The following is a 144,179-nucleotide window of genomic DNA, read 5'->3' on the forward strand; positions in this document are numbered from 1 at the left end:
GTACAGTACTGGAGTGTGTAGTCAATCACAGCTTATTTTTAATGTATTTATTTTTATTTAACCTTTATTTAACCAGGTAAGCCAGTTGAGAACAAGTTCTCATTTACAACTGCGAACTGGCCAAGATAAAGCAAAGCAGTGCGATAAAAACAACAACAACACAGTTACATATGGAATAAACAAAACGTACAGTCAATAACACAATAGAACATCTATATACAGTGTGTGCAAATGTAGTAAGCTATGGAGGTAAGGCAATAAATAGGCCATAGTGCAAAATAATTAGAATTTAGTATTAACACTGGAGTGATTGATGTGCAAATAGAGATACTGGGGTGCAAATGAGCAAAATAAATAACAATATGGGGATGAGGTAGTTGGGTGGGCTAATTACAGATGGGCTTGTGTACAGGTGCAGTGATCGGTAAGCTGCTCTGACAACTGATGCTTAAAGTTAGTGAGGGAGATAAGTGTCTCCAGCTTCATAGATTTTTGCAGTTCGTTCCAGTCATTAGCAGCAGAGAACTGGAAGGAATAGCGGCCAAAGGAGGTGCTGGCTTTGGGGATGACCAGTGAGATATACCTGCTGGAACGCATACTACGGGTGGGTGTTGCTATGGTGACCAATTATCTAAGATAAGGCGGGGATTTGCCTAGAAGTGATTTATAGATGACCTGGAGCCAGTGGGTTTGCCGACGAATATGTAGTGAGGGCCAGCCAACGAGAGCGTACAGGTCACAATGGTGGGTAGTATATGGGGCTTTGGTGACAAAACGGATGGCACTGTGATAGACTACATCCAATTTGCTGAGTAGAGTGTTGGAGGCTATTTTGTAAATGACATCGCCGAAGTCAAGGATCGGTAGGATAGTCAGTTTTACGAGAGCATGTTTAGCAGCATGAGTGAAGGAGGCTTTGTTGCAAAATAGGAAGCCGATTCTAGATTTAACTTTGGATTGGAGATGCTTAATGTGAGTCTGGAAGGAGAGTTTACGGTCTAACCAGACACCTAGGTATTTGTAGTTGTCCACATATTTTAAGTCAGACCCACCGAGAGTAGTGATTCTAGTCGGGCGGGCGGGTACAAGCAGCGTTCGATTGAAGAGCATGCATTTCGTTTTACTAGCGTTTAAGAGCAGTTGGAGGCCACAGAAGGAGTGTTGTATGGCATTGAAGCTCGTTTTGGAGGTTTGTTAACACAGTGTCCAATGAAGGGCCAGATGTATACAAAATGGTGTCGTCTGCGTAGAGGTGGATCTGAGAGTCACCAGCAGCAAGAGCGACATCATTGATATACACAGAGAATAGAGTTGGCCCGAGAATTGAACCCTGTGGCACCTTATAGACTAAATGAATAAAGAAACAAACATTAAGATAAACTAAACACTCATATCTAATCCTGTACTACTAAGAAAATAAAAAAAGAGCCCTACTGACTTCTTTTAAAAAAACTCCCCCATCCCCCAAAATCCCTTCCAACCCTTCCAGCAGAGAGCAGACTTGTTTAGGAAGAACAGTGTTAGCAAGAATAGAGTAGAAAATAATATAATTACTTTATTCCATCTACTCAGTAAGGTAAATATTCAACTGTCCTTGTTATAGTCTAGATTTCCTGTCTCTCTTAAAACAGGTATTTACACAATCCTGTTTCAAATGACAAGATAACAAAGGGTTAATGAGAGGTATGTGGTTAATTACCCTTTTACCCCAAGACACTAGACATGATAACTATAATATGTCAGCTAAAGAATGGTTCCCAAATATCCCCTGTGTACATCTCAAGCCACACTGCTACGATTTCTCCCCATTGTGGACACTCTTATGTCTGATAAGGCTACTCCGGAAGGAGTGAACGGTCTGGTGCGTCTTCACATAGTTCGCATGAGCGAAGAACTTCCCCACACGTGGGGTAGGCGTACGGCTTGTCGGCGTCTGTCCTAATGCTCGGCCTCCCACGTTGTGATCCAGGTGGTTAGTCTTTGAGCTCCCTCTTCTAGCCATTGTTTGGGTGTTGTTGGGATTGTGTGCTGTGTTATAGGCTAGCTACCTCTCGTGGTGAACCCCCATCGTGACCCTGTCTGTATTTGTGGGATAACCATGGAGGTAACTGAGGAAGACTAGACCCAGGTCCTGGCCTAGGCCTTTTATGAACCCAGTCACCAGGCATTAGACGAGACCATGAAGGAGAAGACAGACTTGCTGATAGACTACCACCAGGGGGGTCTCCCACCACTCTCTGTGAAGTCTGAAGCCCAGGGTGACCTGCTCTGTTCATCATGGATACTGTGGTGTTTGTATCATAGGAACAGGAGGGTCTCTATCAGCCCCAGGCCCTGCTTCATCCCTGCACTGAGACTGTGAAGAGAAGGGTCTGGGCTGCAGACTGGATCCCTGACTGGAGCCTCTGTCTCTCTGATGACCACCAGGACTGAGGTTGTTCAGTCCACCTGTCCACTGGTTGTGTGGTGGTTGTGGTGGAGTCTCTGTCCCTCGTGGGTCGGTCCTGGTTCCGACTCAGGAAGGAACAGCGATGGCTCCTGATCCAGGGTTCTGATCCGGGGCCAGGGTTTGTGACCAGCCGCTTCAGTCTCTCCCGCCAGCAACTCCTGAGGTGCATTCGGTTCGCTTAAACGTTTGCTACGTTGCAGAACGGTTTGTACTGAACGATACGTTTCTCCAAAACGTTCTTGTAAGTTCTTGAATAGACTTTGAGGTACGTTTGCTCCCATTTGGTGGGTGTGGCTTGAAACAATGAGTGCCGTATTTAAAAGGCAGTGGCCATGCTGACAGCGTTCGCCTACCCACAACCCCTCCCCATTTTCCCACTGGTTGTTCAGTGCAGCACCATTTCCGTTCAATTGAACGTTCCAGAATGTAAAAACGTACTGAACGCAGCCCTGATCACCAGGTCCTCATAGACTGCAGACTGTAAAGGGCAATTCCACGGTGACGGAATTACGCTCAGTCTCAGATTTTTCACTTTAAAATGTATGCCAAACAAAATCCATTGATTTCAAAGTTTAATAAACCATACAACTCTATGCACAAGGACTACATTTAACAATTGACACAGAAAATTTGACAAAAACACATTTACTTGATGAGCATTGCAGATGCAGAACTACGGTTGGTGCGGCTGGTGCCGTTATTCTGTTACCAAACTTTGCATCTGTACTGTTCTTCAAGTAAATTAGTTTTGGTCAACATTTTGTGTGTAAATTGTTAAAAGTAGTCCTTGTGCATAGAGTTGTATGGTTCGACTGAGATAAGGGAAGCTCAGTCCCTGCAATTAATAAAAAATAACCAAGTCAGTCAGCACAGTCAATTTTGTGTATTTAATTTCATATGCTCACATAATGTAAAGTACAGTAATTTTATTGCACAAAACATTACATTTGACAAGTAGAATAACGTTGATTACTATGGTAACCCTTCACCTTTTCTGTAAATCTGGAACCCTCACTATTATAACATTTATTTTAGAATACTTATCTTATATCTTAATTATATCTTAATTTCATCATTATAAAACACCTGCATGAAACAACAGGACAAGGCTGTCACTTTTCATCAGTAACGACAATTCCATCCACAGTTTTTATGCAAGTAAAGTCATACCATATAAAACAATATCACGACAGCTGTGATGGAAATGGGAAGTTTCGGTATAATTTGTTCGTTCGACATGGTGGGATCTTTTTGTGTCTGTAAAATGAATGATGTGAGAAATTGCGGTGGAAACGCATTTACGCGCACATATTGATATAATAACCATCATATCGAAGTAAACTTGGAGTCACGCGATGATATGGTGTGTGGTCCTCCCACTACGACTCGGGAAGGCATGCAAGTTTATTAGGCTACAGATGAAATAAATTATGATGAACTTCACAGGTTGGTAAAAATGCACGGTATGAGCAGGACCAAGTTTGGACCAAGTTTGGGAAACCCTTGACTAGCCTACCCACACTGTATCTGCGATATGTTGGCTAGTGCGCACTTGCCAAGACCAGACTAGTCACATTTGCTGTTTAATGCTACAGTAGAGTTGAATGCAATGGAAACACATTGAACATTAGATTTATGTTATTAGGTAAATGAAAACTTAAGCGGAAAAGTACATTTTGTGTGCACTATGTCATCACGCACTTTTTTGTATTTTACCCCCTTTTTCTCCCCAATTTCGATCTTGTCTCATCGCTGCAACTCACCAATGGCTCGGGAGGCGAAGGTCGAGTCCTGCGTCCTCTGAAACATGACCCGCCCAAACCGCACTTCTTAACACCCGCCCGCTTAACCCGGAAGCCTGCCACACCAATGTGTCGGAGGAAACACCGTTCAACTGACGACCGAGGTCAGCCTGCAGGCGCCGGGCCCGCCACAAGGAGTCGCTAGAGCGCGATGAGCCCCCCGGCCAAACCCTCCCCTAACCCGTACAACGCTGGGCCAATTGTGCGCCGCCCTATGGGACTCGCGATCGCGGGCGGTTGTGATAAAGCCCGGGAACGAACCCGGGTCTGTAGTGACACCTCTAGCACTGCGATGCAGTGCCTTAGACCGCTGCGCCACTCGGGAGGCCCATTACGCAGTTATTTTTATCCACAACAATTCAGTTTGGTGGAAACACACCACTGGTGGAAAAATTTGCATATTTCTTTTATGCTGATTTTTTAATATGTGCATGAAAATCTGTCGCCAATTGGATGAAAACCTAGCTAAAGAAGCATTTTTCAGCATAGAGTTGATCAGGTTGTTGATTGTGGCCTGTGGAATGTTGTCCCACTCTTGAATGGCACAACAATGGGCCTCAGGATCTCTGCACGGTATCTCTGTGCATTCAAATTGCTCAATAACAGGGATGTAAACAAATTTGTGCACAACATTTGAGAGAAATAAGCTTTTTGTGCGTATGGAAAATTTGTGGTATCTTTTATTTCAGCTCATGAAACCAACACTTAACATGGTTTTTTTTCTCGCAAATATATATATACATACATATATATATCCTTTAAAAAATATATATTTCTCTTTATTACTTTCCAACCCCACCACCCCTTCCCTAATTGGACTAAACTAGTTAACAACAACGCTTAGGCCTCTACTTCCAGCTTATACATACTATAGACATTGATGGACACAGTCAATTTTACAATAATTTAGTTTTTTTACTCCTGAACTTCCTCTACCCTCAACATCTCGGATCATATTCATGATTCCATCCGGTTTGCTTCTATATGCCATATCTTTCTAACTGTGCTCTTTCACAAAAGCTCTCAACCTATAATCTATATACTTATTATGGACACAGTATGCTTTACATTAGTTATCTTGTTGTTATTAGTTGTTGTTAGTTGTTATTAGTCCCATCCTTCAGCTCCATTCAACACCTCCCATCTATCTCTTAACACCATTCATATTGGATTTCTATTTGCCATATATTTTTCAACTGTACTGTGATGTTTCACAGAAGTTCTGAACCCTTCGATTCTCATTGTTTCTACAGATTGTAAATTGAAAAAGTTTTTTTTGCTAAAAGTATTATTATATTATTGATCGATTGACTATGACTTTTCAGATCACCCAGTAGTGCTATCTGCAGGCGTAGCTCCAGGTAAATATTGCAATCCTTCAGCCATTCCAAAAACAAGCTACAAATGGACAGTACCAAAACAAATGATCTAATGATTCTGTCTCTTCGCAGCAAAATCTGCAGAGCTGGAAAGATTGTGTCCCCCATATAAATAACATTCTATTGGTAGCAAGAATTTTGTATAATAATTTAAATAGAAACATTTTAAGTTTTGAATCTGGCGTCGTTTTGCGTATCAGTTCATAAACACTATGCCATGGAATCGGTACGTCAAATCTCTTCCCAACTATTTTGCAATCTATATGGGACGGCTGTCAAACCTTTGCTCCTTAAATGAAACTGGTATACCTTTTTGTTTATCACAATTTTATTTAACCAATTATGTTCTTTAATGCAGGGCTGACAGACAAGTTCCTTACTTTTTCCCACTTCCATTTTCCACTTCCATTTTTGCGGTAATGCTGCAATTATTTGGTTGTAATTTTGGGTAGAGCAGACATTTCCATATGTTTTTGTTAGCTGCATATGCGACATAACTCCACCAGTCCTACCTATGATATCATTTACGAAGATTATACATTTTTTAAAATTAAAATTGAAAAAATAATGGTTTTTTATCAATTAGTATATTTGAGTTTAACCACAATATTTGTTGCATTATTTGTTCTGTCGTTTCTGGAGGATTCAATTGTAATTGCAACCAACTTTCTATGGCTTGTTTTAAAATAGTGATATTTGGGAGATGATTTCCTTTTCAAATAACTTAAAGGGAGAGGTTGTAATCTGAATAAAGGGAGAAAGGCCATTCTTGAACATGGGGTGAGACAGTCTTACTAATTTGCTAGAGAACCAGTTCAGATTTAAGTATAATTTTTGTATGACTGAAGCTTTTAGTGATAGGTCTAATGCTTTAATATTTAATACTTTTTCTCCTCCGAATTCATATTCATTATATAAATAGGCCCGTTTAATTTTGTCTGGCTTGCCTTTCCAAATAAAATAGAATATTTTTTTCTCATAGAATTTAAAAAGCTGTTCGCTAGGCGTAGGCAAGACCATAAGCAAATAGGTAAACTGGGATAATACTAAAGAGTTAATCAGGGTGATTTTCCACAAATAGACAGGTGTTTACCTTTCCATGGTAGCAAGATCTTATCTATTTTTGTTAACTTTCTATTAAAATGTATTGGTGTGAGATCATTTATTTCATTTGCGATATATATTCCGAGTATATCCACATCACCATCAGACCAAAAAAAACGAAAACAAAAAACATATGGGGTATTGGAAGTGATGCATACAATTACATTGATGGAAGTTACAATTTATCTGCAATATTAAAGCTGATCTACCCCCTCAAAAAATAATAATAATAATAAAAACGTGTTTATTTTTGTTCAGTATATTTTTTTACCCACAAAAAAACGATTTGATTAATAAAATATTTAATCCGTTGGCTTCCTCAAATGAAGGGGATGATGGCACAATCTTTGTGAGAGGGAGTGTATCGGATTTCATTGGTCGTCAACTCCTCATTGAGGATAAATGGAGTTAGCCCTGACTGCCCCGGAGCAGGTTAGTTTTGAAGGATTCGTTGCCATAGAAATGTACCTGGCTGAAAGGTGAGCCACTTACGTGTTTTTCCAGTTATCCCGAGTTGAACTCTGAGTTAACCAAAGTTACATCTCTAACTCCTTAAACCTGATTCATAGTATAGGGCTCCGAAGGCTTTAGGCCTTGTGATGGGTGAAATATTAAACATGAACGAATGTGCACCTGTCCTTGATATTTCAGACTGACTGGTCTCTACGAACTGGAGTGTACATCCTTTTAACTAGAAGATTAGAAGCATTCTATGCAATCACAGGGTATATACACAAATATACAAATAATAACTTCAAGAGTTGAGGAGTTTGATGGATGTTGGCACAAAACTAGAAGCTGCTCTCTTAGATGTGAAGGGGAGAGTTCTATACCTGCGCACAGAGGGTAGGGGGCTATAAGGCCCAAGGGGGTGTGGCATATGGCGAATATACCACTACTAAGGGCTGTTCTTAGCCATGACGCAACAAGGATTGCCCTTAGCCGTGGTATATTGGCCATTTACCACAAACCCCTGAAGTGCCTTATTGCTATTATAAACTGTTTACCAACGTAATTAGAACAGTAAAAAGTAATGTTTTGACATACCCGTGGTATATGGTCTGATATACCATGACTTTCAGCCAATCAGCATTCAGGGCTCGAACTACCCAGTTTATAATGGTCATTTTGTGTGTGTTATGTCAAAGGCTATTTGTTCCCTCTTCTTCCTCACTCGTTTTTTTGTAAATGTCACTGAGGGGTTTCTGGCTTGCTCCGATGACCTTCCCACTGATTCTTATTACCCTGTTCAATGGGTTTGGACGTGTTCGATAGAGCACCAAACCACCCCACAATATTAAAAGCTAAAATGGATTCTATGAAGCATTTATAAAATGCTTGGAGGCTTGATTGGTGTACATTCATCTTCCTCAATTTCCTTAGAAAGATCAGGCGTGGTTGACATTTTGAGTGAATGTGTTCAGTGTTTCTTTTGAAGGAGAGCTGGAGATGCCTGTCTGAGTTGCCTGCTGTGTCCATAATTACTGTCATCCGAGTACTTAATGAACATCATCTCTGGGCCTGAGCTCCTACAGTCGTCGGTGTTCAGGGTGAATAACACAGGCGAGATGACAGAGCCTTGTGGTGATCCTGTAGAGATGGTTCTGGATGAGCTGCAGTGACCTTTGAATCTTACCAGCTGTTGTGTATTTGTCTCGAAGGAAAGGACCCAGAGAATCAGATGTGATAATATATATACAGTACCAGTCAAAAGTTTGGACACACCTACTCATTCCAGGATTTTTTACATTGTAGAATAATAGTAAATACATCAAAACTATGAAATAACACATATGGAATCATGTAGTAACCAAAAAAGTGTTAAACAAATCAAAATATATTTTATATTTGAGATTCTTCAAATAGCCACCCTTTGCCTTGATGACAGCTTTACACCTTTGCCTTGATTTTGAGCATGGCTTGGATAAAGGGCACTCTCTGTCCACATCCCTCATAGAGATGACAGTAATTTCCCCTCACACATATTACACAAGCCAAATATTAAAGGGGTCATACATACTGTATGTCTGGACATTCAGGTTATGAGCCTTACATCATTCATTCAATGTAAATGCGTATCACCCCAATGTATGTAAAGTTGTCTCCAGCTGGAGATGCTTCCTACTTAGAATTATCTAATACATTTAATCAGTCAATCAAACAATCCTTCCCACCCCATCTCAATGCATATATGCCAAAGGTGGCCTGTCCAACACTCAAAAATACTAAATGTATTGCTTTATTTGATATAAAAACAAGAGGCAAATGGTCATTTTAAAGATAAATTACATCTATGAAAACTGGACACCACTCACACTCAATTGTTGTGATACCCAAATGATTGGCAAACGTATACGACATTATTTTAAAGGTCTTATCTAATCACCATGATCTTTTTTTACAAGAACAATAAAAGAGAATATCATTATGCTAAGAGGGGTTTGACAAGTTTGTGCTTTGTCACCTTTGATGAATATCTATGTGTCTGTGTGCATTGATATTGCATACAGTACCAGTCAAATGTTTGGACACAACTACTCGTTCAAGGATTTTTCTTTATTTTTACTATTTTCTACATTGTACAATAATAGTGAAGATATCAAAACTATGAAATAACACATATGGAATCATGTAGTAACCAAAAAAGTGTTAAACAAATCAATATATATATATATTTTTGAGATTCTTCAAAATAGCCACCCTTTGCCTTGATGACAGCTTTGCACACTCTTGGCATTCTCTCAACCAGCTCCATGAGGTAGTCACCTAGAATGCATTTCAATTAACAGGTGTGCCTTCTTAAAAGTTAATTTGTGGAATGTATTTCCTTCTTAATGCGTTTGAGCCAATCAGTTGTGTTGTGACAAGGTAGGGGTGGTATACAGAAGATAGCCCTATTTGGTAAAAGACCAAGTCCATATTATGGCAAGAACAGCTCAAATGAGCAAAGAGAAATGACAGTTCATCATTACTTTAAGACATGAAGGTCAGTCAATACGGAACATTAAGAACTTTGAAAGTTTCTTCAAGTGCAGTCGCAAAAACCATCAAGCGCTTAGATGTGAAAGGGAGAGTTCTATACCTGCGCACAGAGGGTAGGGGGCTATAAGGCCCAAGGGGATGTGGCATATGGCTAATATACCACTACTAAGGGCTGTTCTTAGCCATGACGCAACACGGATTGCCCTTAGCCGTGGTATATTGGCCATTTACCACAAATCTTCTTCAAGTGCAGTCGCAAAAACCATCAAGCGCTATGATGAAACTGGATCTCATGAGGACCGCCACAGGAAAGGAAGACCCAGAGTTACCTCTGCTGCAGAGGATAAGTTAATTGGAGTTAACAGCCTCAGAAATTGCAGACCAAATAAATGCTTCATAGAATTCAAGTAACAGACACATCTCAACATCAACTGTTCAGAGGAGACTGCGTGAATCAGGCCTTCATGGTCGAATTGCTGCAAAGAAACCACTACTAAAGGACACCAATAAGAAGAAGAGACTTGTTTGGGCCAAGAAACACACGCAATGGACATTAGACTGGAGGAAATCTGTCCTTTGGTCTGATGAGTCCAAATTACACATTTTTGGTTGCAAACGCCATGTCTTTGTGAGATGCAGAGTAGGTGAACGGATGATATCCACATGTATGGTTCCCACGGTGAAGCATGGAGGAGGAGGTGTGATGGTGCTTTGCTGGTGACACTGTCTGCCTTGAATTCTAAATAAATCACACACTTAACCAGCATGGCTACCACAGCATTCTGCAGCAATACACCATCCCATCTGGTTTGGGCATAGTCGGACTATCATTTGTTTTCAACAGGGCAATGACCCAACACACCTCCAGGCTTTGTAAGGCCTATTTGACCAAGAAGGATAGTGATGGACTACTGCATCAGATGACCTGGCCTCCACAATCCGCAGACATCAACCCAATTGAGATGGTTTGGGATGAGTTGGACCGCAGAATGAAGGAAAAGCAGCCAACAAGTGCTCAGCATATGTGGGAACTTCAAGACTGTTGGAAAAGCATTCCAGGTGAAGCTGGTTGAGAGAATGCCAAGAGTGTGAAAAGCTGTCATCAAGGCAAAGGGTGGCTACTTTGAAGAATCTAAAATCTAAAATGTATTTTGATTTGTTTATCACTTTTTTGGTTACTACATGATTCCATGTGTGTTATTTCATAGTTTTGATGTCTTCACTATTATTCTACAATGTAGAAAATAGTAAAAAATAAAGAAAAACCCTTGAATGAGTAGGTGTGTCCAAACTTTTGACTGGTACTAATATATATATATATATATAGTGTGTATTTGTGTGTGTATATTATTATAATATAGATATTATAGCTAAGTCTGACCTGAGCGTCAAGGTTACTGATAATTAAATGTCGTGATTTGTTGTTAATTTGTATTTATGTATATTTCAGTGGTGGATAGACTATGGCTGTGAACCATTTTGTTTAATTCGTAATGCATCTAGCTAGCAGTAGCATATTTCAAAGAGCAGCTCGCACTCCTTTTTCATTGAATCATGCCCCATGACGCCAACCAATGAAATCCTTTCTCTTCAGTCTAAAAGGAAGTAAACAGTGACCAAGAACAATTTTCACGTTAGCGTTTTTATTGTTGTTATTTAGACATTCATTAACCTAATGGAACATAAAATATGACTAATTTAACTGCATAGCATCACATACTTACCCCAGGTAGTCTTTAATTCGCGTTGGAGGCAGGACTTGGTTGATAAATGTTATCTAGGTGACGGTAGCTAGCTGCTAACAATGGAAAACGTTAACTGTATGGTTTTTCACACACAAATAGCCTCCATTATGGAGGTGCTAGCGAATGCTGCCGTGTCAGAGATCTGTAAACTCGTAGACGACGACTATGCAGTGTTTCGTTTGGAAATTTCTCAAAGTCAGAAAGAGAACAGGACATTGCGGAGGAAACTACAGCTACTCGAACAGAAGGTGGCACGGGAGCGCGCAGAGAAGACAATGCGAGAGCGCGCCCTCGCCAGTCGTCCCAGTAGTGTTAAGGGCCTCGACCGATACAGAGGAATGGCAAGAGGTACATTTTGCCCCGTTCCCTTCTGGCCACATGTGTTTGGATAGTATGCAATAATTCCCCTGATTACTTAGTTATCTTGCGAGAAGTTATGAGAAGTGTTTATAATAAATTACTTACTTCCTTGCCAATTCTAGACGTGTCAATAGTGTACAATAGTCAATATAGCGTTGAGCATTGACAGTAGCTAACCTAACCACCTCTTTTCCCCTAATCACTCTCTCAGGTGAAGGACATCTCACTGGAGGCCACACGAGCTTTGTGAAGCCAGCGGGGGCACAATAAATGGAGAGATGACAAACCAATCACTGTTGATGAGGGGAGTGGAACCTCAACCCAGCACGTTATTGTAATAGAGGTAAGTGCAATAGTGTTCCATTAAAATTACAGTACATCAAATGTGACCAGTTTCAGAAAGGCTCCTCTCAGCTATTCACTTGCTTATATGTACATCTTAATTTATCTGCCATAGGGGAGCTTGTGAGACTTCCCTTACGACATTGTTATTCAATTCCACTCATGTACCGATAATAACCTCCTCTCTTTTTGTGTCAGTCTGCAGAGGCTGAAGGTCCTGGGGTCAAGCAGGAGAGGTCTGAAGGAGAGGAGAACCCACGGCACAGCAGAGACATCCAGACTGGAGCGGAGGACCCCACCACCGCTGCCGCCGCGCCCAGGACCCAACGCAGCATCACGGAGGTCAGTGGAAGGCCGGACGCCGTCCTCAAGTCAGAGACAGACACCAAGACTTTAACTGTAACACACAGGCTCTTACACACAGGATCTGTCCACATATCAGAACCAGAGAGACTGGGGCAGGGGCCACTGGGCTGTCCTCCTGCTCCCGGCTCAGAGTGTTTACCTGTATTTCACCAGAGCCAGAAGACGGTTCAATCCTGTGGAGATGGTGATGGTGACACGTTAGACACTGGTGTTGATGATCTGTCTTGTTCTTATGATACAGAGATGGATCCTGGCAACATGCCCTTGGGTTTAGAGAGACAGACTGATCTGTCTAGAGTGGACTGGAACCGGTACAGTAGTAGTGTATACTCTGAAGGGTGCTTAGATAAGAAAGGGGAGGTTATAGTCATAGATGAGGTGACTGTGAAAGTGGAGGACGACACATCTCTGACATGGAATGCAGACGAGACTCACTTAGGGGAAGGACACTCGCAGGGCAACACCAGTGACTTCTTAGACTACAGGGAAAGCTTAGAGACAAATGTAAATGTCGCGACCCACTCCCCTTTACACGCGTTCAGGGATCGTGACCCAGTGTCTACATCAATGGCACCTTCCGATTCACATGGCCGCATCCTTTTCGATCAGGTATTGAACTCAAATGACAGGGCTAGAGCCCAGGCTTGGGGAGGGGGAGCAACATCAGGCGGTAGTAAAGAAAAACGGTTCCTCTGCACGTTCTGTAACAAAGGCTTCAGCTGCTCCCAGAAGGTTGAGATCCACCAGAGGGTCCACACAGGGGAGAAACCCTACAGCTGTACCCAGTGTCACATGCGCTTCACCCAGGCTGGTGACCTGAAGAGGCACCAGAGGGTCCACACAGGGGAGAAACCCTACAGCTGTACCCAGTGTGAGAAGAGGTTCTCTCGCCACCACCATTTGAAGATGCACTTGAAGGTCCACACTGGAGAGAGGCCGTTCGCCTGAATGCACTGCGGGTAGAGGTTCTCAGAAAGGAGCTACATCATGATACACCAGCAGAAAAACCATTCCACTCTATAACCTAGACAGTAACCATTTGACTAGATAGCTTTTGTTGTTTAGATCAAACCCTGCATTAAAGAAAAGTATGAATTGTAATTGTTGTCTGCATTAAAGACCCACAGATGCATTTGTAATAACAAGAGTAACATATTTCAGTGTTGAATATTCCTGGGTAGAATATTGCATTCAGACATTGTGTGATATTTAAGCCATATATAAGCCTAAAAAGGTTGTTACATAGTGTGTTTGTACTGTGTAGGCTATATGATGTTCACAAATGCCTATTTCATTACTTCCATTCAACTACTTAATTTCTTTCCCAAAGACTCTTTTTAAAGAGAAAAATGTATGCAGTTCATCAAGTTCATGCTGATTTTTTGTTGAGACATTTGTATGTGTGGTTTTCGTATGGTGTATTAAAACTTGTTTATGTTTAATAAACAAACCAAAAAAACACAATGGGACTTTTCATTCGAAGACTTTAATTGAAATTCCCTTTAATATACATTAAAGTGCATTCGGAAAGTATTCAGACCCCTTGACTATTTCCACATTTTGTTATGTTACAGCCTTATTCTAAAATTGATCAAATTGGGTATGTTCCTCATCAATCTACACACAATACCCCATAAAACTGGTTTTTAGAAATGTTTGATCAATGTATACAGAAATTAAAACGGAAATATCACATTTACGTAAGTATTCAGACCCCTTTATTTGGGGAGTTTCTCCCATTCTTCTCTGCACAGTTATTTTCAGATCTTTCCAGAGATGTTCGATCGGCTTCAAGTCCGGGCTCTGGCTGGGCCACTCAAGGACATTCAGAGACATTCAGAGACTTGTCCCGAAGCAAATCCTGTGTTGTCTTGGCTGTGTGCTTAGGGTCGTTGTCCAGTTGGAAGATGAACATTCGCCCCAGTCTGAGGTCCTGAGCGCTCTGGAGCAGGTTTTCATCAAGGATCTTTCTGTACTTTGTTCCGTTCATCTTTGCCTTCATCCTGACTAGTCTCCCAGTCCCTGCCGCTGAAAAACACCCCCACAGCATGATGCTGCCACCACCATGCTTCACCGTAGGGATGGTGCCAGGTTTCCTACAGACGTGACGCTTGGCATTCAGGCCAAAGAGTTCAATCTTGGTTTCATCAGACCAGAGAATCTTGTTTCTCATGGTCTGAGAGTCTTTAGGTGCCTTTAGGCAAACTCCAAGCAGACTGTCATGTGCCTTTTACTGAGGAGTTGCTTCCGTCTGGTCACTCTGCCATAATGGCCTGATTGGTGGAGTGTGTGCAGAGATGGTTGTCATTCTGGAAGGTTCTCCCATCTCCACAGAGCAACTCTAGAGCTCTGTCAGAGTGACCATCGGGTTCTTGGTCACCTCCCTGACCAAGGCCCTTCTCCCCTGATTGTTCAGTTTGGCCGGGCGGCCAGCTCAAGGAAAAGTCTTGGTGGTTCCAAACTTCTTCCATTTAAGAATGATGGAGGCCACTGTGTTCTTCGGGACCTTCAATGCTGCAGAAATATTTTGGTACCCTTCCCCATATCTGAGCCTCCACAAAATCCTTAGTTTTTGCTCTGACATGCACTGTCAACTGTGGGACCTTATATAGACGTGTGCTTTTCCAAATAATGTCCAATCAAATGAATTTACCACAGGTGGACTCCAATCAAGTTGTAGAAACATCTCAAGGATGATCAATGGAAACACGATGCACCTGAGCTCAATTTCTAGTCTGATAGCAAAGGGTCTGAATACTTATGTAAATAAGGTTGTCATTTTTTTATAAATTTGCAAAAATGTCTCAACCAGTTTTCGCTTTGTCATTATGGGGTATTGTGTGTAGATTGCTAAGATTATTTTTTTTATTGAATCAATTTTAGATTAAGGCTGTAACGTAGCAAAATGTGGAAAAAGTCCAGCGATCTGAATACTTTCTGAAGGCACTAAATAAATATACCTACACATACTGTACACGTCAAAATAGTTTAGTCGGGTTTGTATGACTTTTGACTTATCATAGCTGACTTATATTTACCCACAATATAGTTATATCCACCATGATGGGTTTAACAACAATTAAGTCATTCTGTAACTACAGTTTAGTACTCAAACTTAGTGGGGATGGGTAAACACTCCATGTTGAACGTGTTCATTATCTGTGTGTGCGTTTGTACGTACCTGAGGGAGTGTATGTCTGTGTAATCTGTATCACCTGTCTCTTCCAGGAGGAGGAGGGTCCAGAGGTGCTGCTGGTGAAGGAGGAGGGGTGTGAGGAGGGTCTGGGGAACCCTGAAGGACCCATGGTCATGGAGGACAACCAGACTACACCTCCTCCTGAACCCACAGAGGAACCAGCTGAACAGCACAGGACCACACACAGTCTCACTGAGGTGAGCCCACTGTAAACTACTGTCTGAATGGTATTAGGTCAGGTCCCGTATCCACAAAGCCTCTCAGAGTAGGAGTGCTGATCTAGGATCAGTTTTGCCTTTTTAGATCATAATGAATAAGACCTGATCCTCAATCAGCACTTCTACTCAGAGTATCTCAGAGTAGGAGTGCTGATCTTAGTTCATAATAAATAAGATTGTATGGACAGATCCTAGATCAGCACTCCTACTCCAAGACACTTTGTGGATACGGGCCCAGGTCTCGATTAAATTTGTCTTAAATCTGGGACCATGCCTTTAAACCATTAAAGGGATAATTCGGGATTTTGTCAATGATGAGTCAGATGAACTCGTGGATACCATTGTTACGTCTCTGTGTCCAGTATGCAGGAAGTTAGAGGTCATTTTGCGAGCCAGTGCTAACTATCTTAGCACAAAGACTGGATTAACCGAAGACTTCCTTTCTTTGCGCTAATCTAGTTAGCAAAGCTAGTTGCCAAAATCCGAACTATCCTTTTATAGAGAGTCAAGTAATCAAATCAACTAACATGTTTGCATAGTACTCATGGCAATCCCTCATTTCCCAATCAGAAGATACTCCAAGGCAGGGTGCTCATATCAGATTTCTTGATCCAACATCCTCTCACTCTGTATCTCTTACAGTCAGTAGACATGGAAGATGGGAAACCTGATCTGCTGCTAGTCAAAGTGGAGACAATAGAGGACGGACCAGAGAGCATTGACCTGCTGAGTGGACTAAAGATGGGGGAGCAAAGTAAGGGATAAATACATAGAGAACATAATATATATGTGTATATATACACATAAATACGAATAGTGATGCACCTGCATAAAATGAAATAAATACAATTTATGTTTATATACTAAAACAAACATAAAGTTTGAACTTGACCAGGTAATTGACTCAAAAAACTCCATATGTAGAGTTCTCTGCCATGTTTGTAAAGTCTATTTTGTAACTCTTCCTGCAGGTGGTTGGCTAGAAGCTAACAGAGGAGACTGGGCGGCCATCTTGGATTCCCAGACCCAGACTGTTGCAGCCAAGGGCTGGGGGGACGACATCACCGAGCAGGCCAGGACCAGAGGAGACATAGTGGAGGTCAGTGGATGGGACAGCGTCCTCAACTCTGGGCTGGGGAACAACACTGTTAACCCCTACCAGAAACAGACAGTCAAACACATGTAGTGTCTGAAGGTCTATTGATTTTGCTGATGTTTGCAAATGGTGTAATAGATGAACTTTACTCTGCTTTGCTGAAGCATTTGGAAAATCATTGTTACATAGGTTTCTTGGAATAGAGGACATTTGGAGATATGTGAAAGCCGGGGATTGGTTTATTAAAATCACGCCATACTATGTCACATAGGATATAAATACCATGTCTTAAACAAAGAAGGGGAGAGACAACATATTGGATCAACAGATTGGCCGTTTCTCTCCAGATATAACTGCAGATATCTGTAAATTAATACTGTGAACTTTGATACAATAAATCTTTATAATCAAAGAACAGTGTAAGCGGACTTCTTATCATCACAGCATAATTAGCAACGTTGACTTGGACACCACACACATAACAACATTTCCATGACAACAGACTGGCTGAGACCAGGGCGAGGTGTAGATTTGGTCTACGGGGATGGGGAGGTGTCTGTATGCAGTGGGAGAGAACAGACAGACTCAGCTAGTGATGCTCCGTCCTGCTCCTATATTTGTGATTCAGAGAGACTAATGGTGCATCAGGTTAACCCCCTAACAGGTGCTGCCTTCAGCCTGCCTTCTATTAGCCTGACGACTCACACCAAATTATTTTGCTTCTCTGTCATTTGCTACATACTTTAGTCTGAGACTGCCATCGTTGAAGTCATTTGTGGTGACGAGGGGAGTTGTACAAAACAAAGTCATCAGCGATTGGATCGTCTCTAACCAATCAATCAGAGTATTTTGTATTTATTAACGAAATCGTTGTGGAAATCTGTTGCAGCTCAAGTTGGCTACAAAATCCACAATGCAATGCTCTTTCTATTGGCTGGCTGGCTAGCTAGCTAGGTAGCTAGCTAGCAAACGTAGCTACACACAATAATACCAAATACAGTGTTTGGCTGGAGCAAGGAGTGAAGAGGCACCAGACGGTCCACCCTACAGCTGCCCCCAATGTGAGAAGAGGTTCTCCCACCAGCACCATCTGAAGATGCACCTGAAGGTCCACACGGAATAGTGGCTGTTCGCCTGTACGCACTGTGGGAAGAGGTTCTCAGAGAGGATCAAACTCAGGATACACCAGCAGAAAGTGTACACGGCCAATGTACAAAGTCTAGTGACATGTAATGTAGTACTAGTTTGTTTGTAGTTAATTCGGCTGGTTTTGGATGTAGTAGGGAACTGGATGAGGTGAACTGAGGAAAGAATGAGTATGATGAGGCAGAGTAGATTATATGGTGATGGTTGGTGTGATGGTGTTTGTAAAAATGCAGCGAGGGTAGCAGATTTACATAAAAGGTTAAGTGTTAACATAGTGAGAAAAGTTATTATTTTTGTCATGTATCGTTTTGTGCAATGAAAGTACTGTACTTCATGTTATAGTCCCTCACAGAATGTCATTTCACAGTGGCCATGCCCCTCTACAGGGCTACAGATGTAAAAATCCTTCAATCTGCCCTTGGCGCCCATACAAATTAGACTGAAGGTTGCCTTGTTAAATCTTGTTCATTCTCTTACTTTAAATACTATGACTGTTTTCTCATCTGCTGGGAATGTTGTTTGAAATGTCCCATACTTTGTTGATATCGTTATCAACCTACTGCATACCCCTAATAATATACATTTTCCGGTGCAGGGTGTGCTATTAGCAGGCTAACACTAATTTAAACAGACTGGTAGAATAGTTAGCATAGTTAGCCATCGCTAGCATTCACTGTTTGAAGTAACTTGAGTGTAGTGGAGTTGACTAATGACTATGACATGAATATACAGTGCCTTGCAAAAGTATTCATCCCCCTTGGCGTTTTTCCATTTTTTTTGCATTACAACCTGTAATTTAAATGAATTTTTATTTGGATTTCATGTAATGGACATACACAAAATAGTCCAAATTGGTGAAGTGAAATGAAAAAAATGCTAAAAAATAAATAACAGAAAAGTGGTGTGTGCATATGTATTCACCCCCTTTGCTATGAAGCCCCTAAATAAGATCTGGTGCAACCAATTACCTTCAGAAGTTACATAATTAGCTAAATAAAGTCCAACTGTGTGCAGTCTAAGTGTCACATGATCTGTCACATGATCTCAGTATATAGACACCTGTTCTGAAAGGCCCCAGAGTCTGCAACACCACTAAGCAAGGGGCATCACCAAGCAAGCGGCACCATGAAGACCAAGGAGCTCTCAAAACAGGTCGGGGACAAAGTTGTGGAGAGGTACAGATCAGGGTTGGGTTATAGAAAATATCTGCTCCCACGGAGCACCATTAAAACATGGAAAGAATATGGCACCACAACAAACCTGCCAAGAGAGGGCCGCCCACCAAAACTCATGGACCAGGCAAGGAGGGCATTAATCAGAGAGGCAACAAAGAGACCAAAGATAACCCTGAAGGAGCTGCAAAGCTGCACTCCATAGAGCTGGGCTTTACGGAAGAGTGGCCAGAAAAAAGCCATTGCTTAAAGAAAAAATAATCAAACACGTTTGGTGTTCGCCAAAAGGCATGTGGGAGACTCCCCAAACATATGGAAGAAGGTACTCTGGTCAGATGAGACTAAAATTGAGCTTTTGGCCATCAAGGAAAACGTTTTGTCTGGTGCAAACCCAACACCTCTCATCACCCCGAGAACACCATCCCCACAGTGAAGCATGGTGGTGGCAGCATCATGCTGTGGGGATGTTTTTCATCGGCAGGGACTGGGAAACTGGTCAGAATTGAAGGAATGATGGATGGCGCTAAATACAGGGAAATTCTTGAGGGAAACCTGTTTCAGTCTTCCAGAGATTTGAGACTGGGACGGAGGTTCACCTTCCAGCAGGACAATGACCCTAAGCATACTTCTAAAGCAACACTGGAGTGGTTTAAGGGGAAACATTTAAATGTCTTGGAATGGCCTAGTCAAAGCCCAGACCTCAATCCAATTGAGAATCTGTGGTATGACTTAAAAATTGCTGTACACCAGTGGAACCCATCCAACTTGAAGGAGCTGGAGCAGTTTTGCCTTGAAGAATGGGCAAAAATCCCAGTGGCTAGATGTGCCAAGCTTATAGAGACATACCCCAAGAGACTTGCAGCTGTAATTGCTGCAAAAGGTGGCTCTACAAAGTATTGACTTTGGGGGGGGGTGAATAGTTATGCACGCTCAAATGTTCTGTTTTTTGTCTTATTTCTTGTTTGTTTCACAATAAAAAATATTCTCCATCTTCAAAGTGGTAGGCATGTTGTGTAAATCAAATGATACAAACCCACAAAAAAATCAATTTTAATTCCAGGTTGTAAGGCAATAAAATAGGAAAAATGCCAAGGGGGGTGAATACTTTCGCAAGCCACTGCATATATAATTCACAACATTTGGAAGGGAGCTATAATCCAGTTATATACACTGCTCAAAAAAAGGGGACACTAAAATAACACATCCTAGATCTGAATGAATGAAATAATCTTATTAAATACTTTTTTCTTTACATAGTTGAATGTGCTGACAACAAAATCACACAAATATTATCAATGGAAATCAAATTTATCAACCCATGGAGGTCTGGATTTGGAGTCACCCTCAAAATTAAAGTGGAAAACCACACTACAGGCTGATCCAACTTTGATGTAATGTCCTTAAAACAAGTCAAAATGAGGCTCAATAGTGTGTGGCCTCCACGTGCCTGTATGACCTCCCTACAACGCCTGGGCATGCTCCTGATGAGGTGGCGGATGGTTTCCTGAGGGATCTCCTCCCAGACCTGGACTAAAGCATCCGCCAACTCCTAGACAGTCTGTGGTGCAACGTGGCGTTGGTGGATGGACCAAGACATGATGTCCCAGATGTGCTTAATTGGATTCAGGTCTGGGGAACGGGCGGGCCAGTCCATAGCATCAATGCCTTCCTCTTGCAGGAACTGCTGACACACTCCAGCCACATGAGGTCTAGCATTGTCTTGCATTAGGAGGAACCCAGGGCCAACCGCACCAGCATATGGTCTCACAAGGGGTCTAAGGATCTCATCTCGGTACCTAATTGCAGTCAGGCTTCCTCTGGCGAGCACATGGAGGGCTGTGCGGCCCCCAAAGAAATGCCACCCCACACCATGACTGACCCACCGCCAAACCGGTCATGCTGGAGGATGTTGCAGGCAGCAGAACGTTCTCCACGGCATCTCCAGACTCTGTCACGTCTGTCACATGTGCTCAGTGTGAACCTGCTTTCATCTGTGAAGAGCACAGGGCGCCAGTGGCGAATTTGCCAATATTGGTGTTCTCTGGCAAATGCCAAACGTCCTGCACGGTGTTGGGCTGTAAGCACAACCCCCACCTGTGGACGTCGGGCCCTCATACCACCCTCATGGAGTCTGTTTCTGACCGTTTGAGCAGACACATGCACATTTGTGGCCTGCTGGAGGTCATTTTGCAGGGCTCTGGCAGTGCTCCTCCTGCTCCTCCTTGCACAAAGGCGGAGGTAGCAGTCCTGCTGCTGGGTTGTTGCCCTCCTACGGCCTCCTCCACGTCTCCTGATGTACTGGCCTGTCTCCTGGTAGTGCCTCCATGCTCTGGACACTACGCTGACAGACACAGCAAACCTTCTTGCCACAGCTCGCATTGATGTGCCATCCTGGATGAGCTGCACTACCTGAGCCACTTGTGTGGGTTGTAGACTCCGTCTCATGCTACCACTAGAGTGAAAGCACCGCCAGCATTCAAATGTGACCAAAACATCAGCCAGGAAGCATAGGAACTGAGAAGTGGTCTGTGGTCACCACCTGCAAAACCAGTCCTTTATTGGGGGTGTCTTGCTAATTGCCTATAATTTCCACCTGTTGTCTATTCCATTTGCACAACAGCATGTGAAATTTATTGTCAATCAGTGTTGCTTCCTAAGTGGACAGTTTGATTTCACAGAAGTGTGATTGACTTGGAGTTACATTGTGTTGTTTAAGTGTTCCCTTAATTTTTTTTGAGCAGTGTATATTTCTAACTATGTGTGTCATTGCTTGAATTCAGGCTTGGCTGAAATGCTTTCAATGGGAAAGATTGCTTCCGTACCCCACTTCCATGATTTTAGTTGAAAACGTCTCTGTCCCATGTGGATGGACCTACAGTATGTGAGTGTATGACCATCTTGTTGAAATCAAATACAAAATAGAATCTGTGCTGACTGTCTTGGTTATTTTTGTGTCATTGCAGGGACTGTAGGAGTTTCCTATATCTCAGTCGAACCAAAACATACTTCATTCTTGAATCAACACAAATGGATTTTTTTTCAGAAATAATAAACTCCAATGGCTCCATATGGTTAGGTAGTTGACTGTGGTTAGCATTTTATAATGTCATGTTTCTGTGTGTACAGCAAAGTGTTTCTTATATAAACCTTTATGCTTTTCTGTTCAATTTGTGTTTACAGTCTGCAGTCCATGAGGACCTGCTGATATCCGGTGTTGCTGGCGGGAGAGACTGGACCTCTGAGGTGGCTGGTCATAAACCCTGGCCCCAGATCAGGACCCTGGATGAGAAGCTTTCGCTCTTCCTTCCCGAGTCAGATCCAGGACCCAACCACGAGGGACAGAGACCCCACCACTACACAGAACACAACCAGTGGACAGGTAGACTGAACAGCCTCAGTCCTGGTGGTCATCAGAGAGACAGAGGCTCCAGTCAGGGAACCAGTCTGCAGCCCAGACCCTTCTCTTCACAGTCTCAGTGCAGGGATGAAGCAGGGCCTGGGGCTGATAGAGATAGACCCTCCTGTTCCTATGATACAAACACCACAGTATCCATGATGAACAGAGCAGGTCACCCTGGGCTTCAGACTTCACAGAGAGTGGTGGGAGACCCCCCTGGTGGGAGTCTAACAGGAAGTCTGTCTTCTCTTTCTGGATCTTGTCTAATGCTTAGTGACTGGGTTCATAGAAAGCCTGGAGCTGGGTCTAGCCTTCCTCAGCTACCTCATGGTTACCCCACAAATACAGACAGGGTCAGGATGGGCGTTCACCACGAGAGGTACCTAGCCTATAACACAGCACACAATCTCAACAACACCCAAACAATGGCTAGAGGTCAAGGAGGGAGCTCAAGTACTAACCACCTGAGGGTGGTGGCTCCTGCTTCTACCTCCTCTGGTGTCATTGGGTCACAACGTGGGAGGCCGAGCATTAGGACGGACGCCGACAAGCCATACGCCTGCCCCACGTGTGGGAAGTGTTTCACTGAGGCGAACTATGTGAAGAGGCACCAGACCGTTCACACCAAGGAGAGGCCCTTTAAGTGCAAACTATGTTACAAGAGGTTCTCCTTCCTGAGTAGCCTTATCAGACATAGGAGTGTCCACAATGGGGAGAAACCGTAGCAGTGTGGCTTGAGATGTACACAGGGGAAATCTGAGAACCATTCTTTAGCTAAGCAATTCTCAACTGGTGGGTTGCAGGGAGGTTTGGAATGGGTCGCGGGTGTCTGAGTAAAAAAATAAAAAAATATATACAGTTGAAGTCGGAAGTTTACATACACTTAGGTTGGAGTCATTAAAACTCGTTTTTCAACCACTCCACACATTTCTTGTTAACAAACTATCGTTTGGCAAGTCAGTTAGGACATCTACTTTGTGCATGACACAAGTGATTTTTCCAACAATTGTTTACAGACAGATTATTTCATTTATAATTCACTGTATCACAATTCCAGTGGGTCAGAAGTTTACATACACTAAGTTGACTGTGCCTTTAAACAGCTTGTAAAAGTCCAGAAAATGTCCTGATAGGCTAATTGACATAATTTGAGTCAATTGGAGGTGTACCTGTGGATGTATTTCAAGGCCTACCTTCAAAATCAGTGCCTCTTCGCTTGACATCATGGGAAAATCAAAAGAAATCAGCCAAGACCTCAGAAAAAAAATTGTAGACCTCCACAATTCTGGTTCATCCTTGGGAGCAATTTCCAAACGCCTGAAGGTACCACGTTCATCTGTACAAACAATAGTACACAAGTATAAACACCATGGGACCACGCAGCCGTCATACCGCTCAGGAAGGAGACGCGTTCTGTCTCCTAGAGATGAACGTACTTTGGTGCGAAAAGTGCAAATCAATCCCAGAACAACAGCAAAGGACCTTGAGAAGATGCTGGAGGAAACAGGCACAAAAGTATCTATATCCACAGTAAAAACGAGTCCTATATCAACATAACCTGAAAGGCCGCTCAGCAAGGAAGAAGCCACTGCTCCAAAACCGCCATAAAAAAGACAGACTACGGTTTGCAACTGCACATGGGGACAAAGATCGTACTTTTTGGAGAAATGTCCTCTGGTCTGATTAAACAAAAATAGAACTGTTTGGCCATAATGACCATCATTATGTTTGGAGGAAAAAGGGGGATGCTTGCAAGCCGAAGAACACCATCCCAACCGTGAAGCACGGGGGTGGCAGCGTCATGCTGTGGGGGTGCTTTGCTGCAGGAGGGACTGGTGCACTTCACAAAATAGATGGCATCATGAGGAAGGAAATATTTACCTTTCTGATGTGAATGTAGCTGGAATAAAGTAATTATATTATTTTCTACCCTATTCTTGCTAACACACTGTTGTTCTTTCTAAACAAGTCTGCTCTCAGCTTGAAAGATAGTGACAATGAATAAGAGATTTTATGTGTAATGTAATAAGCAGTACCATACTTCAAAGAACAGCGTGCATACCTTTTTCATTCAATCACACCATTTGAGCTATGATGCCAACCAATAACATCCTTTGTAAACGGAAGTGAACAGTGACCAAGAACAATGAAGCAAGGCAGTAAGTCAATGAACAGTCATTTTCCGGTCACTTCTGGGAAACCGGAATGCTTATGGACCTGCTCTCAGATGTATAGTTGCCCACATTCTGCGAGCATGGAGAGGCCAGAGATAGCCAGACTAGTAAACTGGGCTAAGGAACAGATGTTGGGTATTGGAGAAAGGCCATCAGTGCATGTTCTGCAAACAATACAGTGGGTGAAGGCGCGGTATGAGCGTGGTGAACGGAGAGATGTGGTTATGGACAGCGAGGAAGAAGAAGAGCCGAGTGCAGTGGGAATATGTGTGTTGAGGAAGAATGGCACCAAGTACAAACCGTACTCTGCTGTTTCTGATTGCTCAGAAATGTAACCTGATGAGTGTGATGATGAATTACAGTGCCTTCGGAAAGTATTCAGACCCCTTGACTTTTTCCACATTCTGTTATTCTAAATATTTATTTATTTATTTTAAAATTCCCTCATCAATCTACACACAATACCCCATAATGACAAAGCAAAAACAAATACAAAACTGAAATATCACATTTACATACAGTGAGGGAAAAAAGTATTTGATCCCCTGCTGATTTTGTACGTTTGCCCACTGACAAAGACATGATCAGTCTATAATTTTAATGGTAGGTTTATTTGAACAGTGAGAGACAGAATAACAACAACAAAATCCAGAAAAAGCATGTCAAAAATGTTATCAATTGATTTGCATTTTAATGAGGGAAATAAGTATTTGACCCCTCTGCAAAACATGACTTAGTACTTGGTGGCAAAACCCTTGTTGGCAATCACAGAGGTCAGACGTTTCTTGTAGTTGGCCACCAGGTTTGCACACATCTCAGGAGGGATTTTGTCCCACTCCTCTTTGCAGATCTTCTTCAAGTCATTAAGATTTCGAGCCTGACGTTTGGCAACTCGAACCTTCAGCTCCCTCCACAGATTTTCTATGGGATTAAGGTCTGGAGACTGGCTAGGCCACTCCAGGACCTTAATGTGCTTCTTCTTGAGCCACTCCTTTGTTGCCTTGGCCGTGTGTTTTGGGTCATTGTCATGCTGGAATACCCATTCCCGACCCATTTTCAATGCCCTGGCTGAGGGAAGGAGGTTCTCACCCAAGATTTGACGGTACATGGCCCCGTCCATCGTCCCTTTGATGCGGTGAAGTTGTCCTGTCCCCTTAGCAAAAAAAACACTTACGTGATTTTCGTTGAAAACGTCATTGTCCCATGTGGAAGGACCTACAGTATGTGAGTGTATGATCATCTTGTTGAAATCAAATACAAAATAGAATCTGTGCTGACTGACTTGGTTATAAACACACGGCCAAGGCAACAAAGGAGTGGCTCAAGAAGAAGCACATTAAGGTCCTGGAGTGGCCTAGCCAGTCTCCAGACCTTAATCCCATAGAAAATCTGTGGAGGGAGCTGAAGGTTCGAGTTGCCAAACGTCAGGCTCAAAACCTTAATGACTTGGAGAAGATCTGCAAAGAGGAGTGGGACAAAATCCCTCCTGAGATGTGTGCAAACCTGGTGGCCAACTACAAGAAACGTCTGACCTCTGTGATTGCCAACAAGGGTTTTGCCACCAAGTACTAAGTCATGTTTTGCAAAGGGGTCAAATACTTATTTCCCTCATTAAAATGCAAATCAATTTATAACATTTTTGACATGCGTTTTTCTGGATTTTGTTGTTGTTATTCTGTCTCTCAGTGTTCATATAAACCTACCATTACAATTATAGACTGATCATTTCTTTGTCAGTGGGCAAACATACAAAATCAGCAGGGGATCAAATACTTTTTTCCCTCACTGTAAGTATTCAGATTTACTCAGTACTTTGTTGAAGCACCTTTGGCAGCGATTACAGCATAGTCTTCTTGGGTATGACGCTACAAGCTTGGCACACCTGTATTTGGGGAGTTTCTCCCATTCTTCTCTGCAGATCCTCTCAAGCTCTGTCAGGTTGGATGGGGAGCGTCGCAGCACAGCTATTTTCAGGTCTCTCCAGAGATGTTAGATCGGGTTCAAGTCCGGGCTCTGGCTGGGCCACTCAAAGACATTCAGAGACTTGTCCCGAAGCCACTCCTGCGTTGTCTGTGTGCTTAGGGTTGTTGTCCTGTTGGAAGGTAAACCTTCTCCCCAGTCTGAGGTCCTGAGTGCTCTGGAGCAGGTTTTCATCAAGGATCTCTCTGTACTTTGCTCCGTTCATCTTTCCCTCGATCCTGACTAGTCTCCCAGTCCCTGCCGCTGAAAAACATCCCCACAGCATGATGCTGCCACCACCATGCTTCACCGTAGGGATGGTGCCAAGTTTCCTGCAGACGTGACGCTTGGCATTCAGGCCAAAGAGTTCAATCTTGGTTTCATCAGACCAGAGAATCTTGTTTCTCATGGTCTGAGAGTTTTTAGGTGGCTTTTGGCAAACTAAGCGGGCTGTCGTGCCTTTTACAGAGGAGTGGCTTCCATCTGGCCACTCTACCATAAAGGCCTGATTGGTGAAGTGCTGCAGAGATGGTTGTCCTTCCGGAAGGTTCTCCCATCTCCACAGAGGAACTCTAGAGCTCCTTTAGTGTGATCATCAGGTTCTTGGTCACCTCCTGACTAATGCCCTTCTCCCCAGATTGCTCAGTTTGGCCGGGTGGCCAGCTCAAAGGGAAAGTCTTGGTGGTTCCAAACTTCTTCCATTTAAGAATGATGGAGGCCACTGTGTTCTTGGGGACCTTCAATGCTGCAGAAAGTTTTTGGTACCCTTCACCAGATCTGTGCCTCGACACAATCCTGTCTCGGAGCTCTACAGACAAATCATTTGACCTCATGGCTTGGTTTTTGCTATGACATTGCATTGTCAACTGTGGGACCTTATATAGACAGGTGTGTGCCTTTCCAAATCATGTCCAATCAATTGAATTTACCACAGGTGGACTCCAATCAAGTTGTAGAAAGATCTCAAGGATGATCAATGGAAACAGGATGCACCTGAGCTCAATTTCGAGTCTCATAGCAAAGGGTCTGAATACTTATGTAAATAAGGTATTTCTCTTTTGTATTTTTAATACATTTGCAACGATTTCTAAAAATCTGTTTTCATTTTGTCATTATGGGGTATTGTGTGTAGATTGCTGAGGATTATTATTTTTTTATTCCATTTTAGAATGAGGCTGTAACATAACAAAATGTGGAAAAAGTCAAGGGGTCTGAATACTTTCCAAAGGCAATGTACATGCGGTGGCAGGTGTGGTGAAGACCTCCGAGTCCCAGCCTCGCCCCGATGGTCATGTAAAGGATGTTTCTGGCCCAGTGGGAGTGACATTTTTGGAGAAAGTAGATCCCTGCCTTTTGGCTGACCCATATGTTGTCTCAAGCTGGGTACATACAGTGGGGAAAGAAAGTATTTAGTCAGCCACCAATTGTGCAAGTTCTCCCACTTAAAAAGATGAGAGAGGCCTGTAATTTTCATCATAGGTACACGTCAACTATGACAGACAAATTGAGAAATTTCTTTCCAGAAAATCACATTGTAGGATTTTTTATGAATTTATTTGCAAATTATGGTGGAAAATAAGTATTTGGTCACCTACAAACAAGCAAGATTTCTGGCTCTCAGAGGCTCCTCTGTACTCCACTCGTTACCTGTATTAATGGCACCTGTTTGAACTTGTTATCAGTATAAAAGACACCTGTCCACAACCTCAAACCGTCACACTCCAAACTCCACTATGGCCAAGACCAAAGAGCTGTCAAAGGACACCAGAAACAAAATTGTAGACCTGCACCAGGCTGGGAAGACTGAATCTGCAATAGGTAAGCAGCTTGGTTTGAAGAAATCAACTGTGGGAGCAATTATTAGGAAATGGAAGACATACAAGACCACTGATAATCTCCCTCGATCTGGGGCTCCACGCAAGAGCTCACCCCCGTGGGGTCAAAATGATCACAAGAACGGTGAGCAAAAATCCCAGAACCACACGGGGGGCCTAGTGAATGACCTGCAGAGAGCTGGGACCAAAGTAACAAAGCCTACCATCAGTAAGCACACTACGCGCCAGGGACTCAAATCCTGCAGTGCCAGACGTGTCCCCTTGCTTAAGCCAGTACATGTCCAGGCCCGTCTGAAGTTTGCTAGAGTGCATTTGGATGATCCAGAAGAGGATTGGGAGAATGTCATATGGTCAGATGAAACCAAAATATAACTTTTTGGTAAAAACTCAACTCGTCGTGTTTGGAGGACAAAGAATGCTGAGTTGCATCCAAAGAACACCATACCTACTGTGAAGCATGGGGGTGGAAACATCATGCTTTGGGGCTGTTTTTTCTGCAAAGGGACCAGGACGACTGATCCGTGTAAAGGAAAGAATGAATGGGGCCATGTATCGTGAGATTTTGGTGAAAACCTCCTTCCATCAGCAAGGGCATTGAAGATGAAACGTGGCTGGGTCTTTCAGCATGACAATGATCCCAAACACACCACCCGGGCAATGAAGGAGTGGCTTCGTAAGAAGCATTTCAAGGTCCTGGAGTGGCCTAGCCAGTCTCCAGATCTCAACCCCATAGAAAATCTTTGGAGGGAGTTGAAAGTCTGTGTTGCCCAGCGACATTCCCAAAACATCACTGCTCTAGAGGAGATCTGCATGGAGGAATGGGCCAAAATACCAGCAACAGTGTGTGAAAACCTTGTGAAGACTTACAGAAAACTTTGACCTGTGTCATTGCCAACAAAGGGTATATAACAAAGTATTGAGAAACTTTTGTTATTGACCAAATACTTATTTTCCACCATAATTTGCAAATAAATTCATTAAAAATCCTACAATGTGATTTTCTGGATTTTTTTTCTTCTCATTTTGTCTGTCATAGTTGACGTGTATCTATGATGAAAATTACAGGCCTCTCTCATCTTTTTTAAGTGGGAGAACTTGCACAATTGGTGGCTGACTAAATACTTTTTTTCCCCCACTGTAAGTATTTGGGTACTGTGAAATTGGTGAAGGTAGCTCAAGTGGACTTGTGATGATTTTGTGTGTTTCTTCCGCCCAGAGGGGGCGGGCGCTTCCACGTCACATGCCTCGGGACAAGACCTTTGACTTGCTTTGCTCTCCGGAGCAGTGTGCCTTTGAAAGGAGTGATTACTGGGGTGGTGTTGAGGTGGAGCAACTGAAATTGAAGATTCCCTGTCTCTGTGACGCCCGCAGTTTGGTGCGACACAGACCCTGTGGCAAGCGTGGTGAAACTGAGAAGACACGGCCTGTCCTTTTGAGTTTTGAAGCAGTCTTTACCTGATAAAGTAATGTTAGGATATGTCAGTTATCCCATGAGATCTTTTGAGCCGAACCCACTAAGGTGTTTCAGATGCCAAGCTTATGGTCATGTTGCAGCAGTGTGTAGGAGTGAGATTCCAAAATGTGATAAGTGTGCAAGAGGGCATGGGACAATGGAATGTAGTATCGGTGGGAAAAACGTTGTCAATTGTGGGGGTGCCCATGTTGCTGGGGATCAGAAGTTCCCGGTGCAAGCGAGACCGGTTGAGGTTGCCAGGGTCAGAGTCAGAGTAGATTAGAAGGTGTCATATGCTGAGGCAGTGAAGAGAGTAGAGGATGATGGGTCAAGGGTGAGTAGTAGGCCTTGGCCAATACATAGTGATACGAATTTGTGCTTCAGTAAGGTTGGCTTCTTAGCATTCATTGCCATGGTTATCAACTGTACCACAGTAATGGCATGTAAATCAAAGAAAATAGCTGTTGTGGTGGCAGCTGAAAGAAGGGAACTTGGGTGTACACGGTTTTACAGCAAAAGAGACAAGGTGTGTTGAATGAAAGAGTCATGTCCTTCCAAGGCTTTATTTCTTATTAACCCATCCTCTTCGGAGGACACATATCTTTTAATTATTTTTTTACAGTTTTTCTGCTACATATACATACATTTTACATACACATTTTGCATACACATTTTACATAAATCAATCACATAACAATAATACATTACCAAACATAAGCTCTTTAATCCCACCCCTCAGCCACTCTCAGCCCATCCCACCTATCACCATAGACCACCCTCGTTTGGTTTCCATGTGCCATATATTGTTCAATTGTGCTGTGATGTTTTACATACATTTTGAACCTTTCTAATCGTATAGTATTCACAGATTGCGAGCTAAAGATGAAAACCTTTCCTACGAGTATTCTTATATAATTTATTGACGGACTATGGCTTTCCAAATTTGCCCAGGGTTAGTTGGTGGTGCATTTTTTATTTTTTTATTCCTTTTTATTTTTGTATCACAAACTGTACGTGGTCGACCACACACTCCCGTACAGTAGGTGGCGGCATGCACAAACATGTGGAACGCCATGATAACAAAGAAGAATTTCCACGTCAGCTTTTTTTATTGTTATTTAGACGTTCATTAGCACCCTGGAACTCGTACTTACACCAGGTAGTCTTTCATTCACGTTGGAGACAAGACTTGGTTGATAGATGTTATCTGTAAAGCTAGCTAGCTAACTTGGCTGCTAACAATGACTAACTGTGTGGTTTTTCACACTCAAATAGCCTCCATTATGGAGGTGCTAGCGAATGCGGCGGTGTCAGAGATCTGTAAACTCGTAGACGACGACTATGCAGTGTTTCGTTTGGAAATAACTCAAAGCCAGAAAGAAAACAGGACATTGCGGAGGAAACTACAGCTACTGGAACTGAAGGTGGCACGGGAGCGCGCAGAGAGGACAATACGAGAGCGCGTTCTCGCCAGTCGTCCCAGTAGTGTCAAGATTTCTGATCGATACAGAGTAATGGCAAGAGGTACATTTTGCATCAACAAGAGTTAATCTCAGTGCCTCGAGCCCCGTTCCCCGCTGCACATATGTTCAGATGTGTTACCCAGATTTGGGTCTTGGTCAGTTTTCGGATAGTATGCAATAATTCCCCTGATTACTTAGCTACTTAGAAGAGCCAATATCATAGCGATTGTACAGTCATTGCACCTCAAACCACATACATCCTATGGTGCTCACCGTGTGTGTTGGCACGTCCCCTGTAATCCTATTGGTTACTGTTGTTCATGGGTATTTCATATATAGTGGGCAAGCGCCTGGTGATAGTCTGTTGATAAAGGGATTGCTTCATTTGCTTGATGGTTTAACGAAACGGGATTGGAGCACTGCTCGTCTTGTACAAAGATAAGCATCCTAACACATACTAACTAACCGGTATACCTATAGCTAGTTGCTACTAATTCACACTGTGCTGTGTGAGGTATCTTACTTGTGGAAGGTAATAAACAGCATCAGCAAGAGTATTCCTTGTTGTGGCATCATCGTAACCCACGCATCATACAAAAGATGACCCACAACAATACTAACCAGATTCTATTATTTACTCAATGATAATGTGATGCATGGAACATAATACACCAATCAATAGTATATCAAGGAGTTGAGAAGTGTTACCTCACATCCTTGCCAATCCTAGACCGTGTCAATAGTGTACAATATACCGTAGCAATGACTGTAGCTAACCTAACCACCACCTCTTTCCCCCATCAATCTCTCAGGTGAAGGACATCTCACTGGAGGCCACAGGAGCTTTGTGAAGCCAGCAGGACCCAATACATGGAGAGATGACCAACCAATCACTGTTGATGAGGGGAGTGGAACCTCAACCCAACACATTATCATGATAGAGGTTAGTGTAATAGTGTTGCATTAAAAATTACAGTTACTTTGTAAATCAAATGTGGCCCGTTTATTTCAGAAAGGCTCCCCTCAGCTATTCACTTGCTTACATGTACATCCTAATTTATATGCCATAGGGGATCTTATGAGACTTCCTTACGACATTGTTATCCAATTAAACTCATGTACCGGTAATAACCTCCTCTCTTCTTGTCTCAGTCAGCAGATACAGAGGCTGCAGGTCCTGGTGTCAAGCAGGAGAGGACTGAAGGAGAGGAGGACCCATGGCAAAGCAGAGACATCCAGACTGGAGCGGCTGGAGCGCCCCCTGTAGCCTCGGAGGACACCGCCCCAGCACCGCCCAGGACCCAACGCAGCATCACGGAGGTCAGTGGAATGCCGAATACCGTCCTCAAGTCAAAGGCAGACACAGTGACTTTAACACACAGGCTCTTACACACAGGATCTGATCACAGATCAAACCCAGAGAGACTGGGCCTGGGGACACTGGGCTGTCCTCCTGCTCCAGGCTCAGAGTATTTACCGGTATTTCATCAGAGCCAGAGGATGGTTTCTACCCGTGGGGATGGCTATGGTGATGCATTAAACAATGGCGGTAATGATCCGTCTTGTTCTTACGCTACAGAGATGGACCCTGGCGATATGCCCTTGGGTTTAGAGACACAGACTGATCTGTCTAGAGGGGACTGGAACCAGTACAGTAGTAGTGTATACTCTGAAGGGTGCCTAGATAAGAAAGGGGAGGTTATAGTGGTAGATGAGGTGACTGTGAAAGTGGAGGGCGATGCTCCTCCCACATGGAATGCAGATAGTCACCTAGGAGACGGACACTCGCAGGGCAGTGATTTCTTAGATTACAGGGGAAACTTAGAGACAAATCAAAATATTGCCACCCACTCCCCTTTACACGCGTTCAGGGATCGCGACCCAGTGTCCGTGTCGATGGGGCCTTCCGATTCACATGGCAGCGTCCTTTTCGATCAGGTATTGAACTCAAAGCGACAGGGCTAGAGCCCTGGCTCAGGGAGGGGTAGCCACATCAGCCAATAGTAAAGAGAAACGGTTCCTCTGCATGTTCTGTAACAAAGGCTTCAGCTGCCCCCAGAAGGTGGAGCTCCACCAGAGGGTCCACACAGGGGTGAAATGCTTCAGCTGCCCACAGTGTCAGATGCGCTTTGCCCAGGCTGGTGACCTGAAGAGGCACCAGAGGGTCCACACAGGGGAGAAACCCTTCAGCTGCCCACAGTGTGAGAAGAGGTTCTCCCGCCAGGACCACCTGAAGATGCACCTGAAGGTCCACACGGGAGAGAGGCCGTTTGCCTGTATGCACTGCGGGGAAGAGGTTCTCAGAAAGGAGATGCCTCAGGATACACCAGCAGAAAAACCATTCCACTGTATAACATAGAAAGCAAAAATTCCACCCAATAGCTTCTGACTTTTAGGTCAAACCCTGCATTAAAGACAAAGATGAATTGTCATTGTTGGCAGCAGAAAAGATCCACAAATGAATTTGGAATAATGAGAGTAACAGATTTCAGTGTTGAATATTCCTGGGTAGAATATTGCATCCAGACATTGTGTGATATATAAGCCTAAAAAATCTGTTTCATATTGTGTTTGTACTGTGTAGGCTATATGATGTTCACAACATTTCCCAAGACACCTTTTATGAGAAAATGAACGCAGTTTATCAAGTTCATGCTGACTTTTTTGTTGAGACGTGTATGTGTGGTTTTCATATGGTGTATTTAACACTTGTTTATGTTTAATAAACACAAAATGGGACTTTTCATTCTAAAGACTCTTTAATAACAAACCTAATGCAATGGTAAATCTTAGCGCTGGCGGTAAGGCTATAGGTCCAGGGTTGTGTCCGAAATATTTTACCTATTTTCACAGCGATAATTATGGGTGCAGTAGCTGGTGGTGGCGTGAAAGGGCTAGGTTTTGATGAATAAATAAGTTGTAGGAGTGTCGAAGTTTGACCCCTCACTGGCCAATCAGAACGTGCTCCATGGCTAAATACTGTATGTGGTTGTGTATTTACGGTATTTTATGTATTTCCTTATCGTCAACTCCGATTGATTGATTCAATCTTTATTTGTCGGTTAAAAAATACATATACACACAGTACAAATCTTTTTTTAAATGTTACTGGGATTGCACAATAAAGTCTGGGACTTATTTGCATTATAGTCCCATACTTTTTTATATTTTTTATAAATATACAATAACATAGATACCAACACATTACAGAGATACAGACAATTAAAAAGTTACTGTTCACTCATTAGTCAGCTTTTGACATTCTTTTTAAGTGTTTATGGTTGATATGGCTTTGAGTTGCCGTGGTAGTTTGTTCCATTCAACAGCACCAGTATATACAAATGTGTTCTTACCAAATAGAATATTAAACAATGAATATTAGTCTCTGGCTAGTTGGATAGGTTCTGTGGTGGATATTCTGATTTAACAAATGAGGAGAGCCAGAACCAATCACCAATTATTAGGTTATACTTGATCAAAAATCTTTATTGTACTTAGTAATAAGGGAGCTGTCACAACATGCACACAGAGTGGATATAGTCAGAGCTTCCTGAGTGGAAAGAGCCTCTGGGTTATATACTATCTCAGGATAGGTGCAACCTCAGAGATGACGTACAATGGTTCCAGACACTACCCCACACATCCTGTGCCAGACCTTAGACCCAAATACAAAGAACTTGTTGTTTTGTTCAGTACTTAGAAGGACATTTGTTGCTACTTAGTTTCCACCTTGCTAAAAGGGGAACCAGGGGAGAGAACAATCTCCCCCAAGGCCAAAGGAGGGGGTGACTGACACACAGACATTGCGGAGACAAGTGATTGGGTCACATTACTCACGCCATCCCTTCACATGGTTCGCAATAGGTAAAAACACATTCACATATGGAAACAATGTTTCCTTCTGACCTCCTTTGCGCTACTCTCTTTCTGAGCAACAAGGACATGTGATCGACAAGCCTGACTTCTCCCCTCTCTGGGCCCCAGGTGACTAAGGCCCATATAAGGGAGGAAGTGCAGCTACCCATACCAGAGCCCAAAAGGAGACATTCTAATAACAAGAGTTCAACAGTTCAATCATATAAGCATATTCTGCAGATCAGACATCTTAATTATCTATGTTACTTAGCTAATTCTGATTTCTCCACCACAGTTCCTGGGGCTGAGTCTGTGATAATGTTGTGGACCAGACCAAGTTGAATTAATACTACTCTTTTTTCCACAGATAGCCAGCCTAGCTGCTTAAAATGCTCGACCTCCAGATGAGTACGAGAGGGGGTTTAAAAACCCATAGAGTTGATGTCAGCGCCCCCTGGAAATTAAATTATCATTTAAAAAAATCCCCATCGAAATCTGTTTAAGCTAGAGATATCGTATTTTTATTGTATGGGCTGCGTCGCAATCCACCGCATCTGCCAATAGCGGCCTTCCACATCTGCGGTGGAAGGTGTCCGAGTTACAGCGGTGTTTGTTAGACCATGAGACATTCTGAAAATCGGTCTTCTCACGAAAGCGTCTGTAGCGTCCAAACCTGACCATAACCAAACACACAGTACAATCAGGTAGCTTCTCAACCAAATTTGTGGCAACTGTTGTGAAAAATGTATTGAAACTATCAGCTACCACTTCCTTGTCAAATGTTATTTCCCCACTGACCTCCAGACCAACGCTTTTACAATTTGCCTTCTGCCCATCATTATGTTTAGTTACTGCCACAACTTCTTCCACAACTTTCACTCGTTTCGTTTAAAAATATGTTTTTTTGACATCTTCAATCATTTGACTAGATTTGTTCCTTAGGGTTATGTGGCTATTGAGAGCCTCTTCGTCTTTGGTACTGTTATATTCTACAAAAGCAGTATTCCTTGATTTAATGTCCTCAAGGATTTCCTGATTTCCTGATTCATCCAAGTTTCAGTTCTTTGTTTAATTCTAACAGTTTTCCATGGAGCCATAGTATTCACAATGCTTAAGAAACATTTGTTGAAACAGTTCCATCCTGTTTCTTTTTTTGTGTTTTTGTTAAAAATAATCTTTATTTAAAGTTTTTCACATTTATAATTCATATCTAGACATGTAAGTACCGGGTCCCAGTTAACTTTACTCAAATGATCAATAAATGCATCTTTCTTATAATGTTTCAGATCTCACAGTTATTGTGTTATGACAGTTAGAACATTTTTATTTTATTTTCTTGTGCAGTAAATCATAGAATGATCACTAATCCCATAGGGAATGACACTACTTTGAGACATCTTAGATTTATCAGACACCAAGATCAAATCTATGAAGGTTTGGGTGGAGTAACATACTCTAGTGGGCTCCTTTTATGAGTTGATACAAATCAAATTCCTGAAAGCTTTAAATAACCGTTATATCCAATGTTCCAATATAGCCTAGTTTGTTAAGTAGCTTACAGAATACGAAATAACAAAATCTAGGCCTATCTTTGCAAAATATGTTGAACATGTTTGCAGTCCACATTGTTCTAAGTAATGCATGGCTTCAAAATGGAAATACAGTGCCTTCAGAAAGTATTCGTACCCAGAATCTTTTCACGTGTCTATTTTCAAAGGATAAAGCTAAGAACCTTAACAACAACATAGTTAAGAACACTATAACAATATGGAAGAAAATGAAACGTATTCTACAAGAACCAATATCACTCCCTAAAAACACAACCTTATGGAACAATCCTTGGATAACTTTTCAGATTTCACCAATGGAAAGGTCAAATGCTGTATTATCTAAATGTTGAAAGTGCATCGGCGACGGAGAGAAACAAAATGGTGCAGTTTGAGGCCATGTGGCAGAGTGATGTGGGCACTGGGGATGGGGGTGTGAGCAGGTGGGTCTGGGCAGGGGTGATGTTGTCGATGTTTGTGAGCATCTGTATGTTGTCGTTTGTATGTGGATGTTTTGTATAGAAAAAAAACTAAATATATATATTATAACAAAAAAAAGTTAATACCCCTTGACTTATTCCACATTTAGTTGTGTTACAGCCTGAATTCAAAATGAATTCAATTTTTTTTCTCACCCATCTACACACAATACCCCATAATGATAAAGTGAAAACATGTTTTTAGAAATTTTAGCAAATGAATTGAAAACGAAATACAGAAATCTAATTGACATAAGTATTCACACCCAGCCTTCAGCTACCCTCAACCCCTCCCATCTATCTCTGAAGATCATCCAGTTTTGCTTTCTAGCTGCCATATTTTTTTCACTGTGCTGTGATGTTTCACAAATGTTCTGAACCTTTCAATTCTCATAGTTTCTACAGATTTTAAATTAAAGATAAACACCTTTGCTAAGAGTATTATTATATTATTGATCGATTGACTATGATTTATCTTATCAACCAGCAGTGCTATTTGCAGAGTTAGCGCAATTTTTTCAGCCATTCCTGAACCTGCAACCAAAAACAAGCTACATATAGGTAGTACCAAAACAAGTGATCTAATGATTCTGTCTCTTCGCAGCAATATCTGCAGAGCTGGGATAGTTGTATCCCCCATATATATATATAACATTCTATTGGTTGCAATAATAATAATTTAAATTGAAAAACGTTGTTTCGAATCCAGCGTCGTTTTGTGTATCAGTTTTGTGAATCGGTACATCGAAATTCTCCTCCCAACTATTTAGCAACCTGTATGGTGTACCTTCTCCCCTTTCCACTTGCCTCCTCCATTTTTGTGGTAATGCTGCAATCAGTTGGTTGTAATTTTGGATAGAGCAGACGTTTCCATATATTTTTGTTAACTGCATGTGTGTGAACTCCACCAGTCCTATTTATGATATCATGTACTAAGATTATACAATTTTTAAACATTTTCCTTTTAAAAAAAATCAATTAGTATATTTGAGTTTAACCATAATAAACTATATATACAAACGTATGTGGACACCCCTTTTTAAATTAGTGGATTCGGCTATTTCAGCCACACCCTTTGCTGACGGGTGTATAAAATCGAGCACACAGCCATGCAATCTCCATAGACAAACATTGGCAGTAGAATGGCCTTACTGAAGAGCTCAGTGACTCTCAATGTTGCACCGTCATAGGATGTCACCTTTCCAACAACTCAGTTAGTCAAATTTCTGTCCTGCAAGAGCTACCCCGGTCAACTGTAAGTGCTGTTATTGGGAAGTGGAAACGTCTAGGTGCAACAACGGTGTGGTAGGCCACAGAAGGGGACCGCCGAGTGCTGAAGGGCGTAGCGCGTAAAAATCGTCTGTTCTCGGTTGCAACACTCACTACCGAGTTCCAAACTGCCTCTGGAAGCAACATCAGCACAAGAACTGTTCGTCGGGAGCTTCATGAAATGGGTTTCCATGGCCGAGCAGCCGCACACAAGCCTAAGATCACCATGCGCAATGCCAAGCGTCGGCTGGAGTGGTGTAAAACTTGCCGCCATTGGACTCTGGAGCAGTGGAAACGCGTTCTCTGGAGTGATGAATCACGCTTCACCATCTGGAAGTCCGATGGACAAATCTTGCTTTGGCGGATGCCAGGAGAACACTATCTGCCCCAATGCATAGTGCCAACTGTAAAGTTAGGTGGAGGAGGAATAATGGTCTGGGGCTGTTTATCATAGTTCCAGCGAGGCCTCTTAGTTCCAGTGAAGGGAAATCTTAATGCTACAGCATACAATGACATTCTAGACGATTCTTTGCTTCCAACTTCGCCCAACATCAGTGCCCGACCTCACTAATGCTCTTGTGGCTGAATGGAAGCCAAAGTCCCCGCAGCAATATTCCAACATCTAGTGGAAAGCCTTCCAAGAAGAGTGGAGGCTGTTATAGCAGCAAAGGGGGGACCAACTCCATATTAATGCCCATGATTTTGGAATGAGATGTTCGACGAGCAGGTGTCCACATACTTTTGGTGATGTATTGTTTTAAAAATAGCGATGTTATGGAGATCATTTCATTTTCAGAGAGGTTGTAATCTGAATGAAGCGAAAAAGGCCATTTTTGAACACAGGGTGAGCCATTCTTACTAATCAGCTAGAGAACTCTTTAGGATTTAAGTATAGTTTTTGTATGACTGAAGCCTTTAGTGAGAGGTCCAATGCTTTCATATTTAATAATTTCTGCCCTCCGAAATCATGTTCATTAAATAAATAGGCCCATTTTTAATTTTGTCTGGCTCATATAATTTAAAAAACAAGTCGTTAGGTGTAGGCACAGCCATAAGTAAAAATGGGTAAACTGGGCTATGACTAAATAATTAATCAGGGTGATTTTTCCACAAATAGACAATCGTATCTAATTTGGCTAACTTTTTCACGATATGAATACCGAGTATGTCCACTTCACTGTCGGATAATTTTATTGGTAAACTACATGGTAATGTCAAAGTTTTATTTTTTAGAGATCCAATACGTAATATGGTGCACTTATCATAAATTCGGTTTTCATCCAGAGAGGTTTGAAACATTTTCTAGATCGAGGCTGTGCAGGGTTTCAAATTGTGGATTTAAAAGAAAACATGAACCATCAGTGTACAATGACACCTTTGTTTTTAAGCCCTGGATTTCTAGCCCCTTGATATTATTGTTGGATCTGATTTTAATAGCTAACATTTCGATGGCCATAATAAATAGATATGCCGATAGTGGACAACCTTGTTTTACTCCTCTTGACAATTTAATACTTTGAGAAGTAGCCATTATTTACTATTTTACACCTTGGGTTACTATACATAACTTTAACCCATTGTAAAAGAGATTCTTCAAAATTAAAATAGTCCAGGCATTTATATATAAATTCCAGTCGTACTTTATCAAAGGCCTTTACCAAAGGAATACCAGACCTGGTTTCCCGATTTTTCATAGTGTTCTATTGTTTCCAGTACTTGTCTTACAGTGCATTCGGAAAGTATTCAGACCCCTTGACTTTTTTCACATTTTGTTACGTTACAGCCTTATTCTAAAATGGATTACATTGGGTTTTTTCCTCATCAATCTACACACAATACCCCATAAAAAATACAAAACAGATACCTTATTTACAGTTGAAGTCGGAAGTTTACATACACCTTAGCCAAATACATTTAAACTCAGTTTTTCACAATTCCTGACATTTAATCCTAGTAAAAAATCCCTGTCTTAGGTCAGTTAGGATCACCACTTTATTTTAAGAATTTGAAATGTCAGAATAATAGTAGAGAGAATTTTTTTCAGCTTTTATTTATTTCATCACATTCCCAGTGGGAGCCATGAGGTCGAAGGAATTGTCCGTAGAGCTCCGAGACAGGATGGTGTCGAGGCACAGATCTGGGGAAGGGTACCAAAGAAATTCTGCAGCATTGAAGGTCCCCAAGAACACAGTGGCCTCCATTATTCTTCAATGGAAGAAGTTTGGAACCACCAAGACTCTTCCTAGAGCTGGCTGCCCAGCCAAACTGAGCAATCAGGGGGTGAAGGGCCTTTGTCAGGGAGGTGACCAAGAACCCGATGGTCACTCTGACAGAGCTCTAGAGTTCCTCTGTGGAGATGAGAGTATCTTCCAGAAGGACAACCATCTCTGGAGCACTTCACCAATCAGGCCTTTATGGTAGAGTGGTCAGACGGAAGCCAGTCCTCAGTAAAGGCACATGACAGCCCGCTTGGAGTTTGCCTAAAGGCACCTATGGACTCTCAGACCATGAGAAACAATATTCTCTGGTCTGATGAAACCAAGATTGAACTCTTTGGCCTGAATGCCAAGCGTCACGTCTGCAGGAAACCTGGCACCATCCCTACGGTGAAGCGTGGTGGCAGCATCATACTGTGGGGATGTTTTTCAGTGGCAGGGACTGGGAGACTAGTCAGGATCGAGGGAAAGATGAACAGAGCAAAGTACAGAGAGATCCTTGATAAAAACCTGCTCCAGAGCGCTCAGGACCTCAGACTGGGGCGAAGGTTCACCTTCCAACAGGACAATGACCCTAAGCACACAACCAAGACAATGCAGGAGTGGCTTCGGGACAAGTCTCTGAATGTCCTTGAGTGGCTCAGCCAGAGCCCAGACTTGAACCCGATCGAACATCTCTGGAGAGACCTGAAAATAGCTGTGCAGTGACGCTCCCCATCCAACCTGACATAGCTTGAGAGGATCTGCAGAGAAGAATGGTAGAAACTCCCCAAATACAGATGTGCAAAGCTTGTAGCGTCATACCCAAGAACACTCGAGGCTGTAATCACTGCCAAAGGTGCTTCAACAAAGCAAAAGGGTCTGAATACTTATGTAAATGTCATATTTCTGTATTTCTGTATTTATAAATGTGCAAAAAAACGGTTTTTGCTTTATCATTATTGGGTATTGATGAGGGAAAAAAACTATTTAATTCATTATAGAATAAGGCTGTAACGTAACAAAATGTGGAAAAAAGTCATGGGGTGCACTGTATATTATCTCCAATGTACTGTCCATGTAAAACACCTGTCTAATTAGGATGAACAATATCCAAGAAAACCTTTTTAATTCTATGCGCTATGCATTTTGCTAGGATTTTGGCATCACAACACTGGAGTGTAAGGGGTCTCCAGTTTTTTAGGTGGACTCGATCTTTATATTTACCATCTGGGTCCTGTTTCAGTAATAGTGAAATAAGACCTTCTTGCTGAGTATCTGATAGTCTACCATTTTTATAGGAGTGGTTAAAATATGTTAATAACAGATCTTTGAGTACATAGAAAAATATTTGATATAATTCAACTGGTATGCCATCCAGCCCTGGAGTTTTTCCGGACTTAAGGCTTGAATTGCATCTAGAAGTTCCTCCTCTGTAATTAGGCCTTCACATTAGTCTTTCTGTATAACTGTAAATTTTATACTATTAATAGAAGAAAAAAAATCTTATTATTAACTTCAGTTATTGGAAATGGAGGAGGCTGAAATGAAAACATATACTTAAAGTACTTTGGTTCCTCTTTCAAAAGATCGTTAGGTGAATCATTGAGAACGTTATTTGCAACAAGTTTCTGTAAAACATTTTTGGTAGCATTTCTATGTTGAAGATAAAAAAAAAATTTGGTGCATTTTTCCCCATATTCCATCCAGTTCGCTTAATTTCTATAATATATTACACTTGATCTTTCTTGAATAAGTTCCTCCATTTCTTTTTGTTTTTCCTGTAACTTATTCTGTACCTCTATGGTATTGTTTTTATAGCTATCTATCTGTACTGTTAGTTCATCTATTTCCTTTTTAAGATTAACTCTTTTGGCCTAAAATGTTTTTGTTTTAAAGATGAGTATTGAATTGCATGGCCTCTAAAGGCACATTTAAAAGTGTCCCATACAATAAGGGGATCTGCTGTACTTATGTTATGTAGGAAAAAGTAAGTTATTCTGTCTTGGTTAAAAACAATTTGTCATCCAGTAGGCTTAGTGTAGTGCTAGAACAAAAACAAAAACATGCACTCTTTGGGGTCCTGAGGACCGAGTTTGGGAAACCTTGGATTAGGCTAAGATCAACATACTGTTCTTGTATAAAACCACAGTCGCACATTTCCTATTGCCACAGATGGCCCAATAACAAGGTCCCTGATTCCATATTCATTAACCCTTTTCCCAATCTCTGGGCAAAGATCTGCCCCCCAGTCATGCCCAACTATTGTCCTCATAAGATTGAATACTTTCTTACATTTAGTCTCAATACATGTAATATGATGTCTCCATGTAAGCTTTTCATCAAACCATAGCCCCAAACCAATACCCTTTCCAATCATTGTCCATATAATCGAACACTGACATCTTCCTTTATCTTTTTGTTAGCGAACATGTGGCATGATTTAGATACAGATAACTTGAAACCCCATGATAAGGATCATTCAGCTCCTTGCCTTTTATCTAATACAATGGCACCATCATCTGCATATAAGGCCGCCCCTATACCCTGTCCGATGTTCCCTAAGGTACCATCAATCATCAACGTGAATAAGGTGGGACTAATGGTGCTACCTTGTGTAGTTCCATTATCCACCTCATATTCTCCTGATAACTCCGATCCCAACCTGACCTGGAAGGTTGGTCAAACAAGAAATCCATAATCCAGTTGTACATTCTCCCACCTATACACACGTCATTCAATTGAATCAGTAGACCTTCCCTCCACATTGTATCATATGCTTTTTCTATGTCAAAATATACTATTAACATCACTTCCTTCATTGCCAAAGTTTTGGTCACCTCGGTACTAATTGTAACCAGTGCATCAAGGGTAGTCCTCCTTTTTCTGAATCCACTCTGAGATGGACTTAATAGACCCCTATGTTCCAGATAATACAACAATCTACCCACAATCAACTTTTCCATTAGTTTACAGAGATTCTATGTAAGTGCAATAGGTCTATAACTAGCAGGACTGGATGGCTCTTTACCAGGCTTCAGCTGATTTATTTTTACCCACAACATCATATTTATGTCCACCATGATGGGTTTAACAACAATGAAGTCATTCTGTAACTACAGTATAGGACTCAAACGTAGTGGGGATGGGTAAACACTCCATGTTGAACGTGTGTTTATTATCTGTGTGTACGTACCTGAGGGGGTGTATGTCTGTAATCTGTATCACCTGTCTCTTCCAGGAGGAGGAGGGTCCAGAGGTGATGCTGGTGAAGGAGGAGGAGTGTGAGGAGGGTCTGGGGAACCCTGAGGGGACCATGGTCATGGAAGACAACCAGACAACAACACCTGAACCCACAGAGGAACCAGCTGAGCAGCACAGGACCACACATAGTCTCACTGAGGTGAGCCCACTGTGAACTACTGGCTGTCAGGGCCCGTTTTCAAAAAGCTTCTCAGAGTAGGAGTGCTGATCTAGGATCGGTTTTGCCTTTTAGATCATACTGAAGAAGACTATATAGACAGGTGGGGACCTGATCCTCGATCAGCACTTCTACTCAGACTTTTTGTGTAGTATCAAATTAATTAACATGTTTGCATAGTACTCATAGCAGTCCCTCATTGCCCAATCAGAAGATGCTGCATAGCAGGGTGCTCATATTATATTTCTTGATCCAACATTCTCTCACTCTGTATCTCTTACAGTCAGTAGACATGGAGGATGGGAAGCCTGATCTGCTGCTAGTCAAAGAAGAGACCATAGAAGACGGACAAGAGAGCATTGATCTGCTTAGTGGACTAAAGATGGGGGTGCAAAGTAAGGGAGAAATACATATAGCCTACATACAATAATAGATCTTCAATGGGAATTTTTTTCATTTTCTTCATTCATAAAATGAAATCAATACAACTTATGTTTACATACAAAAACACACAATGTATGAACTTGACCAGGTAATTGACAAAAACTCCACATGTAGAGTTTTCTCTGCCATGTTTTTAAAGTCTATTTTCTAACGTCTTCCTGCAGGTGGTTGGCTGGAGGCTAACAGAGGAGACTGGGCGTCCATATTGGATTCCCATACCCAGATGGGTGCAGCCAAGGGCCTGGGGGAGGACATCAATGAGCAGGCCAGGACTAGCGGCGACATAGTGGAGGTCAGTGGATGGGACAGCGCCTTCAACTCTGGGCTGGGGAACACCACTGTTAACCACAACCAGAAACAGACAGTCGAACACAAAACAACAACTGAACTTAGTCTCCATGACAACAGACTGGCAGAGACCAAGGCAAGGCGTATATTTGGTCTACGGGGAGGTGTCCATATGCGGCGTGAGACAACAGACACAGACTCGGCTAGCGATGCTCCGTCCTGCTCCTATAGTTGTGATTCAGAGAGACTGATGGCACGTCAGGTTAACCCCCTAACAGGTGCTGCCTTCAGCCTGCCTTCTTTAGGATCTATCAACTGGAACATGGACCCTGTGACAACACAGACACTCCCTGGCCTTCGTCCTCCTCACACTCTCCTAATGTTAAACCAGACCTCAGACAATGCCTCAACACTAAATGGCTACACAAGCCCATTGACAAATGACAGTAGTAGTAATGGTATCAGCAGATCTAATGGCAAAGAGAAGCGCTTCCGTGTTCGTTCTGTGGGAAAGCCTTCAGTTTCCCCAAACAGGTGGAGATCCACATGAGGATGCACACAGGGGAGAAACCGTTTGGCTGTACCCAGTGTCAGATGCGCTTTGCCGAAGCTTGTCACCTGAAGAGGCACCAGAGGGTCCACACAGGGGAGAAACCATTTGGCTGCCACCTGTGCCGGGTCAGTTTCTCCCACTCGTCCAGCCTGAAGAGGCACCAGAGGGTCCACACAGGGGAGAAACCCAATAGCTGCCCCCAGTGTGAGAAAAGGTTCTCCCACACGCACCATCTGAAGATGCACCTGAAGGTCCACACGGGAGAGAGGCCGTTCGCCTGTACACACTGAGTTTCTCAGAGAGGAGCTATCTCAGGATACACCAGCAGAAAGTGCACACAGCCCATGTATAGATTATATTAACATGTAATGTAGTACTAGTTAGTTTGTTTGTAGTTAATTATGTTGGTTTTGGATGTAGTAGGGAACTGGATGAGGTGAACTGAGGAAAGAATGAGTAGATGATATGGTTGGTGTGATGGTGTCTGTAAAAATGCATCTCTGATTAAAAGTGACAACCTTGTCCTGTTTGATGCTGGTGTTGTATAATGACGAAATGATAGTGTCTTAATTCATGTTTACTTGACATAAAGATGTGTGTAATGTAACGTTGAACCTTTTCCAAAGTATTCTCAAAGAAATTGAATCAAAGCGAGGGTACCAAATTTACAGAAAGGCTACGAATACAGAGTGTATGTCCCCGCCTCACCCATCTGGAAAGGTATTTCTAAAATCGGAGGATCTAAATCACATTCTGCGCATGTGTTACGTTTCTCTATTTACTCACCCTCTTCTGAACCCAAAACCAATTTGATCGATATGATGATGTAGCCGATGTCGCTGCCTCATGTCTGAACAGCTGCAATTTGAACGAACGTTCCAAAAATATGTATCAAGGCTACAACCTTATCTGTCTGGTGTAACGGATATTGCCATAGCAATAGTCTCAAACAAGACTGTCTACACAGTTTTGTGTGATGATATAATCTTTATAGTTATGCTGCCATATAGCCAGGAGTCTGCCTCCTGGTTAGCCGATGTTTGCAATGATGATGAAAAAATAACATTGCTAGACAACTTGTGTCGTGCTTACATTTGTTCTAACTGTTTTGTGTACAAGCGGCAGTGGAGTGACTCAGCACTGAGCAGCAGCTGAAAGGAGAAGGCTAGTAGATCCCGCATGCGCAGAAATCTCTGTATTTTTAGCAACAGCAAGTTGGGTTCCACAAAATCCGGAACCGCAGCAACTTGGTTACAGAAAAAGTGTTACCATATTGAGAAAAGTTATTCTACTCAGCATGTATTGTTTTGTGCAATAAAAGTACTGTACTTCACGTTATGCAAGTGTATGACCATTTTGTTGAAATTAAATACAAAATCAACTCTGTGCTGACTGACTTGGTTATTTTTGTATCATTGCAGGGTCTGAGTTAACCTTTTCATTCGAACCAAAACTTTTTATAAATTCCAATGGCTCCATATTGTTAGTTACTTGAATCACAGTGTTAGAGAAGGCCTTGGCTGTGGTTAAAACCATTTTGTTTCTGTGTGTACAGCAAAGAGTTTATTGTATAAACCTTTATATGCTCTTCTGTAAAATTAGTGTTTGCAGTCAATGAGGACCTGCTGATATCTGGGTGTTGCAGGCGGTAGAGACTGGACCTCTGAAGTGGCTGGTTACAAACCCTGGCTCTGGATCAGGACCCTGGATCAGGAGCCTTCGCTCTTCCTTCCCACCAGTACCGAACCACAAGGGACAAAAACTCCACCACCACACAGAACACTACGAGTGGACAGGTGGACTAAACAACCTCAGTCCTGGTGGTCATCAGAGAGACAGAGGCTCCAGTCAGGGATCCAGTCTGCAGCCCAGACCCTTCTCTTCACAGTCTCAGTGCAGGGATGAAGCAGGGCCTGATAGGAATAGGATGGTCTCTCTCTATGATACAAACACCACAGTATCCATGATGAACAGAGCAGGTCACCCTGGGCTTCAGCCTTCACAGAGAGTGGTGGGAGACCACCCTGATGGTAGTCTAATAGGAAGTCTGTCTTCTCCTTTAGGATCTCATCTTTAATATAGATCCCTTCTCTTCAGTGTAAACGCAAGTGGTCCGAGTATGGAAAGCCATGAGGTGAGGAAGACGGCGGAAACTGATGTTTTGTTTGAAACTGCTGGCGAGTCGGGTGAAGATGACAGCACAGAGAGTGAGAATGAGTGGGTGTCAGTGGCGAAAAAGGAAACAACAGAAGTAAAGTTGTGGTGGAAACCCCTAGACTCATCTTTAGTCTGAGTGAGTGTTTTGGAGATCCGTTTGAATTCTCGATAGATGTCATGGATGCATTGAGTGAAGTGGCGTCAGAGTCACAAGAAGTGGGCTTATTTAGATTTTTTGTGTGTCTGCGGAGTAGAAGAGGTGTGCATTGTGCCTCAAGAAGATATGAGTGGAATGTTTGGTGTATGGATCTTCAAAGCAGAGTGGGGTGGCACATAAAGTGTGTGCAGATTTAATACCTGAGGAAGTAGATGGAGTTGTTGGTGCAGATTGACTGACCCGTATGGTAGATGAAGTGAAGAAATTAACTTCATCCACAGTCTCGCCCTTCTCATGTAAAGTTGGGCTATGTGAGATACTCTTTAAGAGCCTACATGCACAAAACCCTTCAGTGCCATAAATGCTAAATCTTTTGTAAGGTGTAAAGTGTATGCAGACGGGAAGAGTATCGAATGCCAGTGGAGGTTAGATGCTGCAATTGAGGTGGCGAACATGTGCCCGAATTTACGGATTGCCCTGTTAGAGTGAAGATGACAGAAGTGGCTAAAGTAAGGGCTGTCCAGCATGTCTCCTACCTGGAGGCCGTGAGAAGAGTTGAAGTAACGAGTAGAGCTGTGTATGCAATGGTAGTAGAGCCTGCACTGGTGTGTGTAAAAAGGTGTACTTTGTAGCATATATTGCAATGGTCATTAACTGCACAGCACAAACAGAGAAGAAATCTGATTAAATTGGCATCATTGTAAGTGCAGCGGAACGTTTTTTGGGAGACTCAGGGATTTGACAGCAGATGAAGTACAAGGAATCCGTGACTTGAATTGGAATGTGACTGAAGGAGTGGGATGGGTTTTAATTTATTGTGTCAATTTTTTTACTTTGTATGATGTCGATTTTTCCGCTTTCCAACAACTGATATGTTTTTTTATAGTTTACCACCCATACAGTAGGTGGCGGCATGCACCTATAACAATTGTTAGCGGACCGCCATAATATCAAAGAAGAAGTAAACAGACGTGAACAGTGACCAAGAACAATGTCTACTTTTGAATTTGTATTGGTTATTAAGATGTTTATTAACACCATGGAACTCACAATATTACTCATTTAACTCCACAGCATCACATACTTACCTCAGGTAGTCTTTAATTCGCGTTGGAGACAGGACTTGGTTGATTTGTGTTATCTAGGCAACGCTAGCTAGCTAGCTGCTAACAACAATGGCTAACAGTAACTGTATGGTTTTTCACACTCAAATAGCCTCCGTCATGGAGGTGCTAGCGAATGCAGCCGTGGCAGAGATCTGTAAACTCGTAGACGACGACTATGCTGTGTTTCGTTTGGAAATTTCTCAAAGCCAGAAAGAAAACAGGGGATTGCGGAGGAAACTACAGCTACTGGAACTGAAGGTGGCACGGGAGCGCGCAGAAAGGACAATACGAGAGCGCGTCCTCGCTAGTCGTCCCAGTAGTGTCAAAGTCGTCGACCGATACAGATTACAAAAAGGTACATTTTGCTAAAGTCCGAGGTCGCCCGTTCATATGTAGCTCAGTGCCTGTAGCCCCATTCCTCTCTGCACTAGCCAGCAGATCCGAAAAGCTTGCTTGCAGCTGCGCTAGGGTCAGACAGATGTTCTGTGTAGATATGGCTCAGAAAACATACCTCAATCCAGGGATTATAAATGCTTTGTACTCTGAATTGTCCCATTATCCCAACTGTTACACAGAGAAAATTGAACGACTGCTAGTTTTTCTGGAAAACTGGACTGTTGATCCTCATGCTAGGTAGCAGAAGCCACAGCAACTATTTTGGGAATGGCAGTGTCAGCCAATCAGCTCCTTTGTTGATCAATGCCATTCCATAATGGCTACTGTTAGCTAGAATGAGGACAAAAATGGCAGTTTACTTAAACTAGCACTCTTCAATCTTCTCTGTGTAACAGTTGGGATAATGGGATAATTTGGAGTCCAAAGCATTTCTCATTCCTGGATTGAAATACATTTTCTGAGCCATATCTCACGCCGGCTCTACATGTCTTAATCTACACAGGAAGTCTGTCAAATCCTTGTGTAGCTGTAAGCAAGCAGGTAGGATCTGCTGGCTACCCTCTGCAGGTGTTCAGATGTGTTACCCAGAATTGTTGTCTTGGTCAGTTGTTGGATAGGCAATAATTCCCCCGATTACTTAGCTATCTTGCGCAAAGACACATATTCTAACCAGATTCTTGATTTACTGCATTTCCTATTATTTCCTCAATGAAAACAATGTGATACATGGAACATAATACATCGATCAATAATAGTATATCAAGAAGTTATGAGACGTGTTACCTTACATCATTGCCAATTCTAGACAGTGTCAATAGTGTACAATATAGCGTTGAGCATTGACAGTACCTAACCTAACCACCTATTTTTTCCCCAATCACTCTCTCAGGTGAAGGACATCTCACTGGAGGCTACAGGAGCTTTGAGAAGCCAGTGGGACACAATACATGGAGAGATGATCAACCAATCACTGTTGATGAGGGGAGTGGAACCTCAACCCAGCACGTTATCGTGATAGAGGTTAGTGTAATAGTATTACATCAAAATTACAGTACATCAAAAGTGGCCAGTTTATTTCAGAAAGGCTCCCCTCAGCTATTAATTTGCTTACATCCTCATTTATTTGTGAGACTTCAATGTGACATTGTTATCCAATTCTACTCATGTACCGATAATAACTGGGAATGGGCATTTTAAATATTTTCACTATTCAAATAATATAATTGTATTTCATTGAGAAAAAGCCTTTTCATTTTAAAAATAGGCCTATGATTTTTCCCTTCCAAAATGAATACTTGCAAGTATTCGAATACTAACGTCCGTTCGGATATTCGAATATTCAGATAAACTCTCCCATTCCTGGTAATAACCTCCTCTCTTCTTGTGTCAGTCTGCAGATGCAGAGGCTGCAGGTCCTGGGGTCAAGCAGGAGAGGACTGAAGGAGAGGACCCAAGACACAGCAGAGACATCCAGACTGGAGCAGCGGCTGGAGTAGCACCCCCTGTAGCTACAGAGGAACTATCCACCGCCGTCACGCCCCAGGCCAGGACCCGGCACAGCATCACTGAGGTCAGTGGAACGCGGAATGCCGTCCTTAAGTCCGAGACAGACACCAAGACTTTAACTGTAACACACATAATCTTACACAGGATCTGACCACAGATCAGACCCAGAGAGATTGGGTCTGGGGCCACCAGAGCATCCTGCTCAGAATTCTTACTGGTATTTCACTAGAGCCTGAGGATGGTTAATTCCCGTGGTGATGGTGATGGTGACGCGTTAGACACTGGTGGTGATGATCCGTCTTGTTCTTACACTACAGAGATGGACCCTGGCAACATGCACTTGGATTTAGAGACAGAATGATCTATCTAGAGGGGACTGGAACCAGTACAGTAGTAGTGTATACTCTGAAGGGTGCCTAGATAAGAAAGGGGAGGTTGTAGTCATTGGTAGATGAGATTACTTTGAAAGTGTAGGGCGACGCTCCTCCCACATGGAATGCAAAGCCACCTAGGAGACGGACACTCACAGGGCAAATATTTCTTAGATTACAGGGGAAGCTTAGAGACTAATCCAAATGTCCTCACCCACCCCCCTTTACATGCATTCAGGGATCGTGACCCAGTGTCCATGCCAATGGCACCTTCCGATTCACACGGCCTCGTCCTTTTCGATCAGGTATTGAACTCAAACGACAGGGCTAGAGCCCAGGCTCAGGGAGGGGGAGCCACATCAGGCAGTAGTAAAGAGAAACGGTTCCTCTGCATGTTCTGTAACAAAGGCTTCAGCTGCCTTCATAGAGTGGAGATCCACCAGAGGTTTCACACAGGGGTGAAATCCTTGAGCTGTATCCAGTGTCACATGCGCTTCGCCCAGGCTGGCACCCTGAAGAGGGTCCACACAGGGGAGAATCCCTACAGCTGCCCAATGTGTGAGAAGAGGTTCTCCCGCCAGGACCACCTGACGATGCACCTTAAGGTCCACACGGGAGAAAGGCTTTTCTCTCTGAGAAGAGGTTCTCAGAGAGGAACTACCTCAGGATACACCAGCAGAATTACCATTCCACTCTATAACATAGAAAGTAACCATTCCACTCGATAGCTTCTGACGTTTAGATCAAACCCTGCATTAAAGACAAAGATGAATTTTCATTCAAAAATATCCACCAATGCATTTGGAGTAACAAGAGTACCAGATTTCAGTATTGAATATTACTGGGTAGAATATTGCATCTATACATTGTGTGATATAAAGTGCCTAGTGAAAGTCTACACACCCCTTGCACAGTCTTCACATTTTGCTGCCTTAAAATTAAGTCTAAAAAGGGATTACATTGGATTTAGAAAGTTAAAGTATTGTGGTGGCAGCATCATGTATGTCACCGGCAGGGATTGGGAACTAAAAAGTTAGAGGAAACCCTGCCTCAGTTTTCTGAATACCTAACCCTGGAATAGTATTTTTCACCAATTACACACATTTTAATGCCAAGTACACACCAGAATGAGTGATCCTGACTTAAATCTGAGACAATGTTTGATTATTGCTGTCCATCAATTATTCCAATCAAATTGACTGAATATGAGCAATATTGACAGAAACAATTAATATAATGGAAACACTTGAGTAAATGAAGGATACAAAGTGTATACAGTACCAGTCAAAAGTTTGGACACACACTCATTCAAGGGTTTTTCTTTATTTTTTACAATTTTCTACATTGTAGAATAATAGTAAAGACAGCAAAACTATGAAATAACACATATGCAATCATGTAGTAACCATAAAACTGTTAAACAAATTAAAAATATTTTATATTTGAGATTCTTCAAATAGCCACCCTTTGCCTTGATGACAGCTTTGCACACTCTTGGCATTCACTCAACCAGCTTCATGAGGTAGTCACCTTCAATGCATTTCAATTAACAGGTGTGCCTTCTTAAAAGTTAATTTGTGGAATTTATTTCCTTCTTAATGCATTTGAGCCTATCAGTTGTGTTGTGACAAGGTAGGGGGGGTATACTTGGTAAAAGACCAAGTCCATATTATGGCAAGAACAGCTCAAATAAGCAAAGAGAAACGACAGTCCATCATTACTTTAAGACATGAAAGTCAGTCAATACGGAACATTTCAAGAACTTTGAAAGTTTCTTCAAGTGCTATTGCAAAAGCCATCAAGCGCTGTGATGAAACTGGCTCTCATGAGGACCGCCACTGGAATGGAAGACCCAGAGTTACCTCTGCTGCAGAGGATAAGTTCATTAGAGTTACCAGCCTCAGAAATTGCAGCCCAAATAAATACTTCAGAGTTCAAGTAACATACACATCTCAACATCAACTGTTCAGAGGAGACTGCGTGAATCAGGCCAATAATTAATGGTATAATTAAAGGACACCAATAAGAAGAAGAGACTTGCTTGGGCCAAGAAACACAAGCAAAGGACATTAGACCGGAGGAAATTGAGCTTTTTGGTTCCAACCGCCGTATTTGAGAATGCCAAGAGTGTGCAAAGCTGTCATCAAGGCAAAGGGTGGCTATTTGAAGAATCTCAAATATAAAATATATTTTGATTTGTTTAACAGTTTTCATGAAGGATCTCTCTGTACTTTGCTCCATTCATCTTTGCCTCGATCCTGACTAGTATCCCAGTCCGTGCCGCTGAAAAACATTCCCAAGCTGGTTCCCCCCATGCTTCACCGTAGGGATGGTGCCAGGTTTCCTCCAGACGTGAAGCTTGGCATTCAGGCCAAAGAGTTAAATCTTGGTTTCATCAGACCAGAGAATCTTGTTTCTCATGGTCTGAGAGTGTTTAGGTGCCTTTTGAGATTTAATGAGCATGAAAACGATGTAAACCATATGCCATGGCCATCTCAGTCACCAGATCTCAACCCAATTGAACAATTATGGGACATTCTGGAGTGGCGCCTGAGGCAGTGTTCATGCACCACCATCAACAAAACACCAAATCATGGAGTTTTTCGTGGAGGAATGGTGTTGCATCTCTCCAATAGAGTTCCAGACACTTGTAGAATCTATGCCAAGATGCATTGAAGCTGTTCTGGCTTGTGGTGGCCCAACACCTTATTAATAAACTTTATGTTGGTTTTTCTTTTCTTTTGGCAGTTTACCTGTATGTTGCCCTAATAGTTGATTTTATGGTCAATCTGGCATCTACAGTAGCCGTACAGCATTTACGGTGATGAGGTCTCCGCAGAAGCCAGGGCATTCATACTTACATTTACATTTTTGTCATTTAGCAGACGCTCTTATCCAGAGCGACTTACAGTTAGTGAGTGCATACATTTTCATACTGCCCCCCTCGTGGGAAACGAACCCACAACCCTGGCGTTGCAAGCGCCATGCTCTACCAAGTGAGCTACAAAATGAAATTCCTTCACTTCATCACCTTAGCTACGCAATGATAATTAGTTTAATGGAAACCCTAAATTGGTTTTGTACTATGTCATAAGTCTATAAATTCCACTCCTTATGGGCAGTTAATTTCTTAAACCTTATCTCTATCAAATGATCCATAAACGGCACCAACTCAGAAAACCTTTATTTATTATTTCCCACCCCTGACATACGTCTACGTTTGGGTGAGCAAGTTAATATATAAAAATTATTATAATTATTACTTTATCAACTCCCTAGTAATCGATTATACACACATAAAATTAATCATATTTTCATATCTTCACATAATCCATATAGAACGTTAGAAATCCTTAGGTACTCACATCAAACAATCCCTTCTTGTTTTTTACATGGAATGTCCTCATCCTCCAAATCCTTATGCAGCTCTCAATATTCCAAACATAAATTAATACTGTATAAAAGACATATTATCAGACTCCAATCAAGTTGTAGAAACATCTCAAGGATGATCAATGGAAACAGGATGAACCTGAGCTCAATTGAGTCTCATAGCAAAGGGTCTGAATACTTATGTAAATAAGGTATCTGTTTTTTATGTTTCATACATTTTATAAAATTTCTAAAGACCTGTTTTCGCTTTGTCATTATGGGGTATTGTGTGTAGATTGATTATGATTTTTTTTGTAATTTAATTCATTTTAGAATAAAGCTGTAACATAACAAAATGTGGAAAAAGTCATGGTCTGAATACTTTCCGAATGCACTGTATATGACTAAATGTGTAGGCGGTCTAAGCTTACCTGATCAACTTGTGGTTGGTGTCCACATGTATGAGGGAAAGAGGACCCCGAACAGAGTATGTTCTTCTGACAACACATCCAAGTCGTGCTATTCTTTCCTGAATTCCTGCAGCCTCGACACGATGCATTGAGTCCCACACTCAGGTCCACTGGACTCGATGACCCAGCGCTTTCAGACGTCCTCTCACCATCCTAATTGTGGTGAACTTGTCTTGATTGTGGACACCAGACCGTCCAGCTCCTCATCTGTCATTTGGCTGTATGTTCCTCTCACCGCGATACCGTATTCCTGCATTCTGCGTTGGACAGTTTGTGTTGAGATGACAAGCTTGCATCGCAGAGCAGAGTGCATCCAATAAAATGTTTGTTGTCAAGGAAGTGAGTTTGTGTTTATACAGGACGTACTGCCCCACCTACCTCCAACCAATCATGTCAATGCGGAGCTATGCGTAGCCATCCGTATTGTTACAACATTTTGGAGGGGCATGGCATTGCCGTACGGAGCTCGAATTTGGCCTCCGGAGGCTCCACAATTGCATCACACCCTCCGCAACGCATTGACGTATCAAGCATAAAGCACGTTTAAGAGTTGTGGAAGGTTGGTAGAATCTTATTCAAAATGATTCACAGCTGTAATGGCTGCCAAAGGTGCTTCCACCAAGTTATCTCCGGGGTGTGAAGACAAACGCAATCAACACATCCTTCCTCATTTTGTATTTCTTAGTCATTTGGAAAATTTTCTATAATTCTTCTTTCACTTTGAAAATGTGAAGTAGGTTGTGTAGATCGATAGATAAACAATTTAATTGTATCCATTTTTAGACTGAATTTGAAGGCAGCTAGATGTTCAGACTGCAAGGGGAGACTTTCACTAGAGACTGTATAAGCCATATATAAGCCTAAAAAGTATGTTACATAGTGTTTGTACTGTGTAGGCTATATGATGTTCACAAATGCCTATTTCATTACTTCCATTCAACTACCTCATTTTTTTGTTAGCGAGTATGGCCCCTCCATGTTGAAAGTGTGTTAATTATCTGTGTCTGCATGTGTACGTACCTGAGGGAGTGTATGTCTGTGTAATCTGTATCACCTCTCTCTTCCAGGAGGAGGAGGGTCCAGAGGTGCTGCTGGTGAAGGAGGAGGGGTGTGAGGAGGGTCTGGGGAACCCTGAGGGGACCATGGTCATGGAGGACAACCAGACTACACCTCCTCCTGAACCCACAGAGGAACCAGCTGAGCAGCACAGGACCACACACAGTCTCACTGAGGTGAGCCCACTGTGAACTACTGTCTGAATGGTATTAGGTCAGGGCCTGTATCCACAAAGCCTCTCAGAGTAGGAGTGCTGATCTAGGATCAGTTTAGCCTGTTAGATCACAATGAATAAGATTATATGGAAAGATCCTAGATCAGCACTCCTACTCTGAGAAGCTTTGTGAATACGGGCCAAGGTCTTGATTAATTATTTTTCTTAAGTGTGGGACCATGCCTTTGAATTTAAAACCATTAAAGAGTGTAAAATAATAAAATCAACTAACACGGTTGCATAGTACTCATAGCAATCTCTCATTGCCCAATCAGAAGATGCTCCATAGCAGGGTGCTGATATCAGATTTCTTGATCCAACATCCTCTCACTCTGTATCTCTTACAGTCAGTAGACATGGAGGATGGGAAGCCTGATCTGCTGCTAGTCAAAGAGGAGACAATAGAAGACGGACCAGAGAGCATTGACCTGCTGAATGGACTAAAGATGGGGGGGCAAGGTAAGGGAGAAATACATATGGGTCTTTCTATAAATAATGAGATAAAAATTGGGATACAAATTTCAAAATGGTTTGAAACAAAATTATTTATGATTTTCATGCAGTTCCACGTGTGTACTTAGAGGAATATATGCAAATTGTCCCTTAACTCCTATACAACAACATAGGCCTAGGACTATTCATCCTTTAAGCAGGGTTCATGCAGACATTGGAAAGTCAAATTCAAGGACCTTCAGGGACTTTTTTTCAGGCACTTAATTGTAATTTAAGGACCTCAATATTATACAATTGTATAATTTATATAATTGGAAATATAGGGCCCAATATAGAACCCCCACCCCCAAAAATCATGCAAAAGGTGTCCCAAAAAAAGTAGACCACTTTAAGAATAATGAATTCTTTAGGCCTTGCCAATGCATTGATATTCAAATGAGTACAGTGGCTTGCGAAAGTATTCACCCCCTTGGCATTTTTCCTATTTTGTTGCCTCACAACCTGGAATTAAAATGGGGTTTGTATCATTTGATTTACACAACATGCCTACCACTTTGAAGATGCAAGGCAAAACTGCTCCAGCTCCTTCAAGTTGGATGGGTTCCGCTGGTGTACAGCAATTTTTAAGTCATACCACAGATTCTCAATTGGATTGAGGTCTGGGCTTTGACTAAGCCATTCCAAGACATTTAAATGTTTCCCCTTAAACCACTTGAGTGTTGCTTTAGCAGTATGCTTAGGGTCATTGTCCTGCTGGAAGGTGAACCTCCGTCCCAGTCTCAAATCTCAGGAAGACTGAAACAGGTTTCCCCTCAAGATTTCCCCTGTATTTAGCGCCATCCATCATTCCTTCAATTTTGACCAGTTTCCCAGTCCCTGCCAATGAAAAACATCCCCACAGCATGATGCTGCTGCCACCACCATGCTTCTCTGTGGGGATGGTGTTCTTGGGGTAATGAGAGGTGTTGGGTTTGCGCCAGACATAGCGTTTTCCTTGATGGCCAAAAAGCTCAATTTTAGTCTCATCTGACCAGAGTACCTTCTTCCATATGTTTGGGGAGTCTCCCACATGGCTTTTGGCGAACACCAAACATGTTTACTTATTTTTTTTCTTTAAGCAATGGCTTTTTTCTGGCCACTCTTCCGTAAAGCCCAGGGCCCGTATCTCTAAAGAATTTTTGTGCAAAAAGTGGCTCCTAGCGGCCAAATTCTAAGAAAATTCTCAGAGGCATGACGTTTTCTTAGAATTTCCCCTAAAAGTGACACGAAAATCCCAGTTAATATAAAAGCTATTCCTCAAGAGTCCTAGCGCTTAAAAGGGCTCCTAAGGCGAGATCTGCTAAGAGCAGGGAAGAGGACTTTTAGTGGCTTAGGAGTTACCCTAAGCAGCTGCACAAAATGGCCAACAGAGGAGGCAGGAGAGATGTCCTGCAAACACTGGATGACAGGGAATTATTGAGACGCTACAGATTGGATCGTGCAGGAATCATGTTTGTGGTGGATCTCCTTAGAGATGCAATTACTTCACCAACTCGACGCCACAACGCTATTACACCGGAGAAGAAAGTAATCACAACCCTGAGGTATTTGGCAACAGGGAAAATGCAACAATGCAGCAGTGATGACTTGGGTCTGTCCCAATCCTCCGTCAGCAGAGTCATCACCCAAACACTGACAGCTTTGTCACAACCTAATATTGTGACACAATTTGTTTCATTCCCGCTGGATGCCCGCACTTTACACACACATAAAAGGGCATTTATGGACATTGCAGGATTCCCTGGCGTTGTGGGTGTAATTGATGGAACACATGTGAGAATAATTGCGCCATCAGAGGACGAGGCTGTCTTTGTTAACAGGAAGAATTTCCACAGCATCAATGTGCAAATAGTGTTCAATGCGGCCTGGAAGATTTTGGACATTGTGGCTAAATGGCCAGGCTCCACACATGATGCGAGAATGCTCTCCGAGAGTGGCATCAGACAGCTTTTGAGAGACGCTATGTGCCAGCTAATTGCCACTTGTTAGGGGACAGTGGCTACCCATGCAAACCATGGCTCCTTACACCTTACCTCCAGCCACGCCAAGGGCCCCAACTAAACTATAACAGGTAAGCCAAACAATACAAAAATCATGGAAATGAAATGCAAGCAATATGTTAGAGCATCCAAGTAGTGCAATATTTCCATCAAATAATTAAAGGTCTGTATTCTATTGTAGGGCCCACAAGACAACAAGAGCGGTGGTGGAGCGTGGCATAGGCCAGCTTAAGAGGCGCTTTCATGTTCTCCACGGAGAGGTGCGGCTGAGGCCTGAAAAAAGTCAGCAAACTCATCATAGCCTGTGCAGTATTACACAATATTTGCAAGGTTAGACAGATTGCAGAACCTCTGGAGGATGGCGATGAGGATGAGGATGGAGACAACGATGAGGATGGTGGTGAAGAAGATATTCACATTCCACAGGGGAACCTAGCCCAGAGTGGACTGCCTTACAGGGCAAACTTCACAAATTTACATTTCAGGCAAGCTGTAGCCCCATGTCATTTGAGAACTTGTGATGGTATTAAGAACTACCACAGTTTTACTGCACATCACCTGCAACTGTTAAATGCAAGACACAGAACACAATCTCTAAATGGTTTATTTTTTTAGGTGTTCAATTTTAAGGCGGTAGTACTCCTCCTGAAGGGAAAGGACTTTTTTTTGTTGTTCAAACACATCAATTGTGAGTTGCAATCTTCTCTCCTGCAGGGATGCTGACGGAGCAGGTGCTGCGGATGGGAATGGTGTTTGATCCGCCGGGCTATCCTGAGTAGCAGCTGCAGATGGTTCAGGCGGCAAACTTGATGGGCCCGGTTCTTGTGATGGCTCCATGCTACAGAAATACATAGGCCTAGTTTAATTATTGTTTTGATTAAATTAATTTAATACAATGAGCATGGATAACACATGAAATGGCTTCTGCAATGAATAAACACTGTTGATATGAATAACCCTGTGTCCTACCTTTGCTGCATTTCAAGGGCCTGCATCATTGACGTGTCAATGCCTGTTGGCAGCCCGGTGACACTGACCTCAGAGTGTCCCAGGACTTGAAAGACAGTGTCGGCCACCTGGGACAGCCGCTTTGCAGGTGGTCCACCCCTAGAAAGAAACAGTCAATGAACACAGTACTTAGGCATGTAAATTAACTTTGCCAGCAGGAGCAAATTGCCAGATTATGTGGTAGGCCATAGTATTTTGCTCACCTGTGAGTGAGGATTCCCGCTTGTGTGCTGCAATCTCATCTTTTGCCTTGGACTGCAGCACATACCACCTTTTCTCACAATCGTCGCCTGTCCGCACCACCAGTGGAAAAGAGGCATTGATTGTTTGGGATATTGTGTCCCAGGCGCGCCTCTTGCCTTGGCTAGTGACAGTTGGGCCAAATTTTCCTCGTAACATACCTTTATGTTCGTTCACCAACTGGGCCAGCAACAAACCTTGCTCCTCAGTCCAGTTCGGCTTGCGATTCCTTTTTTCTCCATTTTCTGTGTTTGTAGGATATTTGTTAACAAGCCTTCATAAATAGACCAGCCAGCAATCACAGACATTGTTAAAAGCTGAGCTGTGTTACCCTCGATTAAGTTCACACTGAGTTGTAACGTTGCAATTTCTACTTCATTAAGGACAGCCCCTTGAGATAGGCCATCTTGTTTTCAATGGGGTCCATATGGAAGTGAAAGTACAAAATATGCCAGCTAGGATATTAATATGAGCAAATGAGACACAAATCATTATTTGAACAGGGTGTAATGAGCTTAAGTTTTCACATATTTTAGATTCTAATGTTAGGCTATAACCCCTACAGCTTACTATTCATTTTCCAGATATTTTCTTGAATGTGAAATATTATTTACAATTATAGTCTGCATAAGATTAGAGTGTATAATTATGTTTATTGATTTGAGGGTACATCCTTTGCTCATTATCACCAAAAGTTCATTTTCATCAAACTTGTAGGATCAACCAATCACGGCTTTTGAAATGATGACTCATACCTAGCAACGGGGTCAACCACACCTCCTCACTAAGATAGGATTTTTCATCCATTCCTGGCTCAGAGTTCACTGAAAATGTTCTGGAATCACTTCTAAGCTAAAACTCCTGGCAAGGAATTTTTAGGTTAAGTTAGGAGCTCTCTGAGAGGATTCTCAGAATCTTTAAGGATACGGGCCCAGCTCTGTGGAGTGTACGGCTTAAAGTGGTCCTATGGACAGATACTCCAATCTCTGCTGTGGTGCTTTGCAGCTCCTTCAGGGTTATCTTTGGTCTCTTTGTTGCCTCTCTGATTAATGCCCTCCTTGCCTGGTCCGTGAGTTTGGTGGGCGGCCCTCTCTTGGCAGGTTTGTTGTGGTGCCATATTCTTTCCATTTTTTTATAATAGATTGAATGGTGCTCCGTGGGATGTTCAAAGTTCCGGATATTTTTTAATAACCCAACCCTGATCTGTACTTCTCCACAACTTTGTCCCTGACCTGTTTGGAGAGCTCCTTGGTCTTCATGGTGCCCCTTGCTTAGTGGTGTTGCAGACTCTGGGGCCTTTCAGAACAGGTGTATATATACTGAAATCATGTGACAGATCATGTGACACTTAGATTGCACACAGGTGGACTTTATTTAACCAATTATGTGACTTCTGAAGGTAATTGGTTGCACCAGATCTTATTTAGGGGCTTCATAGCAAAGGGGGTGAATACATATGCACGCACCACTTTTCCATTATTATTTTTTTTGAATTTTCTGAAACAATTAATTTTTTTCATTTCACTTCACCAATTTGGACTTTTTTGTGTATGTCCATTACATGAAATCCAAATAAATGTAAATTACAGGTTGTGATGGATATTTTTAGTGGACTATGAGATAAAACTGGGTTAATCACGAACATAGAGTTAGAATTCTTTGTTGCTGGGCCAGGAACTTAATTGGGTCATTGCACTGTGTGTGTGTGAGTAAAGTGGGAATCTGACCTAGGGTCGAATTTCTCACTCTTACTTAAATCCATGGTTGTCCTACGTTATCAGTGACTCAAAGCAGACTGTGGCCTTTTGCTTCTCTCCTCAAACAAAGTGGAATAAGTGGCCAGGGTTGAGCAGAGTTCAGGCTAAAAACCTTTGTCTCTCCTTGGCTATCTTGTTGATTGATTACAGCAGGATGGGGTGTATGTTTGTAAGATTTAAGTATGGACCTGTCATGTTCAACAATCAGTCTTCAGGTAAAGCCCGGGAGAGGCGGGGTTTAACAGAGTTTAAACTAAACATGAGTGTTTTTGCAAGATAAGGGATTGATTGATTGTATTACTATTGATTCTGAACTGAATGAAAGTTGAATTTAGCCGCAATCATAGAAAAAGAAGTGGGCGGAGCGATAAAGAGCGGGAAACTGAAGAGGGAGGGATTTTAAGATAGGGTGTGGGTGAAGGAGACTATATAGCTAGGGAAGAGAGAGAGAGGGGGGCCCTAATCTGCAGATTAGCCTGGCTTTATTGAAATTGTAATAAAGTCATTCTTGATTCTACAAAAACTCTGGAAGGACTTTGATTTTTAATAAAGTATAGTGATTATTTTCCACAACAGTTGTAATGCAACAAAATAGGAAAAACGCCAAGGGGGATGAATACTTTTGCAAGGCACTGTATTACATTCTGAAATATGAGAATAATGTGGAGTTGCCTGACTAAATAAATTGGATGCATGCATGGCGGTTTGTCTGTAGCCTATGTGACCGATGCAGGCACCCATAATAAAGCCGTGAAAAGCGGTAGCATCAATCTCACCATCCAGTTGTTTTTATAAAAGAGAAAGCAACCAAAAACCAGGTTCCTTTTGTAATGGAAGGATTTGTATGGAAAGCCAAGTTGAAGCCAGCATTACATGTTGTTTTCCTCATAATAACCGCACATGGTTTGACCACAACAGAGTAGCGCAACTTTTCAAGCACCAAATTGAGTAAATGTCTGATTTTCAAGTAGGCTACTTCAAGGCCCCTGTATTGTTTATAATTGTAGGCGTAACATGGAAACCAAAATGTATTTGTCATGTTACGAAACCCTGCTTTAAATCAAGCAGACGACAACAGATGATCAACATCAATTCGCTAGGGATATTGGATCCAGTGTGAATGAGACACAAATATTCTGGACATTCCTCGCGAACACCTTTTTTCCAGCACAGGCTGATGTTTTATCGCATAGAAAGACCCACACACAGAATATAATAGATATACTTCAATGGAAATAGTGATGCACCTGGCTATTATATAATTTATTTTCACATTATAAAATGTCTGAACTTGACCAGGTAATTGACTCAAACTCCATATGTAGAGTTCTCTGCCAAGTTTGTAAAGTCTATTTTGTAACCTCTTCCTGCAGATGATTGGCTGGAGGCTAATAGAGGAGACTGGGCGGCCAGCTTGGATTCCCAGAACCAGATGGGTGCAGCCAAGAGCCCAGGGGACAACATCACAGAGCAGGCCAGGACCAGAGGCGAAATAGTGGAGGTCAGTGGATGGGACAGCGTCCTCAACTCTGGGCTGGGGAACAACACTGTTAACCACAACCAGAAACAGACAGTCGAACACAAAACAACAACCGAACTTAGTCTCCATGACAGCAGACTGGCTGAGACCAGAGCGAGGTGTAGATTTGGTCTGCAGGGTTGGGGAGGTGTCGGTTTGCGGCGAGAAAGAACAGACACAGACTCTGCTAGTGATGCTCCGTCCTGCTCCTATAGTTGTGATTCAGAGAGACTGATGGCACCTCAGGTTAACCCCCTAACAGGTGCTGCCTTCAGCATTCCTTCTATAGGATCTATTAACTGGAACATGGACCCTGTGACAACACAGACACTCCCTGGCCTTCATCCTCCTCACACTCTCCTAATGTTAAACCAGACCTCAGATAATGCCAGTGCCTCAACAGTAAATGGCTACACAAGCCCATTGACAAATGACAGTAGTAGTAATGCTATCACTAGATCCAGTGGCAAAGAGAAGCGCTTCCTGTGTTCGTTCTGTGGGAAAGCCTTCAGTTTCCCCAAACAGGTGAAGATCCACCAGAGGATGCACACGGGGGAGAAACCATTCAGCTGCCACCTGTGCCGGGCCAGTTTTTCAGACTCGTCCAACCTGAAGAGGCACCAGAGGGTCCACACAGGGGAGAAACCCTACAGCTGCCCTCAGTGTGAGAAGAGGTTCTCCCACCAGCACCAGCTGAAGAGGCACCTGATGGTCCACACAGGAGAGAGGCCGTTCTCCTGTATGCACTGCGGGAAGAGGTTCTCAGAGAGAAGCTACCTTAGGATACACCAGCAGAAAATGCACACGGCCCTTGTATAGTGTATGTTGACATATAATGTAGTATTAGCTAGTTTGTTTGTAGTTAATTCTGTTGGTTTTGGATGTAGTAGGGAACTGGATGAGGTGAACTGAGGAAAGAATGAGTATGATGAGGCAGAGTAGATGATATGGTGATGGTTGGTGTGATGGTGTCTTTATAAATGCTTCACTGATGAAAAGTGACAACCTTGTCCTGTTGTTTGATGCTAATGTTTTATAATGAGGCAATGATATTGCCTTAATTCATGTTTACTAATGTAGTGAAGCTCTGTGTGTAATGTTGAACCTTTTTTTAAAGAATTCTAAAATTAAATTTTATCAAAGTGAGGGTACCAAACAGAAATATAGTGTTACCATAGTGAGAAAAGTTATTCTGGTCACATGTACCATTTTGTGCAATAAAAGTACTGTACTTCACATTATTACCATTTTGTTGAAATTAAATACAAAATTGACTCTGTGCTGACTGACTTGGTTATTTATTTTTCATTGCAGGGACTGAGTTTCCCTTATCTCAGTCAAACCAAAAGATTATACTTCATTCTTGAATCAACACATATGGTCAATTTTTATAAACTCCAATAGCTCCATATTGTTAGGTACTTGAATCACAGTATTAGAGATTGGCTTGACTGTGGTTAACATTTAGTATCATGTCATGTTTCTGTGTGTACAGCAAAGAGTTTCTTATATAAACCTTTATATGCTCTTCTGTACAATTTGTCTTTACAGTCTGCAGTCCAGGAGGACCTGCTGATATCCGGTGTTGCTGGCGGGAGAGACTGGACCTCTGAAGCAGCTGGTCACAAACCCTGGCCCCGGAACCGAACCCTGGATCAGGAGCCGTCGCTATTCCTTCACGAGTCGGAACAAGGACCAAACCATGAGAGACAGAGACTCCACCACCACACAGAAGGCAACCACTGGACAGGTGGACTGAACAACCTCAGTCCTGGTGGTCATCAGAGAGACAGAAGCTCCAGTCGGGGCTCCAGTCGGGGATCCAGTCTGCAGCCCAGACCCTTCTCTTCACAGTCTCAGTGCAGGGATGAAGCAGGGCCTGGGGCTGATAGAGATAGACCCTCCTGTTCCTATGATACAAACACCACAGTATCCATGATGAACAGAGCAGGTCACCCTGGGCTTCAGACTTCACAGAGAGTGGTGGGAGACACCCCTGGTAGGAGTCTAACGGGAAGTCTGTCTTCTCCAGGATCTTGTCTAATGCCTGGTGAATGGGTTCATAGAAGGCCTGGGGATGGACCTCGGCCTAGCCTTCCTCAGTTACCTCATGGTTACCCCACGAATACAGACAGGGTCAGGATGGGCGTTCACAACAGAGAGTTACCTAGCCTATAACACAGCACACAATCCCAACAACACCCAAACAATGGCTAGAGGTCAAGGAGGGAGCTCAAAGACTCATGGTTCTACCTCCTCTGGTGTCATTGGGTCACAACGTGGGAGACCGAGCATTAGGACGGACGCTGACAAGCCATATGCCTGCCCCACGTGTGGAAGCGCTCGCTAGGGCACACTATTTGAGGGAGCACCAGACCGTTCACACGAAGGAGAAGCCCTTCAAGTGCAAACTATGTAACAAGAGCTTCTCCTTCCTTAGTAACCTTACCAGACATAGGAGTGTCCACAACCGGGAGAAATCGTAGCAGTGTGGCTTGAGATGTACGCAGGTGATGTCTGGGTTAGTTATCATGTGAAGTGTTTTGGGGGTAAGAGGGTAATTAAACCACATACCCTTCATTAACTTGTCATTTGAAACAGGTTTAAGGACAGTTGAATATTGACCTGACTGAGGTGATGTAGATGGAATAAAGCCATTCTATTATTTTCTACTCTATTCTTTCTAAACAAGTCTGCTCTCAGCTTGAAAGATACTGATCTTAGGAAATATGTGTAACGTAGTAAGCACTACCCTATTTCAAAGAACAGCGTGCATACACTTTTTTCATTTAACCATACCCTTTGTTGACTATTTAACAGTCGGATGGCCTGGAGATATAAGCTGTTTTTCAGTCTCTCTGTCCCAGCTTTGATGCACCTGTACTGTCTCCGCCTTCTAGATGGTAGTGGGGTGAACAGGCTGTGGCTCGGGTGGCTGAGGTCCTTGATGATCTTCCTGTGACATCGGGTGCTGTAGATGTCCTGGATGGCAGGCATTGTGTCCCTGGTGATGTATTGGGCGAACCGCACCACCCTCTAGAGAGCCCTGCGGTTGTGGACGCTGCAGTTGCTGTACCAGGCAGTGATACAGCCTGACAGGATGCTCTCAATGGTGCATCTGTAAAAGTCCATGAGGGTCTTAGGGGCCAAGGCAAATGTCTTCAGCCTCCTGAGGTTGAAGAGGTGCAACACCACACTGCCTGTGTGGATTGACCATTTCAGGTTGTCAGTGATCTGCATGCCGAGGAACATAAAGTATATTTTTTTATGTGTCTATTTTTGTATTTTGTTTGAGGTAGGTTTTTCCCACTTTCCAACAATGGATATTTTTTCTATGGTTTACCACCCTGTACAGTAGGTGGCGGCATGCACCTCTAACAATTGTTTGCAAACCGCGATAATACCAAAGAAGAAGAAAGAAGTGACCTAGAACAATTTCCACGTTAGCGTTTTTTTGTTATTATTTAGCCATTTACTAACACCATTTAACAGCACATCATCACATACTTACCCCATAATTCGCGTTGGAGACAGGACGTGGTGGATAGATGTTATCTAGGTAACGCTAGCTAGCTGCTAACAATGGCTAATTGTATGGTTTTTCACACTCAAATAGCCTCCATTATGGAGGTACTAGCGAATGCAGCCGTGGCAGACATCTGTAAACTCGTAGACGACGACTATGCAGTGTTTCGTTTAGAAATAACTCAAAGCCAGAAAGAAAACAGGGCATTGCGGAGGAAACTACAGCTACTGGAACTGAAGGTGGCACGGGAGAGCGTCCTTGCCAGTCATCCCAGTAGTGTCAAGATCCTCGACCGATACAGAGGAATGGCAAGAGGTACATTTTTGGAGAAAACCGAGGCTGCAGGGCCTGTCGACCCATTCCCCTCTGCGCATGTGTGTCTTTAGATGTGTTAACCAGAATTGGGTCTTGGTCCGTTTTTGGATAGTATGCAATAATTCCACTGATTACTTAGCTATCTTGCGCAAAGACACTATCATATTCTAACCAGATTATTGATTTGCTGCATTTCCTATTTACTCATTGAAAACAATATGACCCGTGGAACATCAAGAAGTTATGCGAAGTGTTACATCATTGGCAATTCCAGACAGTGAGTACGATTACATGCACAGTAATAATTCAATATTAAACTGATTATGGCAGTAGGCCGATTATGCAATAGTCATGTAAACACCTTACGCCTCGATCACACCGACAGTGTATTTGCATTTTGGTACACCAGAAGTACATTCATTTCCAATGGAACGCTGCGTTTGCCTTGCAGCATTGCCTTGCAGAGGCAGTTGTAGTGCGTTCTGTGTGGTGCATACATTGGATTTATCAAACATATGCGTAGACGGCTTGACAGAAATGGTTGCAGAAGGTGAATGTTGAACTTTTGTTGCACACATATCCAGATGATACAGCGTATCGTGTGATCGAGGCATAAGCGCGAGTGAAGTGATGCCTGACAGACAGCATCATTGCATCAATGATGTGTAATACATTCTGTAGTCAAACTTGTTCATTATCCAAGCCAACATTGTTACTGGATATGTGTGCAACAAAAAATTAAGCATTCACCTTTGCTACTATTTCTGTCAAGTCTATGCATACAATATGATCCATCTGTTGGAGATATCCAATGTATGCACCACACAGAACGCTCTGCAACAGCCATGCTGTGAGGCAAACGCAGCGTTCCATTGGAAATGAATGTACTTCCGGTGTACAAAAACGCAATGACAGTGTCGGTGTAATGGAGATGTGAGTTCTGAACAACTGAATATATGCATCTTAGAAGTAGTTTCCACATACAAACTTCATATGTCTGAACTCCGAATCAAATATGCTTTCCAAAAATAACATGGTCCTGTGGTAGAACTTTGATTTTGATTTGGCAATTTTCTGCATTTATCAGAGTGCTATCAGGTAGCCTGATTTCAGTTGTGTCCATGTAAAGAGGATTATTAGGGAAATCGTTCTTCTTGCAAAAACATGTCAACGTTTTAATCAAACTATTATATTAATCTGTATGGAAGTCCAGAGAGGACATATGAATAAATAAAACATTTCCTCGTTATGTCGAGATCACAACTTATTTATCTCATGACATAACAAAAGTTGTTTTGTAGAGATCAGGAGATAAACTCTATAAATAGGAGTGGACACATTGATGATAGATTGACAGTATGGCTGATGTAGCAGAGCCCATGGTCGATCAGCGCATATGTTTTTATTGATTGCTACACTAAGGGATGGTACATTACATGCTAATGTCATGCTTTCATTTGTGTTTGGAGCTCATTATCAGTTTATAAGTTAGAATGTTAGCAAGCTAAATGTCCCACACCTTGAGCTAAGAGCTCTTGGGGCATCTAAGCCCTCGTGGGGCATTTAAGCGAACGAGAACTTTCCCCCAGGCTGTTTGCCACACCCAAGACCACACTCAATCGCATGCAAGCAACAACGCAGCTACAGTGCCTTCAGAAAGTATTCACACCCCTCGACTTTTTCCATATTTTGTTGTTACAGCCTGAATTTTCTCACGCATCTACACACAATACCCCATAATGACAAAGTGAAAACATGTTTTTTAGAAATGTTTGCAAATTTATTGAAAATTAAATACAGAAATATATAATTTACATAAGTATTCACACATCTGAGTCAATACTTTGTAGAAGCATCTTTGGCAGCGAATACAGCTGTGAGTCTATGTCTCTAAGAGCTTTCCACACCTGGATTGTGCAACATTTGCCCATTATTCTTTTAAAATTTCTTCAAGCTCTGTCAAATTGGTTCTTGGTCATTGCTAGACAACCATTTTCAGGTCTTGCCATAGATTTTCAAGTAGATTTGTGTCAAAACTGTAACTCGCCACTCAGGAACATCCACTGTCTTCTTGGTAAGCAACTCCAGTTTAGATTTGGCCTTCTGTTTTAGGTTATTCTCCTGCTGAAAGGTGAATTCATTTCCCAGTGTCTGGTGGAAAGCAGACTGAACCAGGTTTTCCTCTAGGATTTTGCACGTGCTTAGCTCCATTCTGTTTCTTTTTTATCCTGAAAAACTCCCCAGTCCTTAACTATTACAAGCATACCCATAACATCATGCAGCCACCACTATGCGTGAAAATATGGAGAGTGGTACTCAGTAATGTGTTGTATTGGATTTGCCCCAAACATAACAAATTGTTTTGCAATATTACTTTAGTGCCTTGTTGCAAACAGGATGCATGTTTTGGAATATTTGTATTCTGTACAGGCTTCCTTCTTTTCACTCTGTCAATTAGGTTAGTATTGTGGAGTAACTACAATGTTGTTGCATTGGAAAACCTCTCTGGTCTTTGTGGTTGCATCTGTGTTTGAAATTCACTGCTCGACCGATGGACCTTACAGATAATTGTATGTGTAGGGTACAGAGATGAGGTAGTCATTCAAAAACCATGTTAACTGTTATTGCACACAGTGATACACACATCAGTTATGCAAGCTAACAACCAACATTGATAACAAGCTAGCTTGCTAGCTAGCAAACAAGACTACGTAGCTCACTAGCTAGCTCACAAGAGTAGCAAAGTTAGCTGCATTGTTCCTTGCATGTAATTGGCTGTGGTCTTGGGGGCGGCACGCAGCCTGGGAGACGGTGCAGCCTGGGAGACCTTCCTGCCTGTCAGGCATTGTTCAGGACTTAAATGCCATCTGTCAGGCATTGTTCAGGGCTTAAATGCCCAGCAGTGTGATCAACACAGCCACAGGGCTTGTTGATGAAGTGGTTATCGTGTATCGAACAAATTAATGGATGATGTGTGGTACTTTTGATTATCTCGTGATCTCGACAAAATAACTTTTGTTATGTCTTGATCATGAGATAAATAAGTCGTGATCTCGACATAACGAGGGATCTACATTATTGTGTGCATTTTTTAAATTGTATTTTATTTAACCTTTATTTAACCAGGTAAGCCAGTTGAGAACAAGTTCTCATTTACAACATGCGACCTGGCCAAGATAAAGCAAAGAAGTGCGATAAAAACAACAACACAGAGTTACATATGGGGTAAACAAAACATAAAGTCAAAAATACAACAGAAAATATATATACAGTGTGTAGTAAGTTATGGAGGTAAGGCAATAAATAGGCCATAGTGCAAACATAGTTACAATTTCGTATTAACACTGGAATGATAGATGTGCAAAAGATGATGTGCAAATAGAGATACTGGGGTGCAAATTAGCAAAATAAATAACAATATAGGAATGAGGTAGTTGGGTGGGCTAATTTCAGAATGGCTGTGTACAGGTGCAGTGATCGGTAAGCTGCTCTGACAACTGATGCTTAAAGTTAGTGAGGGAGATAAGTCTCCAGCTTCAGAGATTTTTGCAGTTCGCTCCAGTCATTGGCAGCAGAGAACTGGAAGGAATGGCGGCCAAAGGAGGTGTTGGCTTTGGGGATGACCAGTGAGATATACCTGCTGGAGCGCAGACTATGGGTGGGTGTTGCTATGGTGACCAGTGAGCTAAGATAAGACAGGGATTTGCCTAGCAGTGATTTATAGATGACCTGGAGCCAGTGGGTTTGGCGACGAATATGTAGTGAGGGCCAGCCAACGAGCGTAACAGGTCACAATGGTGGGTAGTATATGGGGCTTTGGTGACAAAACGGATGGCACTGTGATAGACTACATCCAATTTGCTGAGTAGAGTGTTGGAGGCTATTTTGTAAATGACATCGCCGAAGTCAAGGATCGGTAGGATAGTCAGTTTTACGAGGGCATGTTTGGCAGCATGAGTGAAGGAGGCTTTGTTTTGTGAAATAGGAAGCCGATTCTAGATCTAACTTTTGATTGGAGATGCTTAATGAGTCTGGAAGGAGAGTTTACAGTCTAACCAGACACCTAGGTATTTGTAGTTGTCCACATACTTCTAGGTCAGACCCGCCGAGAGTAGTGATTCTAGTCGGGTGGGCGGGTGCAAGCAGCGTTCGGTTGAAGAGCATGCATTTCGTTGACTAGTGTTTAAGAGCAGTTGGAGGCTACGGAAGGAGTGTTGTATGGCGTTGAAGCTCGTTTGGAGGTTGTTAACACAGTGTCCAATGAAGGGCCAGATGTATACAAAATGGTGTCGTCCGCATAGAGGTGGATCCGAGCGTCACCAGCAGCAAGAGCGACATCATTGATATACACAGAGAATAGAGTCGGCCCGAGAATTGAACCCTGTGGCACCCCCATAGAGACTGCCAGAGGTCCAGACAACAGGCCCTCCGATTTGACACATTGAACTCTATCTGAGAAGGAGAACGGTGAACCAGGCGAGGCAGTCATTTGAGAAACCAAGGCTATTTAGTCTGCCAATAAGAATGCGGTGGTTGACAGAGTCGAAAGCCTTGGCCAGGTCGATGAAGATGGCTGCACAGTACTGTCTTTTATCGATCGCGGTTATAATATTGTTTAGGACCTTGAGCGTGGCTGAGGTGCACCCATGACCAGCTCGGAAACCGGATTGCATAGCGGAGAAGGTACGGTGGGATTCAAAATGGTCGGTGATCTGTTTGTTAACTTGGCTTTCAAATACTTTCGAAAGGCAGGGCAGGATGGATATAGGTCTGTAACAGTTTGGATCTAGAGTGTCACCCCCTTTGAAGAGTGGGATGACCGCGGCAGCTTTCCAATCTCTGGGGATCTCAGACATTACGAAAGAGAGGTTGAACAGGCTAGTAATAGGGGTTGCGACAATTTTGGCGGCTAATTTTAGAAAGAAAGGGTCCAGATTGTCTAGCCCAGCTGATTTGTAGGGGTCCAGATTTTTCAGCTCTTTCAGAACATCTGAATTTGTGTGAAGGAGAAGCGGGGGGAGCATGGGCAAGTTGCAGTGGAGGGTGCAGAGCTGGTGGCCGGGGTAGTGGTAGCCAGGTGGAAAGCATGGCCAGCCGTAGCAAAATGCTTGTTGAAATTCTCGATTATTGTAGATTTATCGGTGGTGACAGTGTTTCCTAGCCTCAGTGCAGTGGGCAGTTGGGAGGAGGTGCTCTTATTCTCCATGGACTTTACAGTGTCCCAAAACTTTTTGGAGTTAGTGCTACAGGATGCACATTTCTGTTTGAAAAAGCTAGCTTTTGCTTTCCTAACTGATGATGTATATTGGTTCCTGACTTCCCTGAAAAGTTGCATATCGCGGGGGCTGTTCGATGCTAATGCAGTACGCCACAGGATGTTTTTGTGCTGGTCAAGGGCAGTCAAGTCTGAGGAGAACCAGGGGGCTATATCTGTTCTTAGTTCTGAATTTTTTGAATGGGGCATGCTTATTTAAGATTGAGAGGAAAGCACTTTTTAAAGAACAACCAGGCATCCTCTACTGACGGAATGAGGTCAATATCCATCCAGGATACCCGGCCAGGTCAATTAGAAAGGCCTGCTCGCTGAAGCGCTTTTAGGAGCGCTTTGACAGTGATGAGGGGGTGGTCGTTTGACAGCGGACCCATTACGGACGAGGCAATGAGGCAGTGATCGCTGAGATCCTGGTTGAAGACAGTGGAGGTATATTTAGAGGGTACATTTGTCAGGATGATATCTATGAGGGTGCCCATGTTTACAGATTTAGGTTGTACCTGGTAGGTTCGTTGATAATTTGTGTGAGATTGAGGGCATCTAGTTTAGATTGTAGGTTGGCCGGGGTGTTAAGCATATCCCAGTTTAGGTCACCAAGCAGTACGAATTCTGAGGATAGATGGGGGGCAATCAGTTCACATATGGTGTCCAGGGCACAGCTCGGGGCTGAGGGGGGTCTGTAGCAAGCGGCAACAGTGAGAGACTTATTTCTGGAAAGGTTGATTTTTAGAAGTACAAGCTCAAACTGTTTGGGCACAGACCTGGATAGCCTGCAGAGCTCTATCATACTATCTCTACAGTAGATTGCAACCCCACCCCCTTTGGCAGTTCTATCGAGACGGAAAATGTTGTAGTTGGGGATGGATATTTCTGAATTTTTGGTGGCCTTCTTAAGCCAGGATTCAGACACTGCTAGAACATCAGGGTTGGCGGAGTGAAAGCTAACGCAGTGAATAACTCAAACTTAGGGAGGAGGCTTCTGATGTTAACGCGCAAGAAACCATGGCTTTTACGGTTACAGAAGTCAACAAAGGATAACGCCTGGGGAGTAGGAGTGATACTGGGGGCTACAGGGCCTGGGTTAACCTCTACATCACCAGAGGAACAGAGGAGTAGAATAAGGATACGGCTAAAGGCTTTAAGAACTGGTCTTCTAGTGCGTTGGGTACAGAGAATAAAAGGGGCAGATTTCCGGGCGTTGTAGAATAGATTCAGGGCATTATGTACAGACAAGGATATGGAAGGATATGAGTACAGTGGAGGTAAACCTAAGCGTTGGGTAACGATGAAAGAGATAGCATCACTGGAGGCACCGATTGAGTCGGTCTCCGCGTGTATGGGGGGTGGGACAAAGGAGCTATCTAAGGCAGGTTGAGCTGGACTGGGGGGCTCTACAGAGAAATAGTACAATAAGAAATAATCGAAACAGCAATAAGCAAGGCATATTGACATGGGAGAGAGGCATAAAGCAATCACAGGTGTTATTCAAGAGAGCTAAGACAACAGCTGGTAATGGCGACAAAGTTTGGGCTGAGGCTAAACATAAACAGGATGCGGTACCGTATAAAGGAACAGTCCAGCAGGCATCAGCTGGATAGCTGAGTTATCATAAGGTCCAGTGAACAGCAATAGGAGAGTTCGAGGTAGTTCGGGGCTGCTACAGCACTGGCGAAGCAAGAGGCACGGTTGCGTGTGCTAGCGGGCCGGGGGCTAGCAGATGGATCTTCGTGGTCGACGTTGTAACGGGAAGCCTGTTGAAACCACATCAGACGATTTCACCGGCAGACCAGTCGTGTTGGATCGGCGGGGCCCGTGTCAACACTAGGAGGTCCCGTCCGGTTGACAGAGAGGTAGATAGCCGGGAGATGGGCCAGGCTCGAGGCTAGCTCAAGGCTAACTGGTGCTTGCTAAGGGGCAATGGTAATTAGCCAACGGCAACAGCCATTCGGTTGCAGCTAGCTAATTGCGATGATCCGGCGCTAGGGTCCAGTGATTCGGCAGAAAATCCAATATGCTCTGGGTCGATAGCACGCTGTGCAGACTGGCCGACAAATTGTCCAGGCTAGAGCTAGAGCTGGCTGGTGGGTAGTGCAGGCCACGGACAATGGTGAAGACGCTAATGGTGGCTAATAGCAAGTAGCTAGCTAGCTGGCTTCCACAGCCATTCGGTTGCACCTAGACTAGTTTCAGCTTCTTGATAAAAGTTATAAAGAAATCATATAATCCTTTCCACGTTGGGTGAGGCGGGTTGCAGGAAAGTATATTTAGTTAAAGAATGAAAAGTAAAAAAGTAAAATTGAGAAATATATACAAAATAGACAAAAAACTAAAAGAAACTGGCTATTTACACAAGGACACTACAGAAAACACGACCGCACTGCTACAGTGAGGGAAAAAAAGTATTTGATCCCCTGCTGATTTTGTACGTTGCCCACTGACAAAGACATGATCAGTCTATAATTTTAATGGTAGGTTTATTTGAACAGTGAGAGACAGAATAACAACAAAAAAATCCAGAAAAACGCATGTCAAAAATTTTTATGAGGGAAATAAGTATTTGACCCCTCTGCAAAACATGACTTAGTACTTGGTGGCAAAACCATTGTTTGGCTATCACACAGGTCAGACGTTTTTGTAGTTGGCCACCAGGTTTGCACACATCTCAGGAGGGATTTTGTCCCACTCCTCTTGCAGATCTTCTCCAAGTCATTAAGGTTTCGAGGCTGACGTTGGCAACCTCGAACCTTCAGCTCCCTCCACAGATTTTCTATTTCCAGGACCTTAATGTGCTTCTTCTTGAGCCACTCCTTTGTTGCCTTGGCCGTGTGTTTTGGGTCATTGTCATGCTGGAATACCCATCCACGACCCATTTTCAATGCCCTGGCTGAGGGAAGGAGGTTCTCACTCAAGATTTGACGGTACATGGCCCCGCCATCGTCCCTTTGATGCGGTGAAGTTGTCCTGTCCCCTTAGCAGAAAAACACCTCCAAAGCATAATGTTTCCACCTCCATGTTTGACGGTGGGGATGGTGTTCTTGGGGTCATAGGCAGCATTCCTCCTCCAAACACGGCGAGTTGAGTTGATGCCTAAGAGCTCGATTTTGGTCTCATCTGACCACAACACTTTCACCCAGTTCTCCTCTGAATCATTCAGATGTTCATTGGCAAACTTCAGACGGGCATGTATATGTGCTTTCTTGAGCAGGGGGACCTTTGCGGGCGCTGCAGGATTTCAGTCCTTCACGGCGTAGTGTGTTACCAATTGTTTTCTTGGTGACTATGGTCCCAGCTGCCTTGAGATCATTGACAAGATCCTCCCGTGTAGTTCTGGGCTGATTCCTCAACGTTCTCATGATCATTGCAACTCCCCGAGGTGAGATCTTGCATGGAGCCCCAGGCCGAGGGAGATTGACAGTTATTTTGTGTTTCTTCCGTTTGCGAATAATCGCACCAACTGTTGTCACCTTCTCACCAAGCTGCTTGGCGATGGTCTTGTAGCCCATTCCAGCCTTGTGTAGGTCTACAATCTTGTCCCTGACATCCTTGGAGAGCTCTTTGGTCTTGGCCATGGTGGAGAGTTTGGAATCTTGTCCCTGACATCCTTGGAGAGCTCTTTGGTCTTGGCCATGGTGGAGAGTTTGGAATCTGATTGATTGATTGCTTCTGTGGACAGGTGTCTTTTATACAGGTAACAAGCTGAGATTAGGAGCACTCCCTTTAAGAGTGTGCTCCTAATCTCAGATCGCTACCTGGATAAAAGACACCTGGGAGCCAGAAATCTTTCTGATTGAGAGGGGGTCAAATACTTATTTCCCTCATTAAAATGCAAATCAATTTATAACATTTTTGACATGCATTTTTTCTGGATTTTGTTGTTGTTATTCTGTCTCTCACTGTTCAAATAAACCTTGCAATAAAATTATAGACTGATCATTTCTTTGTCAGTGGGCAAACATACAAAATCTGCAGGGGATCAAATACTTTTTTTCCCTCACTGTACGCATCTTGGATCTGTTGTAACTGTACTAGGTGTCAGAACTGTCAATAGTGTAAAATATAGCGTTGAGCATTGACAGTAGCTAACCTAACCACCTCTTTTCCCCTAATCACTCTCTCAGGTGAAGGACATCTCACTGGAGGCCACAGAAACATTGTGAAGCCAGCAGGACACAATACATGGAGAGATGACCAACCAATCACTGTTGATGAGGGGAGTGGAACCTCAACCCAGCACGTTATCGTGATAGAGGTTAGTGTAATAGTATTACATCAAAATTACAGTACATCATATGTGGCTAGTTTATTTCAGAAAGGCTCCCCTCAGCTATTCACTTGCTTACGTGTACATCCTCATGTATCTGCCATAGGGGAGCTTATGAGACTTCCCTACAACATTGTTATCCAATGCTACTCATGTACCTGTAATAACCTCCTATCTTTCTGTGTCAGCCTGCAGATACAGAGGCTGCAGGTCCTGGGGTCAAGCTGAAGAGGTCTGAAGGAAAGGAGGACCCACGGCAAAGCAGAGACATCCAGACTGGAGAAGCTGGAGAGCCCCCTGTAGCCACGGAGGACCCCACCACTGTCCCAGCACCCCCCAGGACCCAATGCAGCATCATGGAGGTCAGTGGAACGCCGAACGCCGCCCTCAAGTCAGAGTCAGAGACAGACACAGAGACAGACACTTTAACAGGGCTGAGGCGACTGGACTGTCCTGCTCCTCGCTCAGATTATTTAGTTTACGGTAACCTGAACCCGAGGATAGTTCTGTCCCATCAGGACTCAGGTGATGCGTTACAGACTGGCAATGATCCGTCCTGTTCATACGCTACAGAGACAGAGATGATACAGGGTGACATGGCTGTGGGCTTAGATACACCGACTAATCCAATGAGAGGGGACTGGAACCGGTACAGTAGTAGTGTATACTCTGAAGGGTGCTTATATAAGAAAGGAGATGGTCTGGTCGTAGATGAGGTTACTGTGAAAGTGGAGGATGACACTTCTCTGACATGGAATGCAGACGAGACTCAGTTAGGAGGAGAAAACTCGCAGGGTAACGCTAGTGACTTCTTAGACTACAAGGAAAGCTTAGAGACTAATCGAAATGTTGTGACCCACTCCCCTTTACACGTGCTCAGGGATCGTGACCCAGTGTCCACGTTGATGGGGCCTTCCGATTCACACGGCCGCGTCCCTTTTCAATCAGGTGCTGAACTCAAATGACAGGGCTAGAGCCCAGGATCAGGGAAGGGGAGCCACATCAGGCAATAGTAAAGAGAAACGGTTCCTCTGCATGTTCTGTAACAAAGGCTTCAGCTGCCTCCAGAAGGTGGAGATCCACCAGAGGATTCACACAGGGGTGAAACCCTACAGCTGTACCCAGTGTGATATGTGCTTTGCTGAAGCTGGCAGCCTGAAGAGGCACCAGAGGGTCCACACAGGGGAGAAACCCTTCAGCTGTACCCAGTGTCATATGCGCTTCTCCCACTCATCCAGCCTGAAGAGGCACCATAGGGTCCACAACCCTACAGCTGCCCCCCAGTGTGAGAAGAGGTTCTCCCACCAGAACCAGGTGAGAATGCACCTGAAGGTCCACACGGGAGAAAGGCCATTCACCTGTACCCACTGCGGGAAGAGGTTTTCAGAGAGGAGCTACCTCAGGATACACCAGCAGAAAAAACATTCCACTTCATAACATAGAAAGGAACCATTCCACTCGATAGCTTCTGACGTTTAGCTCAAAACCTGCATTAAAGACAAAGATACATTTTTATTGTTGTCAGCAGAAAAGACCCACAGATGCATTTGGAATAAAGAGATTAACAGATTTCAGTGTTGAATATTCCTGGGTAGATGTGTGATGTATAAGCCTAAAATGTCTGTTACATAGTGTTTGTACTGTGTAGGCTATATGATGTTCACAAATGCCTATTTCATTACTTCCATTCAACTACTTTATTTTTTTAACAAGACACTTTTAATGAAAAAAATGAATGCGGTTTATCAAGTTCGCTGATTTTTTGTTGTTGAGACGTGTATGTGTAGTTTTTATATGGTGTATTTAAAACTTGTTTATTTAATAAACACAAAATGGGACTTTTCATTCTTAGACTTTCATTGAGACTCATTTTGGCCCCTGTACTCCAGCACTTTGAATTTGAAAATGACTGAGGTTAAAATGTAGACTGTCATCTTTAATTTGAGCGTATGTATTTTCATCTATATAACCTTTTAGAAATTACAGCACTTTTTGTACATAGCCCCCTTTTTAGGGGACCAAAAGTATTGGGACAAATTCACGTAAGTGTATTAAAGTAGTCCAAAGTTTAGTATTTGGTCCCATATTCCTAGCACGCAATGATTACCCTGGACAACACCCTGTCGTTCTCCGCTAACATCAAGGCGGTGACCCGATCCTGCAGGTTCATGCTCTACAACATTCGGAGAGTACGACCCTGCCTTACACAGGAAGCGGCACAGGTCCTAATCCAGGCACTTGTCATCTCCCGTCTGGATTACTGCAACTCGCTGTTGGCTGGGCTCCCTGCCTGTGCCATTAAACCCCTACAACTCATCCAGAATGCCGCAGCCCGTCTGGTGTTCAACCTTCCCAAGTTCTCTCACGTCACCCCGCCTCCTCCGCACACTCCACTGGCTTCCAGTTGAAGCTCGCATCTGTTACAAGACCATGGTGCTTGCCTATGGAGCTGTGAGGGGATCGGCACCTCTGTACCTTCAGGCTCTGATCAGTCCCCTACATCCAAACGAGGGCATTGCGTTCATCCACCTCTGGCCTGCTGGCTCCCCTTCCTCTGCGGAAGCATAGTTCCCGCCTCAGCCCAGTCAAAACTGTTTGCTGCTCCTGGCACCCCAATGGTGGAACAAGCCCTCACGACGCCAGGACAGCGGAGTCACTCACCACCTTCCGGAGACATTTGAAACCCCACCTCTTTAAGGAATACCTGGGATAGGATAAAGTAATAATTCTACCCCCCTAAAAAAAATACAAAAAAACAAAATAAAAAATATAAAAATAAAAAAGATATTGTAAAGTGGTTATCCCACTGGCTATAGGGTGAATGCACCTATTTGTAAGTCGCTCTGGATAAGAGCGTCTGCTAAATGACGAAATGTAAATGTAATTACATCAAGCTTGTGACTACAAATTTATAGGATGCATTTGCTGTTTGTTTTGGTTGTATTTCAGATTATTTTATGCGTTTTACTTTATCACTCATCATTATTCAAGATTCATTCAGAATTATCTGTAATCATGGTAGCATCCACATTTTTAGAAACGTACTCTATTCTTATTTACAATAAAAGTGACTCCAAATTGACACTACATTATTTACCATTAATTTCTATTGGGAACAACATTAATTACTTTTACCCACAACATCATATTTATGTCCACCATGATGGGTTTAACAACAATGAAGTCATTCTGTAATTACAGTATAGGACTCAAACATAGTGGGGATGGGTAAACACTCCATGTTGAAAGTGTTTATTATCTGTGTGTGTGTGTGTGTGTACGTACCTGAGGGAGTATATTTCTGTGCAATCTGTATCACCCCCTCTCTTCCAGGAGGAGGAGGGTCCAGAGGCGCTGCTGGTGAAGGGGGAGGGGTTTGAGGGAGGATCTGGGGAACCCTGAGGGGACGATGGTAATGGAGGACAACAAGACTACACCTCGTCCAGAACCCACAGAGTATAGGACCACACAGTGTGACTGAGGTGAGCCCACCCAGGTCTTGATTAAGTTTGTCTTAAGTGTGGGACCATGCCTTTGAATTAGCAAATCATTAAAGAGTGTCATGTAATCAAGTAAAATCTAATTGTATTTGTCACATGCTTCGTGAAACAACAGATGTAGACTAACAGTGAAGTGCTTACTTACGGGCCCTTCCCAACAATTCAGAGAGAAAAATAACTAACACGTTTGCATATTACTCATAGCAATCCCTAATTTCCCAATCAGAAGATGCTCCAAGGCAGGGTGCTCATATCAGATTTCTTGATGCAACATCCTCTGACTCTGTATCTCTTACAGTCAGTAGACATGGAGGGGAAGCCTGATCTGCTGCTAGTCTAAGACTATAGAAGACGGACCAGAGAGCATTGATCTGCTGAGTGGACTAAAGATGGGGGAGCAGGGTAAGGGAGAAATACATATAGCCTATATACAGTAATAGATCTTCAATGGGAATAGTGATGCACCTCGCTATTATTTTGTCTTCATTCATAACATTAAATCAATACAACATACAAAAACACACATTATAATGTATGAACTTGACCAGGTTATTGACTAAAACAACTCGATATGTAGAGTTTTCTCTCCCATGTTTGTAAAGTCTATTTTGTAACCTTTTCCTGCAGGTGTTTGGTTGGAGGCTAACAGAGGCGACTGGGCGACCATCTTAGATTCCCAGACCCAGACCGTGTAGCCAATGGCCCGGGGACGACATCACAGAGCTGGCCAGGACTAGCGGTGACATAGTGGAGGTCAGTGGATGGGACAGCGTCCCTCAACTCTGGGCTGGTGAACAACACTGTTAACCACAACCAGAAACAGACAGTTGAACACAAAACAACTGAATTTTGTCTCCATGACAACAGACTGGCTGAGACGAGGGCGAAGCGTGGATTTGGTCTGCGGGGACGGGGAGGTGTCCGTATGAGAACAGACACAGAATCGGCTAGCGATGCTCCGTCCTGCTCCTATAGTTGTGATTCAGAGAGACTGATGGCGCCTCAGGTTAACCCCCCTAACAGGTGCTGCCTTCAGCCTGCCTTTTTTTTTTTTATATAGGATCTATCAACTGGAACATGGACCCTGCGACAACACAGACACTCCCTGGCCTTTGTCCTCTTCTACACTCTCCTAATGTTGAATCAGACCTCAGACAATGCCAGTACATCAACATTAAATGGCTACACAAGCCCATTGAAAAAATTACAGTAGTCGTAACGCTTTCAGTTGTTCCAGTGGCAAAGAGAAGTGCTTCCAGTGTTCGTTCTGTGGGAAAGCCTTCAGTTTCCCCAAACAGGTGGAGATCCACCAGAGGATGCACATGGGGGAGAAACCGTTCGGCTGCCACCTGTGCCAGGACACAGTTTTTCGGACTCGTTCAACCTGAAGAGGCACCAGAGGGTCCACACAGGGAAGAAACCCTACAGTTGCCCCCAGTGTGAGAAGAGGTTCTCCCACCAGCACCAGCTAAAGATGCACCTGAAGGTCCACACAGGAGAGAGGCTGTTCGCCTGTTGGTTTTAGATGTAGTAGGGAACTGGATGAGGTGACCTGAGGATAGAATGAGTATGATAAGGCAGAGTAGATGATATGGTGATTCACTGATGAAAAGTGACAAACTTTGTCCCTTTAGGTTGATCCTGGTGTTTTAGAGTGAGGTAAGGATAGTGCCTTAATTCATGTTTACTTGACATTACTTAGTAAAGATATGTGTAACGTAATGTTGAACCTTTTCCAAACTATTCTAACATTAATTTTTATCAAAGTGAGGGTACCAGATGTACAGAAAAGGTTGTGTTACCATAATGACAAGTTATTCTACATGTCACATATATAGTTTTGTGCAATAAAAGTACTGTACTTCACATCATGTGAGGGTATGGCCATTTTGTTTAAATTAAATACAAAATTGTCTCTGTGCTGACTGACTTGATTATTTTTGTATCATTGCAGGGACTGAGTTTCCCTTTGTGGGGCTCTATTTTCTTATAACTAGATGTGATGCCTAGCTTAGAAAGAATGCATTAATGATTAAACATAATAGGTTTGTACTGTACTGATATAAATTGTTTAACATAACAAGCTGTGATTCATGTGAGGAATGTTAGGGAGTAGGGTGAGACAGACTTGTGATTCTCACAGACACATACACACTGCCTCTTTGTTAAACCGCACTCAAGGACATGTGTTCTGCTACAGTGGAGAGGAACAGACTATGTCTGAAGTTGCAAAACAACTAAACACCTGGCAACAGTGAAGCGCCAAGGGACTGGGACCAGCCTGTGCGCCAACGATAGCCTGAGTAAGTCTAAACCACGCTCAGTCTCTACTCTGATTGGCCAGCAGGGAGCGGGAACTATCTCTGTCAGAGTATTTGGAGAAGAACTTAGAACAATGGATCAGTTCTCTGAGTGCCCTGCGTGGTATTTCAGTGGACCCGTATATACGAACATCATATTTACCATTGAAGTGTCTTGCATTAATTAAAATACTAGTCTATTTTAGAAGACGTGTATTGACCTCTTTTGTTCCTAATACCAGATTTGAATTGACGCAATTTAACAATTGGTGACCACCGACTGTGATCGGGTAGAAGGGACTTCGCTGGGTATTGTCCGGCCCATTGGACATCTCTGTCATTGAACGGTGTATTTCACAAAGAGTCCGGACTACTAAAAACAGGTAAGCAGACACCTATTGTTATATAACTAAAGTTCTGCACATTGGCTTTATCCAAATTAATTTTGTGAAACACCTGTCTGATCTAAGTGAACTAAATTATGAATTATTATACGAATTATTGTGAGTAGATAAGCACCATATTGTGACATGCAAACTTGTGGTGAATGTGATGTTAAACCTTGGTACCATAGAGTATTGTTCCACCGGCATGTACCAGAGGGCTAGGTACGGCTAGGATCGGGGAAAAATACTGAAATCCACAGGCTAGGACCACCAGGGGTGGGAACTGGGGGTACAGGGAATTATTGTCTTAAAAGTGTTGCGCTATTGACACGTATCAGAAGGCTAGATACGGCTAGGATCATAGGGACACTTACATTTTAGTCGACTCCAGGCTAGGATCACAAGTGGTGAGAACTGGAGGCGTAGGGAATTATTGGTTAAAAGTGTTGCGCTATTGACACGTATCAGAAGGCTAGATACGGCTAGGATCATAGGGACACTTAAATTTTAGTCGACTCCAGGCTAGGATCACCAGTGGTGAGAACTGGAGGCGTAGGGAATAATTGGTTAAAGGTGTTACGCTACTGACACATATCAGAGGGCTAGATACGGCTAGGATCAGAGGGACACTTACAATTTTAGGAAGTGTTGCGCTATGGCAAGGTCCGTAACTAGTACGGCTATGATCGTAGGAGCACTTTAAAGTACACTATAGTGTTGCGCTTCGGCAGGGAGCTGTACTTGGGGGTACCGCCCAGATCGGAGGAGCACTGTAAAGTATAGGGTGTCGTATGCATGAGCGTGTGAATGATCCCAGTGTAATAAAATAGTGTTTGCAGACGAAATAAAAGAGTGAATGCGGGTTACTAAAATTAATAAACCTGTATACCTTGATAGAAAACTAATTAGGAATTAAAGACGTCTGTGGCTGTCCAAACTGTATAATTTGTGAATAACTGTTGGGTTTGTGGTTGCTTAAACCGTATAACCCGTTAATAACAATTGGGAACATAAAGGTAAAATAATGAATAACTAGTATGACTAAACTGAAACGTTTGAACTGATATGATTGAACTGTAACGTTTGATGTTTGACATAGCATAATACTGGTTTTAAATATTATGTTGAAGCAATTTGGTTTATTATTTGATTTAATGTTTGATGTTTGACATAGCATAATACTGGTTTTAAATAATTAAGTTGAAGCAATTTGGTTTATTATTCAATTTAACGTTTGATGTTTGACCCTGCAAAATACTGGTTAAATAATTAGACTGAAATAATTTGGTTTATCGTTGAAATATAAATATGCACCGACTTTAACTAATTAGGTGGGAATAATTTGATTTAAATAAATAGATAGACGTACTTTAAATAATTAAATAACGGACGAATATTACAAATTAAAACGAAAAACAGACAAAACCTGTTCCGACTGGACACAGGAGGGAGAAATGCGAGGGGAGGGGCTGGAGACAGCGAGAGTGTGGCTTTTGGAGAGTCAGGAGAGACAGGGGGGTGATTTGTGTAAATTGGGAGTTGGCTGGGAACACCGCGGGGCGATTGTTTGAGAGGTACCTATAGATTTCTAACGATATATATGTATGAACTTTCTCACCCAAACGTACGTCATGGGTGAGAAAGTAGAGAATATTTACATTTACAGTCATTTGGCAGACGCTCTGTTCCAGAGCGACTTATGGGAGCGATTGGGGTTGAGTGCCTTGCTCAGGGGCACATCGACAGATTTTTCGCCTGGTCGGCTCGGGGATTGGAACCGGCGACCTCTCGGTTGCTGGCGCGGCGCTCTTGGTCACTAAGCTGCCTGCCGCCCCATATGAGTTTAAGGTTGTGCCGTTGTTTGATCATGTGATAATGTTTAATGGGTAATCGGACCATAACTAATGTGGGTATGGAAGTAATGTATAAACAGTGGAGAGCCAATAGGGGGCTCCATTGAACTATTATGTTTTGTTGGGCATTTCGGTGGCATGAGGTGAGGTCTGTGTGTATGAGTGAATTCGACGGCTGGTATGGGTGAAGGGAGAGAGAGCATTATTTTGTGTTACTGAATGAGGTGAGAGTTAAATTACTGAGAATAGAGAAGTATTATGGACACTCCGTAATAAATAAACTGAACCAAACAGACGTTACTACAGCAAAAGAGGATGGTTAATGTTGTTACGTTAGTTTTTAAACCCGATGATAGAGGTAAATGCAGAACGCTGTTTGAGAGTGTTTTATTTTTGCTACTAGGGGATTTAGTGTTTGAGATGAAAGGACTGGCTAGTCGGGAGTGATGACGTGGCTGGTTGTGCGACATGGAAGTGGTTGTTTGGCGTGCTTTGAAAGCATCGCGGAATGTGTGGGTGACTGGCAATGTATCTAAAGGTCCCGGGTTCGAACACAGGTAGGGACAGTGGGTAAAGCTTTCCGCATTGGGGCTATAGACCTAGATTGCTATGTGGATTGAGAAATGTGAAAGGTTGAATTAGATAGCTTAAGTAGAAGTATTCTAGAAAGGTCTATGAAAATATGTTACAAGGTCCCCTTGCGCCTTCCCCGTTGTGTAGGAAGGAGCAAGGGGAGGGGTGAGAGATAGTTCAAGTGATAGGAATATCATTAAATGTATGCTTATCAACGATAGCAAGTATTTGTTTTATTAATTAGGGCCTAATCAGAGAGAACAGTTAAAGAAATTGAATAGCGAACTGAAATGGCGATAGAGCTGTGAAAATTGAGTTGAGGACAAAGGAGAATAATTTATGGCTCTGGTTAGCGGGAGAAAAAAAATTGAGACAGTCAAGCGAGTTGGGTTGAGCTGTGGGATTTCAAGTGGAGGTCTGAATGGTTGACTGGAAGGCAGTGCTTTGATAAATTCTAATTGTTATTACTTTATTCGATGGGTTGCTTGACGCCAGTGGTGTATGCAAATAGTTGGTGAATTCTAGAACAATAATTTATTTTCGTTACGGGGACCAGGGGATGCAAGTGGCTTTGGCTGTTGTGCTGGGGGAATAGCGCCAGCACAATTATAACCAGGAGAAAGAGAATTAGCTTATCTCATTGGAATGTTGCCCAGGGCTAGGGGGAGCAGTAGTGAAGTTAGGCAGTATTTAAGTGGGGCCTGGCTATTTGTGGTTGTTGTTTTTCAAATTGGGTTTTTCAAACAAAAAACAACACACCTAGTATGATGTTTATAAAGCCTTGTTCTTTCAATTTTGGGGGTTTTTTCAGCAGGTCAAGGGTGATAGGTCTTGGAGGAGCACGCACAGTGAATTTTATGGAGTTTTTCGGTTTTGGCTGAGTTTGGGGTATATATGATTTCTTATGAGAATGAATGTCATGAGGACTTAATGAACACTTGGGATAAGTAAGATTTATGAAATATTTAGAATAATGGTAATGTTTGGTATACTATGGGATGGAACAGTTCGTTGAATACTTTCAATTGCCTCTGAACTCTGTTTTAACTTTCTGGTGTTAATTAATCATCCACACTAGTAAATTCTAAAGGCATGAGAGGAGGACTTTAAGATAGTTTATTTTACTAAGTTGAGGGTAATTTATAATACTGTGTAAAGTGTGAAGAAGATTATAATTTGGTAATAATATATATGATTTGAACCATAAAACAACAGAAGAGAGAGAGAGAGAGAGCTTTCCCTGAATGAGGGATACCTGTTGCTAGTCAATTGTACTAATCTTAGATTACTTTTACAGGATAGAAGTAAATTTAGGTATTATCAAATGTTGTCATTTAAATTTCATTTTTAGTATGCTTTAATAAAAAACAAGTTGGTATTTGAAACTAAATTAATGCAATGAGCTGCAGTAATCAGAGGAAGGCACAATCTAATGCGAAACAGCTATTACCTAGATCATTTATTTAGTAATGAGATCAGGAAGATAGGAGCAATAAAGAAGCAAGGGACAGTCTCAAACATAAAAATAAGGGATGGCAATTGGATGATAAATTACCAATATTACCTACAGTGGGGGAAAAAAGTATTTAGTCAGCCACCAATTGTGCAAGTTCTCCCACTTAAAAAGATGAGAGAGGCCTGTAATTTTCATCATAGGTACACGTCAACTATGACAGACAAAATGAGAAAAGAAAATCCAGAAAATCACATTGTAGGATTTTTTATGAATTTATTTGCAAATTATGGTGGAAAATAAGTATTTGGTCACCTACAAACAAGCAAGATTTCTGGCTCTCACAGACCTGTAACTTATTCTTTAAAGGCTCCTCTGTCCTCCACTGTTACCTGTATTAATGGCACCTGTTTGAACTTGTTATCAGTATAAAAGACACCTGTCCACAACCTCAAACAGTCACACTCCAAACTCCACTATGGCCAAGACCAAAGAGCTGTCAAAGGACACCAGAAACAAAAGTGTAGACCTGCACCAGGCTGGGAAGACTGAATCTGCAATAGGTAAGCAGCTTGGTTTGAAGAAGTCACCTGTGGGAGCAATTATTAGGAAATGGAAGACATACAAGACCACTGATAATCTCCCTCGATCTGGGGCTCCACGCAAGATCTCACCCCGTGGGGTCAAAATGATCACAAGAACGGTGAGCAAAAATCCCAGAACCACACGGGGGACCTAGTGAATGACCTGCAGAGAGCTGGGACCAAAGTAACAAAGCCTACCATCAGTAACACACTACACCGCCAGGGACTCAAATCCTGCAGTGCCAGACATGTCCCCCTGCTTAAGCCAGTACATGTCCAGGCCCGTCTGAAGTTTGCTAGAGTGCATTTGGATGATCCAGAAGAGGATTGGGAGAATGTCATATGGTCAGATGAAACCAAAATAGAACTTTTTGGTAAAAACTCAACTCGTCGTGTTTGGAGGACAAAGAATGCTGAGTTGTATCCAAAGAACACCATACCTACTGTGAAGCATGGGGGTGGAAACATCATGCTTTGGGGCTGTTTTTCTGCAAAGGGACCAGGACGACTGATCCGTGTAAAGGAAAGAATGAATGGGGCCATGTATCGTGAGATTTTGAGTGAAAACCTCCTTCCATCAGCAAGGGCATTGAAGATGAAACGTGGCTGGGTCTTTCAGCATGACAATGATCCCAAACACACCGCCCGGGCAACGAAGGAGTGGCTTCGTAAGAAGCATTTCAAGGTCCTGGAGTGGCCTAGCCAGTCTCCAGATCTCAACCCAGCGACAGCCCCAAAACATCACTGCTCTAGAGGAGATCTGCATGGAGGAATGGGCCAAAATACCAGCAACAGTGTGTGAAAACCTTGTGAAGACTTACAGAAAACGTTTGACCTGTGTCATTGCCAACAAAGGGTATATAACAAAGTATTGAGAAACTTTGGTAATTGACCAAATACTTATTTTCCACCATAATTTGCAAATAAATTCATTAAAAATCCTACAGTGTGATTTTCTGGATTTTTTTTCCTCATTTTGTCTGTCATAGTTGACGTGTACCTATGATGAAAATTACAGGCCTCTCTCATCTTTTTAAGTGGGAGAACTTGCACAATTGGTGGCTGACTAAATACTTTTTTTCCCCCACTGTAAGTGATTGTTTAGGTAGGTGGTAATATTGACACATGAGCAAAACATGTGTCAAAAGGGGGATGGTAGGATTATAGGAGATGGTAGGATTAAATAATAAATATAGACGAAGGAGAGGACAAAATACTTAAAAATAAATAAAAATAATAATATTTAGATACAGTCTAGAAAAATGAAAAAAGTCAGAAATAGAAATTGAGAGCTGAACATGTGTGAAGATAGTTTATTAACCACACCCGTATGTCAGAGGTTTTGTGCCCCACAGGTGAACTAAAGGAGAAGGTGACCCACTCTATCTAACCAGGTGACTGGTGAGTATCCAGTCCCTAAAGAAGAAAAACTGGAAGCAGGCCTGTTGGGAAGGGCCCTATCAGGTTATATTGGTCACTGCCTTTGCCATTAGAATAGCTGAGAGAGCCACTTGGGTCAACGTTACCCACTGCAAAAAGGTAGGCCCACATGCCAACACCGTTGAACACACACAGCGTTAAAGAGAAGAACTGGAACCAATAGGGTCTGGGGGTAAACTCTGTTAACGAAGATCCCCTACCCCGACCTTTCATCACTGTGGGGTGTTTATAGAGGTGTGAGTATGGGTTAGTACCAAGCAGAAAGACTGAGGACAGGAGAGGGTTGGCGGTTTTTGGGAATATGGATAACTTGGGTTGTATCATAGTCTCGGTAATGGTCTTGATATGTCAAGATCCACCACCAATTATGCTATGCCCTTACCATTGTTAAGAAGTAAAAGAGAAGAGAAGCGACCCGACATCCTGACCGTCAAGGACGAGTGGCCTACAAAATGGGAGTCAGAGAAGGGCAGACTGTCAGATTCAAAATAAGGGTTAGGGACGTAGCCAACGGGTGGGGTACATGTCAATAAGCAAATTGGGATTATAAAATCCTATTATATTCGTGTTTGGCCCCCACTGCGGATTGTTCCTAGACTCAAGTGTTTAAATACACTTGGGGATGGGGATATGAGACCGAGGGGGACTGAACATCCAGATGGGGGTAAAGAGAAACAAAGACATCACCAATTATCAATTGGAGACTTAAGTTCGGAAGCACAGGAGAGAATTCTAAACCTTACAGCCCCTGTAACCGATGTGTGGTGGGCGTGTGCCAGTAAAGGCAGTGTAAGGCAGAGAATTCCAAAAGGGGTGGCTAGATACATGCGCCCTGGTTCTACTGATTCAGCTAGTTAGAATTAGTCACCAGGAACCAATGATTAAACAGATGTAGGAGGAGTTTTAACAAGAAGGAGAATAGCCCTATTTAGATGGATGCGATTGGGATACCAAGGGGGTTATCGGATGGATACCGAGCTATGAAACAATTGGGGGAAGGGTTTACTACCACGTTCTTTTGGGAGGTGACAATAAACAAAATTGTGAATTGGATTAATTATATCTATTACGACCAACAACGATTTATTGGCTGGACTAGGGATGCAACAGAAGGGATCTTTTGAACAATTATCCGCCATCTCACTCTTATGACTTAGTAAAAAGAGGTTGGCTCTAGATCAGGCAGAAAGGGGTGGTGTCTATAGAATGTTTAAGTTCGCATCATTGGTGGTTACTGGATTTCTGACCCTAGTAGTTGTGTTTCTAATATTAATGTGCTGTACTGCCTGTGTAATTCCTTGTCTGAGAAAGTCTGTTACAGATGTCGTGCATACGGCTGGTATGATGCCCCTCCTAGGGGCTCAAGAAGGAGATGCAGACACTGAGATGAAGTTGACTGAGGATGACCCTTGGTTTGCTATTGGTGAGGTGGTGGAGTGACACCCTAGAGGGTGTCTAAAGGGGGCCAAAATGTATTAATCTGTGTGTTTTATGCTTTATTAATCAAGTTAACCATTGTGAATGTTTGTCTTTCCTTATGTGAAGGTTTGAAGTTCCTGGGTGGCTGATAGCCAACCTAGTACAAGTTGGGTGTAGATGGAAGGACTGAAGGCTTTTTTATTATCATTATTGCCTATTAATAAAAGTGTGATTCTTTTTGTTTGTATTGTATTTTAATGAGTGACACCCTAGAGGGTGTCAATAGGGGGAATCCTAAATTTCCCTGAAATTTCTTATTTTGGGTTTTCTTATTTTGGGTTCACACCCAGTGGGTGTGAAAAGGGGGATTGTGGGGTTCTATTTTCTTATAACTAGATGTGATGCCTAGCTTAGAAATAATGCATTAATTATTAAACATAATAGGTTTGTACTGTACTGATATAAATTGTTTAACATAACAAGCTGTGATTCATGTGAGGAATGTTAGGGAGTAGGGTGAGACAGACTTGTGATTCTCACAGACACATACACACTGCCTCTTTGTTAAACCGCGCTCAAGGACATGTGTTCTGCTACAGTGGAGAGGAACAGACTATGTCTGAAGTTGCAAAACAACTAAACACCTGGCAACAGTGAAGCGCCAAGGGTCTGGGACCAGCCTGTGCGCCAACGATAGGCTGAGTAAGTCTAAACCACGCTCAGTCTCTACTCTGATTGGCCAGCAGGGAGCGGGAACTATCTCTGTCAGAGTATTTGGAGAAGAACTTAGAACAATGGATCAGTTCTCTGAGTGCCTTGCGTGGTATTTCAGTGGACCCGTATATATGAACATCATATTTACCTGGGTCATATTTAAGTGTTTTGCATTAATTAAAGTACTAGTCTATTTTAGAAGACCTGTATTGACCTCTTTTGTTCCTAATACCAGATTTGAATTGACGCAACTTAACACCTTATTTCAGTCGAAACAAAACATCATACTTAATTTAACACATATAATGAACTCCAATGGTTTCATAGTGTACTTGAATCACAGTGTTTTGCTATTTGGTATTTTATTAGGATCCCCATTAGCTGTTGCAAAAGCAGCAGCTACTCTTCCTGGGGTCCACACAAAACATGAAACATGACATAATTTAGTGACAAGGATAGAGAATGCACTGTGTGTCAACTGTGGGGGCGCCCTAGCCCAAGATGTACTCTTAAAAAGTCTAAATCGATTCTCAATTGCGATGCGGTTCTAGAAACAGTTTCAGCCGACAGTATTTTCAGTTACACGTTTCTGGCAGCCTTCTTCCGTTCGTTAGCTAATTAGCACAGGTGGTCTCTCTGTCTTTTGTAAACACGTGCTGTAACATTGAGATATGGACGTGTGATTAGCACTTATCCTAACCCTATGAAGGCCTGTAGTAATGTAACTTTTTTGGGGGGGCTGATATGAAAGTTACGTTCCTTATGTTTCCAAAGCCGTACTGCAAGCGATACGTGTTCACGTTTAGAGCAAACATCGGTTCTATCATCAATAGGCGATAAAGGTAGTTATGTTAGCGTCTATGAATGGGGTAGAGGCACCCATGCAGCTGGTGATACGAAGTGCTCTGTGAGAGAGAAACGAGTTTGAGTGGGGCAGAAAGTTTCCTATGCTGAGGCAGTGGAGAGAGTAGATAGCCCAAGGGTGAGTGATTTGACTGGGAGCCCCCTGTGAGTAGGTCTGAAGAGAGCGATCCAGAGAGGTTGAGTTTTAGTAAGATAGGATTTATTGCTATGGTTATTAATTGTACTGCACTGATGGAGTATAAATCCCAGAAAATAGATGTGGTAGTGGCAGCAGCTGTTGGCCTGGAGTAGGATCTGGTATGGCTAAAGTATTGGTATATTGTTGTATATGTTTAGGGTTAGGTAGTGGTACGATTTATTTATCCTCCCCCCTCTTTTCTGTGACATAATGTGCAATTCACACGCAGGCCTGTAAAAGTCAGCAACACAGCGTCAAGTCTGCCGGAAACTCACAGGAAGATGACGTAAACGGAAGCAGAGAGGAAGAGGCGAAGCGAGAGAATTTACACCGCCCAAAATCGGGCCTCGTGAGATAAGGTCTAGGAGTGTCGAATTACGTGACGCTTATTTGATCGAATAGTAGAAGTTTCGTAATGTTTAGGCTGTTACAAATGTACTGATATAAGTGGATGCACGTGGCATTCAGGCAACTGAGAAAAACGACTTAGTTGTACCCGTTGTTCACACGCGTATATGCCCGCTCATCGTCTAGAATGGTCCCACTTGATCTCAACTCCTCCCGCCCAGAGATATACCATGTTCTATATCTATGCTCCCGCCTTACGCCTGCCTTTCTTCGTTGAGGACATGTATTTCCATTGTTAGAGCGGTCACTCGACTATCTTGTCAATATAATATATAATCTTTACGGAAAGGAAGTGTCCAAGAACAATTCCCACGTTAGCGTTTTAATGTTATTTAGGCGTGTATTAACACCCAACTAAAAATATTACTAATTTAACTGCCCAGCATCACATACTTAATTCAGGACTTAGCTGATAGATGTTATATAGGTAACGCTAGTTAGCTGCTAACAATGGCTAACTGTATGGTTTTTCACACTCAAATAGCCTCCATCATGGAGGTGCTAGCGAATGCAGCCGTGGCAGAGATCTGTAAACTCGTAGACGACGACTATGCAGTGTTTCGTTTGGAAATAACTCAAAGCCAGAAAGAAAACAGGGCATTGCGGAGGAAACTACTGGAACTGAAGGTGGCACGGGAGCGTGCAGAGAGGACAAATCGAGTCCTCGCCAGTCGCCCAAGTGTCAAGATCCTCGACCGATACAGAGGCATGGCAAGAGGTAGGTCATTTTTTCGATAGTATGCAATAATTCCCCTGATTACTTGGCTATCTTGGGCAAAGACACAATTATCTTCAAACCAGATTATTGATTTACTGCATTTCCTATTATTTACTCAATTAAAACAATGTGATTCATCAAACAATACATCGATCAATAAATAGTATATCAAGAAGTTATGCATAGTGTTACCTTACAGCCTTGCCAATTCTAGACAGTGTCAATAGTGTACAACATACCAAAAACTGTCAATAGTGTACAATATAGCATTGACAGTAGCTAAACTAACAGCCTATTTTCTCCCAATCACTCTCTCAGGTGAAGGACATCTCACTGGAGGCCACAGGAGCATTGTGAAGCCAGCGGGACACAATGCATTGAGAGATGACCAACCAATCACTGTTGATGAGGGGAGTGGAACCTCAACCCAGCAGATTATCGTGATAGAGGTTAGTGTAATAGTGTTGCATAAAACATGAGTTACTTGGTGGCCCGTTTATTTCAGAAAGGCTCCCCTCAGCTATTCACTTGCTTACATGTACATTCTCATCATAGGGGGGCTTGTGAGACTTCCCTATGCCATTGTTATTCAATTCAACTCATGTACCGGTAATAACCACCTCTCTTCTTGTGTCAGTCTGCAGATGTAGAGGCTGCAGGTCCTGGGGTCAAGCAGGAGAGGTCTGAAGGAGAGGAGGACACACTGCACAGCAGAGACATTCAGACTGGAGCAGCTGGAGCACGCCCTGTAGCCACGGACGAACCCACCACCGCACCATTGCAACCCAGGACCTGCCGCAGCATCACGGAGGTCAGTGGAACACTGAACGCCGTCCTCAAGTCAGAGACCGACACAGAGACTTCAACTGTAACACAAAGGCTTTTACACACAGGATCTGACCAAATGTCAGACCCAGAGACACTTGGGCTGGGGAGACTGGGCTGTCCTCCTGCTCCCGCCTCGGAGTATTTACTTTATGGAAACCTGAGCCCGAGGACGGTTCATTCCAATCCCGATTCAGGTGACGCGTTAGCGACTGGTAATAATCCGTCTTGTTCTTACACTTCAGAAATGGACACTAGCAACATGCCCTTGGGTTTAGAGACACAGACTGATCTATCTAGAGGGGACTGGAACCGTTGCAGTAGAAGTGTATACTCTGAAGGGTGCCTATATGAGGCAGGGGAGGGTATGGCTGTAGATAAAGTGAAAGTGGAGGGTGACGTTCCTCCCATATGGAATGCAGATAGTCACCTAGGAGATGGACACTCACAGGGCAGAGATTTCTTAGATTACAGGGAAAGTTTGGAGACAAATCCAAATGTCGCTATCCACTATCCTTTACACACGCTCAGGGATCGCGATCCAGTGTCCGCGTCGATGGGGCCTTCCGAATCACATGGCAGCGTCCTTTTCGATCAGGTATTGAACTCAAACGACAGGGCTAGAGCCCAGGCTCAGAGAGAGGAACCTACTTATAGTAAAGATAAACGGTTCCTCTGCATGTTCTGTAACAAAGGCTTCAGCTGCCCCCAGAAGGTGGAGATCCACCAGAGGGTCCACACAGGGGAGAAACCCTACAGCTGTACCCAGTGTCACATGCGCTTCACCCAGGCTGGCAACCTGAAGAGGCACCAGAGGGTGCACACTGGGGAGAAACCCTACAGCTGTACCCAGTGTCACATGCGCTTCGCCCAGGCTGGTCACCTGAAAATGCACCTGAAGGTCCACACGGGAGAGAGGCCGTTCACCTGTACGCACTGCGGGAAGAGGTTCTCAGAGAGGAGCTACCTGAGGATACACCAGCAGAAAAATCACTCCTCTATAACATAGAAAGTAACCATTCCACTCGATAGCTTCTGACGGTTAGATCAAACCCTGGATTTTCAGCAGAAAAGGTCCGCAGATGCATTTGGAATAACAAGATTCCTGGGAAGAATGTTGCATCCAGACATTGGCATATATAAGCCTACAAATCTGTTACATATTGTGTTCATACTGTGTAGGCTATATGATGTTCACAAATGCCTATTTCATTACTTCCATTCAACGACTTAATTGAGACGTGTATGTGTGGTTTTCATATGGTGTAATTAACACTTAAGTTTAATAAACACAAAATGGGACTTTTCATTCTAAGACTTTCATTGAGACTCTTTAGTATACATCACATCTGATCTGTATACACCTGACAGCGCTTTATAACCATATACTTACTAAATATACCCACACACTTACAAACAGCTACTGTACACACCAACATAGTCAGGTTTGTCTGATGATGACTTATCATTGCTGACTTATATTTACCCACATCATCATATTTATGTCCACCATGATGGGTTCAACAACAATGAAGTCATTCTATAACTACAGTATAGGACTCAAATGTAGTTGGGATGGGTAAACATTCCATGTTGAAAGTGTGTTTATTATCTGTGTGTAAGTACCTGAGGGAGTGTATGTCTGTGTTATCTGTATCACCCCTATGTTCCAGGAGGAGGAGGGTCCAGAGGTGCTGCTAGTGAAGGAGGAGGAGTGTGAGGAGGGTCTGGGGAACCCTGAGGCGACCATGGTCATGGGGGACAACCAGACTACACTTCCTCCTGAACCCACATTGGAACCAGCTGAGCAGCACAGGACCACACACAGTCTCACTGAGGTGAGCCCACTGTGAACTACTGTCTGAATGGTATTAGGTCAGGGCCCGTATCCACAAAGCCTCTCAGAGTAGGAGTGCTTATGTCTTTTAGATCATAATAAGACTTGATCCTCAATCAGCACTTTCTCAGACTCTTTGTGCTGGGCCCCTATCCACAAAGCATCTCAGAAAAGGTCCTAGGAATCCTATAAAAACCTGTTTTTAAGACAAAGAATCTCCCTGCTCAGAGTAGGTTTTAAGATGATGTTAAGACACTTTCCAGACAAACTCTTGAGCCAGGAGTAAAATCAACTCTCAAAAGTTTCTGGTAATCATGATAGTTTGAGTTACCGCAAAGGAAAGATAGTGATGACGCTCATTAACATTGTTGCAAATTATGGGGAATAACCAATCGCGATGAGGCATCGCCAGCTGTGAACTCTTTAGCACGCTTCAGACAACCACAGTGAATGTGACTGTACATCAAATGTTGCAATGTTTATAATTTTCGCCTGACACGATCACTTTGCCTTCTCTTAATTATCGCCTAATATGTTGGCATGCATAATATTATTTTACAATATTTTTTGTTGTTGTTGACAATATTACCGTTATATCAACACACTCGTCACTCCCGTTTAACAACTCTAAATCGCTTTGGCACAGTAGGAATCAAGTCACTTGCCGATAATGTTGCATACAATGTTGCCTACAACATTTTAAAGGTCTATTATTTTAATTAAACACAGTCAAAGTTAACATAAGCCCTAGATGCCTTCAATTGCCCAATTGATGGGCATGCCCAATTTAGGCATATTTTTTTAACAACGTGATATTGCGCTCCAAAGGGATAACTTTAAATAACATAATGTAGGTAATTAAATAATAACACTGCTACATTAATGTAGATGCTACCATGATGAGTGAGGCATACATATCATGCTATCCTTCCCTGTTATTGGTAATGGGGAGAGGTTGCATGTCTTGGGGGTATGATCTTTGGTAGCATCCACTTTAATGTAGCAGTGTTCATACAAATATTATATTCTTACTTACAATAAAAGTGACTCCAAAATGACACAATACATGATTTACCATTCATTTCTATTGGGCACAACATAATCTGTCTTTCGCCTCATTTGAAACATTTGATCACAAATCCAAAATGCTGGAGTAGGCTATAGAGCCAAATTAAAAGTTTTAGCTTCACTGTCCAAATAAAAACTTAGGGGAGTGTACGTCACCATGTCATTGGGTTAAGTGCCAATTTATGCTTGAACCGAAAATGTGGTGGGAAAGCGCCGTATGGATGGTGTGACGCAATAGCGTAGCCTCCGGAGGCACGCAGACGCCAAATTGAGCTCTATACCACATCGACGTGCGCCTCTCAAATGTTGTAACAATGTGGAGGGCTCCGTATAGCTCCGCATTGACATAATTGGTTGACGGTAGGTGAGGGCGGGAGGTCCAGTATAAACACAAACTCACTTCCTTGACAACTTCCTTCAGAACTGCTCTGTGCTGCTTGGCTAAGTGCAAGAAGTATGAATGCCCTGACTTCTGCAGAGGCCATATCACCGTAAATGCAGCACGGCCAATGCAGACGTCGGATTGACCATACAGCACCTTTTAGTCTACAGTCCTTGACCTATAGGCCTGACCATACAGCACCTTTTAGTCTACAGTCCTTGACCTATAGGCCTGACCATACAGCACCTTTTAGTCTACAGTCCTTGACCTATAGGCCTGACCATACAGCACCTTTTAGTCTACAGTCCTTGACCTATAGGCCTGACCATACAGCACCTTTTTAGTCTACAGTCCTTGACCTATAGGCCTGACCATACAGCACCTTTTTAGTCTACAGTCCTTGACCTATAGGCCGTAAATGGCCTGTAAGGTACCTTCAGGTCATGTGATGACTGAGGTGAAATATTATGACCTAAAGTGCACCTGTATATGATATTCCAGACAGACTGGTCTCTACAAACTGGGTCAGAGTATACAACCTGTTTACTTCTGTTTAGGAGGGTAATTAACCAAATACCCCTCATTAACCCTTTGTTAACTTGTCATTTGAAACAGGCTTGAGTAAATACCTGTTTTTAGAGAGACAGTAAACCTAGGCTAGATAAAGGACAGTTGAATATTTACCTTACTGGGGTGATGCAGATGGAATAAAGTAATGTGATTGTATTTTATTCTACTGTTCTTGCTAACACACTGTTCTTTCTAAACAAGTCTGCTCTGCGCTTGAAAGATACTGATCATGAATAGGAGATTTGATGTGTACTGTAATAAGCAGTACCATATTTCAAATAACAGTGCGCATGATATAACCTTTTCATTTAGCCACACCCTTTGAGCTATGATGCCAATCATAATAGGTCCCCTGTAGCTCAGTTGGTAGAGCATGCGCTTGCAATGCCAGGGTTGTGGGTTCGTTTCCCACGGGGGGCCTGTATGAAAATGTATGCACTCACTAACTGTAAGTCGCTCTGGATAAGAGCGTCTGCTAAATGACTAAAATGTAAATGTTAAATATTCTCAACCTTTTAATTGTAAAGTGGTTATCCCACTGGCTATAGGGTGAATGCACCAATTTGTAGTCGCTCTGGATAAGAGCGTCTGCTAAATGACGTAAATGTGCCCTTGAGCAAGGCACTTAACCCTAATTGCTCCTGTAAGTCGCTCTGGATAAGAGCGTCTGCTAAATGACTAAAATGTAAATGTAATAACATCCCATAGAGATCCTACTAAATTACTAAACCCTAAAAGTTCAAGAATGGCACGAAAATGGCAGCCATATCGGTCAGGGAGACATCCAAACCAGTCTAATTGGAATGAACGGCAGTAGAGGCATAATCCTGATTTTACTTCTACAGGAAAATAAAAGTAACGCATGTGATATCAGAAATGGTATAATATAATTATTGTCAACCTAAAATATTGTCATAATTATAAAAACAGTTGATGGTTTTTATACATTTTCTGTATAAATAGCCTCTAAAATATATGTAAACAGACCATAAATGTCTCAAGTTGTGTTTTCTTGGAAAGCTGTGAGTGCTAATATACGATATCAGTACTTGTTGCATTTACAACTTGTCTAAGTCCTATCATCAACTTATTTCAGCCAGTGTATGGCATATTGGCAGTTATTTTGAAAAATTCATAGAATCATTCCTCTAAAACAGGCTGGCTGGCTGGCTGGCTAGCTAGCTAACAAACATACAGTGAAGATACATTCTTCAAATTCATTATTTTACCACAGCACTGGCAAAGCATGTTTGACCAACTCCCTGACAGAAATGTCTGACCTTTATCCCATCATAAGAAGGGCTACCACAGGCAAAGTCAAAATTGGCTATATTGTACAAATTAATGAAAACAAAAATTTGCATTTTGGTCTTAATTTAAGGTTAGCCATAAGGTTAAGTTAAACATCTTATTTTAAGAAACTACATTGTGGAAATGGGCGGGGTTTGTGACTTTGTGGCTGTGGTAACTAGTGACGACCAATGAGAAGGTTTATGTCCTTTCTAGTACTGGTATTCTAATTCCTAATTCTATGTAACATCCTTTCTCGTCAGTGTAAACGGAAGTGAACAGTGCCGAAGAACAATTTCCACGTTAGCGTTTTTATTTACCTGCACAGCATAACGTGTACCCCATGCAGTCTTTAATTCGCGTTGGAGACAGGACTTGGTTCATAGACGTTATCTACAGTAGGTAACGCTAGCTAGCTGCTAACGTTGGTTAACAATGGCTAACTGTATGGTTTTTCACACTCAAATAGCCTCCATCATGGAGCTGCTAGCGAATGCAGCCGTGGCAGATATCTGTAAACTCGTTGACGACGACTATGCAGTGTTTCGTTTGGAAATAACTCAAAGCCAGAAAGAAAACAGGGCATTGAGGAGGAAACTACAGCTACTGGAACTGAAGGTGGCACGGGAGCGTGCGGAGAGGACAGTGCGAGAGCGCGGCCTCGCCAGTGGTCCCAGTAGTGTCAAGATCCTCGACCGATACAGAGGAATGGCAAGAGGTACGTTTCGCAGAAGGCCGATGCTGCTCTGCCTGTCGCGGTTCATATGTACAGTAACTTGGTGCCTGTCGCCGCGGTTCCCCTCTGCGCATGTGTTCAGATGTAAATTATAACACATGATGTGATTTGAGCAACAACAACAATTTTATCCAGGCATTGTACTGGGAGTTACAGGTTTGCCAATACAAAACATAGCCAGAAATGTTTCAGCTAACCTGGTAATGGCAATACTATCTTAGTTCTCAATTGGTGGAAACAGGAGTCTCCTAAAATGTCCGTGTCCAGATGCAGGGGCTCCGTTTGAATTTAGAAAATGCTCCGTTATTAAAAATAAATCAATGTTTTGCTCCATGAAGTAAAACAACAATGTGTGTGTCGCCATCATGTGTATTTCAATTATTCTCTCATTGATGAGACAGGTGTCTTGTCATCATGCACTAAATGTAAGTCGCTCTGGATAAGAGCGTCTGCTAAATGACTAAAATGTAAATGTAATGCAGCACTTTGGGGTGGACCCCCACCTGTCTCGATCAATGAGAGAAGACTTGAAATACCCAAGATGGCGGCGTACACGTTCTTGGATTAGTTCATGGAGTACTTCAAGGAGTATTTATTTTACAAGTGTTCTAAATTCAAATGGACCCCTACAACTGGACACTGACATTTTATGACATTCATGTTTCCACAAATCGAGAACAAAGATAGTATCGCCAATACAAGGTTAGTTGAAACATCTCTGCAGACGTTTTGTATAGCCAGACATGTAACTCCCAGTACAATGGTTACCAAAATGTTTGGGTTAAATCACATTATCTGGTTTTACAATATGTAGCTAATAATTACTTAGCCTTCTTGGGCAAAGACACAATCATATTCTATCCAGACTCTTGATTTACTGCATTTCCTATTATTTACTCAATGAAAACAATGTGATGCATGGAACATAATACATTAATTAATAATTAGTATATCAAGAAGTTATGAGAAGTGTTACCTTACGTCTTTGCCAATTCTAGACAGTGTCAAAACTGTCAATAGTGTACAATATAACATTGAGAATTGACCGTAGCTCTTTTCCCCGATCACTCTCTCTGGTGAAGGACATCTCACTGGAGGCCACAGGAGCTTTGTGAAGCCAGTGGAACACAATACATGGAAAGATGATCAACCAATCACTGTTGATGAGGGGAGTGGAACCTCAACCCAGCACGTTATCTTGATAGAGGTTAGTGTAATAGTGTTGCATAAAATATTGCAGTTACTTTGGAAATCAAATGTGGACATTTACTTCAGAAACGCGCCCCTCAGCTATTCACTGTGACCGACCGCCTCGATTCGGTCTTATGTAGCAAAATTTGAAATTGTGTTTTTTACATGGGATAAAAGTAGAGACTCAGAGCTAGAAAAGGGTATATCATACACTACAGTTGAGGAACAATGGGAAAGTAATTCTGCTCTGAAAGTTGATAATTTCTCCCCACTTTTGAGAAAATGGCTCTTGAATGTTTTGGTACACTTACTGGAGACCAATTCTTTGTCAACACCCATTTAGCATCGTTTACACCCTCTTAAGCCTTAGCCCCACCCATCTCTTTAAGGATTCACACCAGGCCATGTGGTAAACACACAATATTTATCAGATAAAATCTAAGTTTATTTGTCACGTGCACACAATACAGAAGGTGTTAATGGTACAGTGAAGTGGTTACTTGCATAGTAGTAATATCAAAAGCAGGAAGTGTCCAGATAAAAATATTTAATACATATTTTATCATTATTAGATGACGCTTACCCGACACACTAGTCTAAATTGATGGGTCATGTGAAGGAAATTATATAACCACCACCCAGCCACATGTATCTAAGTGGATGGGTCACTATTGTCTAGACATGTACACATGTTCATGAAATACAATAGATGGCCGTAATCACCCCCCAGACACACCTGGCTAATTTGATGGGTCATGTAATAATCCGGCCGAAGTGGAGTCTTTTGTTTAGACATCTAGCTAGCTAGCTACTACTACCAATGCAAACATTGACATAGCTGTGTAGTATGAATCTGCAGGTAGCTAAAGCTAACAAACTAGGTTCAATGTTAGCTAGCTAACATTAGGCTATAACTAGCAATGCAAATGGATTTCTGATTCTAATAATAATACTACAAAGATCATACACGTAACGTTAGCTAGCGAGCCAGCAAGCTAACGTTTGCTAGCTAATTAACAGTACGCTTTAACTTGCAATAAAAACGACTTTCTGACAAAATTAGAAGCTTATTTCTGAAAATGTAGCTAGGCTCTTACCCGTATACATGGATGAACGCTTCACGGCAGACTGGAACCATTTAACTCAGTTTTGTTTGTAGCTACATCTTGTTTGGCCAGCGTTGTCAAGTCACTCCGGTTCACACTGACTGTGGCGTGTGCAGAAAGTAGCCCATCACTTTTTCCAACTGATCTGTCAATAGCGCCTGCTAAATTCAGGGCATCAATGTTGTTGAGAAAAGTAGCAAAACTTGTGTAGTTCTCGATGGCTAACGTTATATCTTTCAAAAACAGCACAGTAGAAAGGACTGTCAACACATACTGATCAGCTCACGTTATAGACAGAAGCAGGCTACATGGCAGACCAATCCAAACTAATCTCCCGGCATGTCCAGCCCATCCATTATCTCAGCCAATCATGGCTAGCGGGAATTTCCTGTCTTTTTCCGTGGCTAAACCAACTAAGCTCGTCATTTAACAATTGTATTCGTATTTATGGATGGAATACAAGTTTGTTATTAAGGCACATGAAAGTAAACGTTCCAGAAGGCATTTCTGCCAAAAAACGCATTTTGATAAAAATAAATGTTTACGTTCAAATGCCGCTCCTGTGAAGTAGTGACGTGTGACATACGCCTAGTTTCCTGAAACGAGTCACAATTTATCTGCCATAGGGCTTGTAAGACTTCCTACGACATTGTGATCTAATCATGTAATGGTAATAACATCCTACCTCCTTGTGTCAGTCTGCAGATACAGAGGCTGCAGGTCCTGGGGTCAAGCAGGAGAGGTCTGAAGGAGAGGAGGACCTACGGCACAGCAGAGACATCCAGACTGGAGTGGCAGGAGCGCCCCCTGTAGTCACGAAGGACCCCACAACCACCGCATCGCAGCCCAGGGCCCGACGAAGCATCACGGAGGTCAATGGAACGCTGAATGCAATCCTCAAGTCAGAGACAGACAAAGAGACTTTAACTGTAACGCACAGGTGCTTACCCACAGGATCTGACCACAGATCAGACCCAGAGAGACTAGGCCTGGGGAGACTGGGCTGTCCTCCTGCTCCTGGCTCAGAGTATTTACCAGTATTTCAACAGAGCCAGAGGACAGTTCATTCATGTGGTGATGAGTTAGACTCTGGTGGTGATGATCTGTCTTGTTCTTACGCTACAGAGATGGACCCTGGTAACATATCCTTGGGTTTAGAGACACAGACTGATCTGTCTAGAGGGGACTGGAACCAGTACAGTAGTAGTGAATACTCTGAAGGGTGCCTAGATAAGAAAGGGGAGGGTCTGATCATAGATGAGGTGAAAGTGGAGGGTGAGGTTCCTACCACATGGAATGCAGATAATCACCCAGGAGACGGACACTCACAGGGCAGAGATTTCTTAGATTACAGGGAAAGCTTAGAGACAAATCCAAATGCTGCGACCCACTCCCGTTTACACGCACTCAGGGATAGCGACCCAGTGTCCATGTCGATAGGGCCTTCCGATTCACACGGCCACGTCCTTTTCAATCAGGTATTGAACGCCAACGACAGGGCTAGAGCCCAGGCTCGGGGAGAGGGAGCAACATCAGGCAATAGTAAAGAGAAACGGTTCCTCTGCATGTTCTGTAACAAAGGCTTCAGCTGCCCCCAGAAGGTGGAGATCCACCAGAGGGTCCACACAGGGGAGAAACCCTTCAGCTGTACCCAGTGTGACATGCGCTTCGCTGAGGCTGGCAGCCTGAAGAGGCACCAGAGGGTCCACACAGGTGAGAAACCCTACAGCTGCCCCCAGTGTGAGAAGAGGTTCTCCCACCAGCACCATCTGAAGAGGCACTTGAAGGTCCACACGGGATAGAGGCCCTTCGACTGCACTCACTGAGCGAAGAGGTTCTCAGAAAGGAGCTACCTCAGGATACACCAGCAGAAAAACAATTCCACTCTATAACATAGAAAGTAACTATTCCATTCGATAGCTTCTGACGTTTAGATCAAACCCTGCGTTAAAGATGGATTCAGCGAGATGACATAGATGCACAAAGTAAACAGCAGTAGTGGGTCAATTTCCACAACAACTAAGAGCATTGAAGTGTAAGGCCCAGACATTGTGGGATATAAATCAAATCCAATCAAAATGTATTGGTCACATGCGCCGAATACAACAGGTGCAGACGTTACAGTGAAATGCTTACTTACAGCCCTTAACCAACAGTGCATTTATTTTTAACAAAAATAAAAATAAAAATAAAAGGTAAAAATAAAACAACAAAAAAAGTGTTGAGAAAAAAAAAGAGCAGAAGTAAAATAAAATAACAGTAGGGAGGCTATACAGTGGGGGAAAAAAGTATTTAGTCAGCCACCAATTGTGCAAGTTCTCCCACTTAAAAAGATGAGAGAGGCCTGTAATTTTCATCATAGGTACATGTCAACTATGACAGACAAATTGAGATTTTTTTCCTCCAGAAAATCACATTGTAGGATTTTTAATGAATTTATTTGCAAATTATGGTGGAAAATAAGTATTTGGTCAGCTACAAACAAGCAAGATTTCTGGCTCTCACAGACCTGTAACTTCTTCTTTAAGAGGCTCCTCTGTCCTCCACTCGTTACCTGTATTAATGGCACCTGTTTGAACTTGTTATCAGTATAAAAGACAGAAAATGTAAATGTAAATAAAAGACACCTGTCCACAACCTCAAACAGTCACACTCCAAACTCCACTATGGCCAAGACCAAAGAGCTGTCAAAGGACACCAGAAACAAAATTGTAGACCTGCATCAGGCTGGAAAGACTGAATCTGCAATAGGTAAGCAGCTTGGTTTGAAGAAATCAACTGTGGGAGCAATTATTAGGAAATGGAAGACATACAAGACCACTGATAATCTCCCTCGATCTGGGGCTCCACGCAAGATCTCACCCCGTGGGGTCAAAATGATCACAAGAACGGTGAGCAAAAATCCCAGAACCACACGGGGGAACTAGTGAATGACCTGCAGAGAGCTGGGACCAAAGTAACAAAGCCTACCATCAGTAACACACTACGCCGCCAGGGACTCAAATCCTGCAGTGCCAGACGTGTCCCCCTGCTTAAGCCAGTACATGTCCAGGCCCGTCTGAAGTTTGCTAGAGTGCATTTGGATGATCCAGAAGAGGATTGGGAGAATGTCATATGGTCAGATGAAACCAAAATATAACTTTTTGGTAAAAACTCAACTCGTCGTGTTTGGAGGACAAAGAATGCTGAGTTGCATCCAAAGAACACCATACCTACTGTGAAGCATGGGGGGTGGAAACATCATGCTTTGGGGCAGTTTTTCTGCAAAGGGACCAGGACGACTGATCTGTGTAAAGGAAAGAATGAATGGGGCCATGTATCGTGAGATTTTGAGTGAAAACCTCCTTCCATCAGCAAGGGCATTGAAGATTAAACGTGGCTGGGTCTTTCAGCATGACAATGATCCCAAACACACCGCCCGGGCAACGAAGGAGTGGCTTCGTAAGAAGCATTTCAAGGTCCTGGAGTGGCCTAGTCAGTCTCCAGATTTCAACCCCATAGAAAATCTTTGGAGGGAGTTGAATGTCCGTGTTGCCCAGCGACAGCCCCAAAACATCACTGCTCTAGAGGAGATATGCATGGGGGAATGGGCCAAAATACCAGCAACAGTGTGTGAAAACCTTGTGAAGACTTACAGAAAACGTTTGACCTGTGTCATTGCCAACAAAGGGTATATAACAAAGTATTGAGAAACTTTTGTTATTGACCAAATACTTATTTTCCACCATAATTTGCAAATAAATTCATTAAAAATCCTACAATGTGATTTTCTGGAAATTTTTTCTCATTTTGTCTGTCATAGTTGACGTGTACCTATGATGAAAATTACAGGCCTCTCATCTTTTTAAGTGGGAGAACTTGCACAATTGGTGGCTGACTAAATACTTTTTTCCCCCACTGTATATACAGGGGGGTACCGGTGCAGAGTCAATGTGCGGGGGCACCGGCTAGTTGAGGTAGTTGAAGTAATATGTACATGTGGGTAGAGTTAAAGTGACTATGCATAAATAATTAACAGAGTAGCAGCAGCGTAAAAAGGATGGGGTGGGGGGGCAGTGCAAATAGTCCGGGTAGCCATGATTAGCTGTTCAGGAGTCTTATGGCTTGGGGGTAGAAGCTGTTGAGAAGTCTTTTGGACCTAGACTTGGCGCTCCGGTACCGCTTGCCGTGCGGTAGCAGAGAGAACAGTCTATGACTAGGGTGGCTGGAGTCTTTGACAATTTTGAGGGCCTTCCTCTGACACCGCCTGGTATAGAGGTCCTGGATGGCAGGAAGCTTGGCCCCAGTGATGTACTGGGCCGTACGCACTACCCTCTGTAGTGCCTTGCGGTCGGAGGCCAAGCAGTTGCCATACCAGGCGGTGATGCAACCAGTCAGGATGCTCTCGATGGTGCAGCTGTAGAATTTTTTGAGGATCTGAGGACCCATGCCAAATCTTTTCAGTCTCCTGAGGGGGAATAGGCTTTGTCGTGCCCTCTTCACGACTGTCTTGGTGTGTATGGACCATGATAGTTCAGCATATATATGCCTAAAAAGCCTTAACATTGTGTTTGTACTGTGTAGGCTAAATTATGTTCACAAATGCCTATTTCATTACTTCCATTCAACTACTTTTCTTCAGTAAACACTTTTAATGAGAAAATGAATGCAGTTTATCAAGTACATGCAGATTTGTAGTTGAGACGTGTATGTGTGGTTTTCATATGGTGTATTTAAAACTTGTTTTTGTTTAATAAACACAATATGGGAATTTTCATTCTAATGCTTCCCATAGTTGTGTCAAGTTGGCTGGATGTCCTTTGGAGGGTGGACCATACACACGGGGAATCTGTTGAGCGTGAAAAACCCAGCAGTGTTGCAGTTCTTGACACAAACCGGTGTGCCTGGCACCTACTACTACCATACCCCGTTCAAAGGCACTTAATTATTTTGTGTTGCCCATTCACCCTCTGAATGGCTCACATATACAATCCATGTCTCAAGGCTTAAAAATCCTTCTTTAACCTGTCTCCTACCCTTCATCTACACTGATTGAAGTGGATTAACAGGTGACATCAATAAGGGATCATAGCTTTCACCTGGTCAGTCTCGTGGAAAGAGCAGGTTCTCCCACCAGTTTTGTCTGATCTGTATGATGTATCTGGGTGGGTGGAGAGTAAGCTAGGGAAAGTGCAGTGACTCAAGGTAGCGAGGAGTGGGTTCATTATCATAGGGTGTACCACCATCTGCCAGAGGGACTGAGCTTTGCAATTTCAACGATTTTACTGAGTTATAGTTCATATAAGGAAATCAGTCAATTGAAATAAATTAATTAGGCCCTAACCTATGGATTTCACATGACTTGGAATACAGATATGCATCTGTTGGTCACAGATACCTTAAAAAAAGGTAGGGGCGTGGATCAGAAAACCAGTCAGTATGTGGTGTGACCACCATTTGCCTCATGGAGCGCGACACATCTCCTTTGCTTAGAGTTGATCAGGCTGTTGATTGTGGCCTGTGGAATGTTGTCCCTCTCCTCTTCAATGACTGTGCGAAGTTGCTGGATATTGGCGGGAACTGGAACACGCTGTCGTATGTGTCGATCCAGAGCATCCCAAACAGGCTCAATTGGTGACATTTCTGGTGACTATGCAGGCCATGGAAGAACTGGGACATTTTCAGCTTCCAGGAATTGTGTACAGATCCTTGCGACATGGGGCTGTGTATTATGCTGAAACATGAGGTGATTGCGGCGGATGAATGGCACGACAATGGGCCTCAGGATCTCTTCACGGTATCACTGTTCATTCAAATTGCCATCGATAAAATGCAATTGTGTTCATTGTCCGTAGCTTATCCCTGCCCATACCATAACCCCACTGCCACCATGGGGCACTCTGTTCACAACGTTGACATCAGCAAACCGCTTCGCCCACACGACGCCATACTTCTGCCATCTGCCCGGTACAGTTGAAACCGGGATTCATCTGTGAAGAGCACATTTCTCCAGTGTGCCAGTGGCCATCGAAGGTGAGCATTTGCCCACTGAAGTTGGTTACAAAGCCGAACTGCAGTCAGGTCAAGACCCTGGTGAGGGACGACGAGCACGCAGATGAGCTTCCCTGAGACGGTTTCTGACAGTTTGTGCAGAAATTATTCGGTTGTGCAAACCCAGTTTCATCAGCTGTCCGGGTAGCTGGTCTCAGACCATCCCGCAGGTGAAGAAGCCGGATGTGGAGGTCCTGGGCCGGCTACACGTGGTCTGCTGTTGTGAGGCCGGTTGGGTATACTGGTTCAGTGTAGTTGGGCAAAGTTTTTTAACTTCCCTAATCCCTACCTGTAGCCTAAGTGCCTCTGGTATAATTAGGGCCAGTGTTTTTGTTTTACTGGTATTTCCAGCATTATCCACTAGGGTTGCTGCAGGTAGAAAATTCTAGGAAATGTTATTTAATAGACACAAGCTGTCTCCAATCAATCAATCAATCAATGTCTGGTTGTTTGATGGGGGGGATGGCCTAAGCCAGGGGAGGCGTAGCTCTAGGAATCTTAATTGCACAAAGCCTATTATTTGGCAGGGAATACTATTTGTAGATCAGCGACACCTCACTTTGCTCAAACTGATCCTCTCCAATGGACTCAGAAGTTGTAGCAAATGTTTTTTCCCAATTAGGGTTAGTTTATGAAACCAACCATGTAAGTATTTTGTAGCAAATTCAGGGGGAAGCCCCGACCGGGACTCGAACCTGGGTCCAGCGACTGCCAAGCCAACACCTTAACCATTACGCCAAGAGGTCATAAATCTAGAGCAAAACATGTTAAATGTGCGTGTTAGTGAGTCTCACCTTTTAATAATTTGCTCAAACCCCTCTACAGACATTATTGTAAGAAAAGACCTGGCTCCAGGCCCCTTCAGATCCACCCTTGTCTCACAAACACCACCCTGGCTCAGTCCTCGTTAATCACACAGACGAATGGTTGGTACCAGCGGATGCAAAATAAATATAATCTATGGATTTCACATGACTGGGCAGGGGCGCAGACGTAGGTGGGCCATAGGCCCACCCACTGGGGAGCCAGGCCCAGCAAATCAGAATGAGTTTTTCCCCACAAAAGGGCTTTATTACAGACATAAATAATATTCTGCCTTCTCCCTACAGTTTTCAGCGATTAACTTCGCCCACGACTGGCTCATGTGAACTATAATCCCGATGCTGTGTTTGAACGTTTAAAAATGTAAATAATCATCGCTTGCGATACGGCTATGGAAACATATGGCCCTTATCTTTCAACAAAACATGGGCCTTCTTTCATCAGCGTGAAAGAATCCTTCAACAAAAAAATATACACTTACTGTAGTTAAACGTTTTTCACAGATCCATACAACTATGTGACTTTATGACCAACATGATCCCATTTCTACTTTGTAGTACATTTTGACACTAGAATGAATGTTTCTGAGTCATATCGATGCCACATAGGCCGTTTAAAATCAGATAATTTGGTTCTAAGGGGCAGTTGACCTTTAATTTAACCACATACTCTTTAAGCTATGATGCCAACCAATATGATCCTTTCTCTTCAGTAAAGGAGAGGCCAAGGGGTTAATAAGAAGTGATACAAAAATGACAAGAACAGTGATAAAAACAAATGGCAAGAGTTGTGGAACAGCGAGGAAAGGGAAGACACCTGTATAAGATCCAGAAAAAGGTGGGGGCAGGGAGGTCCTCAGGCCTAGAGAGAAGGGGAGGAAAGTCTAATCACAAGGCTGAGACTGGGACACATTCAACTGTGAAGTGTAATCACTGCCAGGAGATCGAGACAGTGGAACACATTCCATTTCAGTGCCAGCGATATGGGAGGGAAAGAGACCATTTGTTATGATTAAGGAATAATGGTATCGAGGAGTTTAATTGAATTTAAGAAAACCTTACGGTGATATATTTAATTATGTATTCCGTTTCCTTAGGGAGAAGGCAGGGTTTAATTGGGTAGAGCTCAACTTTAGACCTTCCCTGTCGCTGGTCCACACTCCAGTCCAGGTTGCGGCGGTAATGCATCACTAAAGTTGGTTGCCAACCGCCATTTAAAAACCACGGAAGTAGAAGTGTAAACGGACGTGAACAAGTGACCAAGAACAATTTCAACGTTAGTGTTTTTATTAGTTATTTAGATGTTGATTAACACACGAACTCAAAATATGACTCTTAACTACACAGCGTCACATACTTGCCCCCAGGTAGTCTTTAATTCGCGTTTTAGACAGGACTTGGTTGATATATCTGTTATCTTGGTAACGTTAGCTAGCTAGCTGCTAACAATGGCTAACTGTATGGTTTTTCACACTCAAATAGCCTCCATTATGGAGGTGCTAGCGAATGCAGCCGTGGCAGAGGTCTGTAAACTCGTAGATGACGATTACGCAGTGTTTCGTTTGGAAATAACTCAAAGCCAGAAAGAAAACAGGGCATTGCAGAGGAAACTACAGCAACTCGAACTGAAGGTGGCACGGGAGCGCGCAGAGAGGACAACGCGAGACCGCGTCCTCGCCTGTCGTCCCAGTAGTGTTAAGATCCTCGACCGATACAGAGGGATGGCAAGAGGTACATTTTGCAGAAGGCTAGGCTGTTGTCGACCGTTCACATCTGCACATATGACTTTAGATGTGTTAACCTATGGTCTTGGTCAGTTTTTGGATAGTATGCAATAATTCCCCTCATTACTTAGCTAAGTTGCAGAAAGACAATATCATATTCTAACCAGAATTTATTTACTGCATTTCCTATTATTTACTCTTTTAAAACATGAGCATTGACAACACAGTACCTAACCTAACCATCTCTTTTCCCCCAATCACTCTCTCAGGTGAAGGAAATCTCACTGGAGGCCACAGGAGCTTTGTGAAGCCAGCAGAACACAATACATGGAGAGATGACCAACCAATAACTGTTGATGAGGGGAGTGGAACCTCAACCCAACATGTTATCGTGATAGAGGTTAGTGTAATAGTATTACATCAAAATTACAGTACATCAAATGTGACCAGTTTATTTCAGAAAGGCTCCCTCAGCTATTCACTTGCTTACGTGTACGTCCTCATTTATCTGCCATAGGGCAGGTTGTGAGTCTTCTCTACTACATTGTTATCCAGTGCTACTCATGTACCTGTAATAACCTCCCCTCTTATTGTGTCAGTCTGCAGATGCAGAGGCTGCAGGTCTTGGAGTCAAGCAGGAGACGTCTGAAAGAGAGGAGGACCTACGACACAGCAGAGACATCCAGATTGGAGCAGCGCCTGGAGTGGTGCCCCCTGTAGCCATCGAGGACTTCACCACCACCACTGCGCCCCAGGCCAGGTCCCGATTTAGCATCACGGAGGTCAGTTGAACGCTGAATGTGGTCCTCAAGTCAGAGACCGACACCAAGACTTTAACTGTAACACACAGGCTCTTACAAACAGAATCTGACCACAGATCAGACCCAGACCCAGAGAGGCTGGGGCTGGGGCCACTGGGCTGTCCTCCTGCTCCCGGCTCAGGTCTTACCGATATTTCATCCGAGGCAGAGGATGGTTCATTAGACACTGGTGTTGATGATCCGTCTTGTTCTTACACTACAGAGATGGACCCTGGCAACATGCCCTTGGGTTTAGAGACACAGACTGATCAGTCTAGAGGGGACTGGAACCGGTACAGTAGTAGTGTATACTCTGAAGGGTGCCTAGATAAGAAAGGGGAGGTTATAGTGGTAGATGAGGCGACTGTGAAAGTTGAGGATGACGCTCCGCTGACATGGAATGTAGACGAGACTCACTTAGGAGAAGGACACTCACAAGGCAGAGATTTCTTAGATTACAGGGAAAGCTTAGAGACAAATCCAAATGTTGCAACCCACTCCCCTTTATACACGCTCTGGGATTGCGACCCAGTGTCCACGTTGATAGCGCCTTCCGATTCACATGACCACGTCCTTTTTTGCTGATCAGGTATTGAACTCAAAGGGCCAAGGCTCGGGGAGGGGGAGCAACATAATGCAATAGTAAAGGGAAATGGATCCTCTGCATGTTCTGTAACAAAGGCTTCAGCTGCCCCCAGAAGGTAGAGATCCATCAGAGGGTCCACACACGGGAGAAATCCTACAGCTGCCCGTAGTGTGAGAAGAGGTTCTCCTACCAGAACCTGCTGAAGATGCACCTGAAGGTCCACACGGGAGAGAGGCCGTTTGCCTGTAAGCACTGCGGTTTTAGGTTCTCCGAGTAGCTACCTCAGGATACACCAGCAGAAAAAACATTCCACTCTATAACATAGAAAGTAACCATTCCACTCAATAGCTTCTGACATTTAGATCTAACCCTGCATTAAAGACAAAGATTACTTTTCATTGTTGTCAGCAGAAAACATTGTAGAATAATAGTGAAGACAAACTATGAAATAACACATATGGAATCATGTAGTAACCCAAAAAGTGTTAAACAAATCAAAATATATTTTATATTTGAGATTCTTCAAATAGCCACCCTTTGCCTTGATGACAGCTTTGCACACTCTTGGCATTCTCTCAACCAGCTTCATGAGGTAGTCACCTGGAATGCATTTCAATTAACAGGTGTGCCTTCTTAAAAGTTAATTTGTGGAGTTTCTTTCCTTAATGCGTTTGAGCCAATCAATTGTGTTGTGAGAAGGTAGGGCTGGTATACAGAAGATAGCCCTATTTGGTAAAAGACCAAGTCCATATTATGGTAAGAACAGCTCAAATAAGCGAAGAGAAAGCGACAGTCCATCATTACTTTAAGACATGAAGGTCAGTCAATCTGGAAAATGTCAAGAACTTTAAAAGTTCTTCAAGTGCAGTCGCAAAAACCATCAAACGCTATGATGAAACTGGCTCTCATGTGGACCGCCACAGGAAAGGAAGACCCAGAGTTACCTCTGCTGCAGAGATAAGTTCATTAGAGTTAACTGCACCTCAGATTGCAGGCCAAATAAATGCTTCAGAGTTCAAGTAACAGACACATCTCAACTGCAACTGTTCAGAGGAGACTGCATGAATCAGGCCTTCATGGTCGAATTGCTGCAAATAAACCACTACTAAAGGACACCAATAATAAGAAGAGACCTGCTTAGGCCAAGAAACACTAGCAATGGACATTAAACCTGTGGAAATCTGTCCTTTGGTCCAAATTTTAGATTTTTGGTTCCAACCGCTGTGTCTTTGTGAGATGCAGAGTAGATGAACGGATGATCTCCGCATGTGTACTTCCCACTGTGAAGCATGGAGGAGGAGGTGTGGGGGTGCTTTGCTGGTGACACTGTCAGTGATTTATTTAGAATTCAAGGCACACTTAACCAGCATGGCTACCACAGCATTCTGCAGCGATATGCCATACCATCTGGTTTGTGCTTAGTGGGACTATCATTTGTTTTTGAACAGGACAATGACCCAAAACACACCTCCAGGCTGTGTAAGGGCCATTTGACCAAGAAGGAGAGTGATGGAGTGCTGCATCAGATGACCTGGCCTCCACAATCCCCGAACTCAACCCAATTGAGATGGTTTGGGATGAGTTGGACCGCAGAGTGAAGGAAAAGCAGCCATCAAGTGCTCAGCATATGTGGGAACTCCTTCAAGACTGTTGGAAAAGCATTCCAGGTGAAGCTGGTTGAGAGAATGCCAAGAGTGTGCAAAGCTGTCATCAAGGCAAAGGGTGGCTATTTAAAGAATCTCAAATAATAAAATATAAATTTTAGAATAAGGCTGTAACGTAACAAAATTTCAGAATGCACTGTATATAAGCCTAAAGTCTGTTACATATTGTTTGTACTGTGTAGCTATATGATGTTCACAAATGCCTGTTTCATTACTTCCATTCAACAACTAAATTTTTTTCCCCAAGTCACTTTTAATTAGAATTTATACAGTTTATCAAGTTAATGCAGATTTTTAGTTGAGACATCACATTTTATATTTACATTTTAGTAATTCTGCATTCACTTTTATCCAGAGCGACTTACAATTAGTGCATTCGTCTTAAACTGGGTGAGATAACCACACAACATAGTTGTAGCAAGTACATTTTCCCTCAAAGTAGTTATCATTAACGTCAGTGCTGGTAGGTAAAGACAATTTATTTATATAATTTTTTTGGTGTGTGGAGGGTGGGTTGCGTGGATTCATTTAAGATACTCTTTTTAGAGGTAGGGTCTCAGACGTTTTTGGAAGATGGCCAGGGACTTTGCTGTCCTAGCGTCAGCGTTAAGCTGGTTCCACCATTGGGGTGCCTTGACAGAGAAGAGCTTTGACTGGGTTGAGCAGATGCAGCCAAGAGACCAGAGGTGGGAGAACGGAGTGCTCGGGTTGGGGTGTAGGGTTTGAGCATAGCCGGATGGTAGGGAAGGGCAGTTCCCCTTGCTGCTCCGTGAGGCAACCATCATGGTCTTGTAGTTGATGCGAGCTTCGACTGGAAGCCATTGGAGTGTGTCGAGGAGCGGGGTGACATGGAAGGACTTGGGAAGGTTGAACACCAGACGGGCTGCGGCATTCTGGATAAGTTGCAGGGGTTTGATGGAACAAACAGGGAGCCCAGCCAACAGAGAGTTGCAGTAGTCTAGATGGGAGACTACAAGAGCCTTGATTAGGACCTGTGCCGCTTCCTGTGTGAGGAAGGGTCGTACTCTACGGATGTTGTAGAACATGAACCTGCAGGAGCGAGTCACTGCTTTGATTTTTGCAGAGAATGACGGTGTTGTCAAGGGTCACACCAAGGTTCTTTGCACTCTGGGAGGGGGACACCATGGAGTTGTCAACCGTGATGGAGGGGTCTTGGAGCGGTCAGGCCTTCCCCGGGAAGATGGGCAGCTCCATCTTGTCGAGATTGAGCTTGAGGTGGTGGGCTAACATCCAAGCTGAGATGTATGCCAGGCACGCAGAGATACATATGTATGTGTGGTTTTCATATGGTGTATTTAACACTTGTTTATGTTTAATAAACACAAAATGGGACTTTTCATTCTAAGACTTTCATTGACTCTCTTAATTATATATCACTTCTGATCTCACCCTATTCTCCATACACCTGACGGCGCTTTACAACCAATATACACTTACAGTTTAGTCAGGTTTGTCTGATGATGACTTTTGACTTATCATAGCTGACTTGTTTTTACCCACATCATATTAATGTCCACCATGATGGGTTTAACAACAATGAAATAATTCGGTAACTACAGTATAGGGCTCAAACGTAGTGTGGATGGGTAAACACTCCATGTTAAAAGTGTGTTTATTATCTGTGTGTGTGTACGTACGTACGTACCTGAGGGAGTGTATGTCTGTGTAATCTGTATCACCTCTCTCTTCCAGGAGGAGGAGGATCCAGAGGTGCTGCTGGTGAAGGAGGAGGGGTGTGAGGAGGGTCTGGGGAGCCCTGAGGGGACCATGGTCATGGAGGACAACCAGACTACACCTCCTCCTGAACCCACAGAGGAACCAGCTGAGCAGCACAGGACCACACACAGTCTTACTGAGGTGAGCCCACTGTGAACTACTGTCTGAATGGTATTAGGTCAGGGCTCGTATCCACAAAGCCTCTCAGAGCGGGAGTGCTGATCTGGATCAGTTTAGCTTTTTTAGATCATAATGAAAAATACTATTTAGACAGGTGGGGACCTAATCCTAGATCAGCACTCTTACTCTTTGATGCTTTGTGGATACGGGCCCAGGTCTTGACCATGCCTTTGAATTATAGAACTATTAAAGACTGTCAAGTAATCAAATTAACTAACATGCTTGCATAGTACTCATAGCAATCCCTCTTTGCCCAATCAGAAGATGCTCCGTAGCAGGGTGCTCAAATCAGCTTTCTTGATCCAACATCCTCTCTCTCTGTTTCTCTTACAGTCAGTAGACATGGAGGATGGGAAGCCTGATCTGCTGCTAGTCAAAGAGGAGACAATAGAAGATGGACCAGAGAGCATTGATCTGCTGAGTGGACTAAAGATGGGGGAGCAAGGTAAGGGAGAAATACATACAGTGCCTTCAGAAAGTATTCAAACCCCTTGACTTATTCCACATTTTGTTGTGTTACAGCCTGAATTCAAAATTTATTTAAAAAATAACAAAAGAATCCTCACCCATTTACATACAATAACCCACAATGACAAAGTGAAAACATGTTTAGAGACATTTTTGAAAATGAAATTCAGAAATATCTAAGTCACATAAGGTCATGTTAGAATGATCTTTGGCAGCGATTGCATTACATTTTACATTTACATTTTAGTCATTTAGCAGACGCTCTTATCCAGAGCGACTTACAGGAGCAATTAGGGTTAAGTGCCTTGCTCAAGGGCACATTAACGTCATTTAGCAGACGCTCTTAGCCAGAGCGACTCATAAATTGGTGCGTTCACCCTATAGCCAGTGGGATAACCACTTTACAATTTGGGGGGTTAGAAGGATTACTTTATCCTATCCCAGGTATTCCTTAAAGAGGTGGGGTTTCAAATGTCTCCGGAAGGTGGTGAGTGACTCCGCTGTCCTGGCGTCGTGAGGGAGCTTGTTCCACCATTGGGGTGCCAGAGCAGCGAACAGTTTTGACTGGGCTGAGCGGGAGCTATGCTTCCGCAGAGGAAGGGAGCCAGCAGGCCAGAGGTGGATGAACGCAATGCCCTCGTTTGGGTGTAGGGACTGATCAGAGCCTGAAGGTACAGAGGTGCCGTTCCCCTCACTGCTCCATAGGCAAGCACCATGGTCTTGTAGCGGATGCGAGCTTCAACTGGAAGCCAGTGGAGTGTGCGGAGGAGGGGGTGACGTGAGAGAACTTGGGAAGGTTGAACACCAGACGGGCTGCAGCATTCTGGATGAATTGTAGGGGTTTAATGGCACAGGCAGGGAGGCCAGCCAACAGCGAGTTGCAGTAGTCCAGACGGGAGATGACAAGTGCCTGGACCAGGACCTGCGCCGCTTCCTGTGTAAGGCAGGGTCGCACTCTCCGAATGTTGTAGAGCATGAACCTGCAGGAGCGGGTCACCGCCTTGATGTTGGCGGAGAACGACAGGAGTGTTGTCCAGGGTCACGCCTAGGCTCTTCGCACTCTGGGAGGAGGACACAGCGGAGTTGTCAACCGTGATGGCGAGATCATGGAACGGGCAGTCCTTCCCCGGGAGGAAGAGCAGCTCCGTCTTGCCAGGGTTCAGCTTGAGGTGGTGATCCGTCATCCATACTGATATGTCTGCCAGACATGCAGAGATGCGATTCGCCACCTGGTTATCAGAAGGGGGAAAGGAGAAGATTAGTTGTGTATCGTCAGCGTAGCAATGATAGGAAAGGCCATGTGAGGATATGACAGAGCCAAGTGACTTGGTGTATAGGGAGAAAAGGAGAGGGCCTAGAACCGAGCCCTGGGGGACACCAGTGGTGAGAGCACGTGGTGCGGAGACAGCTTCCCGCCACGCCACTTGGTAGGAGCGACCGGTCAGGTAGGGACGCAATCCAGGAGTGAGCCGCGCCGGAGATGCCCAGCTCGGAGAGGGTGGAGAGGAGGATCTGATGGTTCACAGTATCAAAGGCAGCAGACAGGTCTAGAAGGACAAGAGCAGAGGAGAGAGAGTTAGCTTTAGCAGTGCGGAGAGTCTCCGTGACACAGAGAAGAGCAGTCTCAGTTGAATGACCAGTCCTGAAACCTGATTGGTTTGGATCAAGAAGGTCATTCTGAGAGAGATAGCAAGAGAGTTGGCTAAAGACGGCACGCTCAATAGTTTTGGAAAGAAAAGAAAGAAGGGATACTGGTCTGTAGTTGTTGACATCAGTGGGGTCGAGTGTTGGTTTTTTGAGAAGGGGAGCAACTCTCGCTCTCTTGAAGACGGAAGGGACATGGCCAGCGGTCAGGATGAGTTGATCAGCGAGGTGAGGTAGGGGAGAAGGTCACCGGAGATGGTCTGGAGAAGGGAGGAGGGGAGGAGGGGATTGCAGCCGTGAGTCTTTCTGGCGAAGTCCTGCTGAAAGGTGAATTTGTCTCCCAGTGTCTGTTGGAAAGCAGACTGAACCAGGTTTTCCTCTAGGATTTTGACTGTGCTTAGCTCTATTCCTGGCTATATAGAACTTGTGTTTACTTACAAAAACACACATTATAATGTATGAACTTAACTCAAAAAACTCCATATGCATTTCAAGGCTGCGTTGACAATGACGTATCAATGACCCCAGCTCAGATAATCCATACCATTGTGTCGCTGAGTTGTCGTAGTGCTGCTGCAAATGTACATTGTCCCAGGGGTGTTGGCAGACACAATGTAAGTAACTTAATTTATGTCCCTCTAACTGCCCTGAATGCCTCTGTTGATCCTACATCTATTGTATGTACTAATCATGAGCCTATGAACCAGAGTTATACTGTTAGCACTGAGGCGGTGTGCCCTAGTAGGAAGTCCACTGTGTGCAGCTCACCCTGCACTATCAGCTCAAACATAAATAACATTGTCATGTCTACTTTTGATAAGCTTCCCCAGTAAAGCAATAAAAACAATCAAGCATCCCAGAAAAGTGCTAGACATAGCCCACATGAACACATGTAGCCTAAGAAACAAGGTTCATGAAATCAATAACTTGCTAGTGACAGATGACATTCATATTGTGACTCTGAAACTCAGATGATACCTTTGATGATACAGTGGTAGCAATATATGGCTATAACATCTTACAGAAATGCCAATGGGGGGCGGTGTTGCGGTCTTTATTCAGAACCACATTCCTGTAAAGCTTAGAGAGGATCTCATGTTAAATACTGTTGAAGTAAAATGGCTACAGGTTCATCTGCCTCACCTAAAGCCCATTATTGTGGGAAGCTGCTATAGACCACCAAGTGCTAACAGTCAGCATCTTGATAATATGTGAAATGCTTGATAATGTATGTGATATCTACAGAGGTATATTTTCTGGGTGATTTCAATATTGACTGGCTTTCATCAAGCTGCCCACTCAAGAAAAAGCTTCAAACTGTAACCAGTGCCTGCAACCTGGTTCAGGTTATCAGTCAACCTACCAGGGTAGTTACAAACAGCACAGGAATGAAATCATCAACATGTATTGATCACATCTTTACTAATGCTGCGAAATTTCATTTAAAACAGTATCCAAATCTATCGGATGTAGTGATCACAATATAGTAGCCAAATCTAGGAAAACCAAAGTTCCAAAAAACTGGGCCTAATATAGTGTGTAAGAGGTCATGCAATAAGTTTTGTAGTGATTCCTATGTTGATGATGTAAATAATATTTGCTGGTCTGTGGTGTATAATGAGGAACAACCAGACACTGAACTTGACACATTTATGAAATTGCTTATTCCAGTTACTAATAAGCATGCACCCATTAAGAAAATGACTTTAAAAACAGTTACATCCCTGTGGATTGATGAGGAATTGAAACATTTTATGGTTTCGAGGATGAGGCAAAAGGGAATGGCAAATAAGTCTGGCTGCACAGCCGATTGTCAAACGTACTGCAAATGTGACTAAACGGAATAAAAATAAACTATACTATGAAACAAAGATAAATAATATAAAGAATGATAGTAAAAAAGGCAAACTCAGCTCCATCATTCATTGAATCAGATGGCTCATTCATCACAAAACCCACTGATATTGCCAACTACTTGAATAATTTTTTCATTGGCAAGATTAGCAAATTTAGGCATGACATGCCAGCAACAAAAGCCGACACTACACATCCAAGTATAACTGACCAAATAATGAAAGACAAGCATTGTAATTTTGAATTGTGCAAAGTGAGTGTGGATGCGTTGAAAAAAATTGTCTATCAACAATGACAAGCCACCGGGTTCTGACAACTTGGATGGAAAACTACTGAATATAATAGCGGACGATATTGCCACTCCTATTTGCCATATCTTCAATCTAAGCCTACTAGAAAGTGTTTGCCCTCAGGACTGGAGGGAAGCAAAAGTAATTCCGCTACCCAAGAATAGTAAAGCCCCCTTTACTTGCTCAAATAGACCACCAATAAGCCTGTTACCAACCCTTAGTAAACTTTTTGGAAAAAATGGCTATTTGACAGTAAACAAATTGACAACAGACTTTCAGCACGCTTAGAGGGAAGGACATTCAACAAGCACAGCACTTACACAAATGACTGATGATTGGCTGTGAGAAAATTATGATAAAAAATATTGTTGGAGCTGTCTTGTTAGACTAAAGTGCGGCTTTTGACATTATCGATCATAGTCTGCTGCTGGAAAAAACGCGTTATGGCTTTACACCCTGCTATATTGTGGATAAAGAGTTACCTGTCTAACAGAATACAGAGGGTGTTCTTTAATGGAAGCCTCGTCAACATAATCCAGGTAGAATCAGGAATTCCACAGAGCAGCTGTCTAGGCCCCCTTTTTTCAATATTTACTAATGACATGCCACTCGCTTTGAGTAAAGCCAGTGTGTCTATGTATGCGGATGACTCAACACAATACACGTCAACTACTACATCGGCTGAAATGACTGCAACACTTAACAAAGAGCTGCAGTTAGTTTCAGAATGGGTGGCAAGGAATAAGTTAGTCCTAAATATTTCAAAAACTAAAAGCATTGTATTTGGGACAAATCATTCACTAAACCTTAATTAAATATTGTAATAAATAATATGGAAATTTAGATAGTTGAGGTGACTAAACTGCTTGGAGTAACCCCAGATTGTAAACTGTCATGGTCAAAACATATTGATACAACAGTAGCTAAGATGCAGAGAAGTCTCTCCATAATAAAGCGATACTCTGCCTTTTTAACACTGTCAACAAGGCAGGTCCTACAGGCCTTAGTTTTGTCCCAACTGGACTACTGTTCAGTTGTGTGGTCAGGTGCCACAGAGGGACTTAGGAAAATTGGACTATTGGCTCAGAACAAGGCAGCACGGCTGGCCCTTAAATGTACATTGAGATCTAACATTAATAATATGCATGTCAATCTCTCATGGCTCAAAGGGGAGGAAAGATTGACTTCATCACTACTTGTTTTTGTAAGAATAGTTTACATGCTGAATGCACCGAGCTGTCTGTTTAAACTACTAGCACACAGCTCGGACACCCATGCATACCCCACAAAACATGCCACCAGAGGTCTCTTCACAATCCCCAAGTCCAGAACAGACTATGGAAGGCGCACAGTACTACATAGAGCCATGACTACTTGGAACTCTATTTCACATCAGATAACTAATGCAAGCAGTAGAATCAGATTGAAAAAACAGATAAAAAGACACCTTATGGAACAGTGGGGACTGTGAAGCAACACAAACATAGGCACAGACACATGCATACACACACACGATAACATACACACGTACACATGGATTGTGACGAGACACACACACACAGGTACAGACACGCATACGCACACGCACTCTACACACACACGTACATTGTAATTTTGTTGTATGGTGGCATTATATATTTTGTATTGTAGATATGTAGTGGTGTAATAATGTTATATGACGTACCGTTTTAGCTTTTGTTTTATGTGTGATGTAAGTGCCTTAATGTGTTTGGACCCCAGGAAGAGCAGCAGCTAATGGGGATCCCTTATAAATACAAATATGTAGAGTTCTCAACCATGTTTGTAAAGTCTATCTTGTAACCTCTTCCTGCAGGTGGTTGGCTGGAGGCTAACAGAGGAGAATGGGTGGCCATCTTGGATTCCCAGACCCAGATGGGTGCAGCCGAGGGCCCAGGGGACAGCATTACCAAGCAGGTCAGGAACAGAGGCGACATAGTGGAGGTCAGTGGATGGGACAGCATCCTCAACTCTGGGCTGGGGAACAACACTGTTAAACACAACCAGAAACAGACAGTGGAACACAAAACAACAACCGACCTTAGTCTCCATGACAACAGACTGGCTGGGACCAGAGCAAGGCTTAGATTTGGTCTGCGGGGACGGGGAGGTGTCTGTTTGAGAACAGACACAGACTTGGCTAGCGATGCTCCGTCCTGCTCCTATAGTTGTGATTCAGAGAGACTGATGGCGTCTCAGGTTAACCCCATAACAAGTGCTGCCTTCAGCCTGCCTTCTATAGGATCTATCAACTGGAACATGGACCCTGTGACAACACAGACACTCCCTGGCCTTCATCCTCCTCACACTCTCCCTAATGTTAAACCAGACCTCAGACAATGCCAGTGCCTCAACACTAAATGGCAACACAAGCCCATTGACAAATGACAGTAGTAGTAATGCTATCAGTAGATCCGGTGGCAAAGAGAAGCGCTTCCCGTGTTCGTTCTGTGGGAAAACCTTCAGTTTCCCCAAACAGGTGGAGATCCACCAGAGGTTGCACACGGGGAGACATCGTTCAGCTGCCACCTGTGCCGGGCCTGTTTTTCACACTTGTCCAGCCTAAAGAGGCACCAGAGGGTCCACACAGGGGAGAAGCGCGTTCGGCTGCCACCTGTGCAGGGCCAGTTTTTCACACTCGTCCAACCTGAAGAGGCACCAGAGAGTCCACACAAGGGAGAAATCCTAGAGCTGCCCCAGTGTGAGAAGAGGTTCTTGCACCAGATGAAGATGCACCTGAAGATCCACACGAAAGAGCCTGTACGCACTGCGGGAAGAGGGTTCTCAGAGAGGAGCTACCTCGGGATACACCAGCAGAAAATGCACACGGCCTATGTATAGTGACATGTAATGTAATACTAGTTACTTTGAAGTTAATTCTGTTTGTTTTGGCTGTATGATGTGTGGTTGGTGTGATGGTGTCTGTAAAAATGCTTCACTGATGAAAAGTGACAACCTTGTCCAGTTGTTTGATGCTGGTGTTTTATAATGTGGAAATGAGTGCCTTGATTCATGTTTACTTGACATAAAGTAGTGAAGCAGTGTAATGCAATGCTGAACCTTTTCCAAAGTATTCTAAAGTTCATTTTGTCAAAGTGCGGGTGCCAGATTTACAGAGAAGGTAAAGTGTTACCATAGTGAGAAAAGTTATTCTACTTGTCACATGTTGTTCTGTACATTTAAAATAATGTACTTCACTATGTGAGGGTATGACCATTTTGTTGAAATTAAATACAACATTGACTCTGTTCTGACTGACTTGGTTATTTTTGTATCATTGCACAAAAATGATACAATGAGTTTTCCTTATCTCAGTGAAACCAAAACGTTATACTTCATTTTTGAATCAACACATATGGACATTTTTCTATATTAAACTCCAATGGCTCCATATTGTTAGGTACTTGAATCACAGTGTTAGAGAGCAGCTTGACTGTGGTTAACATTTTTATAATATCATGTCATGTTTGTGTGTACAGCAAATAGTTTTTCTTATATAAACCTAAATGCTTTTCTGTTCAATTTGTGTTTACAGTCTGCAGTCCATGAGGACCTGCTGATATCCGGTGTTGCTGGCGGGAGAGACTGGACCTCTGAGGCGGCTGGTCACAAACCCTGGCCCCGGATCAGGACACTGGATCAGGAGCAGTCACTTTTCCTTCCCGAGTCGGAACCAGGACCATACCGCAAAGGACAGAGACCCCACCACCACACAGAACACAACCAGTGGACAGGTGGACTGAACCCCCTCAGTCCTGGTGGTCATCAGAGAGACAGAGGCTCCAATCAGGGATCCAGTCAGCAACTGAGGCCCTTCTCTTCACAGTCTCAGTGCAGGGATGAAGCAGGGCCTGGGGCTGATAGAGATAGACCCTCCTGTTCCTATGATGCAAACGCCACAGTATCCATGATGAACAGAGCAGGTCAGCCTGGGCTTCAGCCTTCACAGAGAGTGGTGGGAGATCCGGCTGGTGGGAGTCTCACAGGAAGTCTTTCTCCTTCAAGATCTCTTCTAATGCCTGGTGACTGGGTTCATAGAAAGCCTGGGTCTGGGTCTAGCCTTCCTCAGCTGCCTCATGGTTATCCCACCAATATAGACAGGGTCAGGATGGACGTTCACCATGAGAGGTACCTAGCCTATAATACTGCAGACAATCCCAACAACACACAAACAATGGCTAGAGGTCAAGGAGGGAGCTCAAAGACTAACCACCTGAGGGTGGTGGCTCCTGTTCTACCTCCTCTGGTGTCATTGGGTCACAACGTGGGAGGCCGAGCATTAGGACGGACGCCGACAAGCCATACGCCTGCCCAACGTGTGGGAAGCGCTTCGCTGAGGCGAACTATGTGAAGAAGCACCAGACCGTTCACACCAAGGAGAGGCCCTTCAAGTGCAAATTATGTTACAAGAGCTTCTCCTTCCAGAGTAACCTTATCAAACATAGGAGTGTCCACACTGGGGAGAAATCGTAGCAGTGTGGCTTGAGATGAGGGAACCATTCTTTAGCTGACATACAGTGGGGGAAAAAAGTATTTAGTCAGCCACCAATTGTGCAAGTTCTCCCACTTAAAAAGATGAGAGAGGCCTGTAATTTTCATCATAGGTACACTTCAACTATGACAGACAAAATGAGATTTTTTTTCCCAGAAAATCACATTGTAGGATTTTTTATGAATTTATTTGCAAATTATGGTGGAAAATAAGTATTTGGTCAAAAACAAAAGTTTCTCAATACTTTGTTAAATACCCTTTGTTGGCAATGACACAGGTCAAACGTTTTCTGTAAGTCTTCACAAGGTTTTCACACACTGTTGCTGGTATTTTGGCCCATTCCTCCATGCAGATCTCCTCTAGAGCAGTGATGTTTTGGGGCTTTCAACTCCCTCCAAAGATTTTCTATGGGGTTGAGATCTGGAGACTGGCTAGGCCACTCCAGGACCTTGAAATGCTTCTTACGAAGCCACTCCTTCGTTGCCCGGGCGGTGTGTTTGGGATCATTGTCATGCTGAAAGACCCAGCCAAGTTTCATCTTCAATGCCCTTGCTGATGGAAGGAGGTTTTCACTCAAAATCTCACGATACATGGCCCCATTCATTCTTTCCTTTACACGGATCAGTCGTCCTGGTCCCTTTGCTTAAAAACAGCCCCAAAAACAGCCCCCAAAGCATGATGTTTCCACCCCATGCTTCACAGTAGGTATGGTGTTCTTTGGATGCAACTCAGCATTATTTGTCCTCCAAACACGAAGAGTTGAGTTTTTACAAAAAGTTCTATTTTGGTTTCATCTGACCATATGACATTCTCCCAATCCTCTTCTGGATCATCCAAATGCACTCTAGCAAACTTCAGACGGGCCTGGACATGTACTGGCTTAAGCAGGGGGACACGTCTGGCACTGCAGGATTTGAGTCCCTGGCGGCGTAGTGTGTTACTGATGGTAGGCTTTGTTACTTTGGTCCCAGCTCTCTGCAGGTCATTCACTAGGTCCCCCCGTGTGGTTCTGGGATTTTTGCTCACCGTTCTTGTGATCATTTTGACCCCACGGGGGTGAGATCTTGCGTGGAGCCCCAGATCGAGGGAGATTATCAGTGGTCTTGTATGTCTTCCATTTCCTAATAATTGCTCCCACAGTTGATTTCTTCAAACCAAGCTGCTTACCTATTGCAGATTCAGTCTTCCCAGCCTGGTGCAGGTCTACAATTTTGTTTCTGGTGTCCTTTGACAGCTCTTTGGTCTTGGCCATAGTGGAGTTTGGAGTATGACTATTTGAGGTTGTGGACAGGTGTCTTTTATACTGATAACAAGTTCAAACAGGTGCCATTAATACAGGTAACGAGTGGAGGACAGAGGAGCCTCTTAAATAATAAGTTACAGGTCTGTGAGAGCCAGAAATCTTGCTTGTTTGTAGGTGACCAAATAGTTATTTTCCACCATAATTTGCAAATAAATTCATTAAAAATCCTACAATGTGATTTTCTGGATATGTTTTTCTCAATTTGTCTGTCATAGTTGACGTGGTACCTATGATGGAAATTACAGGCCTCTCTCATCTTTTTAAGTGGGAGAACTTGCACAATTGGTGGCTGACTAAATACTTTTTTTCCCCCACTGTATTATAGTTATCATGCAAAGTGTCTTGGAGTAAGAGGGAATTTTGGATTACTAAGTCCCTCATTTAAGCATCTGGGTCAGCTCACATTCTCACATGTTCCTTTATGTTAGGGCTGTTCAATGCCTCGATCATGGAGGGCCAAAGCACTTCTGGTTTTCATCCTCTCCTTCTAATAAGGGGACTAATTCAGACCTGGGACACCATGTCTGACTGTTGTAGTTTTTCTTTTCAAATAATTTGCATATATTCAAATACCTCCAAATATTATTTTGTTTTCTGAGAGGTGTTCAAAATACTTTCAAATATTATTTGTTTTTCTAAGACCTGTATTTGAATATCAAAGAAAATAGTTGCGTTTTAGTTGAAACTCTATTTGACTACCTCGAGTTGGTATTTTCAAATAAATTACAAAATACAACTACTTTCTGCCAAGGACTGATAGCATATTGTTTTTAAATGTGTGCATGCTTATCTCCTCTGACAAAAAAAGGGTTTTTGGAAAATTTCAAAACTCTTCTGTGAAGTAGGATACACAAATATCCTCAACGAAAGGTGGCTATCGAGGAGGGGAGGACCCTCTTCAGTTCAACTACTAACAAATTGACATCTCCTCGACCACATCTGTTTCCCGGTCACAGACGAGAGAGGACGGAGGAGAGATGGCGGAGGATGGATTTTTTACCAAATGAGAAAAGGCCCATTAATAAAGAGGTTGTTTGATGTGGAGGGCTGTATTTATGAGAGCCTCGACAGAGATCATTGCCGCACAGTCAGCATATTTCATGCTGCAGGTGCGTCAGACAGACAATTTTGGGAAGAAAATATAGTTTTTGTCCCGCAGATAATTTGGAAACTATGGTCTTTCTGCTTTGTATGCTTTAGACCAGCGATTCTCAATTGGTGGGTCGGGAGGTTTTGAGTGTCAAAAAATTTGTATTTGTATTTTTATGAAAAATACTCCAGTCTGAACTTAAACTAAAACCAAGTAGATAGTGTGTAGAAATGATAATGAACCTATATATTTTTTTTAATGTAATTTTTTGTTTTGATCTCAGTATTTTCAGAGTTATTAGCAGTCGCTATTTAGCTGATTATGTTGATTTTACTGAGCTTAACATTCTTCATCAAGAAAATTGGCAAAATTTACAATGGAAAAGGTGGGACTTGTTCCCTTGTCATATAATTGGTACATTTACTATCAATATAGCATTCTTTTTCTTTTTTCCAGATTGCGTTTTGGCAACAACAAAAAATTGTGACGTGAATATTGGATTGCGACTGAGACAACCAGGTTAAGTTTCGGTCCCAAGTCAAAACCAGTTGAGAATCACTGATCTAGGTAACACTAGCTACTAAGCTAGCTACCTGCTAACGTTACCTAACCATGGCTAACTATGGTTTTTCACACTCAAATAGTCTCCGTTATGGAGGTGCTAGCGAATTCAGTAGACGACGACTATGCAGTGTTTCGTTTGGAAATAATTTAAAGCCAGGGCATTGTGGAGAAAACTACAGCTACTGGAACTGAAGGTGGCACAGGAGTGCGCAGAGAAGACAATACGAGAGCGCTTCCTCGCCAGTCTAACCAGAAGTGTCAAGATGCTTGACGGATACAGAGCCTGTCGCCGTTCATTTATAGCTCAGTGCCTGTCGCCCCGCGGTTCCCCTCTGCACATGTGTTACGTTAAGATGTTAACCACATATGGTTAACCAGAATTGGGTATTGATGAGTTTCTGGATAATATGCAATAATTCCCTGAATACTTAGTGTCTTTGTGCAAGATAGCTATCATATTCTAACCAGATTCATTATGTACTACATTTACTATTATTTACTCATTAAACAATAGGATGCATCATGCATAATCGATCTACACTGAACAAAAATATAAACGCAACATGCAACAATTTCAAACGGGGCGCAACTTTGGTTTTAGAAGTGGGGAAGACATAACATGGCAGGCAGTGGTGGGAAAAGTACCCAATTGTCAAACTTGAGTAAAAGTAAAGATACCGTAATAGAATATGGCTCAAGTAAAAGTGAAAGTCGCCCAGTAAATTACTACTTGAGTAAAAGTCTAAATGTATTTGGTTTTAAATATACTTAAGTATCAAAAGTAAATGTAATTGCTAAAATATACATAAGCATCCAAAGTAAAAGTAAAAATCATTTAAAATTCCTCATTAATCAAACCAGATGGCACAATTTTCTTTTTTTCTTTTTTAAGTTTACGGCTAGCCAGGGGCACACTCCAACACTCAGACATCATTTACAAACAAGGCACCTCCTAAAAATAAAAATAAAATATAATATAATAAGCATTCGTGTTTAGTGAGTCCGCCAGATCAGAGGCAGTAGGGATGTCCAGGGATTTTCTCTTGATAAGTATGTGAATTGGACAATTTTTGTGTCCTGCTAAGCATTCAAAATGTAGGGGGTCCTCCTCAGAGTATTTTTGGGGCATCAAAAGCTAATTTCCTGCAGATCTTGGTCCACCAAGAGTTGTCTTTTCTTTTGACCAATCAATTGGTCGACATTTTAAAACGTGTATTTTTCCATAGGCCTATATAGACACCCTATGTGTTTTAATAAAATCAACTAAGCTATATGTACTGAACTTGTCTGATGCTTTAAGCATGCTGTTTGATTAAATGAAAACACACACATGTGTCAAGAGGGAGCCAGAAATCAAGATAGCCTATCCAGAAGAAAAATACATGTTCCCGACCTTCCTCCCGCTGCTGCTTCGCAGATTCTGCCATTATACCCGCAACCTTTTCTATTTGGAGTGCCAATTTATCTTACAATTTCTACCAATCTGCGTGCCAGTTATGATTTTCATATGCACATTTTCATGGAACAGTTTCATTTAATTTATAATAATCTTTGTATCTCAAAATCATTGTCTGTGGTTAATCTATATTCTATCTAAATGAAAATTATACAAATCTAAAAGTAACTTTTATTGCCAACTATATAATAATAACCTACATAAAGCCAACACCAAAACATTGCAGCCGCAGGTAGAAAATATCAGGATAAAATTAAATATCCTATAAATCAAATTGGCTACGCATGGCCTGTGCAACGATCTTGAAACATTGTATCAACGGGTAGCCCCCAAAACTCGCAGACAACCAAACTTGAAACATTGTATAAAATATTCTGGGCCCTCAGAGTTTCCTAAGCCAGTGAGCTCGGGACAGACACAGCTGTAGACTATTTGTGCAAGGGATAAGAAGTAATCAGGTATTTTATGACGTTTCCACTGGATCAGAGCATTAAATTTTTTCCCTTTCAGGCCGAGTGGTTATCGAAAAGGGGGAGAGCTGGAAATATTGTGCAAATACTTTGAGGAACTATTGTCATTCTCAAATGATTCTTAAAACAGACTTTGTTTACTTGCTGTTTGAGGTGAAGAAAAAATACTTTGAGAAGCTCCACAGCTTATTAGTGGTGGTGAGTTAAGACAATCAGAAATACTATCAGACATCCCCAAATGGGCACATTTATAGGCCAACATTTGCACACAGGCCAGGTAGACTAGTCCTACTTCAATATGCGTAATCTGGTGCGCATCCATACTCAACACTGACAGGATCGTTTCAAACAAAAGATTATGAATAAATTGACAAAACTCGTAAATGGAATGAAATAAACGAAAACTTGTTTCTCACAAGTGTAGCATAGGTTTTGAGTTCTGCAAAACACGTCCACTCCGACAATGACAACGGTAAATGACTGTAATAATAATATATTGAATGCATTAACAGAAATTACCATAACAAAACTAACATTGCAGATTAGAAATTGAGAATTAACGGTAAATGTAGGCTACTACTGGTGATGTATGTAATGGGGAATTGATAGACAACAAACAATGCACACAATGAAGTTATGAAACAATAAATACGCACAAAATGGCGGGAGAGAGCGCATTCTGAAGAGAGACGTGCCTTGTGCATCTGAGCCACAATCCCAATATTCTTGGACCGTGGCATCCCCGCGGCCTCCTCAATGGATTAGTCCACTGAGACAGGCGCAAATCACCCAGGTGTCTCGTGTGCCATGAAAAAATATATATTTGCGACTGCTCGATACAGACCCCTTTTGTCATACAGTAGGCTATTCCATATACAGTGCCTTGCAAAAGTATTCATCCCCCTTGGCATTTTTCCTATTTTGTTGCATTACAACCTGTAATTTAAATGGATTTGTATTTGTATTTCATGTAATGGACATACACAAAATAGTCTAAATTGGTGAAGTGAAATGAAAAAATAGCTTGTTTCAAAAAATTCTAAACAATAAATTACGGAAAAGTGGTGCGTGCATATGTATTCACACCCTTTGCTATGAAGCACCTAAATACGATCTTGTGCAACCAATTACCTTCCGAGAAGTCACATAATTAGTTAAATAAAGATCACCTGTGTGCAATCTTAGTGTCACATGATCTCAGTATATTTTCACCTGTTCTGAAAGGCCCCAGAGTCTGCAACACCACTAAGCAAGCGGCACCACCAAGAAAGCGGCACCATGAAGACCAAGGAGCTCTCCAAACAGGTCAGGGACAAAGTTGTGGAGAAGTACAGATCAGGGTTGGGTTATAAAACAATATCCAAAACTTTGAACATCCCACGGAGCACCATTAAATCCATTATTAAAAATTGAAAGAATATGGCACCACAACAAACCTGCAAGAGAGGGCCGCCCATCAAAACTCACAGACCAGGCAAGGAGAGCATTAATCAGAGGCAACAAAGAGACCAAAGATAACCCTGAAGGAGCTGCAAATCTCACAGCGGAGATTGGAGTATCTGTCCATAGGACCATTTTAAGCCGTACACTCCACCGAGCTAGGCTTTACGGAAGAGTGGCCTGAAAAAAAGCCTTTGCTTAAAGAAAAAATAAGCAAACACGTTTGGTGTTCGCCAAAAGGCATGTGGGAGACTCCCCAAACATATGGAAGAAGGTACTCTGGTCAGACCCAACAGCGCCGGAGAAGATGGCTGCCGCTTTTACAGCCCTCTAACCAATTGTACTATTATGTGTGTTTTTCCGCGTTATTTGTAATTTATTTTGTACATAATGTTTCTGCCATAGTCTCTTATAACCAAAAAGAGTTTCTGGATATCAGGAGAGTGATTACTCACCTCGTATTGGACTAAGATTTTTCTTCAACGAGGCGGCCGCGAAGAATATCATACAGACACCCGACAAGGCCCAAATCCCCGTCATTCGCAGAGGAAGAGACAGAGATATCGTGGACGTAGATCGGGGTGCCTTGTAAGGATCCGACGGCGAGCGAGTAAACTGCCTCTTCCATCAATCCTATTAGCCAACGTTCAATCTTTTTGAAAATAAAGTGGACGACTTAAGATTACGGTTATCCTACCAACGGGACATTAAAAACTGTAATATCTTATGTTTCACCGAGTCGTGGCTGAACGGGCGACAATGATAACATTCAGCTAGCAGGCTATACGCTACATCGGCAGGACAGAACGGCTGACTCCGGTAAGACAAGGGGTGGCGGTCTGTGTATATTTGTAAACAACAGCTGGTGCACAAAATCAAATACTAAGGAAGTCTCGAGGTTTTGCTCGCCTGAGGTAGAGTATCTTATGATAAGCTGTAGACCACACTATTTACCAAGAGAGTTTTCATCTATATTTTTCATAGCTGTCTATTTACCACCACAAACCAATGCTGGCATTAAGATTGCACTGAATGAGTTGTACAAGGCCATTAATCAACAGGAAAACGCTCATCCAGATGCAGCGCTCCTAGTGGCCGGGGACTTTAATGCAGGGAAACTTAAATCCGTTCTACCTAATTTCTACCAGCATGTTAAAGTGCAACCAGAGGGAAAAAAACTCTAGACCACCTTTACTCCACACACAGAGACGCATACAAAGCTCTCCCTCGCCCTCCATTTGGCAAATCTGACCATAACTCTATCCTCCTGATTCCTGCTTATAAGGAAAAACTAAAGCAGGAAGCACCAGTGACTCGGTTAATAAAAAAGTGGTCAGATGACGCAGATGCTAAGCTACAGGACTGTTTTGCTAGCACAGACTGGAACATGTTCCGGGGATTCTTCAGACAGCATTGAGGAGTACACCACATCAGTCACTGGCTTCATCAATAAGTGCATCGATGATGTCGTCCCCACAGTGACCGTACGTACATACCCCAACCAGAAGCCATGGATTACAGGAAACAGCCGCACTGAGCTAAAGGGTAGAGCTGCCGCTTTCAAGGAACGGGACTCTAACCCGGACGCTTATAAGAAATCCCGCTATGACCTCCGACGAACCATCAAACAGGCAAAGAGTCAATACAGGACTAAGATTGAATCGTACTACACTGGCTCTGACGCTAGTCGGATGTGGCAGGGCTTGAAAACTATTACAGACTACAAAGGGAAGCACAGACGCGAGCTGCCCAGTGACACAAGCCTACCAGACGAAGCTAAACCACTTCTATGCTCGCCCGAGGCAAGCAACACTGAAGCATGCATGAGAGCACCAGCTGTTCCGGATGACTATGTGATCACGCTCTCCGTAGCCGATGTGAGTAAGACTTTTAAGCAGGTCAACATTCACAAGGCCGCAGGGCCAGACGGATTACCAGGACGTGTACTCCGAGCATGTGCTGACCAACTGGCAAGTGTCTTCACTGACATTTTCAACATGTCCCTGACTGAGTCTGTAATACCAACATGTTTCAAGCAGACCACCATAGTCCCCGTGCCCAAGGACTCTAAGATACACTACTCGACCCGTAGCACTGACGTCTGTAGCCATGAAGTGCTTTGAAAGGCTGGTCATGGCTCACATCAACAGCATTATCCCAGAAACCCTAGACCCACTCCAATTTGCATACCGCCCCAACAGATCCACAGATGATGCAATCTCTATTGCACTCCACACTGCCCCTTTCCCACCTGGACAAGAGGAACACCTACGTGAGAATGCTATTCATTGACTACAGCTCAGCATTCAACACCATAGTGCCCTCTAAGCTCATCACTAAGCTAAGGATCCTGGGACTAAACACCTCCCTCTGCAACTGGATCCTGGACTTCCTGACGGGGCCGCCCCCAGGTGGTAAGGGTAGGTAACAACACATCTGCCACACTGATCCTCAACACGGGGGCCCCTCAGGGGTGCGTGCTCAGTCCCCTCCTGTACTCTCTGTTCACCCATGACTGCATGGCCAGGCACCGACTCCAACACCATCATTAAGTTTGCCGACGACACAACAGTGGTAGGCCTGATCACCGACAACGATGAGACAGCCTATAGGGAGGAGGTCAGAGATCTGGCCGTGTGGTGCCAGGACAACAACCTCTCCCTCAACGTGACCAAGACAAAGGAGATGATTGTGGACTACAGGAAAAAAAAGAGGACTGAACACGCCCCCATTCTCATCGACGGGGCTGTAGTGGAACAGGTTGAGAGCTTCAAGTTCCTTGGTGTCCACATCACCAACGAACTATCATGGTCCAAACACACCAAGACAGTCGTGAAGAGGGCATGACAAAGCCTATTCCCCCTCAGGAGACTAAAAAGATTTGGCATTGGTCCTCAGATCCTCAAAAAAATTATACAGCTGCACCATCGAGAGCATCCTGACTGGTTGCATCACCGCCTGGTATGGCAACTGCTTGGCCTCCGACCGCAAGGCACTACAGAGGGTAGTGCGTACGGCCCAGTACATCACTGGGGCAAAGCTTCCTGCCATCCAGGACCTCTATACCAGGCGGTGTCAGAGGAAGGCCCTCAAAATTGTCAAAGACTCCAGCCACCCTAGTCATAGACTGTTCTCTCTGCTACCGCACGGCAAGCGGTACCGGAGTGCTAAGTCTAGGTCCAAAAGACTTCTCAACAGCTTCTACCCCCAAGCCATAAGACTCCTGAACAGCTAATCATGGCTACCCGGACTATTTGCACTGCCCCCCCCACCCCATCCTTTTACGCTGCTGCTACTCTGTTAAGTATTTATGCATAGTCACTTTAACTCTACCCACATGTACATATTACCTCAACTAGCCGGTGCCCCCGCACATTGACTCTGCAACGGTACCCCCCTGTATATATAGCCTCCCTACTGTCACTTTATTTTACTTCTGCTCTTTTTTTTCTCAACACTTTTTTTGTTGTTGTTTTATTTTTACTTTTTTTGTTTAAAATAAATGCACTGTTGGTTAAGGGCTGTAAGTAAGCATTTCACTGTAATGTCTGCACCTGTTGTATTCGGCGCATGTGACCAATAAAATTAGATTTTATTTTATTTGATGAGACTAAAATTGAGCTTTTTGGCCATCAAGGAAAACGCTATGTCTGGCGCAAACCCAACACCTCTCATCACCCTGAAAACACCATCCCCACAGTGAAGCATTGTGGTGGCAGCATCATGCTGTGGGAATGTTTTACGTCGGCAGGGACTGGGAAACTGGTCAGAATTGATGGATGGCGCTAAATACAGGGGGAAATTCTTGAGGGAAACCTGTTTCAGTCTTCCAGAGATGTGAGACTGGGACGGTTCACCTTCCAGCAGGACAATGACCCTAAGCATACTGCTAAAGCAACACTTGAGTGGTTTAAGGGGAACTATTTAAATGTCTTGGAATGGCCTAGTCAAAGAGAATCTGTGGTATTACTTAAAGATTGCTGTACACCAGCGGAACCCATCCAACTTGAAGGAGCTGGAGCAGTTTTGCCTTGAAGAATGTGCAAAAATCCCAGTGGCTAGATGTGCCAAGCTTATAGAGACATACCCCAAGAGACTTGCAGCTGTAATTGCTGCAAAAGGTGGCTCTACAAATTATTGACTTTGGAGGGGGGTGAATAGTTATGCATGCTCAAGTTGTCTGTTTTTTTGTCTTATTTTTTGTTTGTTTCACAAAAAAAATATTTTGCATCTTCAAAGTGGTAGGCATGTTGTGTAAATCAAATGATACAAACCCCCCAAAAATCCATTTTAATTTCAGGTTGTAAGGCTACAAAATAGGAAAAATGCCAAGGGGGGTGAATACTTTTGTAAGCCACTGTAAGGCACCCAGACCATATGAAAATTGCACAGTATACCCTTAATCTTGTAATAAATCAAATTTAGTGATACATAACTTGACATTTCTGCCATCCATTGTGACATTGTGGGAGCATAACCAACCTTCCAATTAATGGCCATGCATTTCTTAGCCGCTATAAATGCTAGGTTACACAGTTTCTTCTGATAAGTCTCCAGTATCAACATTTCCAAGCAAACAAAAACAGGGAGAAGGGAGAATCTAGACATGCTGAGATAAAATAACATACTCTTTGCCAGAATTCAGCCAGCCTTCACAAGATCATAACATATGCAAATATGTCCCCTTTTGTGTTTTACACTTCCAGCAGAGGAATTACATTTTTGAGTGCATGATATTCAGTTTCACTGGCATATTGGATGTTCTATTGATGGTCTTAAACTGCAGCAATTTATGTTTGAGATTATATGAACATGACTTGGCATTCAGACATACACTACATGACCAAAAGTATGTGGACACCTGCTCGTCCAACATCTCATTCCAAAATCATGGACATTAATATGGAGTTGGTCACCCCTTCGCTGCTATAACAGCCTCCTCTCTTCTGGGAAGGCTTTCCACTAGATGTTGGAACATTGCTGTAGGGACTTGCTTCCATTCAGCAACACGAACATTGGTGAGGTCGGGCACTGATATTGGGCGATTAGGCTTGGCTTGCAGTCAGCTTTCCAATTCATCCCAAAGGTGTTCGATGGGGTTGAGGTCAGGGCTCTGTGCAGGCCAGTCTTCCACACCGATCTCGACAAATCATTTCTGTATGGACCTCGCTTTGTGCACGTGGGCATTGTCATTCTGAAACAGGAAAGGGCCTTTCCCAAACTGTTGCATCAAAGTTGGAAGCACAGAATTGTCTAGAATGTCATTGTATGCTGTACTGTTAAGATTTACCTTCACTGGAACAATGAAAAACAGCCCCAGACCATTATTCCTCCTCCACCAAACTTTACAGTTGGAACTATGCATTCGAGCAGGTAGCGTTCTCCTGGCATCCACCAAACCCAGATTAGTCCGTCGGAATGCCAGATGATGAAGCGTGATTCATCACTCCAGAGAACGCGTTTCCACTGCTCCAGAGTCCAATGGTGGCGAGCTTACACCCCTCCAGCCGAAACTTGGCATTGTGCATGGTGATCTTAGGCTTGTGTGCGGCTGCTCGGCTATGGAAACCCATTTCATGAAGCTCCCACGAACAGTTATTGTGCTGAAGTTGCTCCCAGGGGCAGTTTGGAACTCTGTAGTGAGTGTTGCAACTGAGGACAGACAATTTTTACACGCTACGTGCTTCAGCACTCTGCGGTCCCGTTCTGTGAGCTTGTGTGAACTACCACTTAGCAGCTGAGCGGTCATTGCTCCTAGATGTTTCCACTTCACAATAACAGCACTTACAGTTGACCGGGGCAGCTCTAGCAGGGCAGAATTTTTGATGAACTGACTTGTTGGAAAGGTGGCATCCTATGATGGTGCCACGTTGAAAGTCACTGAGCTCTTCAGTGAGGCCATTCTACTGCCAATGTTTGTCTATGCTTGGGCCAGGAGGTCGCTTGTTCAGGTCCCCGTTTTTAGAAAGACGACGGTGTTGCAATTGTGGTGGGGATCATGATCCCGAGTTCCTGCAGTGCCCTGTAAGGGTGAAGGAGATTGAGGTGGCGAAAGTTATAACGGTCAACCGAATTTCCTATGTGGAGGTGATTAAAAGAGTGATGCTAGTGAAGATATGGTAGTGAATTCATTGAATCAGATGGCTCATTCATCACAAAACGCACTGATATTGCCAACTACTTTGATTTTTTAAATTGGCAAGATTAGCAAATGTAGGCATGACATGCCAGCAACAAAAGCTGACACTACACTTCCAAGTATGTCTGACCAAATTATGAAAGACAAGCATTGTAATTTTGAATTCCGTGAAGTGAGTGTGGAAGTATTATTGTATTATTGTCTATCAACAATGACAAGCCACCGGGGTATAATAGCGGACGATATTGCCACTCCTATTGGCCATATCTTCAATTTAAGCCTACTAGAAAGTGTGTGCCCTCAGGCCTGGAGGGAAGCAAAAAGTCATTCCGCTACCTAAGAATAGTAAAGCCCCTTTACTGGCTCAAATAGCCGACCAATCAGCCTGTTACCAACCCATAGTAAACTTTTGGAGAATAAAATTGTTTGACCAGATACAATGCTATTTTACAGACTTTCAGCACGTTGGTAGGGAAGGACATTCAACAAGCACAGAACTACACAAATGACTGATGATTGGCTGATGAACTTACACAAGAAATTGATGATAAAAAGATTGTGGGGGGCTGTTTTGTTAGACTTCAGTGTGGCTTTTGACATTATCGATCATAGTCTGTTGCTGGAAAAACGTATGTGTTATGGCTTTACACCCCCTGCAATATTGTGGATAAAGAGTTACCTGTCTAACAGAACAAAGTGGGTGTTCTTCAATGGAAGCCTATCCAACAAAATCCAGGTAGAATCAGGAATTCCCCAGGGCAGCTGTCTAGGTCCCTTACTTTTTCAATCTTTTGAATAAAGCCAGTGTGTCTATGTATGCGGATGACTTAACACTATACACGTCAGCTACTACAGCGACTGAAATAACTGCAACACTTATCAAAGAGCTGCAGTTAGTTTCAGAATAGGTGGCAAGGAATAAGTTAGTCCTAAATATTTCAAAAATAAAAGCATTGTATTTGGGACAAATCATTCACTAAACCCTAAACCTCAAGTAAATATTGTAATAAATAATGTGGAAATTGAGGAAGTTGAGGTGACTAAACTGCTTGGAGTAACCCTGGATTGTAAACTGTCATGGTCAAAACATATTGATACAACTGTAGCTAAGATGGGGGGAAAGTCTGTCCATAATAAAGTGTTACTCTGCCTTTTTAACAGCACTATGAACAAGGCAGGTCCTGCAGGCCCAAGTTTTGTCCCACCTGGACTACTGTTCAGTAGTGTGGTCAGGTACCACAAAGAGGGATTTAATTCAATTGCAATTGGCTCAGAACAGGGCAGGGATGGACGGCTGGCGCTTGGATGTACATGTAAATCTCTCCTGGCTCAAAGTGGAGGAGAGATTGACTTCATCACTATTGTATTTGTGAGAGGTATTGTCATGTTGAATGCACCGAGCTGTCTGTTTGAACTACTGGCACACAGCTCGGACACCCATGCATACCCCACAAGACATGCCACCAGAGGTCTCTTCACAGTCCCCAAGTCCAGAACAGACTATGGGAGGCGCACAGTACTACATAGAGCCATGACTACATGGAACTCTATTCCACATCAAGTAACTCATCCAAGTAGTAAAATTAGATTTAAAAAACAGATAAAAAGACACCTTATGGAACAGCGGGGACTGTGAAGCAACACAAACATAGGCACAGACACATGAATACACACACGATAACATACGCACTATACACCCACATACACATGGATTTTGTGTTATAGATACAGTGGCTTGCGTAAGTATTCAACCCCCTTGGCATTTTTCCTATTTTGTTGCCTTACAACCTGGAATTAAAATTGATTTTGTCAGGGTTTGTATCATTTGATTTACACAACATGCCTACCACTTTGAAGATGCAAAATATTTTTTCTTGTAAAAAATACAAGAAATAAGACAAAAAAATTTGAAAACTTGAGCGTGCATAACTATTCACCCCCCCCAAAGTCAATACTTTGTAGAGCCACCCTTTGAAGCAATCACAGCTGCAAGTCTCTTGGGGTATGTCTCTATAAGCTTGGCACATCTAGCCACTGGGATTTTTTCCCATTCTTCAAGGCAAAACTGCTCCAGCTCCTTCAAGTTGGATGGGTTCCGCTGGTGTACAGCAATCTTTAAGTCATACCACAGATTCTCAATTGGATTGAGGTCTGGGCTTTGACTAGGCCATTCCAACACATTTAAATTTTCCCCCTTAAACCACTTGAGTGTTGCTTTAGCAGTATGCTTAGGGACATTGTCCTGCTGGAAGGTGAACCGCCATCCCAGTGTCAAATCTCTGGAAGACTGAAACAGGTTTCCCTCAAGAATTTCCCTGTATTTAGCACCATCCATCATTCCTTCAATTCTGACCAGTTTCCAGTCCCTGCAGATGAAAAAACATCCCCACAGCATGATGCTGCCACCACCATGCTTCACTGTGGGGATGGTGTTCTCGGGGTGATGAGGGTGTTGGGTTTGCGCCAGACATAGCGTTTTCCTTGATGGCCAAAAAGCTCAATTTTTGTCTCATCTGACCAGAGTACCTCTTCCATATGTTTGGGGAGTCTCCCACATGCCTTTTGGCGAACACCAAACATGTTTGCTTATTTTTTTCTTGAAGCAATGGCTTTTTTTCTGGCCACTCTTCCGTAAAGCCCAGCGCTGTGGAGTGTACAGCTTAAAGTGGTCCTATGGACAGATGCTCCAATCTCCGCTGTGGAGCTTTGCAGCTCCTTCAGGGTTATCTTTGGTCTCTTTGTTGCCTCTCTGATTAATGCCCTCCTTGCCTGGTCCATGAGTTTTGGTGGGCGGCCCCTCTTGGCAGGTTTGTTGTGGTGCCATATTCTTCCATTTTTAATAATGGATGTAATGGTGCTCCGTGGGATGTTCAAAGTTTCTGATATTTTTTATAACCCAACCCTGATCTGTACTTCTCCACAACTTTGTCCCTGACCTGTTTGGAGAGCTCCTTGGTCTTTATGGTGCCGCTTTCTTGGTGGTGCCGCTTGCTTAGTGGTGTTGCAGACTCTGGAGCCTTTCCGAACAGGTGTATATATATACTGAAATCATGTGACAGATCATGTGACACTTAGATTGCACAGATGTGGACTTTATTTAACTAATTATGTGACTTCTGAAGGTAATTGGTTGCACCAGATCTTATTTAGGGGCTTCATAGCAAAGGGGGTGAATACATATACAACACTTTTCCGTTATTTATTTTTTAGAATTTTTTGAAACAAGTAATTTTTTTCATTTCACTTCACCAATTTGGACTATTTTGTGTATGTCCATTACATGAAATCCAAATAAAAATCCATTTAAATTACAGGTAGTAATGCAACAAAATAGGAAAAACTCCAAGGGGGATGAATACTGTATGTGGTAGTAGAGTAGGGGCCTGAGAGCACCCACACTTTAATGTGTTGTGAAATCTCTTGTGAATGTATTGTACTGTTTTTTAAAAGTGTATAACTGCCTTAATTTTGCTGGACCCCAGGAAGAGTATTTGCTGCCTTGGCAGCAGCTAATGGGGATCCATAATAAATACAAATACAAATACAAAATGCACCACAGCCTGTAGTAAATATTTGCTGCCAGTCAAAATATACCCTGTGTGTTAAAAATATGGATTTTGTGGCATCATTGCTACATTTATAAACCGTAGGGCTCAAGTGTCAAATATGTCAAAGAAACAGATTTTTTTTTTGGCTGCGTCAGAAAAGTTTTTGGGACTAAAGGATTTTACATCCCAGGCTCCCAACTACATCGGTTCCGTTTTGGGGGGAATCCTGTTTCCATTCCGCACAGTAGGTGGCGGCATGCACACTAAATTCTGCGAACTCAATATACCATAGAATAAGAAAATCACACGAAGAAAAGGAAGTACGCGAACAGTGAACAAGAACAATTTCTACGTTAGCGTTTTTATTGTTGTTATTTAGACGTGTATTAACACCCTGGAACTCGACATGTCACTAATTTAACTGCACAGCATCCCATAGTCTACTTACCCAATTTGCGTTGGAGGCATGACTTGGTTGATGGATTGTGTCTAGGTAAGGCTAGCTAGCTGCTAACGTTAGCAAACAATGGCTAACTGTATGGTTTTTCACACTCAAATAGCATCCGTCATGGAGGTGCTTGCGAATGCAGCCGTGGCAGACATCTGTAAACTCGTTGACGACGACTATGCAGTGTTTCGTTTGGAAATAACTCAAAGCCAGAAAGAAAACGGGGCATTGCGGAGGAAACTACAGCTACTGGAACTAAAGGTGGCACGGGAGCGAGCAGAGAGGACAATGCGAGAGAGCGTTCTCCCCAGTCGTCCCAAAAGTGTCAAAATCCTCGACCGATACAGAGGAATGGAAAGAGGTACATTTGGCATTAGGTCGAGGCTGTGGGGTCTGTCGCCCCGTTCCCCACTGCACGTGTTCAAATGCTAACTATGTGTACACGACCAATAAAATGTGTTTTGATGTGTTACCCAGAATTGGGTCATGATCCGGTTTTTGGATAGTATGCAATAATTCCCCGATGACTTTGCACAAGACATATCATATTCTTACCAGATTGATTTACTGCATTTCCTATTATTTATTCATTGAAAATAATATTATGCATGGAAAATAATCAATCGATCTATAAATAGTATATCAAGAAGTTATGCAAAGTGTTACCTTACATCCTTGCCAATTCTAGACAGTGTCAAAACTGTAAATAGTGTACAATATAGCGTTGAGCATTGACAGTAGCTAACCTAACAACCTATTTTCCCCCAATCACGCTCTCGGGTGAAGGACATCTCATTGGAGGCAAGAGGAGCTTTGTGAAGCCAGCAGGATACAATACATGGCGAGATGACCAACCAATCACTGTTGATGAGGGGAGTGGAACCTCGACCCAGAACGTTATCGTGATAGAGGTTAGTGTAATAGTATTACATCAAAATTACAGTGCATCAAATGTGGTCAGTTTATTTCAGAAAGACTCCCCTCAGCTATTCACTTGCTTACATGTATATCCTCATTAATCTGCCTTAGGGAGCTTGTGAGACTTCCCTAAGGTATTGTTATCCAATTCCACACATTTATCGGAAATCACCTCCGCTCTTCTTGTGTCAGTCTGAAGATGCAGAGGCTGCAGGTTCTGGGGTCATGCAGGAGAGGACCGAAGGAGAGGACCCACGACACAGCAGAAACAACCAGACTGAAGCGCCCCTGTAGCAAGGGGAGGACCTCACCACCGCCACCGCTCCCCACGCCAGGACCCGACGCAGCATTACGAAGGTCAGTGGAACGCCATCCTCAAGTCAGACACAGAGACTAACTGTAACACAAAGGCTTTTACACAGAGAGACTGGGGCTGTGGCGACTGGTCGGCCTCCTGCTCCCGGCTCAGAGTATTTATATTACTGTAATCTGAGTCAGAGGACGGTTATTCCCATTGGGACTCAGGTGACGCGTTAGAGACAGGCAATGATCCATCTTGTTTTTAAAGTACAGAGATGGACCCTGGCAACATATCCTTGGGTTTAAAGACACAGACTGATCTGTCTAGAGGGGATTGGAACCGGTACAGTAGGAGTGTATACTCTGAAGGGTGCCTAGATAAGAAAGCGGGGGTTGGTCGCAGATGAGGTGAAAGTGGAGGGCGACGCTCCTCCCACATGGAATCAGATAGTCACCTAGGAGACGGACACTCATAGGGCAGAGATTTCTTAGATTACAGGGAAAGCTTAGAGACAAATGTCGCGACCCACTCCCCTTTACACACGCTAAGGATTGCGATCCAGTGTCCACGTCGATGGGGCCTTCCGATTCACACAGCCGCATCCTTTTCGATCAGTTATTGAACTCAAACCACAGGGCTAGAGCCCAGGCTCAGGGAGGGGGAGCCACATCAGGCAATAGTAAAGAGAAACGGTTCCCTACATGTTCTGTAAATCAAAGGCTTCAGCTGCCCCCAGAAGGTGGAGATCCACCAGAGGGGTCCACATATGGGTGAAACCCTTCTGCTGTACCCACCTGAAGATGCACCTGAAGGTTCACACTGGGAGAAATTCGGCTGCCACCTGTGCCGGGGCAGTTTTTCCCACTCGTTCAGCCTGAAGATGCACCTGAAGATCCACATCGGCGCAAGGCCATTCGCCTTTATGCACTGCGGGAAGAGGTTCTCAGAGAGGAGATACTTCAGGATACACCAGCAGAAAAAACATTACACTCGATAACATAGAAAGTAACCATTACACTCGAAAGCTTTTGACGTTTATATCAAACCCTGCATTAAAAACAAAAATGAATTCATTGTTGTCAACAGAAAAGATCCACAGATGCATTTGGAATAACGAGAGTAAAAGATTTCAGTGTTGAATATTCCTGAGTAGAATATTGCATCCAGACGTGTGATATACACTGAGTGTACAAAACATTAGGAAAACCTTACTAATATTGAGTTGCCACCCCCCTTTGCCTTCAGAACAACCTCAATTCGTCGGGGCATGGACTCTACAAGGTGTCAAGCGCTCCACGGGGCTTTATAACCATTATAGACTCACTAAATACAGTGCATTCGGAAAGTGTTCAGACCGTTGACTTTTTCCTCATTTTGTTACGTTACAGCCTTATTCTAAAGTGGATAAAATTATTTTTTCCCCTCATCAATCTACACACAATAATCCAAAATGACAAAGCGAAAACAGGTTTTTTGAAATGTTAGATTGGAGTCTACCTTTGGTAAATTCAATTGATTGGACATGATTTGGAAAGGCACACGCCTGTCTATATAAGGTCCCACAGTTGACAGTGCATGTCAGAGCAAAAACCAAGCCATGAGGTTGAAGGAATTGTCCGTAGAGCTCCGAGACATGATTGTGTCGAGGCACAGATCTGGGGAAGGGTACCAATACATAATTCTTAGATGGAAGATGTTTGGAACCACCAAGACTCTTCCTAGAGCTGGCCGCCTGGCCAAACTGAGCAATCGGGGGAGAAGGGCCTTGGTCAGGGATGTGACCAAGAACCCTATGGTCACTCAGACAGAGTGACCATAGGAATCCCAGAATTCCTCTGTGGAGATGGGAGAAACTTCCAGAAGGACAACCATCTCTGCAGCACTCCACCAATCAGGCCTTTATGGTAAAGTGGCC

The 144,179-nt window shown here is 43.1% G+C and overlaps 5 protein-coding genes and 2 long non-coding RNA genes across 8 annotated transcripts; all 7 read left to right on the plus strand.

The window, feature by feature from the left end:
• Positions 1–12,085: 12,085 nt before the first annotated feature.
• Positions 12,086–23,604, plus strand: LOC121556663 (B-cell CLL/lymphoma 6 member B protein). The gene is made up of 6 exons (XM_045215242.1): positions 12,086–12,164; positions 12,362–12,505; positions 15,758–15,922; positions 16,586–16,697; positions 16,915–17,042; positions 22,538–23,604. Exons 3-6 carry the CDS (start codon positions 15,833–15,835, stop codon positions 23,477–23,479), a joined length of 1,272 nt encoding a protein of 423 aa, XP_045071177.1. The 5' UTR covers positions 12,086–12,164; positions 12,362–12,505; positions 15,758–15,832; the 3' UTR covers positions 23,480–23,604.
• Positions 23,605–48,953: 25,349 nt separating this feature from the next.
• On the plus strand, positions 48,954–64,652 carry LOC123480972. The gene is made up of 6 exons (XM_045215241.1): positions 48,954–49,464; positions 50,395–50,525; positions 50,896–51,075; positions 56,292–56,456; positions 56,842–56,953; positions 63,365–64,652. The coding sequence occupies exons 1-6, from the start codon at positions 49,179–49,181 to the stop codon at positions 64,327–64,329; spliced, it is 1,839 nt and encodes a 612-aa protein (XP_045071176.1). The 5' UTR covers positions 48,954–49,178; the 3' UTR covers positions 64,330–64,652.
• A 13,175-nt stretch (positions 64,653–77,827) lies between these two features.
• LOC123484670 (protein krueppel-like) lies at positions 77,828–78,737 on the plus strand. Its single transcript, XM_045215238.1, has one exon. It carries the CDS (start codon positions 77,920–77,922, stop codon positions 78,319–78,321), a length of 402 nt encoding a protein of 133 aa, XP_045071173.1. The 5' UTR covers positions 77,828–77,919; the 3' UTR covers positions 78,322–78,737.
• Positions 78,738–80,272: 1,535 nt separating this feature from the next.
• LOC123484672 lies at positions 80,273–81,073 on the plus strand. Its single transcript, XR_006658629.1, has 3 exons — positions 80,273–80,366; positions 80,683–80,786; positions 81,012–81,073. It is a non-coding gene; the product is annotated as an uncharacterized LOC123484672 (long non-coding RNA).
• An 18,706-nt stretch (positions 81,074–99,779) lies between these two features.
• Positions 99,780–104,416, plus strand: LOC123484668 (zinc finger protein 311-like). Its single transcript, XM_045215234.1, has 3 exons — positions 99,780–99,964; positions 101,065–101,189; positions 102,978–104,416. The coding sequence occupies exons 1-3, from the start codon at positions 99,955–99,957 to the stop codon at positions 104,079–104,081; spliced, it is 1,239 nt and encodes a 412-aa protein (XP_045071169.1). The 5' UTR covers positions 99,780–99,954; the 3' UTR covers positions 104,082–104,416.
• Positions 104,417–111,212: 6,796 nt separating this feature from the next.
• LOC123484671 lies at positions 111,213–115,658 on the plus strand. The gene is made up of 3 exons (XR_006658628.1): positions 111,213–111,254; positions 111,454–111,636; positions 115,618–115,658. It is a non-coding gene; the product is annotated as an uncharacterized LOC123484671 (long non-coding RNA).
• Positions 115,659–116,251: 593 nt separating this feature from the next.
• LOC121556681 lies at positions 116,252–124,644 on the plus strand. Of its 2 annotated transcripts, none has more exons than XM_045215235.1 (3): positions 116,252–116,266; positions 121,912–122,039; positions 123,631–124,644. In XM_045215235.1, the coding sequence occupies exons 1-3, from the start codon at positions 116,254–116,256 to the stop codon at positions 124,444–124,446; spliced, it is 957 nt and encodes a 318-aa protein (XP_045071170.1). In that variant the 5' UTR covers positions 116,252–116,253; the 3' UTR covers positions 124,447–124,644. The 2 variants fall into 2 exon arrangements, with proteins under 2 accessions (XP_045071170.1, XP_045071171.1); XM_045215236.1 differs by having other exon boundaries at positions 121,912–122,012.
• Positions 124,645–144,179: the final 19,535 nt, after the last annotated feature.

Source organism: Coregonus clupeaformis, unplaced genomic scaffold, assembly GCF_020615455.1.
Source record: "Coregonus clupeaformis isolate EN_2021a unplaced genomic scaffold, ASM2061545v1 scaf0402, whole genome shotgun sequence".
Classification (NCBI taxonomy): Eukaryota; Metazoa; Chordata; class Actinopteri; order Salmoniformes; family Salmonidae; genus Coregonus; species Coregonus clupeaformis.

Bases quoted from the DNA above. Each gene is read 5' to 3' on its own strand.
- LOC121556681 (XM_045215235.1), top strand. The intron at 122,040-123,630 runs GTCAGTGGATGG...TTGTGTTTACAG, and splicing joins ACAGAGGCGACATAGTGGAG to TCTGCAGTCCATGAGGACCT.
- LOC123484668 (XM_045215234.1), top strand. The intron at 101,190-102,977 runs GTTAGTGTAATA...TCCTTGTGTCAG, and splicing joins AGCACGTTATCTTGATAGAG to TCTGCAGATACAGAGGCTGC.
- LOC123484670 (XM_045215238.1), top strand. From the start codon at position 77,920: ATGTTCTGTAACAAAGGCTTCAGCTGCCTCCAGAAGGTGGAGATCCAC.
- LOC121556663 (XM_045215242.1), top strand. From the start codon at position 15,833: ATGGTCATGGAGGACAACCAGACTACACCTCCTCCTGAACCCACAGAG. The intron at 15,923-16,585 runs GTGAGCCCACTG...TATCTCTTACAG, and splicing joins CCACACACAGTCTCACTGAG to TCAGTAGACATGGAAGATGG. The intron at 16,698-16,914 runs GTAAGGGATAAA...CTCTTCCTGCAG, and splicing joins ACTAAAGATGGGGGAGCAAA to GTGGTTGGCTAGAAGCTAAC.
- LOC123480972 (XM_045215241.1), top strand. From the start codon at position 49,179: ATGGCTAACAGTAACTGTATGGTTTTTCACACTCAAATAGCCTCCGTC. The intron at 50,526-50,895 runs GTTAGTGTAATA...TTCTTGTGTCAG, and splicing joins AGCACGTTATCGTGATAGAG to TCTGCAGATGCAGAGGCTGC. The intron at 56,954-63,364 runs GTAAGGGAGAAA...CTCTTCCTGCAG, and splicing joins ACTAAAGATGGGGGGGCAAG to ATGATTGGCTGGAGGCTAAT.